This window comes from Acipenser ruthenus, chromosome 1, assembly GCF_902713425.1.
Source record: "Acipenser ruthenus chromosome 1, fAciRut3.2 maternal haplotype, whole genome shotgun sequence".
NCBI lineage: Eukaryota > Metazoa > Chordata > Actinopteri > Acipenseriformes > Acipenseridae > Acipenser > Acipenser ruthenus.
This window is the reverse complement of record NC_081189.1, coordinates 68,047,987-68,192,165: the sequence shown is the minus strand read 5'-3', so window position 1 is coordinate 68,192,165 and position 144,179 is coordinate 68,047,987. Positions and strand designations below refer to the sequence as shown.

General features: G+C 39.0%; 2 protein-coding genes across 10 annotated transcripts; one reads left to right on the top strand and one right to left on the bottom strand.

Annotated features, from left to right (window-relative positions):
* Positions 1-43,893: 43,893 nt before the first annotated feature.
* Positions 43,894-72,252, bottom strand: LOC117421129 (zinc finger protein 330-like). Of its 9 annotated transcripts, none has more exons than XM_059028303.1 (10): positions 72,146-72,252; positions 64,930-65,105; positions 60,769-60,788; positions 60,377-60,447; positions 59,268-59,347; positions 57,030-57,156; positions 55,782-55,886; positions 55,504-55,550; positions 49,967-50,084; positions 43,894-48,117 (listed from the first exon to the last, which is right to left on the bottom strand). In XM_059028303.1, exons 2-10 carry the CDS (start codon positions 65,047-65,049, stop codon positions 47,837-47,839), a joined length of 969 nt encoding a protein of 322 aa, XP_058884286.1. In that variant the 5' UTR covers positions 65,050-65,105; positions 72,146-72,252; the 3' UTR covers positions 43,894-47,836. The 9 variants fall into 9 exon arrangements, with proteins under 9 accessions (XP_058884286.1, XP_058884268.1, XP_033890987.2 ...); XM_059028285.1 differs by having other exon boundaries at positions 64,930-65,084; positions 72,146-72,227; XM_034035096.3 differs by lacking the exon at positions 72,146-72,252 and adding an exon at positions 71,619-71,694 and having other exon boundaries at positions 64,930-65,084.
* On the top strand, positions 71,989-128,510 carry LOC117421128 (RING finger protein 150-like). Its single transcript, XM_034035095.3, has 7 exons — positions 71,989-72,459; positions 103,352-103,602; positions 106,190-106,261; positions 106,501-106,583; positions 113,118-113,214; positions 114,393-114,603; positions 122,502-128,510. Exons 1-7 carry the CDS (start codon positions 72,006-72,008, stop codon positions 122,615-122,617), a joined length of 1,284 nt encoding a protein of 427 aa, XP_033890986.1. The 5' UTR covers positions 71,989-72,005; the 3' UTR covers positions 122,618-128,510.
* The last annotated feature ends 15,669 nt before the right edge of the window (positions 128,511-144,179 follow it).

Here is a 144,179-nt window from a genome sequence, read left to right as displayed (position 1 = left end):
GTCCTAATTCTCCTCTCTGCAGCCTTTGACACGGTCAACCACTCTATTCTCTTGTCCTCCCTTGCTGATCTGGGACTCTCCGGCACTGCTCTTGCCTGGTTCTCCTCCTACCTCGCTGATCGCACGTACTGAGGTCCTGGCATGGCTCACCCTCTGTCTCTTGCTCTCTTTCAACAGGTGTTCCCCAAGGCTCAGTCCTGGGACCCCTCCTGTTTTCTCTCTACACCCGCTCCCTGGGTCCCCTCATCTCCTTCCATGTTGATGATGCCCAGATCTTCCTCTCCTTTCCCCCCTCCCCCGATATACAGAAGGAAACGTCTGACTCAGACGTTTCCTTCTGTATATCGACCTGCCTCTCGGCCATCTCCTCCTGGATACACTTGCATCATCTCAAACTCAAACTCTCCAAGTCAGACCTCCTTTTCTTCCCCCTCGTCTTCCCCACCACTGATCTCTCTACCTCTATTCCTCTTGAATCCACCAACCTCTCTCCCTCCTCATCCACCAAGAACCTCGGTGTCACCCTTGACCCCTCCCTCTCTTACTTTCAGCACATATCTACTCTGGCACGTTCCTGTTGCTTCTTCCTCATTGACTACTCCACACAGCTCCTAGTTCAGGCCCTGGTACTGTCCTGCCTTGACTACTGCACCTCTCTCCTGGCCGGCCTCCCTGCCTCTGCCATCCGTCCACTCCAGCTCATCCAAAACTGCTGCTCGTCTTGTCTTTTCCCTTCATCGTTGCTCCCTCCTATCTCCAGACTATTATTTCTCCCTACACCCCCTCTCTCCCCCTATGCTCCTCCACCACCGGCAGATTAGCTGTACCCCTCTCCACTCCAGAGCCTTCTGCTTCTCCACCTTTGCCACTCAGTGGTGAAGCGACCTACCCACGGATATCAGGACTGCTCAGTCCCTGACCACCTTCCGGCACCTCAAAACACATCTGTTCAGACAGCATCTGTAAACCTCACAACTCTTGACTCTACTGGACTATATGGCACCCAGTTGTACCAGCACTTGCATCAGCTTGTACTTGCACTGAACTGCTCCATACCTTGACGTATTCTGTTACTGAGAACAGATAGGCAGAATTCTCCAGTACAATGATTACATTTAGATTTGGTCAAATCCTTATAACCTATAGTCCTATACAATACATTTAAACCTTAATAAATTGTATCAAAAAGACATCAAGTCCGTAGCCAGCTATGAGGCATCGAGGCACGGACCTCGGTTAAAATCATAGTAATAATTATTTATTTAGGCCATTTTACATGTTGCTTTGCCGCAAAATAAAATGCATTTCATCCCTTGTTGTCTGCATACATTAATTCCCATGTCCAGCTCTGTGCTCTTTAAAATCTTTACTGTCTATTTACTTATGTTGAGTGATTGATGTGTTTAGTAGGCTATGTCTGTATTTCAATTTTATATCGATATTTAAAACATGTCTAGAGTTTCTGAATAATGTTCAGAATAAAGGCAGCGGAATAAAATGAATTGCTCTGCATTTTAAGTAGTGCTATTATAATGCAAACACATAATGAATCATCACAATCATTATTGGTTTTATTTAGCAAGGGTGAAGTCTTTATTTTATGAAACAGTTAGTGCTGTAGCTACCTCCAAGCAACTGTGGTTTTAGAAATGTACAAGTAGAAAAATAGTTGAGCTTATTTTGTCATTATCATTTTTCCATGATTAAATTAAGAAAAAGAGTTTAATGATGCTAATTGCAACATTAAAGCAGACAGAGTGTGCAGAAATGAAACCTGAAAACCGCCCGAGTGTTGCATCCAGTGAAGACGCTCCGTGTGGAGTGCAGGATGCACCCTATAGTCTGGACGTCGCCAGTTCGAGTCCAGGCTATTCCTTTGCCGACCGAGGACGGGAGCTCCCAGGGGGTGGCGCTCAATTGGCCAAACGCCGCCCAGGGGGAGAGAGGGTTACGTCGGCCGGTTAGACTGTCACCGCTACTGGAAGCAGGCTCATCTTTGGGATATACAGTGCCTTGCGAAAGTATTCGGCCCCCTTGAACTTTGCGACCTTTTGCCACATTTCAGGCTTCAAACATAAAGATATGAAACTGTAATTTTTTGTGAAGAATCAACAACAAGTGGGACACAATCATGAAGTGGAACGAAATTTATTGGATATTTCAAACTTTTTTAACAAATAAAAAACTGAAAAATTGGGCGTGCAAAATTATTCAGCCCCCTTAAGTTAATACTTTGTAGCGCCACCTTTTGCTGCGATTACAGCTGTAAGTCGCTTGGGGTATGTCTCTATCAGTTTTGCACATCGAGAGACTGAAATTTTTGCCCATTCCTCCTTGCAAAACAGCTCGAGCTCAGTGAGGTTGGATGGAGAGCATTTGTGAACAGCAGTTTTCAGTTCTTTCCACAGATTCTCGATTGGATTCAGGTCTGGACTTTGACTTGGCCATTCTAACACCTGGATATGTTTATTTGTGAACCATTCCATTGTAGATTTTGCTTTATGTTTTGGATCATTGTCTTGTTGGAAGACAAATCTCCGTCCCAGTCTCAGGTCTTTTGCAGACTCCATCAGGTTTTCTTCCAGAATGGTCCTGTATTTGGCTCCATCCATCTTCCCATCAATTTTAACCATCTTCCCTGTCCCTGCTGAAGAAAAGCAGGCCCAAACCATGATGCTGCCACCACCATGTTTGACAGTGGGGATGGTGTGTTCAGGGTGATGAGCTGTGTTGCTTTTACGCCAAACATAACGTTTTGCATTGTTGCCAAAAAGTTCGATTTAATTCATTAATTAAATTAGAAAAGTTGTCTGCAGTGTAAGTTCTTATCAGCAAAGTAGCGACTTTAATTGAGATGATGTTTGTGAGCCAAAAACACAGAGTCTTTTGTATTACAAAAGAAAAAGCAACTGTTGGACAGAATTACATTTAAAACTAAAAAGAAGTGTTGCATTTATTTAAGTTTTACTGTGATAGAAAACAGAAGTATTTATTACAGGGAAATGGAAGTTTAAAAGTGAAACAATTTAATACAAAGCTGGCTTATTAACTTGGTCAGATGCATAAAGCTACAAGCTTCTGGTAAGTAGATTTACTGCAGGGTAACCCTCGACTCTGCTTGCCTGAGTAAAACAGTATTAGACATTCAAAGTTGGTTTGCTGGAGAGTTGCATCTCCTATCAAGACCCTTGGCTATGTTTAAACTGTTATATTTCACTAGCAAAAAGTAATTCATGTATATACTTATATTGTATCCTCTTGTATCCTGTATTAAAGAACTCCATGGTACTGAGAAAATAACATCAGTTCAAAAGTTCACCTCACATGTTTTGGAACATGTGAAGTGAACATGAGATCATAACCAATTAATTTTAGAAAAGGAGTTACTGGTACTTTTTGAATATATTGTTCATTTAAAAATGATAGCTGTCAGGGCAGATTAATGTTTGGATTCAATTAAGATTTCTGACACATGAAGCAGAGCAAAAGTTCCATAAAAGCTGAGGTAAAACCCCAGTCAAGTATCATTCGACTTGCTAACTACAAGTTGCGTGGTCCATGCTCTGAAGATCTCTGAAAAGCTGGTTGCGGTTTCAGAAGCCTCTGCCTTTGAAGACAGTTCCTGTCTTTACATTATATTCTACAACTACACTCTCATATATTGGAGGGTAAGCATATTCTTAAAATTATATCTCACTTATATTGAAGCATTTGCTATAAGGTATAGGAATTATATTTTAATTTTTTTTTTTTAAGCTTTAGAGAGTAGTACATTGTATGTTATAGGATACATTGCAAGCTCAGTCCAAAACATCTCGGTATCTTCCTTAAATGTCTCCCCTGATTTTAAGAATGTGCTCAGAGCATATATAAATAAAAAGAAGGATGTGGAATCTGACAGCATCTAGAATATTTTTAACAGACTATCAATAACAATAACCAAATATAATGAGGGAAACGTCAACCATCCATGCCTGATTTGTGTCGTGGCAGTCCAGTTTGGTCCATTTGAATTGTGTGGTCTTATTTTAATTGTTGAAGTATTTTGTGATTAAAGTACATTTGTGGTCAATTTTGACCTCTTTGTCTTTTGTTATTCTATGGTGAAAGAACCATTCACATTTGTTTTGCTTCATGTAAATAGGGAAATGAGATTTCAATCTATTTATTTAACTACCATATACACTGAGTTCAAGCTCTCTCTAGGAATTCAATCGATTTTCATAATAATTGCTATTACATAGCCAATAAAAGGTGAGTTAATGTGTAATGCATTAGCTTTTGTTGATGCACTTTTATGTTTTTATATGCAGGAATATTGAACCTTCATCAGCAGTTAAGCTGGACTCTTGCCTCCAAAGTTCAGTAGCATGGCAACGTTACTTGCTTTAGTTTGCCAGGTAAATGGAAGCGATTGATTGGACAGTTAATTAACCCTGCAGTACATTGAGGTAAGGTGACACTTGTTAATCCCGCTGGCTATAACTGTCATCAATCAATTATCATTACATCACAGTTCAGCAAGCTCATGGGGCTGCTATCGAGCTCTAATGGACAAGGCCATGGGCCAAAGTATATTATGTTTCATCATGGGCATGGCCATCTGTCAAATGCAATAAAGAATGGTTGATTTTAATCTTTTGTCTCCTTTCTGAATTTCAACAGTTTTTGAGACAAACAAAACTGAATCTGTTTTGTGATGTGCAGGCACAGATTGTCTGCCACTGCATTTAATCTTTTTCTATGAAATCTTTTTTTATTTTTGTATTTAATTAAAGTATAATTTATTAATTATTCACTGATGTTTTGTCTTTGTAATTCACCTTGAGATATTGCGTTATGTGAAAGCCTCTATATAAGGTATATAGTATTCTATTGTAATAGTTCCTAATTTAAGGTTGTGTTTTATAGAAATTGTCAGAGAAATTATGTACTTTCTCAGAATGTGGATTTTTCCTCAATGTTTCTATTTTGAATGGTAGAGTGACTATACTATTAGACGTAAGGCTGTGGGAGAGTGAGGATAAAACAATTGCTAGATGATACTTGTTTGTTTAGCCAACGCGCCTTTTTGTTTTGTGTTTGTTTAAACCTTTTGTTTGATTTATTTAATAAAACATTGAGCGCCGTTGCGTTCACTTTCATCCACCATTCATTGTTTTGATTTCTGTTTCTGGTCCGTGACGTCACCACCCACATGTCACTCAACGACAGCTCGGCCACAGGTATTTGATGGTTTCTGTAGGAAAACAAAGCAAGATAACCCCATACTGCAGAACTAGTTCTACCACGGTATGGTCACGACTCCCGTTTACCCCATAATTATAAGCCAGAACACATATAACTCAGTCAGTAACTGATAACTCTAAAACACTTTAGAAAGCAATTCTAAAGGGTAATAAATAAATAAAAAATAGGAGGAATCATGGACTGTACAGCTATGGCCAAATGTTTGCATCACCCTATAGAATTAACTAATTTGGCTTTATAAAGTCACTGCTGAATAATGTTACATTAACATGTTTAATTACATACTGCTTTGTAGTTTTCTATATACTTAATGAAAAACTAACAAAAATGTGACATTTCAAAATTTAACTTGAAATACTGTACTTATGAAACTCACTTGGTCTGTGCATATTTTGATAGTGAAATGGACAAAAAATGACAATTTTGTATACAGGTATATTTAATATTGCCTGAAGGTGTCTCCTTTCCCCACCCCCACCCCCTTTAATTTTCAACACCCCCAGTTAGAAATTCCTTCCCGCGTCTGTTTGCAGTCTCTTACCAAAAACTAATGTTAACAGGAAACTAGGCCAGTGGAGCTAAGTGCTAGTATCACAATTTCCAAGGAAAAAGAGCAGAGTAAATATTTCCTGGAATGAAAACTTGAATGGGAGTTCAAAATCCTTGAAGAAGGAATGTGCTTATGGCAAAAAAAAGGGAAAAGTGTGGTCTTAGGGCCACGCCACACATTGCTACAAATGTTTTTCTCATTTAGTATTAGTAGTAATAAAAAAAAATAATCTTAGCTTTGGCAGTCAGCTCCGGCTTAATTTAAGCCCTGGGTGTACTTATAATTAGGGGTCTACTTAAATCACAGTAAATGTACTTATTTTTCATGTGTATGTTGCGGAATAAAATTAGGATTTCGCTGACATTTTGCGGACCTGTTTAAACATTAAATAAACCTATGTAGACAGTATTCCAGAACACTATAAAGCCTAAAAATAGTGATACTTGCTTTCTTACTAAAACAGAGTGCTGTCATTTGTTAAAGGCAAACATGCAACATCTCCCAGCAGTTGACTTGCCCATACATTGAGACTGCACGTTCTGCATCCACTGAATTGGTTGGAAGTTAAGGCAAAGCTTTGCCAAGTTATACAGATGTGGAAATTGATTAGAAACAGCCCCAAAACTCGGTTACACAAGGGCATCTGGCATACTTTAATAAATGCAATGTATGCAGGACGTTAGTTGTCATATTATTTGTCCCATCCAATAATTTATTTTATTAGTACAGAGTCTAAACATAGAGAACATGGCTATTCGGGTCTAAAATTCCAACTGCGAAAAAGTAAGCAGCAGGTTGAAGCGAGGTGGCTGTGCTGGATCGTTTTAGTACTGATTTAACTTGCAAAGAGGAATACTTTTTGTCTGCGCTGACTTTCCAGTTTGGTTTCTGAAAGCTGTTTATTTTACATTCTGTTCAGCAGCCTCTGTTGTAGCCTTTCGTTTAATGTGTGATTCTGAAGCTTATAGCGATCGATTGTATTTTCTCCAAAGACACATTAAGATATGCAAAACAATTACCTCAGTCTGCATGTAGCCTACAGTTTCTTTGGGAAATATCTTGAAACGATTATCAGCCGAAATATACTTTGCTTTTTTGTCATCCATTTTTACTATTTTACCTCCAATGCTGAAAACTAGATTTTAGCAATCTAAATCAAAACAATGCAGCACCAACTGTGTCCACCACTGCACAGTACAGGTCACATAAAAACAGTACAGACACACTGATAGGTTGATTAAAACGTTGTCATTTGAATAGTAAACAAGAACGTTAACCGCTTTGGAGAATTTTTTTTTTTTTTTGTAAATGTTATTTGTGGACGTTTTTTGTTTGTTTGTTTTTTGCTTAAGTGCAATGCACACGAGACAGCGAAGGAATAAAAATGGGCTATCTACAGAAGGAAGACACGTAGTTTGCGTCACTTGCGTTGTGCAGTAGTTCATTTAAACAAGTTTTTTTTTTCCCTCTCCGTACTTGTTTGTATTCATTGTCCCCTAAGAGGTAAACTTCGCGGTGACCCCTCAATTTCACGATTTCCACGAAATCCGCGGAATCGCGATTTAGGTAGACCCCTACGTATAATCAAGACTTTGCTTACTAAACATATTTTATATTTGAATTGTAATTGTAAAAATATTTAGCTATGAAATGGACGTCACTGAAAGTATTTGTTCAGACAGCTCAGTGATTGATTCAATAAAGTTTGAGAAATGAAACAAGCAAAAAGTTTTATGTTTTTGCAAATCACACGAAATAATGTTTGCAATTATACTGAAGTCAAAATGTTTGGAGGGAACTTTAAAACATATCACGAATGAACACATATACCGTAAAGGCATCTCTACCAATGGTTTTGTCACTACTTGGGGAAAACATGCAGCTGCCATTTGAAAGGGGCTCAGTCCTATACTACTGTTTGAGAAACTGGCACATGTCCATGCTAACAAACATCAGGCATTAAATTATAACTGCATCACACAACATGTTTACCTGTGTGAAATAATTAAAAACGGATCAATTTCATTTGTAAGGTTCTCTTTTGTGTTAATCAAGTAGTCTGGTGTCACAAGTGACCCTCAACCCCTTCTCTCTTGTATAAGGTACTGGTTCCTTTTGAATGGAAGGCCTATGCAGCCATAGTAGCTGGTCCTTTGATGGAACCAATGTCATTTCTAGGGGGGTTCCCCACTGATGATTTTGAGGCTTGGGAGCCATCTGATATGAAAAATAGGGAATTCTGGCCAACTCAGATATTTTGGATGGAAGGAATACCTAACAAAACAGCCCTCTGTGATCAAATTGAAATGCATGAATGAGATAATTATCAGTCCAAAACCATTACTCCCTGTTGGAAAGGGGGATAGACAGGCATGTGTCTAGACTAATATGTGGCTGTTAAAGATGTAGAACTGGCCTGCCACAAGCAGAACCAAACTGTGTCCTGCATGTACTCATATAGTAAAGCATTTAGAATAATGTTTGAATGTAATGATCCACAGGGGTAATCATTTTCTCATTTGAATGTCAAAACAGACAGTGTAAGGACAATTGGATGTATGGGATGTGATTCAGATCATCAAGTAAAGTGGGCTCATCTGGGAAAACTAGAATGCAAAGAAGGGTGTGTGAAGGGTGTGCAAAGAAGTACTCAAAACTCACACTTGCTTGCAATGCTCAGCGATGGATCCCAGACCCTGTGGTGGCTTTTAAGGAACCTTTAAGATCAGAGCCGGGCAATGATTTCCAATCCTGCTGGGAGCACTCCAATATCCTGGACACAAACTGGATACTGTGTTCAAAAGACCACTGGAAGAAAAGCAACTTATTTCAGAGCAAGAACATTGTTGTTAAAACTCTGTATTAATTTAGATTATGCTGAGGCAGCTATAAACAGAAATATTATTGCAAAAATCTGTGTTAGCCCGAATGACAGACTCAGTGAAACTATAAAACACTGACCTAATTTAACACTAGAGCTACCGGAGCAGTCATTTTTTAAATGCATTTTTCTCCACTGATTTGGCAGGCCCCTGTGCTTTTTTCACTTTTCCTAACTATATGTATTAAACATCTCAAAGCATCAGTAGACCCAGGGTTGCAGAAACTTATGGAGATATAATACGTTATACCCAAAACTACCGGTGCTGTCATTTTGACTGTCATAATAAAAACAGTAGGTTTGGCTTAGTGCATGTGAGATCAATCACATGATTAGAAGAGGTTTGATATCTTCTTAAAAATAATGAATTAGTCTTCTCAAATTCAATCAGAAACATTTTATTTAAAAAACAATTTAAAAACAGGAACAAGAACAAAGAAGACATATAATATACGGTGTAATGTCTGAGCTGGCATCAGTGTATATGTTAGTTTCTTAGCTGGCATCAGTGTAGATGTTATTTTCTGAGCTGGCATCAGTGTAGATGTTAGTTTCTGAGCTGGCATCAGTGTAGATGTTAGTTTCTGAGCTGGCATCAGTGTAGATGTTAGTTTCTGATCTGGCATCAGTGTAGATGTTAGTTTCTGAGCTGGCATCAGTGTAGATGTTAGTTTCTTAGCTGGCATCAGTGTAGATGTTAGTTTCTGAGCTGGCATCAGTGTAGATGTTAGTTTCTGAGCTGGCATCAGTGTAGATGTTAGTTTCTTAGCTGGCATCAGTGTAGATGTTAGTTTCTGAGCTGGCATCAGTGTAGATGTTAGTTTCTGAGCTGGCATCAGTGTATATGTTAGTTTCTGAGCTGGCATCAGTGTAGATGTTAGTTTCTGAGCTGGCATCGGTGTAGATGTTAGTTTCTGAGCTGGCATCAGTGTAGATGTTAGTTTCTGAGCTGGCATCAGTGTAGATGTTAGTTTCTGATGGCATCAGTATAGATGTTATTTTCTGAGCTGGCATCAGTGTATATGTTAGTTTCTGAGCTGGCATCAGTGTAGATGTTAGTTTCTGAGCTGGCATCGGTGTAGATGTTAGTTTCTGAGCTGGCATCAGTGTAGATGTTAGTTTCTGAGCTGGCATCGGTGTAGATGTTAGTTTCTGAGCTGGCATCGGTGTAGATGTTAGTTTCTGAGCTTGCATCAGTGTAGATGTTAGTTTCTTAGCTGGCATCAGTGTAGATGTTAGTTTCTTAGCTGGCATCAGTGTAGATGTTAGTTTCTGATCTGGCATCAGTGTAGATGTTAGTTTCTGAGCTGGCATCAGTGTAGATGTTAGTTTCTGATGGCATCACTGTAGATGTTAGTTTCTGAGCTGGCATCGGTGTAGATGTTAGTTTCTGATGGCATAAGTGTAGATGTTAGTTTCTGAGCTGGCATCGGTGTAGATGTTAGTTTCTGATGGCATCAGTGTAGATGTTAGTTTCTGAGCTGGCATCAGTGTAGATGTTAGTTTCTGAGCTGGCATCAGTGTATATGTTAGTTTCTGAGCTGGCTTCGGTGTAGATGTTAGTTTCTTAGCTGGCATCAGTGTAGATGTTAGTTTCTTAGCTGGCATCAGTGTAGATGTTAGTTTCTGATCTGGCATCAGTGTAGATGTTAGTTTCTGAGCTGGCATCAGTGTAGATGTTAGTTTCTGAGCTGGCATCAGTGTAGATGTTAGTTTCTTAGCTGGCATCAGTGTAGATGTTAGTTTCTGAGCTGGCATCAGTGTAGATGTTATTTTCTGAGCTGGAATCAGTGTAGATGTTAGTTTCTGAGCTGGCATCAGTGTAGATGTTAGTTTCTGAGCTGGCATCAGTGTAGATGTTAGTTTCTGATGGCATCAGTATAGATGTTATTTTCTGAGCTGGCATCAGTGTATATGTTAGTTTCTGAGCTGGCATCAGTGTAGATGTTAGTTTCTGAGCTGGCATCGGTGTAGATGTTAGTTTCTGAGCTTGCATCAGTGTAGATGTTAGTTTCTGAGCTGGCATCAGTGTAGATGTTATTTTCTGAGCTGGCATCAGTGTAGATGTTAGTTTCTGATGGCATCAGTATAGATGTTAGTTTCTGAGCTGGCATCAGTGTAGATGTTAGTTTCTGAGCTGGCATCAGTGTAGATGTTAGTTTCTGAGCTGGCATCAGTGTAGATGTTAGTTTCTGAGCTGGCATCAGTGTAGATTTTAGTTTCTGCGCTGGCATCACTGTAGATGTTAGTTTCTGATGACATCAGTGTAGATGTTAGTTTCTTAGCTGGCATCACTGTAGATGTTAGTTTCTGATGGCATCAGTGTAGATGTTAGTTTCTTAGCTGGCATCAGTGTAGATGTTAGTTTCTGAGCTGGCATCAGTGTAGATGTTAGTTTCTGAGCTGGCATCAGTGTAGATGTTAGTTTCTGAGCTGGCATCAGTGTAGATGTTAGTTTCTGAGCTGGCATCAGTGTAGATGTTAGTTTCTGAGCTGGCATCGGTGTAGATGTTATTTTCTGAGCTGGCATCAGTGTAGATGTTAGTTTCTGAGCTGGCATCGGTGTAGATGTTATTTTCTGAGCTGGCATCAGTGTAGATGTTAGTTTCTGAGCTGGCATCAGTGTAGATGTTAGTTTCTGAGCTGGCATCAGTGTAGATGTTAGTTTCTGAGCTGGCATCGGTGTAGATGTTAGTTTCTTAGCTGGCATCGGTGTAGATGTTAGTTTCTGAGCTGGAATCAGTGTAGATGTTATTTTCTGAGCTGGCATCAGTGTAGATGTTAGTTTCTGATGGCATCAGTGTAGATGTTAGTTTCTGATCTGGCATCAATGTAGATGATAGTTTTTGAGCTGGCATCAGTGTAGATGTTAGTTTCTGATCTGGCATCAGTGTAGATGTTAGTTTCTGATGGCATCGGTGTAGATGTTAGTTTCTGAGCTGGCATCGGTGTAGATGTTAGTTTCTGATGGCATAAGTGTAGATGTTAGTTTCTGAGCTGGCATCAGTGTAGATGTTAGTTTCTGAGCTGGCATCAGTGTAGATGTTAGTTTCTGAGCTGGAATCAGTGTAGATGTTAGTTTCTGATCTGGCATCACTGTAGATGTTATTTTCTGAGCTGGCATCGGTGTAGATGTTATTTTCTGAGCTGGCATCAGTGTAGATGTTAGTTTCTGAGCTGGAATCAGTGTAAATGTTAGTTTCTGAGCTGGCATCAGTGTAGATGTTAGTTTCTGAGCTGGCATCAGTGTAGATGTTATTTTCTGAGCTGGCATCAGTGTAGATGTTAGTTTCTGAGCTGGCATCAGTGTAGATGTTATTTTCTGAGCTGGCATCAGTGTAGATGTTAGTTTCTGAGCTGGCATCGGTGTAGATGTTAGTTTCTGAGCTGGCATCGGTGTAGATGTTAGTTTCTTAGCTGGCATCGGTGTAGATGTTAGTTTCTGATCTGGCATCAGTGTAGATGTTAGTTTCTGAGCTGGCATCAGTGTAGATGTTAGTTTCTGAGCTGGCATCAGTGTAGATGTTATTTTCTGAGCTGGCATCGGTGTAGATGTTAGTTTCTGAGCTTGCATCAGTGTAGATGTTAGTTTCTGAGCTGGCATCGGTGTAGATGTTAGTTTCTTAGCTGGCATCGGTGTAGATGTTAGTTTCTTAGCTGGCATCAGTGTAGATGTTATTTTCTGATCTGGCATCAGTGTAGATGTTAGTTTCTGAGCTGGCATCAGTGTAGATGTTAGTTTCTGAGCTGGCATCAGTGTAGATGTTATTTTCTGAGCTGGCATCAGTGTAGATGTTAGTTTCTGAGCTGGCATCGGTGTAGATGTTAGTTTCTTAGCTGGCATCGGTGTAGATGTTAGTTTCTGAGCTGGCATCAGTGTAGATGTTATTTTCTGAGCTGGAATCAGTGTAGATGTTATTTTCTGAGCTGGTATCGGTGTAGATGTTAGTTTCTGAGCTTGCATCAGTGTAGATGTTATTGAGCTGAGCTCGGAAATTACTTCGAACAGCACAGATATGCAGCTAGTTCACATAATTTTCTTGAACAAATTTGGTCTTATTTTCCTAGCATGATGCATGGTGCGAGACATTAATAGTGTTTCTTCTTCACTTTACCAATGTCAGCAGAAACCCAGATAACAAGAAGGTACATTTAAGAACAATGCTATGAGTTTTGCTCAATTCTCGCAGGCAGCAAAGCGCTATACCCATGCATCACAAGGTCGAATGACAATTCTGGTGATTGCAAACTGCTGATGTGCACCCGCGATGTACAGCTTTGATTCTAAGAGTTTCTTAACCCTGCATTGATTCAGAGCTTACATTAAACACAGGAAAATCACACCATTTCAGTGATGCACTACATAGGCAAGAGTTTCAAAATCCTGACAAGATCGAGCTGCTGAACTTGAAAGCTTCGGGTTTATTTTGAATAGCTACAACAGGAGACTTTTTCAGACATGATTTATTTATCAACAGCTGTAAAAATACTTGTCTAGTAAAAATGAATAGACCAACACAATGTAGGACTGCACAACAAGTTTTGCAGTACTTTCAGGAGTTATCAGAAGACAAACCTGGACACGAAAATGCGCCAGACCAAGACAGTGATGAAACTTACTCTGATCGCAATGTTAATGATAGTGACAGCAAAAGTGATAACAAAGTTGCAGACATTTTGGGACAAACACAACCACAGCTGTGGCAAGTGTGTGGCAAGTGCACTGCACATGTACAGAAGTGGCATGTCTATGCTGATTGCACAAACTAGACTCCACAAGGGTTTATTTTTACATTCCACATTTTGAATAGTTGTACGTTCCATCTTTTTAACATTTGAATAATACACATTTTGAACAATTATAGGTTCCATCCGTTGAAGAGTGAGTTCCATCCTTTGAAGAGTGAGTTCCATCCTTTCAGCTTTTGAACATGTTAAAGGGTTGTGAACAGGCTGGCTGCAGGGGTGACATCAGGCCAGAAAGAAACCCACAGACAGGCAGTACTTGCAGTGAAAATTAGACGCTGCAGTGCTCAGTGTTTTATTGTAAAATAAAAGGTTTAAACAGAAAACAGGACACAGCATTTGAGGCCAAAATAAATAAAACAAAACGGATTAACACTAAACAATCAGTGGATGAACAGACAAACAAACCCAGTGAATCTAAACAACTTATATTTACTTTATTTTACTTTTATTTACTCCTTCTCCACTCTCGTTCTCCACTCATCGAACACACAACCCCGTGTGAATGAAACATGCATCTATATATACAATTGTGCTGGGATTCAATTACCAATTAATTATTCACTTGAATCCCAGCATGTGAACTTATCTGTGAAAACCCCATGCTCACATATTAAGTACTTTAAATGCACATGAAGTGAGGTGCAATCCCCGTGCCTAAATACAATTATACATTTTAAATAACTTGTGCTACACACACCCATTTATATCCCGTGCAGCAATATCTATACACCAACATTAACACACCACACGCAACATATAACACAGAAATGCACACAGGGGCAGGGCACATTACCACAAGGGTACATCAGCACTACCTGAAAAATAAAACATAAACTATCCCACCTTGCTGTTCCGAATGCATTTGGTCATTGTATAGTAATGCCGCACTGTCCAAAATCATTCTTCTGGAGCATCTCTTCTGAGCCAAAAAACTTGACTTCCATGCACTGTCAGATGTACCGGCGCATGCCCAGTGAAGCGTTGTATAAGTTACCTCTGTGTGGAAACACACTAGTCTGTGACAAACATGGTCCGTCTAATTTAACATAAGGAAGGAACTTGTACCTGCTTTCATTATGTGTAGTAGACATCTTTCACATTGTACATGTTTCCTTCACATGTTGTATTTTGATATATTATTAAAATAAATAAATAAATAAATAAATAAATAAATAAATAAATAAAGTCTTTGCTGTGTAAGTGGTTGCGGGGAAAAGAAAAGTAGACAGAGTTGTTTTCTTTTTTTTTTTTAATTTAGTCGTTGCCAATTATTTTGTATAATTTTCTCCCAATTTGGAATGGCCAATTATTTTTTTTAGGCTCAGCACACCGCTACCACCCCTGCGCTGACTCGGGAGGGTGAAGACGAATACACGCTGTCCTCCAAAGCGTGTGCCGTCAGCCGACCGCTTTTTTTTCACACTGCGGACTCACCATGCAGCCACCCAAGAGCTACAACGTCGGAGGACAACGTAGCTCTCGGGCAGCTTATAGGCAAGCCCGCAGGCGCCCGGCCAGACTACAGGCGCCCGGCCAGACTACAGGAGCAGCTGGTGCACGGTAAGCCGAGGACACCCTGGCCGACCTAACCCTCTCTCCCCCTGGGCGACGCTCGGCCAATTGTGCGCCGCCCCCTGGGAGCTCCCGTCCACGGTCGGCTGTGGAATAGCCTGGATTCGAACCTGAGTTGTTCTTATTTTCAACTAATCAAGGGACCTACCCACAATTATAGCAGCACTGTTATTTCAATATACATCCTCAAAGTCTTAGATATACAGTAGCTCCAGCTGATTAGGAATGTTTGCAGAATGGACACGTATCAAATAAACTAGCAAATGAGATTCGCAAACAATGTATTTCCGTTCAGAATGAGCACTTTTTCATCCTTCATATTTGGATTTAATTTGCATTTCCTGACACAACACATGCACAATCATCTCACACCGTTGAGTGGGAAAGTCGAATTTGGCCACAAATTCCATCTCCCTATTAGTTTCTGAACAATCTGATGTTGACATATTGCTAACTACATTAGCTTAAGAACTCCTAGCTTAAATTTTCATAATACCGAAATAACTGTTTTCAAACACAATTGAATTATTTATTTATTTATTTATTTATTTATTTATTTATTTATTTATTTTAGTGTAATAAATGTATTTTGCAATATTGTCTCAATGTCTTTATTACAATAATGATTAAAGGCAACAATTAAATACAGCTCAGGTGTGATAAGAGGTGAGCTAGACAGTATTTCTGATTAATTCCACTCCTCTATAAGAAGACTGTCATAACATGCACAGGCTTCAGAAAATGTTACCGGAGCTGGTATGTTTACATTTTCTACAGCCAGCAACATCTTGGTGCTCAATAACATATAGGCAGCTGTGGCTTCATTGGCTGGTTTTACATGCACATGAAAATCAGCTCTACAGTCTTGACTCTGTGACATTGTCACATGAATCTGTGACGTTGTCACGCAAAACTGCAAAAGAACGTCCTTTGGTCAGCACTACTTTAAGAGCAGGGTCAATCGTTTTCTCACGATAAAAATAGCTGTAAAAACCCATGCAAACCGGAGCAGGAATCGTGCTTGTGGCTCACGAGGTTTCAGAAGTCAAGAACCACCGTGGTTATACCTACAACCGCCGGTACATTTTAAACACCATCAATATTAAAATGAAAGACAAACTATCGGATGCAACTCAAAAGTTTTATTCAAGCACATCATATCAAACATCTGCACAACCAAAACGGCGTATTTAAATGAACAATTAAACATAAAAGGGTTGATTTTTTAACATACCGCATATACAGCACAAAAAAAGAGAAAAACTATAATAAAATAAACATTTAAACAGAAACGAATGTGTAAACAGATATATGCACATACAAAACTGTAAAAAACAAAAGTAGTTTTTAATCTAAAACGAAAGTAACATATAATTTAGTGTTCTAGTGTTAATGAAATGTAACTTTTAGATGTTCCACAAACACACACACAAATATACATTCTAAGTATTAAAACTTGTAGAAATTATATTTTATATAATTGTGTGTATGTGCATGCCGTGCGTGTGTGTGTATTTGAAAGGTAACCAGACAAACAAGTAGCTAATGCGCGGCATAATTCAGAATTTGCGCGGCAACACGTGAATTTGTGTGTCTTGTTAAATGTTTTTATCTTCATGGCAATGCATGCAAGCTCTCCTCACGATATTAAAAGTCGTTCTTTCCATAATTAGTATGCAGAGGCACACTTAAATATCCCCTCCCCTAAATCACCATGACTGCAGTAATTTGCATTGTCATGGCCCAATTTGTCCTCCTAAATCATAACTACATGGAAACGCAATTCCTGAGAAGTATGGCCAAAACATCGTGAGGAAAACTGTCATGACTTGTCCATGTAAACCCCATGATTGACTGTTGAATGAACTCTGTCGTTGGCAGGCTGTAACATTGACTCACAAATTTGCCTGAATGCTACATTTGCAACAGACAATGGCTCTTTAGGAATGCATGAAAATTGCTCAGCATATTGAAGGAGAGCTTCATCAACAGGACACAGCAGGTTTGTTTTGCCTTAAGAAAAAATATATAAAAATGTATAAGGTTTTTACAGACATATTGTTTTAGGATAATCTGCAATGGTTAGATGTTAGTGAGCATAGCTAATTGGAACTAATATTCTGAACTAAAAAAATCTCCTCTTGATGTTGCCTCCTTAACTTAAATGTCAGTGTAAATGTAGATAATACTCTGTGTTATAGTACTGTTGCAATGTGTGAAAGGGTAAGTGAAGCCATTGCAGAGGTCAATACCTTTAAAAAGTTAAGCACATCCTGGAAGTAATGTTTTGAAAAGCATTATAGGATTGCAAAATAAGTACATTTCACTAGTATTCAGTTTAAAGTTATGTAAAGTTTCATAATGAACCCCTTCAATTATAATACCATAAATGTCAATGTGTTTTATAAATAATATAGAGATCCAGAATTTATAAGGTAATATGTCAGCAGATTCTGAGGGAAACCACATGTGGTTTATTTGATCATTTTTTCTTACCACACAAAAAAAAAGTTCAGAAATACAGAAGGGATCCATGCAGTGTTCTTCAAAATATAACAAAGGGAATTAAAACAAATGCATGAGGTTCCAACAAGATCACTTTTTTATTTACCTGTAGGTGGAGAGAAAAACATGACTTCTGTTTCCTGATGTCTTTGTTCTGCCTTTAATTCATTTTGGATCAGTGGAAGGAAGAGACTGTCATAACATGCACAGGCTTCAGAAAATGTTACCGGAGCTGGTATGTTTACATTTTCTACAGCCAGCAACATCTTGGTGCTCAATAACATATAGGCAGCTGTAGCTTCATTGACTGTTTAATGAACTCTGTCTTTGGCTTCCTGTAGCATTGACTCACAAATCTGTCTGAATGCTACATTTGCAATAGACAATGGCTCTTTAGGAACACATGAAAAGTGCTCACAGAGATATTGTTACAGAGATATTGTTTTGGGATAATCTGCAATGGTTAGATGCTAGTGAGCATTGACTACTACTATTCTAAACTAAAAAGTCTCCTCTTGATGTCGACTAGTTAACTGAAATATCAGTGTAAATGTAGATAATACTCAGTGTTTATAGTACTGTTGCAATGTATGAAAGGGTAAGTGAAGTCATCATGCATAGGTTAACACACCCTGGAAATAAGGTTTTGAAAAGCATTATAGGATGACAGATGCCATGGCAACAACTCCGGAGGTAATGCTTAACAGAATAAATGCTTAACAAAATTATCATGACTGAACGGATTGACCATCTCATCAATACATTCCATGATACTGTAACCGCCTTCTATCAGCGTTAGTACTTGCTTTTTAGCATCAGTGTTGGTTCAAATAAGAGTGAAACAGTTTTGTCAATAATTGTTTTATTAGTCAAAATAAAGGGTAGCCTTTGGCTTTTATTTTGCCGAGCTTGAATCACAACATGCAACAATGTTGGAAATCCAAGTATTCCTGTTTACAGTTAGTCCTTTTCAGCCAGTCTTGGTGTAAAGCCCATAAAAATAAACAGCGACCCTGCTTTAGAAACGTTGACTCACAAACACAGCTCTCTATTCAGTGCAAACTTAACAGTCAAAATGGTAGATTCAGTATTCCAGAAAAAGCCACAGGTTAAAGTAAGCAAAACACCTTGCCCAGTGCAGACAAGCAGCGAGAATGCAAAGATATCAGCAAGCAGTCATCCAGAATTCACACAAGATGGCATCTCGCAAGACGGAGTTCACCGGCATTTAAACACGCCCCGGCCGAGTGCAGGTAAGAGAGAAAATGCATGTTAGTCGTTTCTTTTTGACTAGGCACTCGTCACACAGAGCTTCACTCCCCTGCCCAAGGACCCTAGCTGATCATCGGCACTGACTATTACAACTTCTCCTAGCTGAAAACAGAATCATGACATAACAATATTCCTATTGGCTAGTGGCAGGACCTAAGACCCTCAGGTAGCCAGAAGGCACCCCTAAACTAGGAAGTCATTTTGTTTAGATAACCGCAAATTATTTAACAGAACAACTGGACCAAGTGTTATGAATAAGCAGCGTTTGGACTATTTGCAACTATATTGAGATTATTATTTTGTTTTTACAGAAACAAAACATTTTAACATCACACAATTAGATTAGAATTTCACCATCTGGGGAAAAAAAATACAGCCATGACACAACAGGAATGGATCTGTACTAGAAATGCTGTCTCTAGTCCAGGTAAGTTCACAGCTCTGTCATCTCGATACCGGACTGTTTGTTCGAGGTCTTTCCATGATCTTTCAGCATCATGAAGGTCAGCCATCGTCTCAAACTCACGACCCATCTGTGCACTGCACTATGGTTTCTGGGTTGTACCGGTGATGCCCCCCGCCATTTTACAATCATGATTGCAGGTCTGCTCTATGACCTGATCACAGGCTGTCACAGAGAATCCGTAACGAGTTTGCGGCTGAATGGTCCATTCCCCTGAGCTTGAAATGTGACTATAAGCAGCAGCATGTGTAGCCGGCAAATTCACATTTTCCACCCAGTATGTTGGCAAGTACCGTGCATAATGCATTCTATCATATGCAAAATACCAGGGCAACATTGACGAAATGTGTAAATTCCAGTTTGACTCCCGTGTTGCACGGATGAAGCAAAGTAGCAATGCCGCCATGTCTATATATGAGCTTGTGGCAATGTGCCCCGCCCCTGTGTGCATTTCTGTGTTGTATGTTGCGTGTGGTGTGTTAATGTTGGTGTATAGATATGGCTGCACGGGATATAAATGGGTGTGTGCAGCACGAGTTATTTAAAATGTATAGTTGTATTTAAGCACGAGGATTGCACATCACTTCACGTGCGTTTAAAGTATTTAATATGTGAGCACGAGGTTGCACATAATTAATTCACGTGCTGGGATTCAAGTGAATAAGTAATTAGTAATTGAATCCCGGCACAACAGTATATATAGATGCATGTTTTACTCACTCGGGGTTGGGTGTTCGGTGAGTAGTGAACGGGAGAGAGGAGGAGAAAGATAAAGTGTAATAATAATAATAATAATAATAACAACAACAACAATTGCTATTGCGTGCAAGAGGCACGATACTTGTTTGTTTATTCTTACTCACCGTGTTTGTGTGTCTGTCCGTCCACCGTCTGTGTAGTGTTAGTCCGTTTTGTTTGTCTATTTATTTTGGCGCAAGTGTCGTGTTCTGTCTTCTGTTTTGTTTAAACCTTTTATTTTGTTCAATTAAAACACTGAGCGCTGCCGCGACTCAGTTTCAACACACTCCACTACTGTCTCTGTGTATTCCTTTCTGGTCTGACGTCATCCACTACAGCCTGCTTGTCACAGAGCTCCAGAAAGCAAATGTTTTGTTCACGACGCACAACTGATGCACATACTGTTCATATTCTGTGATGATCTCTGCCAAGTCACTGTCATGGCACAAGTCTTTGAATAGAGCAGAAGGAAAGCAACGACCACCTATTTGAAAAATTGTACCATCTTCGTCCTGCTGAGATCTGGCAGTGATTCAATGAATGCTCGAAATCGTAATCTTTGCAGTGCCTCGAACATCAGCTTGTGAGCACGAATTGCCCTATTGTAATGTTTGCCTTCAAGATCAGCACTACGAGCCCAGACTCCACAGTAATATCAAGAGACCAGCATCACGGAAATGTCGACCCAGTATGGAAAGAAAGGAAACACTTGTATGGAATTCATCAAGGCGAAGTAGATGGCTTGGTCAAAAACCACAATAATGCTTGTCGATTCCAGTTTGTCAGCCATCTCAATGCTGCACAATAATATGGTGTCCATTTCTGTAGGTGACGCTTCAATTACAGGAAGGTATGCAATGGAAGATTTGGTCAAGTCATCTGTGTCATGAAGAAACGTGTTGAAACCAGTCCAGCTGGGCAGGTTGTGTGCACCCTGATCAACTTCCTTCATGAAAATGTACGCCATATCCAAGCAGTGGGCATGATGAAAGTAATGAGCATAATTATTGGAAGATAAATTGATGTCTGTGTCTGGCATGGATGTTCCCTGTTTTTTCCTGCGCTGATATGGCAGCAATGGAGAAATGGTTGTCTTCAAAGTTCTTTTGCTTTTCTCGAGTGATGGATGAATAATGGTCTGCCTACCAAACTGTACTATAATGGTGTATGTATGATGGGTGGTTCCAGAACACGAGCCTGTCTCCACATTGAAATCAATATTATCCTACACAAGGACGGCATGCTTTATCTGCTGGAACCCACCTGGAATATAAACTTGTGCTCGATTTAATTTGTAGTTGTACCAAAGCAGTTTCAAAGGCAAGTATGGTCAAATGGGATGCACAGTGGCAAAGTTTATTGAGCTATCCAAGTACAGGAGTTGAACCAGTTAAATATCTAACTGTCAGACCGAGGCACAGAGACCTTGGTGTTGCCTTGACCCCTTTCAACGTACACTGCAGCAGAGACAGAAGTTTGAGATTAACTTTCTCAAGGACTTTCACATGGCTCTCCAGAGTAGGCTCATCCGGTACACCAACAGTCCAAGCCAACATGCTAAAAAACTGATTTTCTCCTTCAAAGGACTGGCAGAGATATTCTCGACAAACACCAGTACACTGACTGCTCTTCTCGTGGGACGATAAAACGACAGTTGGGGGTATTTGGCTTGAAGTCGTTCTTTCAGTGTTGATGTCCTGGAAAAAAATGGATAAATATTATTTATTTATTTATTTATTTATTTATTTATTTATTTCTTAGCAGACACCCTTATCCAGGGCGACTTACAGTCGTAAACAAAAATACATTTCAAGAACCACAGTACAAGTAATAATACAATTAAGAGCAAGATAAATACAATGACTTAGTGTCACAAAGACGACCGGAGTGGGTGGCGTCAGACCAGAGCCAGGAAATAAATAAACAAAACGAGAGGTAGAGTTTGGTGGAGCTGAGCGAATGCTTTCGCTCAGCATTTAATAAATAAACAGAACAGAAAATAAAAGGTTTGAACACAAAACAGGACACGGCACTTACGCCAAAATAAACAGATAAACAAAACGAACAGACACTGACACACAGGGACGAACACTAAACAAACACGTACCACGTAGTAATTGCTTCTCTAGATTATCTCCTCACTCTCTCCCGTTCCTTTGCCCTGAACACACAACCCCGAGTGAAAGAAACGTGCATCTATATATACTGTTGTGCTGGGATTCAATTACTAATTAATTATTCACTTGAATCCCAGCACGTGAATTAATTCTGTGCAACCCCGTGCTCACATACTACCTTTAACCAGCACGTGAAGTGATTTGTGCCCTCCTCGTGCCAAAATAGAAATCTACATTTTTAAATACACGTGAAACACAGACCCGTTTATATCCCGTGTACCAATCTCTATACACCAACATTAACACACGCAACATACAACACTTAACACACACATGCACACAGGGGCGGGGCACATTGCCACACTTAGGTATATCATTTTTGTACCTTTTTTGAAATAAAATACATTTTACACCAGTTTGAGAAGGCCTCGCAAGTGAATAAATAGTCATCTTCATTTTGTTTATTGAAGTAAGCAAGTTCACCTGTGTGTGGATACATCTCTTCCATCATGTGCCTTTGCCAGATGAAGAAACATATTCCACTGCTTGGTCAAACAGAACACCTGATGCTCCTTGATGATCTTTGATTCAACTACATTCTTACAGAACGTGTTAAGTTTTTACAAAATATGGTAATAGAAACTAGCCTACAATTATTTGACCCTTTTCAGGGTCAAGCATTTTTCAGTGGGATGCTCCCCCAGGACAAACTGAATGTGATGTGTTAAACATAGTGCAGACCCTTAGCACAGTGAAAACAAACCAAAACGTAGCTCTAAAATAAAGGGTCCCCAAAAACAGAAAGCATGAACAAAACTAAGCTTGTTTCTATATATAGAGGTTTACCATGGTAAATTTGCACACAAGACTGAAGTTGGCTTCTTATTCGCCTGTTTCTTACTCGCCATTTCTTATTCAGACTTTGATCTGCTCCAAACGGAATGATTAGCTTTGTATTTAAGAGGTTAAAATCACATTGGGCTGAAAATTTATAGAGGTGCAGCTCCTAAACAATATTCCTTTGTTTGGTGACATAGAGGGGTTCCACCTCTGTGAGAATCAACTTTGAAATAAGTGGCCCAGAGCAATTTAACCCCTGAAATACCCCAGTTACTTATTCAATTTTCATTAATTGGATAACATGCCAACTCACTATCTCTGCCATGTTTGTCAGCTGCTTTGACCCTGAAATCAGTATTGGGCTGAAAAAAAATAAATAAATATTGTTTAGGAGCTACCTGTCTACAAACATCCAGACAGAAATGTTCAGCCCAACGTGATTTTAACCCCTTAAATGCACTGTTACTTATTCAATTACAATACATTGGCATGTGTGCCATGTGTGCCAGCTGACCCTGAAATGACCCTGAAATCAGTGTTGGGCTGAACAAAAAGCAAATGAACATTGTTTAGCTGTCCCTCTATAAATATCCACAGAGAAATTAGCAGCCCAACGTGATTTAACCCCTTACATACAAAGCCAATCATTCAGTTTGGAGCAGATCAAAGTCTGAATAAGAAACGACGAATAAGAAACAAGTGAATAAGAAAGAGGCGAATAAGAAGCCAACTTCAGCCTCGTACTTTGCATGGTAATTCTCCAGTTTACCATGTTTGTACTTGTCTGTACCCTAACCATGCTTCCCTGTGCTTTCAGTGCTTTAATTTAAGAATATCGCAGAACATTTTTGTTTGTCTTTGTAGTTGTGTAAAGGAAAAAAGTACAGTACATACAGTAGGCTACGCAAGTCAATACTTTTCGTCGTATTTCAGTTGTCTATGCACTACATAATTAATTACTGAGAAGAAAAGATTTCAGTTTGTGTTTAATTAAAGAACTCTGCAGTGATTTGTTTCATGTGTCCCTTCCATTATTGTGAAGTTTAAAATGAAGAACCTTTAAAATATAAAATAAACCAAAACTAAATGCATTTATTGCCATTGTTATTTAATATAGACTATTAATATTATTTTTTTTGTGCTTTATTTTAAAGTAACTAAAAGCCCGGAAACGTTTAGACAGGGAGTTTCACATATAAACTGCTAGTTGAACCTACGGCAGTGAGAGGCATGCTTAAAAATGGAAAAAATTATAATACATCAAGGATAAGTGCGAAACTTCGATATTATAATGATTTGTACATTTGCATACGAAAGTAGTTTGAAATGAACAGTCCTAACTAAACTACTGCAGCAGGGATGAAACTGACTTTAATACATTGCGGGTAGGTCTATGAAGTCACAAAAACCTATGAAAAGTCAAGATACGAAAGAAAAATCAAAGATACATAGAGAGCCCATAATGTATTTTGCTTAGAGATACATATATAAAAATGTATTATTCTATGACCTGAGGGACCTTACAATACTTCCTGAAAGTTTTGTTGAAAAATATTGATGTTTGGGCAAGTTAAAAGACATTAATAATAATCTTTATATAGCACCTTTCATAGTGGACCACCATCACAAAGTGCTTTACAAGATACAAGACTAGGGTGTGTGACCTATGCATCAGTCACTTACAACAACGTCTCACCTGAAAGAGCACTAGGAGGTTAAGTGACTTGCTCAGGGTCACACAGTGAGTCAGCAGCTGAACTGGGGATCTCCTAGTTACAAGCCTGTTTCTTTAACCACTGGACCACACAGCCTCCTATAAATAAATAATTCACCTGAGTGATTGCAATGACAAAATACACATTTATTCTCAGGGTCAAAAATGGACACCACTCATTTATTTTCTCAAAATAAATATTTTATCAATAAAATAGTTATTCCTTCCATTATTATCAGTAATAATGAAAAAAAACATAATTGATATAAATTTTGTTCATGAAACATTAACTGCTTATATCCACTCGCTTCTTGATATTTATAAATGTTGTAAAAGCATATAATAAAACACGAGACATAATAAGTGTTTTAATATAATTATAATTCTTTCTTATCTACTAACCAAGTTCCTCTGATGTTTTCTCTCTGCGTGCTGCTGAAAACTTTTCCGGTCCTTTTAAAATAAAATAAAAACTATCAGGCAGTGAAATTCAATCCCTCCCCTATCCTATACTGTGCATTTTCAACCTGAATGGCAAAGTATGGTGGCTCAGGAAGTCATTAAATTAAAGCATGTTTATCGTGTTTACCCGATCATGGGCCCAGAAAGGGTTACATTATGTAGAACCACAGGGCAGTTTTCTTAAGTACCTGAAATATTTGTATCCTGATGCAAATACAATTAAAAACCACTAAAAGTCATTTTAAAACAGTCAGCATGCAAGTTAACAAATGAGAGAATAGTTTTTACCCTGAAACAAGCAACTTCAAGAAAATGTTTAACATGTATAAATTAATAAAACCAAAATAAAGACCTAAACATAATAGAGACTTTGATCTAAAGCTTTAAATACAAATTCAAGAAAATGTCTATAAGTAAGAATAGGCCTGCCGTAGTGTCTTGCATGAATAGCCTTTTAAAGAGATGCAACTGCGGTATTTATTTTTATTAATAATGAATGTTTGGGTTGTGGGGGATTTTATAGGGAGTGATTTATGCTTACACATGTTTTAGGACAAAAGGGTTTATATGCATCCTCACACACAAACTTATATTTTACACCCTAAAACAGTTTAAATAAAAACATGTATAATAAAACAAAAATGTTGTGTTACTGTAACAAACAAATAAAAAAAAAATGTAATATAACTATAAACACGATAATTAAAAGAATTAACAACATGTTTAATACAATAAAACAAAAATGTTGATTCTGTAACAATCAAATTCAAGAAAATGAAACAAATGTATACACAAATAAAACAAAATAAAAAGAACTAAGCAGAATAGAGTTTAACATTTTCTAAAAGCATTAAATACAGAGTAAAGAAAGTAGCTATAACTAAGCAATTTTTAACATAAACATGCAAACAGGTATAATTGAATAAAACCAAAATGTTATGGTTCTGTAATAAACAAATTAAAGAATTAAACATATGTATACTTGAATAAAACAAAAATAACTAAACAGAATACAGTTTAACATTTTGTAAAAATGTTAAACATAGAGTAAAGAAAATAGCTATAAGATAGCATTCTACTAAAGAATAAGGCCTACTGTTTTTCAAAACTAGTGTATTTAGCTAAAAAAAACTGCACGGAACAGCTTTTAGAGAGAGACCCCTGCTCTGACCAAAATTCCTTCTAAAATGAGCGAGAGGAAGTGTTAGAATCAGGAAGGGTACGTCTTTCCTCAAGACTGGTTAATATTGTGCCAACCTTTAAAAATAATTGTGGGTTATTCTCCAATACTTGGTAACAATAGACCCTGTAACATGTGTTCAAGTTTATCTTTATTATAAAGTTATTTTAAGGAGATAAATGTTTTAAAATATTTGGTACGCTCTATACACACCCAAAAAACATAAGTGCATTATTTTACTTTAAGTATATTTAAGAATCATGAAAAAACCTTGGTATTTGTGAGATGATAGGTGCAGTCATCATGTACTTTAAATTAAGAAACTCCTTTGTTATATATACATTTTCAATGTGTTATTTTACTGAAAATGATTACAATATGCTTTTACAATATCCACTAGGTGTTATGTTTTTTGTTTTACTTATTTTCATTGCATGTTGGGGATGCAGATCATCAAAATTCAGGTTTCGAACCTTAGGTGTCAATAATTACACTATAAAAAAATAAATAATTATAATTTACTTGATTAATGTAGATATCTATACGCCCAGAATGCATTATTTATTTAAATTATATAAAAGGTTTATTGTTGAGCTCTCATTAAATAGAAGTTTTTTATATCCAAAATAACCACATTTTTAAGTCAAAGCATTTACGTTGCTTTTTAGAGTTATGGTATTACATTTGTATTTTCCCAAAACTTTTTTTCACACACACACACACACACACACACACACACACACACACACACACACACACACACACAGAGTAAATTGAAATCTGTGGCTAACGGATGACCTTCTTCCAAGCATACTGGTTTCAGTAATGTTTGGACTTTTCCATATTGAGGAGGCATACACAGAGATATTTAGAACATGTTTATTGTACGTCGAGTCCAGCCAACAACTGCCTTGCACACTGGGATACATGCAAGGGGCGATGTGTACACTTTGTTTTAAAGCTATAGTACACTCCCCCTTATTAGCCAAATACTCCGTACTTGGCTACATCCCCCCCCCCCCCCCAAAACCACTAACATCTTTTTACATTTCCTTGTGCATCAATAATCAATACCTACACTGTACCTACACTGTCAGACTTATAATCTATCTGACGCTATGCGGTATCTGGTATTACCACGGTTTGGTTATCCTCTACTTTCTGCTCCTCATCACCTGTTTCATTTGTGTCAGTACAGTTGTCCCCTGTTTCTTCTCAAAGTCACACTGTCTGTAGTAATTACTTCATATGATCTAGGCACTACATTTTTTAATATTCTGGCATTCTTTTCCCAGCAGTTACCATCATGTATTCTCACGCTGTCATTTGGATTCAAGACATTCAACCTGTGAGACCCTCTGTCATAATAGCTTTTCTGTCTTTCTTTTTTGTTTCTTTTGAACTGGTGAATGTTCCTGTTTTTATCTGTTTCTCTATTTATGATCACATGTAACCTGGTCCTTAACGTTTGGTTGAACAACAGTTCAGCTGGGGACATCCCCTGTTTCATTGGTGAGGCCACGTTTAATTTAGAATAGCTAAATACGGTTCTTCGTTTGAGTCTATTGCTTTCTTAATCATCAACTTTGTGGGTAAAGCGGACTTGATGTAATGTGTTTGAATTCAAAGATGTTGCAAACTCTCTAAATTCATTATAACTGAACTGTGGTCCATTATCAGTCATTACCACTTCCGGTATTCCATGCCTAGCATGTGTTATTACCTGCTTGGCTGTTGTCTCTTTCAGTAGTGCCAACTCTCGGTAATGTGAGTAATAATCTAGCACTAATACATAGTTCTTACCCTCTAATGTCAACAAGTCTATGCCTGATTTACACCAAGGCCCTAATGTGTTCTCTTCTACCCACATTGGCTATTTGCTTTGCTTGGACATGTATTTCTGACATGTCTCACATGCTCTGATTGTATCATCTAGGTCTGTGTTCATATTGAGCTAGAATAACACTTCTTTTGCTTGCCTTTTGGATTTTTCCAAACCTAGGTAACCCTGATGTATTTTTAGTAACATGTTATTCTGCAACACTTGTGGAACTACAATCCTAGAACCTTTGAAAATAATTCCGTCTAGTATTGTCAGTTCATCCCTGTACTGTATGTATGGTGTTGGTACTGTGTGAGCAGACCATCCCTGTGTTATAGCCTTTATCACTTTTTGTAAGAATGCATCTTGTGCTGTGGCTCTTGCTATCACTGTCCACAGGGCAATTTTTTCTAATCAAATTAACATGTATTATTTTATCCTGTTCTATACTTTCTGTAGTCTCTGTAGTGTCAAAAGCTCTTGAGAGCGTGTCTGCTACTATCAACTCTTTCCCTGGCCTGTACCAGCTGTACCTCATACTTTTGCAGTCTGAGGAATAATCTTTGAATCCTCCATGGTGTGTTTGCTAAACCCTTGTTTGCAATTGTAATCAAAGCTTTGTGATCTGTTTCAACCCCTACTGGCCGTCCATATATGTAAACATGAAACTTTTCACATCCATACACCAGGACTAGTGTCTCTTTTTCTATCTGTGCGTATTGGCACTCTGTCGTTGTGAAGGCTCTAGATGCATATGCTAGCGTTCTCCACCTCAGGCCATATTGCTGTAAGAGTACTGCTCCAATGCCTGCATTGGAGGCATCAGCAGATATCTTAGTGTTCCCTTTCTCATCATAGAATTTCTCAGCATAGAACTGTCGCTTTGGATAGGAGTGCTTTTAAACCTTCAAACTCTTTTTTGTGGTTTTTGTCCCGATTCCACTGAGTCGTTTTACAATAGGCTTCTCATTTGACTGGTGTGTGAGGCCAAATTTGGTACAGATTTGCCTACATAATTAACCATGCCCAGAAATCTTTGTACCCCTTCTTTGTTTGTGGGTGCTGGCATGTTCTTAATGGCTGTTACTTTACTCTTGTCAATCTGCAGTCCATCCTGTGTTAGTTTTCCCCCCAAGTATGTGATTTCTGTTTGTCTGAATTGGCATTTTGCTTTATTCAGTTTTAAGTCCCTAGCTCTTGCAACTTTTAGTGCCCTCTCTAACTTTGCATTATGTTCCTCTAACGTAGCTCCCCAGATCAGAACATCATCTACATACACTTTTGTTCCTGGTACACTCTCAAAAATGTTTTGCACTGTCCTGTGAAATACTTCAGGAGCAGAGCACAGCCCAAAAGGTAATCTCTTAAAGCAATACCTTCCGAAATGCATGTTAAACATGCACAGCCTTGCGCTATCTCTATCTAGGGCAACTTTCCAAAACCCAGCTGACTCATCCGCTACATCCCCAAGGATTTCACCTCGCGTTGGCAGCTGGAAATGCTCTCTTTTTACATATGTGTTCAACATTTTGGGGTCTTAAAGAGATGTCTTTTTTCTCTACTACTACCAACAAGTGCACCCATTCTGTCAGCTCCTCAATTTATTCAATTATTTCTACGGTTTCTAACCTTTGCAGTTCCACTTTCAGCCTTTCTCTTAACTGTAGAGGTACTTTTCTAAGTGCGTGTATCACTGGTCTGTTCAACTTTACTAGCTGTATTTTGTGCTGTACTTTCAGTTTCCGTATGCCCTGAAACAAGTCTGTGAATGTGTCTTCTACATTCACCATGCTGTTTGCATTCACATTGCCATTTACTACATGTACACGTTGTGACAATCCTAATGCATTACATGTTTTTAAACCAATTACCTTTCACAATTACAAAATGTACCTGCTGTGTTTTCCCTTCAATCTTCAACATTAGGCTAAAAGTTCCTACTGTGGGAATTGTTTCTCCACTAAAAGCACTAAGGTTAACATTTTCTTTTGTGTTCGCTACAGGTTTTAATTCTACCTAGACAGTTCGGTGTCTGGCATTACGTTTACTTGAGCCCCCATATCCCGTTGATTGTATATGTAGCAGTCCAATCCTCCTCGTTCTCTATAGGTATCAATTGTCCCGACAAACAATTCCCCTGACATTTCACTGAGCAACTTTGATGCCGGATTTTGATTGGTCCATGTCGGCCTACTTGGATTGACGAACACTCACCAAATTAATAACCTTTGATGCTCTTATGTTTAATAAGATATCTGCAAAGTTTCAGTTTAATCGGTTAAGCGGTTCTGGAGGAGGCGAAAATGTAAAATCCAAAATGTTGGCTACACGTCACGTGTGTGCACCCCCAAAAAGTGATATGTATAATTGCATACCGTCATCAACATATGTGTGAAGTTAGAGGGCAATAGCTGCAATGGTTCTTGTAGTTTTAGTGGCTTCAAAATGAGACTTTTGATTTTGTCCATTTTGGTGGCGGAAGAAAAGAAAATAATAATAATAATAATAATAATAGATGCAAGCAGCAATGACCAGGGTCCAAATGCCAGACCATGTGACCTACGACCGTATTTCACATGTGGCATAGTATTGGCCTCTACTAATCTTTGTAGTATATTGTACCATAGGAGCATATGGGCTGCTATATGTGTTTCATAGTAACCATTACCCTATGTGCACTCTAAAGAAGTTATAAGCAAGTTTTGCATTTGACCTCTCTCTCTCTCTCTCTCTCTCTCTCTATATATATATATATATATATATATACTGTATACATATATTTACTGTATACTGTATATATATATTATTATTTGTTTATTTAGCAGACGCCTTTATCCAAGGCGACTTACAGAGACTAGGGTGTGTGAACTATGCATCAGCTGCAGAGTCACTTACAATTGCATCTCACCCGAAAGACGGAGCTCAAGGAGGTTAAGTGACTTGCTCAGGGTCACACAATGAGTCAGTGGCTGAGGTGGGATTTGAAGGGAAGGACCTTCTGGTTACAAGCCCTTTTCTTTAACCACTGGACCACACAGCCTCCTAATAATGTCTTTATTTTTATATAGCACCTTTTATAGTGGGCCACCATCACAAAGCGCTTTACAGAGGTAGGCTGTGAACTGTGCATTATATGCAGAGTCACTTACAATAGGACACTGATTTAACATCTTATCCACAGGATGGAGCACAAGACTTGCTTAGGATCACACAGTGAGTCAGTCAGTGGTAGAGGTGGGATTTGAACCAGTGACCTTCTGGTTACAAGCCCTGGACTTAAACCGCTGAACCACACTGCCTCCATAACCACACTGCCTCCAATCATATTTAGGTTCATACACAGTTCATAAGATCACAGGAAGTCATCAATCATAATTTTAAAAGAACACAGCCGTTATACTACTTCCCATAGTCTCTGCTTCAACAACTCTGTCCGGCAACCTGTTCCAATGGTTCACCACTCTTTCCATGAAAAAGGTCCTAATCCCTTCGGTTCTGAATATGCCCTTCTTCAGCTTCCACCTGTGGTCCCTGGTTCTGCTCTCTGTGACCTGTGAAAAATAATTCTCAGCAGTTACTTTGTTAAACCCCTTGACAATTTTAAACACCTCTATTAAGTCGCCTCTGGCTGTCCTTTCAAGACAAACAGATTGAACTCTTTCAGTCTATCTTCATATGACATACCCTTCAATCCTGGAATTAATCGTGTTGCTCTCCTCTGTATTCTCCAATGCCTCAATGTCTGTCTTCTGATATGGGGACCAAAACTGGACACAATATTTTAGGTGTGGTTGTATCAGTGCATTGCAACGCATAATTTTAATATAACTTCTCCTGATTTGAATTCAGCTGTCTTGAATATATAACCTAACATTCTATTTGTCTTTTTTATAGCTTCTCCGCACTGTCTAGTTGGTTTAAGAGATTCATCCACTACTACCCCCAAGTCCTTTTCATACAGAGCCTCCTCTATTTCATTACTGTTCATGCTGTACTTGCCTCTGCAAAGACTTTGCATTTATTCACATTAAATTTCATCTGCCATGTGTCAACCCAAGCTTGAATCTTATCTAAATCACTTTGCATTTTTAAAGTTGCTGATTGGGAGTTGGCTATCCCACCCAGTTTTGTGTCATCTGCAAATTTGCATAGTTTACTGATTATGTCTTGGTCCAGGTGATTTGTATAGATTAAGAATAATAATTGTCCCAATACTGATCCTTGTGGTACCCCACTTGTTACATTACTCCAGTTTGATGTCTGGCCTCTAATTATAACTCTCTGCTTCATATCTTGTAACCAGTTATGAATCCATGCTGCTACTTTACCATTTATTCCTACTGATTTAATCTTTAGATATAGCCTTTTGTGCGGTACTTTGTCAAATGATTTTTGAAAATCTAAGTAGATTGTCATACACACTATCCATGCCCACTCTAGTAGTCCCCTCCTGAAAGAAATCTAGTAAATTAGTTATGATTTCCATTACACGAGAGTAGATGTTAAAACTTCATGCTGATTTGAACTCGGCTCTCGCCAAGATAAGCACCAACTAAGATGTAGCTTTACAGTAAACTAATGTGATCCATCTGTGTCTCCATCCATTTGCGCTTCCTTCCATATGATGATGTAGATATCCTTCTGTCTGGTGTTGATGGCTGAAATGTAATGCTGGCTCCAGAGATCAGCTTATTGCCTCCCTAGCGCATCAGCACACGCAATGGCTGCAATGCTGGCTCTGGGGATCAACCACAGTGCGGTCTCCCCAGCGCATCAGCATGACTACCGTCTGGATTGAGCTATGTAGGGTACATCTCTGGGGTCTTCAAGTGGGCACCTTCCATCCTCGGTGTTTCGTCGACCAGCCCACGACACCTCAAGAGGGCTCGACGGTGATTCTGGCGTCCCAGCATCGCCCCCCTCTGTCCCCCACTCAACTCAGCCCAGCTTACTTACCCGTACATCAGCGTTTCTTTCTTTCTATTGTGCTTGAGATCCCCAGCCAGAATCTTTTTGTCTCAAATACAGCCAGTTGCTGCTTCAGATAAGTTCTTCACTGTGCGACGCAACTCTTGGCCACTGAATCCGATGTCTCTGAGAAACCGGGTTGTAGAGTGTGTCACAAATCCTCGACAACCCACCTCCACTGGGTAAACCCAGACTCTCCATCCTCGCTGTTCCACTTCAGCGGCTAGATGAGCATACCCCAGTTTCTTCCTCTCATACACCTCATCTACAGCATCCTGCCATGGCACTGTTAACTCTACCAGGTGAACAAGGCGTGCTGATCCAGACCACAAGACAATATCTGGTTGAAGGTTAATGGTGGCAATCTCAGGTGGAAAAATAAGCCGTTGACCAACATCTGCCAGCATTTTCCAGTCTCTAGCAGCTTCCAGTTGTCCTGGGCGAGGATTGGTTTTAACACCTTTTCTTGGTGGTTGCTCTCCTAGGCGGAGGAATGTTGTCTTTTGAGTGTAATATTTTGATGGAACAGGTGGCAACTTATTGGTCATGTTACGCTTGTCTTCCTATGCTAAGGCCAAACATCGCAGCACCTGGTCATGGTGCCAAGTAAACCGTCCTTGGCTAAGAGCCACCTTACATCTTGTCAAAATGTGCCTTAATGTTGCAGGTGATGAACACAAAGGACATGAGGGATCCTCTCCTATCCAGAGGTCTTCTTTAATATTGTTACTATATAAATATTCCTCCATTTTGGTCCTTATAATAGTGTCCGTAATTTTACATATGAATGTTAGCTTGTGTGTTTGAGGGGGCGTGGAGCGGGGGCTCATAATCTTCTAATCTTGTAATTTTCTAATTCCCTGTCAATTAGTATCAATATTCTATTTAAGCCCTGATCACCTGCACCCTTTCTGTCGAGTGTTTCGTTTTTGTAGCAAACGCTCAGACGCCGTCGTTTCATGCTCCACTGCTAAATATCTAAACTTCGTTGCCTCGCTCACTGCAGGTCATTTCTCTGCACAGCGCTGCCAAGATATTATCAATCATTTTCATACCTGCTCAGGTGACCCTTCTTTTCATTCAGCTTCTCTTTTCGGCTTCAGGAGCTCCAACGTTAGTCTTTCCTGCTCCATCCGGTCTCCACCTCAGCAACAGCGCCGTCCAAAGTGCAGCTTCATTACTCAACTTGTCTGCAACTTTATTAGAAAGACTGGTCCTTTGCTAAACTTTCAAGCTCCTTCGACAAGACATCGACATTCCCGTTGTCAGTGATTGCCTTACTTTAGCTCTATTTAAATCCACCACGAAGCTTTGTCTGCAGAATCTCTCTTTACTCCTCGCCTGCAATCAGACGCCCCTCCTCCGCTCCCACAGAGCCAGCACCCCCGATCCAACAGAGCCAGCACAATTACCGTTCCATCAGAAGATCCTGCCCTGGACCTCCATCAGCTACGTTCAACCTTTTAAAAGACGTATCCAGCCCATTACAAACTCAATTTCAACCAGTGGCGGCTCGTGATTTGACTGGTCACAACATGCTCCAACGATAGTGCTGTACTGCAACTTTTCCACCGGTGCCTTACAGACCATGGTTACCATGGCAAAACCCTAATTGAATGACTGTGGGGAGTGGTAAGTTGCCATGGTGACCAGACAGCTTCATCAGGCTCTGCGTGCTCTGTGCCTCAGTACTGCAGTCTTCTGGCTTCCTGTTGCTGCGTTTCACAACTGGTGGAGACGAATTCAACGCGCCGAATCATGACATCTAAATACTGCGTTAACTTATTTATATAACTGTCCTAACATGTCTAGAATATTTATTATTCAAATCTAAGGGAATAAGCAAATGTTGTTCTACATAGACAAGGTTTTTAATCGTAATAACCTCATATATTCTACCCTGCTTAACTCAAGTCAATGGTTGATTCCAATCATAACCTCTGGATGGCAGTATAATACTACAATTTCTGTCTCTATTTTAAGCCGGTTTGCTATCGCTGCCAAGCTTGGACACTACAGCTTTTCTATCCATTCTTGCAGCTTGTTCTCAGAAGTTCCCCTCCTGCCTCGACCTTTTTGTCTACCTATATCAACTGACATTCTTCAATTTCAACTCTACCCGCCCCCCTGCCCCTTTGAGGACCTGGTCATGAAGCCACCCACTTATCGGCTTTCTTAGATGCTTTGAATCTACTGTCACATTAACTTCCAGCTTCCCTGCATCAGGTCTCCATTCCAGCGACCTCTTCCTGTTCCCGGATTCGTGCTTCCTCATCTGGCTCCTCTCCTCCAAACCGACAAATTTCACCAAGGCACTTTATTCAGCCTTCAAAGTTATCATTTCATCAACGTGAGCTGCTAGTCAGATACGGAAATCATGTCCTTCAACTATCAACATTTCAGTCAAGTGTCCTCCTATTCTGCAATAGACAATACACTCATAGACTGCTCCCGACCAAATCAATAGGTTTTGCAGCAGCCTCAGAGCAACACCTTCTTCATCCTCTCAGGTTCTACAGCAGCCTCAGATCTATGCATTCTTCATCTCTTCCCCATCTCTGGCTTCATCTAAATCACCTTAATACTCAAAGTCCCATATCCACTGCATTCAGCAGATCTCTGCTCTCTGCAGCAGACCACCACACTCTACCAATGTCAGTCCACCATTCACTATTGTAGAGCACTGCTTCAGCAGATCTCTGCTCTCTGCAGCAGACCACCACACTCTACCGATGGCAGTCCACCATTCACTATTACAGATCACCGCTTCAGCAGATCTCTGCTCTCTACAGCAGGCCACTGCTCATTATTGACAGCACTTCATTGTTACTTCCTCAGATCTCTGCACTGTTCAGCAGATCCTGTCCTCTTATGTTAATTGCTCCTCACTACAGCAGATCTCTGCTCCCTCTTCAGATCTACTAACTATTATAGCATGCAAAAGTTGCTTTAGTTTACAGTGTAAATCTGTACCTGCACTACTCCAGAGCTTCCAACGCTTCCGCTTTCCTCCAATACGCAGATCGTGGAAGCATTCCGCAATCAAGGCTAATGCTAATCCCCATCTAATCAAAAAATACAAGGTGCTTGACTTTCTCAGCAATTTTTTCATATGTCCACACATCCTCTCAAATATTACAGCATTAATACACGGTGAGGGACGCGGTATGAGACTGGAAATCTGTCTTGTTTATGAGTTAAGGAGTTCCACTACTAGGAGAATAACTGGAGTTATGAAACCCAGTCTCTGAATGTGAGTTCACTTTTTCCATTTCAAGCAGACATGATAGTAGCAAACCGCTGATCGATCCCGTATTAAGTAACACATAGGATGGTCGACATTTCATCTCTGCCCTCGTTTCCAGAAAATGGAGCACAAAGGGTGCTGAGCTTCCCCAGCAGTCGATTTACACATGTTCGTTTAGTTCCAGCTGGTACCTCAACTGTCAGTTCCAGCTCCCCTTCTGCCTCTACTTTCAGTATCCAAGTTCCGTCAGCTGGTCCCGTCTGCTGCCCCCCCCAGACTCCCCAGCTTCACCAGCTGCTATTTGACTGAATCCTACTCCTCAGTAACCTCCTTCAATCTGCTCAGCATTTCATATCTGCAGCCCTCTCCCTTCTTCGAAAGCTTCATATTCTACAGCTTGGTCAGTGTTTTCAACATTCTGCGCCAGAATCAGATTCATCCTATTCCTTCAATCAAACCAGATCCTGGCTTTTATCGTCCATGCTAGGGATTCTCTCTCTTCCCACCATTCTCTCCATACCAGTAGTTCGTCTGACTCTCCGCGGAATCTTTAAAAGTTCCCCTCCTGCTGCACCTTCCCACCTGCCTATATCAACAGACATTCTCCATTCACTCATCTCTACTCTCCGGAAAGGTTGCTTCTCCCCTACGAGGATCTACTCATGGAGACAATCTGCCTCACAGCCGCCTTCGGTTTCCTCAGAGTCTCAGAATTCACAGTTCCTTCAGCTTCTAGTTTCCCCACAGCGGGTATTCATTTATGTGACCTGTCTTGTATTTCCAACTCCTACTTCATAATTCGGCTGCGTACCTCAAAGACAGATCAACTCCGGTGCGGTCAGTTCATTCATCTCTCAAGGATTGAATCTTCTATCTGCTCTTTCTCAGCAATGTCAAAATATCTCTCCATCAGGAACCCCCCCCCCCCCGACCCTCTATTCATCGATTCTTCTCACTCCATTATCACTCATCACTGGTTCTCAGCCCACCTCTCCACCCTCTTCTCCAGAACAGGCCTCCCTCCTCAGCTTTATACTCCCCACTCATTTCGTATAGGCGCAGCTACCTCTGCCGCAAGGGCCAGCATCAACCACAGCCTAATCAAGACCATGGGGCGCTGGTCCTCTTCTGCAGTAGACTCCTATGTTCATTCATCTCCCTCCGATATAGTTGTAGCCCATTTTAAAATCGCTAGTATGCCTGGAGTGGGGGCTACCTGACCGCCGGGGCCACCAGAGGTTTTCCCCTAATTGGCCTCAAGGGTTTTTTTCCTCTCCACTGAGCGGCAGGTATACACATAGTCACATCCTACTAATATATCCACTAACACTCCTCTGTTTGTCTCGTTTGTCCTTCTGGTCTTGTGTCTATGTCATGCGTTGGCATGGCTGTCTTTGTTTGTCTCACGGTGTGGGAGATTTCGTGAGGTGCCGGGGGTCCAGCCTTTGGGGGGCAAGTGAGTCTCACTTCCCTGACCTCAGGGTTAGGCATCCCTTACCTTCAGGGGGGTTCTCACCATGTGAGTCAGAGCGGACCCCTGGCCATACTCTGTCCTGTCGCAGCTCCTGCGCTTATCTTGCCTCACTCGAGGCTCTGTTCTATTCTGCCCTTCTTTCGGGACGTGGCCCTTGCGCTCGAGTCCCATACTAACCTCTATGCTTTGTCCTTATTTCAGGTCCCAGGCCAATCAGGGGTTTAACGAGCGCCCCTTACAGAAGTCTCAGACGCTGGGTACCCCTCTCTCTCATCTCATTTCGTGTCCTGTTCTTCCGGGACCGACTTCCTCTTGAGGGGCGGCTCTCCGAGTTATAACCCTCGTATGTGTTTTCGGTATGCTGGGTCCTCTGCCCCTGGGATGCGTCGGCATCGCCGCCCTCAGTCAGCGACCATCTTTCTATCCTACTAACTGCTCCTTGCTGCTTCTTCTACCTTTTCCTTCACCCCAGCTCACGCCCCGTGAATTGATGTTAAACTTATAGGTCTGTAGTTCCCAGGGTCAAATTTATCTCCCTTTTTAAATATAGGAACAACATTGTCAATTTTCCAGTCCAGTAGGATGGTTCCTTTATTTATAGATTTATTGAATATATAACATATTGGTTTAAAAATCTGTTCTCTAGTTTTCCTGAGGACTCCTGGACAGATTCCACTGGGCCATGAGGATTTAATCAAGTGCTGCTAGCTCCCTTAGTACTTCATTCTTTTATAACAAACTCTGGTAATGATGTTTGTGTACATTCTGTTAACTGTGGTATATTGTATAAATCCTCCTTTGTAAATACTTGTACAAAGTATTGATCTTTAGTCACTAAATTACCACTGCTGTAATGTAAACTACTGACTTCCTCTTTAAGTTTCCTTTTAGCATTAACATATTGAAAATTATATTGTTATTATTAATAAATGTTAGGGATGTATGAGTCATTTATAGGAAGTGCTTTATGTTTACACATTTTTAGGACATGTTTTTATTAACACACACACACACACGCACTCAAGTAAACCCATTTTAAAAATATTTTCTACCCTTTTTGAATTAAGTTTACTATCTGCCGCTACTTGTCTCTCTAACTACCTTTTCGCTCTCCTAGTCTGCTTTTTAAGGTCTCTACAGGCCTCTCTGTATTCTATTTGTGAGGCTGCTCCATTTTGATTTAATAGAAAGATACTTTTTTCTTTTATTTAATACCCAGCTGAATAGATCGATTTACCCATCGTGGTTTCTTTTTCATAAGTTTACCTTTTCTGACTTTGGGGATAAATTTATCCAGCATTTCTTTCTAACCTCTTATCCCTAAATTTAATCCAGTTGTTTTCAACTTCATTATCTATTAGTATTCTATCCCAGTCTATGTTTAGAAGCTCCGGTTGCATCTGCTCTCCTGAAATTGTATCTTTGATTTATGTACTTCCCTTGATTTATTTGTCACACACTTCATCATATTATGGTCACTTATTCCCAGTGGTTCTACTACCTGTAAGTTGTGTATTCTTGCTTGATTGTTTGTTAATATCACATCTAGACATGAATTGTCACCATTTGTGATAAGAAACAATCTTGCACAAACTATCATTCCCATGTCTGAACTGTTGGCTGAGGTCATGTGGTCCCAGTTTATGTTTGGAAAGTTAGTCTCCCATAATTAGGGTGTCCCCTTCCTTCCTTATTTTTGGATGCTTGCATATAAGTTTTTGTTTAGTGATTCGTCAGAACATGGGGTCCTATAACAGACTCCCACTATTAAACCTTTAGATTTGATTTAATTTAATTTAATCCATATTGATTAATTGTTGTCAACATTACCTTCCAGTATTTCGCATTCTAAGTCATTTTTTAATGTATATTGCGACTAACTAACCGATATCCGATATCCTTCCATATTAAACTCGTCTATATCGTTTGGCGTTAACCAGAATTCCGTTATCCCTATAACGTCATAGTTATCCAGATTGACTATGGCTTCTAGAAAACTACCGTAGAGGCTTTTTTGCCCTAGCTCTTTAAATTTAGTTTGCATAGCCTCCTGCCTCTGTTTACCTATGTTGTTTGTTCCTACGTGAACAACGACACCTGGATCCTCCTCAGCCCAGGCCAAGAGCCTGTCCACTCACACCACACCCTCCACTGTGCTTGCTGTCTGAAGGGAGCAAACCTGCAGTGGCTGTTTTGGCAGAGGGTGCACTCCTTTTCCCTCTGTTCTGTCCCACTGTAACCCAGTCCCTACCTGGTACTGACTGTTGTTCATCCCACACTTTCTGCACACTTTTATTAATTCAAAACAAACACAGGAACAAAAATAAAGGTTTGAACAAAACTCTTCCAAATAAACAAAATAGCACCAAGACGGTGCCAAAACAGAGAGTAGAATAGTCTACTCTCTCTTTCTGTTCCTACACTGTAAACTCTGTACTCTGAACTCACTCTCCTACCCACTCTCTTCTCTCTCATACACACTCTGAACAACAAACACTCTTTTGTTCTCCTTTTATCCCATGTGGCAGGGGATGACAATAATCACCACCTGGCCACATTCCACACTCTACCACTCACTCTCAATCAATCAATTAATTAATTAATTAATTAATTAATTAATTAATCATTCAATCCAACACGCAAACAATCAACAACCACGTGGCTGTGCAAACGATGGCCACCTTGGTTACACACTGCCCCTTCACCAAGATGGCCACCAGCCACCAAACTCTCTCTCACAGACACACACACGTGCACCCCCATGTATAGAGCCTCTGCTCTACCATGCCTTGGGTATGTTCCTAGATCATTATTTTTCTATACAGAAAGCCCAGGCTTGTGTGGTGTGTAAAGTTGTACTAACGGCAACCCCCCCCCCCCCAAAAAAAAACAAAAAAACATCTGTTTCTGTCACCAGATAAGTGAGATACAGTAGGTTTGCTTTTACTGGCAAGGCCTTCTAATCTAGTCCCTCACCGCCCCCTCCCACGCTGCTTTTTTCTTTATTGACAAGTGTTTCAGATGCAATTTGTAAAAGCGCCAAATTTTTCAGGAACATGTTGTTCTTCCAGGTCCAAAGGTCAGTCCTATATAGACAGAATTAAGATAATACAAACCTACAGTACAACAATGTGTAATTATTTCACTTTCGCTATAATTTGTTGGTTCCCAATGCCCCCTGGTGTACCATTTACAAATAGGATGCTTTGTTTTTGGAATTTCACTACAACTACTTTCACGTTAAGTAAAAAGGGTATCAATTGTGACCTTGATTTTCTTATACACTGCATTAAATCCTCCCTTAACACCTGCCCCTCACAAAAATCTAGACCTGAATTATTATTATTTATTTATTTTACAATATCATAAGTGTGTGGATTTAAGTTGCTTTTATTTACCAGATTCACACAAGAGCGTAATACTAAAATTCAGAAGAGCATGAAAGAGAACACTCCTGTACCCAAAAAGTCAAACATGGGAAAAGGGGATAAAGAAGATTCTTTAGTGGAGGATAAGAAACTGAGAAGACAGATTCGTGGCCTCTAAAATATCTATGAAAGAAAAGGTTAAATATGCATTCATCTGATCAATGCAGTGATTATACATACATGGAGCCCTAACACTTCTTTTTTTTTTTTTTTGCTAGTTGTTGTTTGATATATACAATACCTAATGTAAAAAAAAAGGTGTATAACTCTTGTGTTCTTTTTTTTTAAATGATTCTAATAGATATAAAAAACAAAGATAAAAAAAAACAATTTCAAAATAAGGTCAAAAGAGCTGAGGTTAAAAAACTGACAGATCAACTACTACAACTGGGAATGAGATCCTGGACAAGACTCCTGAAAGCAGAGCAAGCGTAAACAAGGCTTTGCCTCCATCTCTTAAAGATGTCATGATTTCCATTTACCATCCCAAGTCTCCAACCCTCATTCCTCCTATCTCACCCTATCCCCTAGCCATCACGACCAGCTGTATAAACCTGAATGCTGAGTCTGGGACTGTTCCAGGACCTCACAGCTTCAGGGGGGGAGGGGGGGGGGGGGGAGACAACAGCAGACTAGGGTATGAAACATGCCGGTGCGGGTATTTAATAATAACAAATATTTAACAAAAACAAAAGGCACATGGGCCACAGCAAAATAAACACTAATACAAACAAGTAGCAATTGTTTACTTTTTAGGTTTTCCTTTCTTTACCTCCTCTGTACTCCTGTTCTCCACTCACCGAACATTCAACCCCGTTGCTGCAGGTCTTTATTATTTGTTTATTTAGCAGACGCCTTTATCCAAGGCGACTTACAGAGACTAGGGTGTGTGAACAATGCATCAGCTGCAGAGTCACTTACAACTACGTCTCACCCGAAAGACGGAGGTTAAGTGACTTGCTCAGGGTCACACAATGAGTCAGTGGCTGGGGTGAGATTTGAACCGCGGACCTCCTGGTTACAAGCCCTTTTCTTTAACCACTGGACCACTGTGGACCCCTGTTGAAACAGGGACAGGCAGTTTTGAATAGCCTTTACTCTTTTGTCCGACAGATAGGCTTGCATGGTGAGGGAATCTAGCTGGAGACCCAAGAAGACCATACATTGCACCGGTATTAATTGACTCTTGGCCTCGTCGAGAATGAGACCCAGTCTTGCTAGATGGTTTGTCACTGTCACTGTGTGGGCCACTGCTCCTTCCTGTGACTGGGAACAGATCAACCAGTCATCCAGGTAGTTCAACACCCTTGCATCCACGCACTTCAAAAAGGTGCAAGGGGCTAAGTAGAGACCGAAAGGCAGCATGGAAAGCTCAAATACGTTCCCCTGAAAGGCGAAGCGGAGGTATTTCCTGTGCGCTGGACGAATAGGAACGTGAAAATACGCGTCCTCAAGTCCACTATTGTAAACCAATTGCACTGAGGCGGCTGCCTAGGGCAATGGCCCTGGAACTGTCTTTTGGAGCGCTGCTGCGTGGGAGCACCACACACTGCGTTCCCTATTCCTTGTGGAAGGGTCCGATTGCCTGCTGCCGCAGTGGCCTGCAGGCGATGCCTCAGGGTCACTCAGCGGAGGCGTGGGAATTGGGACCATCCGGATTATAGTACGTGCCTGTGGAGGACGGGGATGGAGTAGCGCAGCCACATGCTGAGATGCCTCGCGTTCTCGGTGAGCTCTACTGCTGGCCCAAAAGTATGCCCCGGGGATATCGGCGCATCCAACAGCGCCGTTTTATCCACGTCAGGGACCCTCGCCTGTGACAGCCATAGCTGTCTGCGAGCCACCACCAGGCTTGCCAGGCTCCAGCCCAGGGCTTGCCCTTGAAGGCCAAAGATCTGGAGCAGTGTGCCTTAAAACAGGTGTAACTCGTAAGCCATCGGCTCAGTGAACGGAGCTTCCCGTAGTATGTCATCTATATAGGTGGTCAGGATACTCACTGAATTCGCCAGAAGAGTCACCTGTGCTTCCGCTGCGTAAGCCCGCTTCAAGTGCGTCTCCGTGACCCTGCATTGCAGGTTCAGGCACACAGGGTCCTTGGGCAAGCCCCCCACCGGTGGAGCCTTGACCAAGGCTGCAATGGCGGAGTCCACTGGGGGAAACCCGCCAGGCTCAGCTTGTCCGCGCCCTCTAAAGAAGCGAGCAGGGCCGGTTGCTTCAGCACACTGGGCACTGAGGCCGGACGATCCCAGGAGGAGTGTACCACCTCCATGAAATCTGGGAACATTGGGAAGAGCTGAGGGCGAGGAGCCACAGCCTGCGTCCTGAGCACGGATCGGCGTTGCTCAGAAGGCCCAAAACACAGAGGTGGGTGGGCCGAGGCAGCCGACGAGACTAAAGCACAGCCCCGATGGAGGAACACACGGCTGACTGACTTTCAAATTGAAAGGGAACGTGATTGTGAATTGAGTTTATCATGCATTATTTAGGTTGTGTGAATAGGGAAATTGTAATGTGTATATATAATGTGTTTGTCACACTTAACATTTCTGTGACGTCACCCTTTGATCTTATGACTGATTAATTCTAAGAATATTCTACCTAAAAGTGGCTACGAGTCCACAGGAAACTGTTGTTTCATCAACAAAACCACAGTAAGAACAATTCAACAAAAAAGCGAAGTCCATTTTATTACGCAACAATCATTTCAACAGTTAGTTAATACACATTTCAAATGCAACACTTTAAAGGGCTTGCAATTTCATTTTAGCATTTCATATTGCTTGCAAAAATAATAGAATTATACATTCACAATTTTATAATTACAAATTAATTTCTACATAAACACCCCCCTTCTAATTTTTATTTCACATATCTTCTGGACAGGTTCAGGAACAACAGTAGTTTCATCATCAGTTCGTAAATCTTCATCAATTACATGGATGTTAGATTTGAACTCAGCTTTTGAATTTCTTTCGTTTAACCATTTGTCAAACAAGCTTACAACCCACTTACATATTTCCTGGCAATGATATTTAGGGCTTCGTCTTTTTTAGGTTCGGCAAAATGATCAAACTTTACTGTCCGTTCCTAGTTTACATACCTTTTTGATCTTTTGCATTTTTATTTTTCTAAAACATAATCCTTGCTACTATCTTCACTTACAACAGACACTTTAAGTGGAATCTCAAACTCGGACTCCGAGGAACTCATGACATCATCCCCACAATATGAAAGACAAACATTTGAACTATTTAAACTAAACAGAACAAAAGAGGAAAACACAAATCCAGTTACCAAATTAACTACGCGGTGATCTGATTCAAGCATTCAAAATTCTAAAAGGTATAGACAACGTCGTCCCAGGGGACTTTTTCGACCTGAAAAAAGAAACAAGGACCAGGGGTCACAAATGGAGATTAGATAAAGGGACATTCAGAACAGAAAATAGAAGACACTTTTTCACACAGAGAATTGTGAGGGTCTGGAACCAACTCCCCAGTAATGTTATTGAAGTTGACACCCTGGGATCCTTCAAGAAGCTGCTTGACGAGATTCTGGGATCAATAAGCTACTAACAACCAGCAATAAGCGTTATAGAGGCTCGGCTGAGCAGCTTTGATATATTTATTCAGGTTTCAGGTCTTTAGGAGGTAAAGGGCATCTGCCAAGAAATAAATAAATAATAATAATAATAATAATAATAATAATAATAATACCCATTCAGCAATGGTTACATTTCGTACTTGAAAGGGAACTCCTGCATCCCTCCTTACATGAATGAATACACCTCAAGCAAGATAAGATAAGCTAAGCCACAGAAGGGTGTATTGCTAATTAGGTCTGTATAGTATATATATATTTTTTAAAACCTCTTTAAGGTTACATAAAACCTCACATATTGTAAGCACATATCCAATTTGTGTTAGTATGCGCAGACATTCTGAAAAATAGGACACAATTAAAAACAATAAATTGCTTCTTGTTATTTTGAAGTGTGACGTGCATTTATTTCTAAAATAATGTTTGTTTCATACAGCAACACATGCTCCATATTATTTCTGCACTGTACCCAATAATTTCTTGTGGTGGGATGTTCACTATAATGGAGATAATGAATGCTTATTTAATTAATATCAACAAAAGAAGTGGCACAGAGTGTGAGTGTGCACACTTTCTTCCATTTTTTTTTTTTTTTAATTAGACCCTGTGTGTTTTCTCTGACTTGTCTCAGCATAACCAGAGTTTATAGTACTTTCAGCTCCAATTCCTGCAAGAACCACATGAAAATGTACATGAGGTAGTTTAGGTATAATGTTTCACAAGGAATTTGCATTGTGCTTAATAACAGAGGCACTTCTAGAATTACATTGTGTCCCTCTAAATACCTCCAAGCAATGATTAATCTGTACTAGAATGAAGCTGCCAAAGCCTCTGTTCCGCTCAAAGCAATATCTGCCTTACAGCCATTACTAATGACGGGCCTTGAGAAACCTGATCGCATCCATAACAAAAAAGTTTTAAAACCTGTACTTTAAAAGAGCATCTGGAAGACACAATCAGAAAGGACGCTTGAAAAAGTGCCCTCCTGACTCAAGTAAACAGGGTGGGGCAGTTTGTATTCTGCAGCTGAATATCATGACCACAAGTGTTAAAGGTCCTGTAGAAATGTTTAAATTATACCACGTTTCAAAAGCAAACATATGAGCAATTGATGCAGTGGTTTGAAAGCTGTAACATTGGAGTTCAAATACAGTGCCTTGCAAAAGTATTCAGACCCCTGACCAATTCTCTCATATTACTGAATTACAAATGGTACACTGAAATTTCGTTCTGTTTGATATTTTATTTTAAAACACTGAAACTAAAAATCAGTTATTGTAAGGTGACATTGGTTTTATGTTGGGAAATATTTTTAAGAAAAATAAAAAACTGAAATATCTTGCTTGCATAAGTATTCAACCCCCACACACTAATATTTGGTAGAGCCACCTTTCGCTGCAATAACAACTTTTGGGGTAAGTATTTACCTGCTTTGCACACAGTCTCTGAGTGATTTTGGCCCATTCTTCTTGGCAGATTTGCTCCAGGTTGTTCAGGTTGGTTGGACGACGCTTGTGGACCGCAATTTTCAAATAGTGCCACAGATTCTCAATGGGATTGAGATCAGGACTTTGACTGGGCCACTGTAGGACATTCACCTTTTTGTTCTTGAGCCACTCCAATGTTGCTTTGGCTTTGTGCGTGGGATCATTGTCCTGCTGAAAGATGAATTTCCTCCCAAGCTTCAGTTTTTTAGTGGACTGAAGCAGGTTCTCCTGCAGTATTTCCCTGTATTTTGCTCCATCCATTCTTCCTTCAATTTCAACAAGATGCCCAGTCCCTGCTGATGAGAAGCATCCCCACAGCATGATGCTGCCACCACCATACTTCACTGTAGGGATAGTCTGTCTTGAGGCATGGGCAGTGTTAGGTTTGTGCCACACATAGCGCTTTGAGTTTTGGCCGAAAAGCTATCTTGGTCTCATCTGACCACAAAACCTTTTCTCACATCGCAGCTGGGTCACTCTCATGCTTTCTGGCAAACTCCAGACGTGTTTTCAGATGATACTTTTTGAGTAACGGCTTCTTTCTTGACACCCTCCCATACAGGCCAGCGTTATGCAGAGCTCTTGATATGGTTGACTGGTGCACCATTTCTCCACTCCCAGCCACTGAACTCTGTAGCTCCTTCAAAGTGATTGTTGGCCTCTCTGTGGCTTCTCTCACAAGTCTCCTTCTTGTTTGAGCGCTGAGTTTTGAGGGACAGCCTTTTCTTGGCAGTGCCTGGGTGGTGTGATGCAGCTTCCACTTCCTGATTATTGATCCAACTGTGCTCACTGGGATATCCAAACGCTTGGATATTATTTTGTACCTTTTCCCTAATCTATGCATTTGTATTACTTTATCTCTAACTTCTGTAGAATGCTCTTTGGTCTTCATTTTCCTTCAGATTCACAGCCTGACCAATGATCCTTCAACAGTGGGGTTTTTATCCAGAAAATGTGACAGCAACTTTAATGGTTCACAGGTGGAGGCCAATGGTAAGGTAATTGTGTCCTCGTTAGGGCAATTTCTTTCATCGGTGTAAACTGGGAGCTTCCACAGCACAGGGGTTCAATACTTATGCAAGCAAGATATTTCAGTTTTTTATTTTTCTTAAAAATATTTCCCAACATAAAACCAATGTCACCTTACAATAATTGATTTTGAATTTCAGTGTTTTGCCAAGTCACATGATGCGCAGCACAAACTGACATCTCTTCTCTGTATGACTAAATTACAGGTAAGATGCAAAACTACAGGCCTTACTAATGACACTTAATAAATGCACTTGTGAAATACTTCCTGTATGTAAAATAAATATTCAAAACCTAACAGAGCTTACAGAAACCATCTGTAATTAATTATAATTTATTTGTCTTGTTTAAATATGACAATAAAAGCACAAGTAATACAATTTATTTTACAAAGTTGTACAAATCAAGTCAAACAACTTTTTGCTAGCAATTTCAAATCTGTATCCTTCCAAGTACTCAAGCATACAGCAACTACATAAACGATACGTTTAGTTTTGGGATTCCTCGTAGTGGGCGTAACCACTGGCATAGGTCCTCCCCAGATTAAGATCAGAGAAAGGTTCAGAGACTTCAGTGTCGGACTCCTTATCCTCCTCTTCCTCATCTTCATCATCATCGTCATCTTCGTCGTCTCCATACTCCTCGTCATTGTAATCCTCATCCCCTCCAGCGCCGCCTCCTGTTGCCAGGTTCTTCCAGTAGGCCTCATAACCTGAGGCACCATCTCCGTCATCTGCCCCACTCTGTCGACCGAACTTGAGAGAGCGAGCTTTAGAGGGGAATAAAGAGGAAAATATTAAAGTAACAGTGCACAGCAACTGCAGGTAGATTTCAATGCAACTGACACAGAACAAGCCACGTGGAAGTGAAATGGTACCACCTGTAATGGAACTTTATTGAGAGAATCATTGAATACGACTATGTACCAATTATCAGGGTTCATATAGTTTTTCTGATACAAATTTCAAGTCAAGAGTTGTTTCCTGTTTAATACCATTAAAATGGTCTTATTCCTCGAATAAATTGTTTTTGTCTTTTTGCTTGCTTTTAAATATGGTCCATTGAGTTAGAGGGCAAAGTTTGCCCATAGTAAAATAACTTAAAACAATAATGTAACTGCTGCTAGTCCTCTCTTGCTAGTTTTAAAATATTAATATTTTTTTCTTTAAATTTTGGGGCAAGTTTTGCACTTGCTTCAGATCGGGTACATTATTTTATCTCTTTAAGAAGGGCTGACAGTGCGCAGAACGACAGGGAAAGTAATAAAAGCAAAAATATTTTAATTACCTTACGATTTCAGGTGCTTTTAAAAGAAAAGATGGCACTGTCTGTGAAAAAGGACTGCGTAGTTTTTTTATACACAAGTAAGCTCACATGACTTGAAAAACGTTTTTAAACGGTTTGATTGAATGAGCAAAAAAAGCTTAGTATGAAAGCTGAAAATGAATTTCAATAAAGAATAAAGACACGTTTGAATTTCAATAAAGAATAAAGACACGTTTTTAATAATAATAATAATAAAATTCTAGCCTACTTCATTAAAGTAAAAACAGGCTTTTGTTGTTTTGAAATACCACTGCTTCAGATTATTACTACAGTGCTTAATAACAGTAACATTTTATTTAGAGTTGATATTAAACTTAAATCTGTTCATGGCCCTGCAGCAACATGAACCAACTAACTTCCTTATTAGCAAAGAAAAAAAAAAGAGTCTGGTTCTCTCTTGGTTTAATTAAATGAATATAATTTAATTAATACAGAATAAAAACAAACTAAACTAACAACTACCTAGCCTATATCATTTAATGAATCATTTTTTGTAGTCTCCCAATTGCCCAGCATCTTCTGTTGCAGACACGCTGCTGCTAACGTCAGCTGTACTAAACAGTGCAGATTGGACTACTGTTCGTGTAGGTTTTATTGTGTTTTTTTTTTATTCTTTTATCAATGTCGGTTTTGTGGCGTCTTCTGAATGACACTCAGTTTTTTATGCCTTCGTATATGCCTTCGTTGCTAAGTTTGTTACTTGGCAACCGTTAAAAAAAAACAAAAAACAATAAATAAAGAATCCAGGGAAGCAGCCAAAACAAACAGACAGAGAAAACAAATGGTAGTCTTTAACAACATATAGTGCAGTTCAAATAATATTAAACATTTTCTCAACAATTTTTTCATGACTTTGCCAAGACTTTTAGAATTTATTCTTTTTCCAGGTTATTTCCAGCCTTGAGTGCATATGAGCTTGAGTAACAAAATCAAAGATTACATCTGGGTACCAAACATTAAGACAATAACTCAAAGTGCAATGTCTCTATGCAGCTGTAGCTTCTAAAGTAACATTACCTCAATATGGTAGACATATTAAGTCAGAGGTAAATGTCATGGTCAGCACACATTTAACATATAAATGTTCAAATAACCCTGCTAATATGAAGTCATTACCTCAAATGGTTTCTGCGATAGTGTATCTACACTGTGGTAGCAGCAGCTTTGCAAAAAACAAAAAATATAAAGCTGCCAGCTTAAATAGTTAATGAGACCTTAGCAGTCGTTATAAACATCTCAGAGAGAAGCTTAAAAATGACAAAATGCTATGTCAAGATTATTAAAATACTTACTGGACATGCTGAGATCCTTGGTTTCCTGTGTTTCATGCCCACACTTGGGACAGGGTGGCTCTTTTCCCTTATCTTGTTTAAACACTTTGCTGCGGATATGATCACCACAGTAGCAAGCCTGCAGATAAAAAATAAAAATAGAAAAATCAGTCTTTCAATGTTTAAACAGATCCTTGGCACGATACTGATAAACACCCTAATGTCCGCAATAACCAACTGTTCCAAAAACACCCTATACGTTATACAGCAACATATTAAGAGCTAGCCTTTGCTCAGAAAAAGGTGGTGCTGCAGTTTGTGAGAACAATTGTAATGTTAATGCCCAGGGGCCATAAAGTTGTTATTAAGACAAAAGTGTGTGTTTGTTGGGGCGGGGGGGGGGGGGGTAGACTCAGGCAGCGGCGAAATTACAGGCATTATTAACATTAGGTAGATTGATTACGTTTGCAATCTGGCATGCTTAAAATTCAAAGGTATTCAAATTTAAAACCCGATCAGATCCCGACCAAACAAAACCAAACACAACCCAAGCTCGAGGCCTTTTGAAATATTTGCATACCCGACCGTCTCCACATATATATTCCAAACATACGCTATGGAAATTAAGTACCTTCCGTGTAGTCTATTTCCAATTTCCAGTTAAAATGTTAACAAATAAAAGAAAAAAAAACACTCAATTAATCATATCTCATGTACTTCCTTTCCTAATAATCCAACATTGCTTGATTTAAAAGACAACAGGCTTCTTCAAAATTGTTACCACAAATAGCCACACATTAAGATGCTCTTGCAAATTCGCATAATCATTTTGGACAAAAGTCACGCACGACTGACTTGGCCCAGCTACAGGACAAACCTTTTCAATGTGCCGCTGCAGATATGAATTTCTGTAATATTTTGCAAGATTTGCATTGTACAAAGCCACATGCACTTTTTTTTTCTTTTTATAAATTTAGTTGTTGCCAATTATTTTTATTATTTCTCCCAATTTGGAATGGCCAATTATTTTTAGGCTCAGCTCACCGCTACCACCCCTGCGCTGACTCGGGAGGGTGAAGACGAACAAACACTGTCCTCTGAAGCGTATGCCGTCAGCCGACCGCTTTTTTTCACACTGCGGACTCACCATGCAGCCACTGTAGAGCTACAGCATCGGAGGACAACGCAGCTCTTCGGGAGCTTACAGGCAAGCCCGCAGGCACCCGGCCTGACTACAGGGGTCGCTGGTGCGCGGTGAGCTGAGGACACCCTGGCCGACCTAACCCTCCCTCCCCCCGGGCGGCGCACAGCCAATTAAGCGCTGCCCCCTGGAAGCTCCCGTCCTCGGTCGGCAAAGGAATAGCCTGGACTCGAACTTGCGATGTCCAGACTATAGGACACATCCTGCACTCCACACTGAGCGACTTTACTGGATGCGCCACTTGGGAGCCCCATATGCACTTTTATGATCGCTGAATACAACAATGCCATAGTTTTTCCAAACAGTGGATCTAGACTTACCCTTACCAGCAACGGAATGTTCGACTGCTACATAGCTGTTGATAGTTATATTGCTGTTGATAGTTTATATTTTTTACTCAATTAGCCTCAATATTTTTAATGTAGAGAATCTCTCCTTTCATACATATTTCATACTGACGTGCACGCTAGAAGTCGTCCTCACCACTCACGGCAGCACTTCACTCATGCAAGATTTTTTTAGACAGGCAAAAAATAAGCAGGAAGTGAGTTTTAGGAAGCACTAGCAAGGCTCTAGAGCACAGCACACTGTCACGCTGAAGAATCAAGAAGTGCAATTTACATATTTATTGACTGGTGAACTACAATTCGCTGCAAGTTGCTGCAGTATGACCACTGTTTTGTCATTTCAAATATTTTTACAAAACAAAAAAATTAAACTTTAAAGCTACAGTGTGCAGTGCAAAAGAACATCATGAGAAAAACACATTTGTAGGTGAAAAACAGTAGTATAAAAGTCGTTGCATTTAAAAAATATATACAAACATGTGACATTTTTAGTCCACTAAAATAGATGGCTTTACATAATCTCTGCAAGTAAGAAATTGGAGTGTGAAAACACAACACAAAATAATACATTAATGTAGCGTCCAAAATAGCACTATAACATTAAAATGCTCAATACAAAAAGAGTTAAGTTACTCTTGCAGTGTCACAAAAAAAAGAAATAAAAAATATGGATAATAGCGTAACAGGAAAGCATAATCAATCAGAGTGCGGAGTCTGTATCATCTGATCCAAAACCGCTGAACTCATCTGAACCTTCATCATTGATGATGCAAACAACTGTCTGAATCAATGCACAGAGAGTAACTACTTCTAGACAGATTTTTCTATTCACGTGAGTTGGGATATTTTCCCTCAGGCATTATTTGTTCATGGTTATTGTCACCCTAAAACCCCTTCTCTCTTGTACAAGGTACTAGCTCATTTGCTGCAGAAGTATATGGACCTTCAATAGAACAAACTTAATTTCTTGGGGGGGGGGGGGGGTTCCCCACTAGTGATGGAAATGATAATGAGGCTTGGGAACCCATTGATATGAAAAATAGTAAATTCTGGCCAACTCAGATATTTTGGATAGATGGAATATCTAATAACATAGCCCCCTGTGGTTAAGCTGAAATGCATGAACATAGTTAGTCCAGAATCATTGCTCCCTGTGGGAAACTCTCTCTGAAAAGGAGAAAATGCAGGCACATACCCAGCTTAAAAGTGTGGATGACAAAAGTGGAGAACTAGGCTGCCACAAGCAGAACCAAAAACATGTCCCGCATGTACACACATGGTGGAGCATTGCAAAATCATGTTTGAATGTAATGATGTACAAGGTTTATCATTCTCTCATTTGAATGGTGTACCAGACAATGTAAAGAGAACTGAATGTATGGGGTGTGAAGTAGATAACCTGGTTAACTGACGTCATCTGCTTGCGCCACTAACAATGCCTCCTGTTGCAACCAGGGCTTCAGAAGGTTTATATGATAAATGTGCTTTTCTCTCTGCCGCACCGGCTGGATGATCTCACAGTCCACCTAGTCCAGTCCAGATCTCGTGGGCTGAAACGTGCGCAACCGGGCCCCCCTAATGTATTGGGTCTCCTGCCTGTGCTGATCCTGATGCAAATTATCATGCACCCACCAACCCACAGACTCAATACATTTGCGCAGGTCCAACACATACTGGACTGTATTAGTCAAATTTTCCTGCTGTTCCTCCTGTATCTCTCTGAAATGATCAAGCACAACCCAGGGTCTCTGCCCATACAGCAGCTTGAATGGAGAAAACCCTGCGGAAGCTTGGGGAACCTCTTTGATAGCAAAGAGAAGGGGAGGAATCAGCTGGTCCCAGTGGCACACGTCAATGAATCTGCCCAACATGCTTTTCAGGGTTTTATTAAAATGCTCCACAAACCCATCGGTCTGGGGGTGATAAATCAAGGTCCTGATGGTCTTAAATCGCTAAAAGTTTGCATGTTTTGTGGACGTGACAGTGAAGTTGGTACCTTGGTCGTCAGCATTTCTTTGGAGATACGTACCCAGGAGAGAACCTTCACCAGCTCATTGGCGACAGCCTTGGCAGACGCAGAGCGGAGTGGGACGGCCTCTGGATAGCGTGTGGCATAATCCAGAATGACCATAAGAACATAAGAAAGTTTACAAACGAGAGGAGGCCATTCAGCCCATCTTGCTCGTTTGGTTGTTAGTAGCTTATTGATCCCAGAATCTCATCAAGCAGCTTCTTGAAGGATCCCAGGGTTTCAGCTTCAACAACATTACTGGGGAGTTGGTTCCAGACCCTCACAATTCTCTGTGTAAAAAAGTGCCTCCTATTTTCTGTTCTGAATGCCCCTTTATCTAATCTCCATTTGTGACCCCTGGTCCTTGTTTCTTTTTTCAGGTCAAAGTCGTCCCCTGGGTCGACATTGTCTATACCTTTTAGGATTTTGAATGTTTGAATCAGATCGCCGCGTAGTCTTCTTTGTTCAAGACTGAATATTCAATTCTTTTAGCCTGTCTGCATAAGACATGCCTTTTAAACCTGGGATAATTCTGGTTGCTCTTCTTTGCACTCTTTCTAGAGCAGCAATATCCTTTTTGTAACGACGTGACCAGAACTATAGGTTCCAATAGGTTAGAGTATACTGCCTCACTCCTCTCAAAGGCACCAGGAGGGCTCATGGGACGGCTCTAGGGCTGGCAAGTTGGCATTCCCAGCAGCGTTTGCAAAAAAGCTGCACGTCCCCACCAAGCCTAAACCAAAAGAACCATCTCACGAGCCTAGCTGTAGTTTTGTCCCAGCCAAAACACCCAGACAGGGGAATAGCATGAGCCAGCTGCAGCAAGTCATCCCTAAAGGGCTTAGGAATCAGCAGCTGATGACACACTTCCCCCATCTGGGGTAATTTATCAACTCGATACAGCAGATCTCGATTAATTTTAAAGTGGGTGTACGTGGCGGCGCGTCTGGGCTCGACCACCCTGAGCCTGCCCAGCATGTCGTCACTCCTTTGCTCGAAACCACTTGGATTCCTTCCATTGCCAGCTCTCGTTCTTAGCGGACCGGCGTTCCCGTTTTGTTTTTCGGGGCTTGACTCTATGGCAAAACCAAGCCGGGTCACGAAAGGGGAAGATCTCTCCAATTACTTCCTCCTTCTTAGCCAATAGGGAGGACGGGACCATCACAGCAGCCAACCAATCTTTGAACTGCTCGCAGTCCTGCCCCAGAATGACTGGCACTGGATAGCGAGGACACAACCCCACCTGTACTCGAGTCACCTGCTGGCTAATTTTTCAGATAGGGACGCAGATCCCCATGAACGCATTTAATATTAACCCGTCCCGTTACTAGTTTATGCCCCGGTGAGATTAACCCTCCTTGTATTAGGGACTGACCGCACTCCAAATCCAAGAGACCCTGGGTTTGTGTACCAGCCACTGTCACAGGAAGGACAAAATCCATCTGCTGGAGTCACTGAGGTAACTGAACATTCTTACCTGGATGGATGAGGTCACATTCCATGATGAGGCAATCCTGAGCCAAAAAAGTAGAGGGGCGAAATATATAGTTTGCCTCCCCTATGGGTTAGGCGCCTATGGTCTCAATCAAGTTACAGTTCAACAGGAGGAGAGGAAAAAAAGAAAACTCTGAAAAGGTCACAAAAATCTAGTACCTACAGAAAAAAAAAATACAGCTTATGTGGCATTGCACAAATAAACTTCCAATGTTACTAATGGAATGTTCAAGTGTGAGGCTAGGTGAGAAAGTCGAGTAGTACCAAGACTTGTTTTGTACAGGACGTTGAAAAATAAGGCGGTAACATATGAAAATGACCTTTTCCTTCACTTTTTTCACAGGATCACGAACATAGCATTAACCGTTGTATGTTGTAATTACGACATTTGCGGTGTAGCATAGCAGGAACGGTATCAATACCGTAATGTACCTAAACCGCACAACCTGCACAGACTCGCTCCTCTTCACAGATACAATACGTACAAAAATGTCTTTTCTCTTACCTTACAGCGCAGACAAGAATGTTGTCCAAGGCGGTTGCATGAAATGCCTGCAAAAAAGAACAACATGTACCTATTAAAGTCATTGCCATCCTTATCAAGCCAACACAAGTAAAACTCTTTCAACACCTCAACTGTCAGATCAGGGTGTACAGGTGAGGTTACGGCTATCCTGTTTCCACACCCATAATGCATCTTCTAGTTCACATCTTCAAAATACGTTCAAATCTATTTATTTATTTGTTTTTATATTTCACATAAAACAGAAGACAATCACATACACTTAAATGTTTCTGCTTCCAGAACCTGGCAGCTGGCTTGATGCTCAAACTGATCATCTTCGCACAGGAAGTTGTTGCAGAAAGAGCAGCGGAATATTCTTCCTCCTGTAGAGCATAAACAAACGCTAAGGGCAGCAACACATCTTGGTTTCAATGCACCAAACTGAAAAGAATCAACACTAAGCTCTTCTCTACCATAATATCACTACTACATTAACAGCAGTTTAACCCTTTGCGGTCCATTGTCGGACTGGGTCCGACATTGCAATTATTCCTCTCAGGTCCTTTGTCGGACTGGGTCCGACATCATCATAGCAACGCAAAAAACGGGTTTCTAGTCGTTTTTTCTCCAGAAAAAGCCGAGAAAACCATTCAATTGCCGAGTGGTAGCGACAGGAGCCGAAACAAGTCTGGAAAAAAAAGGCGTATCTCATGAATAATCATACATATGGCCCTGGTATCAGATAACGGGGCGGTCATAGTAAACAAGCTGGCTGAGTGCGTCAGCGCACAGAGACTATCATGGACATTTGCAGAGCTTTTTTCAGATGTTATAGTAATAAAATAATGACTTTGATCACAATATTGAGGAGTTTGGTGATAGAACGAGTGATCCGGAGATGATTGATCGGACTATTATTTTTATTATTATTTATTTCTTACATAGATGAAAGCGATAGCGAAAGAAAGGGTGTGGCGGGGCTACAGAAGCCTAGTGAGTGCTTTGTTGATATGCAGGGCCATTTAAACCCGTTTGACTGTGGAAAAAAATACATTTTAAACAGCGCGTCTAAAATTAACTGCGCGTGTGAAAATAAATTGGACCTGACGCGCACTTAATAAATGGACTGCAAAGGGTTAAACACAATGCTCTCTTGGATAGTGTTAGAAGGGAAACATGTCTATTCATAGTCATCTACAGCAGCTCCACTATCACCCACCATGGCTTCACATGAGGCTAGATTTAAATCAGGCATGAACATAATAACATTGTGTCAAAACAACAACCACCAAGTCAAGCTGCAGAACCCATATGCTGGATCATAAATCTCTGGCTCCATTCAAAGCTTAATAAAGTAAAATAAAAAACTGTGCAGCATTTGCATCATGATGCCAAGTTATCAAACTTTGTATGACATTCAAAACAAAAAAAAATATATATATATATATATATATATATATATATATATTTGTCTTTCAATTAAATATACATGAACATTTTGAAACTAAAACATCCATCTTATTTACCATGCTCCCAGACTCCTCTTTCACATTCAATACAATCTGCATCTACAAGGGGGCAGATGCAGGCGTGTGTGCCAAGACATTTCTTTCCATGGCACACCCATGCCTCACAGAAGTCACAGACTGCCCCCTGGTGGTAAAAAGGAGGAATTAAGAAATTACCATTAAAGAGATCTTAATATACCACTATAAACCATATTAACTTTACTTTAATAAATACTACTACTATTACTACTACTAATAATAATAATAAAATAGACGATTTTTTGTTTGGTTTCATTTGCTAATGTGGATACATCTGCTTAAAATAAATTATGCAATACAACAGAAAAAATAAATCACAGCCACAATTTTCCTAAGGGGTTTAATTAATGTAACAAATACAAAGTCTGAATTTCAAATTAATTCTGAATTTCTGATATGTGGGCAGAGTTTACAACAAATATAGCTTCAAAATGATTCATTATGAAACTTGAATAAGAGAATCATAAAATACAGCTGTGTACCAAATGAAGACATCATCTCAAAATGTGTGGTCTTCATTGTTGGCATGACCAGAGAAACATATTTTTTAGTGTTATAAGTTGCCATGCAATCACTGTAAAAGGTATTCAAAATATTGCACTACTATTCATGTTTAGATATTTAGAAGCTACATAAGCACAATTTTTGTGTCAATCATTCCCTAAAGAAACTACCACAAACTTGAAATCAGTCAAGTATGCATAAGATCAAAAGACCATGAACAATATATTTTATTAGTTGCAGGCAGACAGGCTTCTAATAACAGTAGGTAGTATGCATATATAATATTGTTTTAAAACATAGATTAAGATACACTTTAAAAGTCAGTAGAGCAAACGTAATCGTTTAATTTATACAATTTCCTTGCTACTGCCGGTCTAATAGCACATCTAGTAAAGTTACCAGTGCAGTAAATAAAATGCTCTCTTGAAGTGGGCATGTGCCTATTTCCAGAAACCAATTAGATTTATTCAAGTTTCTGAGTGCCTGAGCTCTTTCTGTTTCTAAACTCATGTTGCTATATGGTATGGAATACATTACTGTATGTGTGATACATCCAAGTCTGTTTAAATCTGTGACTCCACACAACCCTTTGTGCCGGCAACTGCTTATTTGTAGCAACTGGTCGTGGCGTTCTGCGTGTCAAAACTGTCAGCACTTTTATTTCTGATAATGTTTCAAACAAATGGCATTACTTTAGTGCAATTACAACTTCAGTTCAATAAGAGTGAGGAATGTAACATACCTTTTATTTATTTATTAAATATTGAGTTGCTCATGGGTGGTGCAAGCTAGTGTAACAGGCAGTGTTGTGTGATACACTGCTGTTACGGATTCTGTCCAGTCTCGTCAGTGAGGTGGGATGAGGTTAAAAGCTATAAAACCACAGATGCAGAGGAGCCCGGCTCTTTCGCTTTGGGATTTAGATGCTTGGCTGCGGTACGCAGGGTCGCCGGCTTGTGCCCAGCATCCGTCCTGTTACACTAGCATACTATTACTGGTTTGCTAAACTAAAGCCCTGTTCACACTTGCATTTTTATACCGGTATTATACTGGTACACTTGCGATATGACTCAGAACAGATCAAGTGTGGACAGGTGGATCGGAATAACAACAGAATGGATGAGTCTGAGGCATGGCACACTTACACCACGGACATTCTACATTACCAAGATTCTCAACTCTGCATTTATTTCCGTCATGCTTGTTTAACTAATGTATTGTTTAAAAATATTTACAGGCAAGTTAGTTGTAAAAATATATAAAAAATGACGGCTAATACCAATAAATCCAAAAGTTTTATAATTGCACCCATCTACTCTAGTACTGTGTATCTGTATATTTTAAACCAAAACTAATTTTACTTGTATCGTTTCGATCCAAGTGTGAACAGGGTATTAGTTAAGTAGTTTGAATGAGCTTTAATTTGGATATAAATAAATGTTCTACACTCATACTCGATGACACACGACAGCTGGAATTAGATGCAAATACAACCCCAACTGTGAAATGTACCTCTTGGGCAATCGCATCCACTTCTAAAGAACTTTTTTGAAAACTACACACATGGAGTATAGGCAGATAATAAATATAAAAATAATGATACCAAAATTATACAATAATAAAAAAAACGAAGTCTTTGAGCGCCTGTTAAACCAACCAGTGTAAAAAGACCGATGCACAAAAATCAGTATGTAGCAACGCCAGAACACTTACCACCATTGCTAGACCAGTGCTGTAGATCCCCGGGTGCCTTATCACACAATCGGACGATTTCATCATGCATTTAGTTTTTCCTTAAAAAAAAAACAAAAAATAAAACAATATTTCAATAATCAGAGTATTGATTGCAGCATGTGTTAGCAACTAAAACTGAATTACACCAAATCACTATAAAATATCATAAAAGCACAGAAAGACTACAACAAAGACAGGACAGTAATTATCATTCACAGCCTTGTGCTGCTTCTGGACTCATAATGCATTACATTTAAATCAATGAAATACTGTCAATTAAAAACCTGACATCACAATTCTTAAAAGCTAACAGACAACATAAATGTAAAGTGTTACTGAACAAGATGTAGAATTTACAGTCAAACTCGTTACTTACTGTTTCTTCCTGCTGTGTGGTGTATATTCCTGCAATAGCCATTTATTTAAATACAGCATTTCCAGAAATGTTGGAGCTTTCCTGACTACTACTTTTTGGAACATCACTTCAGAATTTGTACTATAATCTTATATTGATAAACAAAATATCAAAACAGAGTAGCCAGTAATACATTTTAGTGTAAATATTACAGCCTGTTCACTAAAACTTTTAATTTAGGCATATGCTTGAATCTGTAAATCTATATATATATACATTCTTTACCGAGAGGCCTTGTTTGTTATTTAAGTGACGTTTGTTATTTGACAACATATTAAATTTCTGAAATAGTTTTCAAGGGTAGTAGCAGATAATTAAACACTACTGTATTATTCTAATGGGTGATAGGGATTTTGAGCAAGTGGAACTACCCATGTTGTCAAGTGAAGTTAATGAACCTTATATTTTAAGGAACCTTGAATTTAAAGTGAAAATTCTTATGTACATAGCTCCTGAATTCTGGAATCAGTTTGAAATGCAGCTTTGCTGGCTGAATATCTGATTTATGATTTTCTTGTTCAAATTGTAATCACTGACTAATGAGAAATGTGTGCAAGAATACATGATGTTAAATTTGTTTACTTTTTGTTTACTGGGTGTGTATATTATATATATATATTAAAAAATGTAAGTTTTCAATACCCATAAGATTAAAAGAAAAAGGTTTACTTACCACACTGGGCACAGCTTGGTAACTTCTGTACCGAACTACAGAAGTAGCAAAAGGCTCTGTTTTTCTGCCGTCTTGGTGTCAGTGGAAGAGAGAAAAGATAACAGTACAATTAGGAACAAACAGACAAGTACCTATATAATTTTTAGTAACAGTTTAGCCTTTAATTCCAAACAAATCAACAATTAACATGACAGAGATGTATGTGACCTTAAAGCTTGTTTGATTGGCCTGTCACTCTTTGAGAGAGAACAATGGCTTTAAAAATATATTGAATGCTCATAAGCATAACAACTTTCTTGCAAGTACATTATTTGTTTGTAGATGTTCTAGTGTTATGCATATGAGGAAAGAAAATACTTTGAAAATGAGACAAATACTGTAATGAAACATACCTTTGGCACTTGTCACATTCCTGTAATGGAAAATAAAAGCTTTTAGTCAATAAATGTACACATTTCAGGAACACAAAGTCATTTATGCCAGATTTTGCTTGGTACACACCTTTGATTTAAAGTCAAATTCCTCCCATTTTGTTTAGACATATGAATAATACATTTCAGCGTGTGCATGTAGATACTTACAACTGCAGTTTACTCATTGGGTAACAGAAACTGCACCCGGGCCCAGCCTTGAATCCATTTTTATTTTTTATTATTTCATTATTCAGCAGGAGCCTTTATCCAAGGTCTTTTATTTATTTATTTTTTAACCACTGGACCGCACATCCTGAGACCTCTGAGCCCTCTTTATTGACTAAACGTTAATTTGTTAAGAATTTGTTAAAATGTAAATAACATTATGTACAGACGTGCTCAAATTTGTTGGTACCCCTCCACAAAAATCGAAGAATGCACAATTTTCTCTGAAATAACTTGAAACTGACAAAAGTAATTGGCATCCACCATTGTTTATTCCATATTTAAAAGAAATCAGACTTTGCTTTTGATTTTTTATTCAACATAATATTGTAAATAAGAAAACAAATGAAAATGGCATGGACAAAAATGATGGGACCGCTAACCTAATATTTTGTTTCACAACCTTTAGAGGCAATCACTGCAATCAAATGTTTTCTGTAGCTCTCAATGAGACTTCTGCACCTGTTAACAGGTAGTTTGGCCCACTCTTCCTGAGCAAACTGCTCCAGCTGTCTCAGGTTTGATGGGTGCCTTCTCTAGACTGCAAGTTTCAGCTCTTTCCATAGATGTTCGATAGGATTCAGATCAGGACTCATAGAAGGCCACTTCAGAATAGTCCAATGTTTTGTTCTTATCCATTCTTGGGTGCTTTTAGCTGTGTGTTTTGGGTCATTATCCTGTTGGAGGACCCATGACCTGCGACTGAGACAGAGCTTTCTGACATTGGGCAGTACGTTTCGCGAATGCCTTGATAGTCTTGAGATTTCATTGTGCCCTGCACAGATTCAAGGCACCCTGTGCCAGGCGCAGCAAAGCAGCCCCAAAACATAACGAAGCCTCCTCCATGTTTCACTGTAGGCATGGTGTTCTTTTCTTTGAAAGCTTCATTTTTTCGTCTGTGAACATAGAGCTGATGTGACTTGCCAAAAAGCTCCAGTTTTGACTCATCTGTCCAAAGGACATTCTCCCAGAAGGATTGTGGCTCGTCAATATGCATTTTAGCAAATTCCAGTCTGGCTTTTTTATGTTTTTCTTTCAAAAGTGGAGTCCTCCTGGGTCTTCTTCCATGGAGCCCACTTTCGCTCAAAAAGCGACGGATGGTGCGATCAGAAACTGACGTACCTTCACTTTGGAGTTCAGCTTGTATCTCTTTGGCAGTTATCCTTGGTTCTTTTTCTACCATTCGCACTATCCTTCTGTTCACTCTGGGGTCGATTTTCCTCTTGCGGCCGCGCCCAGGGAGGTTGGCTACAGTTCCATGGACCTTAAACTTCTTAATAATATTTGCAACTGTTGTCACAGGAACATCAAGCTGCTTGGAGGTGGTCTTGTAGCCTTTACCTTTACCATGCTTGTCTATTATTTTCTTTCTGATCTCCTCAGACAACTCTCTCCTTTGCTTTCTCTGGTCCATGTTCAGTGTGGTGCACACAATGATACCAAACAGCACAGTGACTACTTTTCTCCATTTAAATAGTCTGAATGACTGATTACAAGATTGGAGACATGTGTGATACTAATTAAAGAAACGAATTAGTTTGAAATATCACTATAATCCAATTATTTATTATCTTTTCTAAGGGGTACCAACAAATGTGTCCAGGCCATTTTAGAACATCTTTGTAGAATCAGCAATAATTCATCTCTTTTCATAGCTTCTTTGCTTTATTCTATGACATACCAAAGGCATGCAAGTATACATGATAAAATAGCTTTTAATTTCATCAGTTTTCAGGAGGAATGAAGCATTATTTCAATGAGCTGTAAGGGTACCAACAAATTTGGGCACGTCTGTATGTGCCCAATGAGCCATTGATGTAAAACTTACTGTTGCGTTTTCATTGTGCATCACTATATATATATATATATATATATATATATATATTATATATATATATATATATATATATATATATATATAAACACAGGGAAGTCTGAAGATTTAAGATATGAAGTACAAACAAAAAACTTTGCCCTCTCAGTATTCCGTTTCACAAAAATGCGTGGATTTAACTGTAATCAATTAAGCTCTAAAACTAAACATTCCCATTAAATTATGTTTATTTTCAGTAGTGTAATGGTCCTGTCCATACATGTTTCTTCAGTGGGAGTTTCGATCTGTATCACTGTACCAAGCCCTCTGAAATATCCTCCCTTCTAATTGGCTACCAAGCAGTGATGATGTCACCAACTTAGTAGCAATAAGTCTTAGTGATAAACTAACAAAGTATTGTCTTAAATACGTGTGGTGCAACTGAAATAAGAGGGCGCTTAGTTATAAACTAACTAGTAACAACTACGGACTTAGTAGAAGCTTTATGTTTTAACTTAGGAATGAACTTAAGCGTAGCTGATGCAACCCAGCCCTGACCAGTAGGGTTCGTAGCAGCGTGACGAGGAGAAACAGTCCCTGATGGTTTTGCCTCCCTAACCCGAGGAACTGCCTCTGAGAAGTTTAATAGATTTATTTTCACTGCCTATTTGACTGTACTGTAGTTTCAATACTGCTAAGTTTAAGGGTCTACTGGTTGCTTGTTAATTTATGGCATAATTAATCGTTGCTCTGATGCCGTGTACCGGTAGTTTTTTTCCCCCAAATGACTGTAGCTAGATATATAGAGAAAAACAAAAAAATGCATTTAAATCTCCCTATTACAAGCCGATCGTATTAAATATGTTCCATTAAAAATGAGCTCCCCTCGAGTTAAGTTTGATATTATGTTGATGCAGTTTTAAGAAATGTAACTAAAGCAAAGGACTTCACTTCCCACTTTCCTATAGCTTAGTGTTGTGGCACAGGCAGCAGAGAACACATGGTTTGCAATACTGAATAAGCAAGTTAGTTAATAAGGAATAAGGAACTTTTCTTATTCCTTTATGACTAGAAGAAATAAGATACTTACAAAAAAAGAAAACGCTATTAAATACAGTTTTGTTAATTGCGATTAGCAGGTTGTCAAAGGTTTGATTTGGTCCCAGCCTTAGTTAGCAACACTAAAATTTTTGCCAGGGATAGTTTGTCTTGAAATGCTTGTAAACTTCATGTTTTTTTTTTTTTTTTTTTTTTTTTAAATCTTAACGACTACTGTACACGCTTGATCACAATTTTATAAATTACACAACATGATTTTTTCTAATCCACCAATACCTTAGTGACTGGTGTTTTTTTGTTGTTGTAACTTTACTAGATTGCTGCATTTAAATGCCAGGTTCATGCATTAAGAAAGCAGCATCTCTTATTTGCTAATTTACGAAAAACGTACATTTAAAAGATGAGTCTGTGCATTGCCAAAGCTCTCATGGCCGCCACTTCTGGTGTTCTTTGTAGCCAATAGAAGATCAGCTTTTGCCACAGTAGCCAATCAGAAGTGGTGGGGGTGGGACGTAAACATTTAATATGTTTGTGTGTAGGCGCTAGATGTCCACAATTCAGTTTTCAGAAACTTGTGTGGCTCTCTAAAAATATACCCAGAGTGCCTTTCTAGCAACAGAACGAACATAGGAAAAAGAAACAAATAAAAACTACTTGTCAGACGGTCAAAGTATAACGGCAAAACTTCTTGTCCCTCACACAAACCTTGTTGTCCTGGGCGTCGGTCGATACGAATTGCACACCCTTGACACACCCTTGAAAGTGCAACTTTCAAACAAAAAACATTGTGTCCATTTATTTAATAGGCTAATCCCTACTAAACATAGCCTGAATCAAGTGGATTTGCTGAAATAAAAAAGTTAACCAAGCTTATGGCCAAAAGTACATAGATTAAAATATTTTTTACAAAAAAATTAAATATACAGATTAAAACATGCAGTAATTTCATTCAGAATGTGTGTTTTAGGAAAGCATAAAATAATACCCTGCATTTCTTAAAATGGCTTTCAAATTATTTAGTTGTTTAAGTGAATGAAACATACCATTGAAGCATTGGAAGGATGTTTTGCCAAATCAACTTGGTCCCGGTTTGCTCGCATTTGTTTCTCTCGCTCTTTGCGGTTTTCCGCCTTCTTACGAGCACCAGTCTTCTTTTTGGGCATTTTGAAATCTGGTCTGACGATTGCAGCAATCAAGACTGCAAAGACAGATATCAGGCCTTCAAAAGGACAACATTTATGTGGTTAGTTGACAGACCTAGATTTCTTATATATATATATATATATATATATATATATATATATATATATATATATATATATATATATATATACACACACACACACACACACACACATACACACACACATAGTCTAACTTCACTATAATGAAACCCCTTTAACGATCCAAGAACTGTTTTTTTCCATGGAAACTAGCCCTATTGGAACTATCACTTTTACAAAATCTACCCTGATAAAATGATCTCGGTAGTGACTGACACGAAACTTTAATATATATATATATATATATATATATATATATATATATATATATATATATATACACATATATATATATACATATATATATACATATATATATATATACAATATATAATATATATATATATATATATATATTTTTTTTTTAAATATAAATATAAAAGAACAATATACAAAAATAATAATTCAACAGGTATGTGACAGGGTGACTGAGCGGTGACAACAGAAGCAGGAAGGGAAAATAAACTGACACCAGGCAAGTACTGCAGTTCAAAAGAAAGAATCAGCTGGCTGCCGTTTTTATTAATAACAAAAATAAATAAAATATTTAAACGAAAACAATTGCGCTCACAGAGCAAAATAAAAGGGTTAACAAAAACAAATCTCTCACACCAAATAATAAATAAACCATACAGGTCAGGCTGGGCAGATTGCCTTCACTGTTCCTGTCTGTTTTTTAAATAAAGTTTCTCTCTCTGCTCTCGTTCTCTCCTCTCACACCCACCCCAAAGCTGGAGAGCTGCAGCCTTTTTATATTATGGCCGAGTGGTTTAACTATCTTGTAATTAATTATTCTATTACCCCTCGGCCACAATCTGCACAAGTTTATTAATTACCGTGTGGATGGGGCTTCCCATCCCCGCTACTAAATAATAAACAAACAAACGGCTACGCCGTCATTTAAAATACAAAACAACCGGCGCTTCGCCGTCATAAATATACAATAAAAATAAATAAACAATACAAAATAACACAGGGGCGGAGGGGGACCCCGCTCTAAAATAAAATAAACAAAACAATGTACAGGGCTGCTTGCCCTGTTACATATCCCCCCCCCTTGTGCATCGCACACATGGGCCCAACGGCCACCTCCCCCCTCAGTCTCACAGTCCCGGAAGAGGGGGAAGCACAGTGTCCATGGGGGTGGCCATGGTGGGAGGTCCGCCACCCCCCCATTCTTCGTGGCTGGGAGTTCCCTCTTCCGGGGCTTCCGCCACACACTATCCTGCCGCGAAAGTGCGGCTGGGGGAGCTGGTCTCCTGACCTCCTCCCCTTTCTTCATGGCCGGCATTTCCCCTCCGTGGGGCTCCGACCACACGATCTCTGGCAGCGAAACTGCTGCGAAGGGAGCTGGTCTCCTGACGTTCCCCCCCCTTCTTCGTGGCCTGCAGCTCACCTCCGTGGGGCTCTGGCCACAGTGTTTCCTGCCATGGAAATGCGGCTGGGGGAGCTGGTCTCCTGACCTCCCCCCTTTCTTCATGGCAGGCAGCTCCCCTTCGTGGGGCTCTGGCCACAGTGTAGCAACCCCAGGCGAAGCAGAGCGCCCGGCAACCCCAGGCGAAGCAGGACCCTCGACAACCCTAGGCGAAGCAGGATCCCTGGCGAAGCAGGATCCCCGGCGACGGCAGCAGCAGCGGACCCTCGGGAGGCGACGGCAGCAGCAGCAGACCCTCGGGAGGCGACGGCAGCGGACCCTCGGGAGGCGACGGCAGCAGCAGCGCGGACCCTCAGGAGGCGACGGCAGCAGCAGCGCGGACCCTCGGGAGGCGAACTCGGGAGGGGAGCCCCTGGCCATGGAGGCGGCAGCGGGAGCTCCACTTCTCCCTTGTACCCTGTGCGAAGCAAAAGGCAGCCCCAGGCGATGCGGAGCAACAGGCAGCCCCAGGCGATGCAGAGCCACAGGCAGCCCCAGGTGATCTAGGCATGGCATCCCTGAGTGGAGCGGGCGTGGCATCCCTGGGCGGTGCGAGGCTGGCATCCCCGGGCGGTGGCGAACTGGCATCCCCGGGCAATGCACGACAGGGCGGCAGCGGAACCTGGAGAGGCGACAGCAGGAGGGCAGCCAGGACCAGCGGTGGTGCTGGGGTTGGCCCTCTTCTAAGCCGCTGCGCCCCAGCAGTTTTCCCCCTTGCTCGTCTTAGCAGCCTGTGCAAGGGCAGCTGCGGACCGCCAGCCTCCTGTCCCGGTCCATCCTGTCGTGAAGGGAGAGGCAGCTCCTGCTCCTCTCCCCCAGGTGGTGATGGTGGAGGCAGAGGCAGCTCCTGCTCCTCCCCTTCTGGCGGCGAAGGCGGCAGGGCCTCCTCCCCTTCTGGCGGCGAAGGCGGCAGGGCCTCCTCCCCTTCTGGCTGCAGCCGTGAAACCAGCAGGCATGCTCCTTCTGCTGGTGGCGGCGATGGAGACGAAACCAGCAGGCATGCTCCCTCTGCTGGTGGCAGCGATGGAGGCGGAACCAGCAGGCATGCTTCCTCTGCTGGTGGTGGTGGGAGCGACACACAGTCCTCAATGGTGGTGGAGGTGGAACCAGCAGGAACTCCCCCTCTGCTGGCGGAGGCGGGAGCGACACACAGTCCTCCCATGGCGGTGGATTGGAACCAGCAGGAACTCTCCCTCTGCTGGTGGAGACGTGGGTTGTAGACATTCGGCCTCCTCCCTTTTGGGCTGTGGACGCACCGACTCCTCCCTCTTGGGCTGTGGACGCTCAGTCTCCTCCCCCTTGGGCTGTGGACGCAGCGTCTCCTTCTCCAGGTCCGTGTCCCCTCTCTGCCTCCTTCTCACCTTTTCTCCCTTGGCTTGTGGAGGTGATGGGGTATGAACCAGCAGGCACTCCCCTGACAGGAGAGGACAGTTGAGTTGGGAATGCCCCTGCTCACCGCAGATGGGGCACCAGCAGTCATGACCGCCCGGATGATGGCATCCCAGCTGGTCTCCCGCTTTATGGCCGCAGCTGGCAGCTCCCACTTCTGGGGTCTCCCCCGGGGTACCTGGTCCTGGCTCGCTTTGGCAGCCCACTCCTCTCCCTGGTATTGGGTGGGGCAGATGGCCACGGTGCGCCCAAACCCCCACATCCAGGGCACCACTCATCTATCATGTAGATAGGGCCAACATCCCCTGGTGGCAACTGTTGCTGTTGCTGCTTTCTGCAGCTCTTCCTTCCTCCCATTCTACTTCCTCCCCTTCTTCCTTCTCACTCCACAAGTAAGCGAAAAAAACGAAAAAAATGAAAAAACTGCAATAACCCTCTTCTGCCCGAGTCCAGGAGGCGCTGGTGATCCCAAGCTGGACACCACGTGTGACAGGGTGACTGTGTGGTGACGTCACGGCAGAAGCAGGAAGGGAAAATAAACTGACACCAGGCAAGTACTGCAGTTCAAAAGAAAGAATCAGCTGGCTGCCGTTTTTATTAATAACAAAAATAAATAAAATATTTAAACGAAAACAATTGCGCTCACAGAGCAAAATAAAAGGGTTAACAAAAACAAATCTCACACCAAATAATAAATAAACCATACAGGTCAGGCTGGGCAGATTGCCTTCACTGTTCCTGTCTGTTTTTTAAATAAAGTTTCTCTTTCTGCTCTCATTCTCTCCTCTCACACCTACCCCGAAGCTGGAGAGCTGCAGCCTTTTTATATGGTGGCCGAGGGGTTTAACTATCTTGCAATTAATTATTCTCTTACCCCTCGGCCACAATCTGCATGAGTTTATTAATTACTGTGTGGATGGGGCTTCCCATCCACGCTACTAAATAATAAACAAACAAACGGCTACGCCGTCATTTAAAATACAAAACAACCGGCGCTTCGCCGTCATAAATATAATACAATAAAAATAAATAAACAATACAAAATAACACAGGGGCGGAGGGGGACCCCGCTCTAAAATAAAATAAACAAAACAATGTACAGGGCTGCTTGCCCTGTTACGAGGTAAAAAATAAATCTAGAATGAAAAAAAAAGCCCCTCCCCCCATATGAAATGTCATGCTTTTCAACAGAGACATTTAAATGGCCCAGCCATTACGAATATGGACTGTGGGGATACTCTCTAAAATTGTGTATCCAATTATACAATATTTTACAGCACTATGCATCTAGAACAATGTCATAATTGTGATATGAGAGACATAGAAGAGTATTCTCTGAAAACAAAAAAAAAAAACGCTTTGTTAAAGTCAACTCAATAAATGAGGGGGGGGGGGGGGGGGGGGGTAAGTATTTTTGATTATGATACTCCTAGTAAAGATGGTTCTCTGATATAAGTTAAATAGATGGATTAAAATGTACCTTATGATTACCTGAGGCTAAACATGAAATCAAATGTTGGAATGTCAATAGTGAAAGGTCATGATTTGTCATACTGCATACAAAGTGCTTCTCTAGGCCTCATGGAATCAAGTTTGTGTAGCTTTTGAAATGGGAACTTGCCTTAAGTGTCACACAGGAAAGTATTATCCTTATGTTAATACAGATCTAACATAAGTGTACGTTATTTTGTACATTTATCTTGAGCATTACTGAATTTACCTGGTTTATGCTGCAAAGAAAGGAGAAATGCAAAAAGATGCACATGGGGCTAATCCACCCCTGCACCTAATCAGGCTTTCAATATACTTGCACTGCCTTGGAAATTAATGAGGTATAAGAATTATAGTTTCATTTTTATATTATCCGATGTTTTTTTTTTATTAATAAGATTGCTTTTTTGTGGGCAACAGTTCTGAGTAGAAATTAATAGCTCTGCAATTGTTAAGGAGGCTGTGGAATAGGCCTGCATTTCTAATTTGTTTTTTGAGCGATAAATACCAGAATACAATTAAATGTCTATCTGTCTTCGAAGTTTTGGGTTATTTGCAACTTTTATCACTACCTTAATCTACATTTTCAGAAGCATATTTATTAACTTATGATTATCGTTTTAATGGGGGATGAAACAGCCCCATCTCCCCAAGTAGTTTATACATTATTAAAATAAATTTACACCCCCTTGCTTTTACAAATGAAAGCACGTCCTAACCAAGTTGAATGACAATTTGATTAGGGTTATCTAGTAAAACTAAGAGAGTCTTACTATGTATTTATTATGTATAACACATGTACAACGTTGAGCTGAGTGAAATATACGATTTTTATTCATTTCTTACATTTTTGTTTGCGGAGATTAACGGTTAAGCAAATTGCTCAGGCTTTAATATTCTTAAACGTTTACCACCAGCTACGTACTGCTGCTGTATCTAATCCAGGCGTTACAGAAATGTGTATCATTTCGCACAACGTGCGTATTTAATTTTTACCATGAAAAGCCACATTGACACTTTATATTAATAGTAAAAGTAACATTTGCACCTGATAAAGAGATTTTGCGAGACGTAAACGTACAAATAGTAATAATAAAACGAACACACACCTACTTCAGCTTGCCTTCCTCTTCAACGCTTCAGTGTTAGAAACAGGAAATTCCCATCTGTGTACAGCAATTTGATCAACCGCCCCGCTGCACTAACTCGTAGCTCGGATTATTTAGTTCCGAACTAACCCAACAAAGTACCGGTAGTAGAATTCTATAATTTAGTTTGAATTCACGACTGTTGTCAGCGTTTAAGTGATTGAATAGCCAAATTAGTAGTTTAGATGGTTGAATCAGTTTAATGTCCCATGTAGTGAAGAGAAATAAACTACAGGAAACAAAGTTCCAGGGAAATAGTTAATGGTGAAATGGATACGCTGTTAGAAAATAAAGGAATGTGTGTATGTCTACATTATAAATAGTTATTACATTTCAATAATAATACTTACCTCGGATACAAACAAGAAAAGAACCAGAAACATGATCATTATTTGTACAGTGTAGGCTGTGCTAAATTGTGAATGTACGAACTGTGTGCAATACAAATCTATAGCTTCTGAATTAAATATATCGGGATTCCAAAAGTCAAGGCCTATACTTTTGACAAACCAAAATCACAAACAGCAACACACAGCAGCTGTTGAATGTCTGATATTACTGATTACCATACTTTTTTTTGTTTTGTTTTGTTTAGGCTACAAAGAACCTGTTTGGATTATATAATTGTAAACTGGTTTTGGTCTTACATTTGTAACACAAAACACATTGCTGAGATAGGTAATGGCATGAACCAGACATGTTATTAGTGCAATGGAGGGTACAATTAGTTGAAGTAGAGCCTTCTCTATAGCACCTTCCACATAACTTACTGCAATAAACGTATAGTTTTTGTAAAGTTTCAACGCCACCAAGATGGTTCCCATTTAGGATACATCCAAATTTCAAATCCACCTCCAGGGAAAGTTCATGGGATTATTTCTGTAGGTTACCAGCGCAGGCTGCATTCATATTTCATAGCCTATTGTACATCACCTAATAACGGATTACTATTCCAACTGTACTATAAATACGATTATTTTCATCAGAATGTTGGTTTCCAACATTACCATTGTACTCCAGGGGATGTCGCTGCTGCGTACGCATCGTTATTTCCCAGTTTCCAGCCTAGTAACAACAGAAAAAACAGAGCAGTCTCGTCTTGACAACGGCATCGACATCATGAAGCCCCTCCTGCAGCCACCGGTCCATAAACAACATTTCCTGTAGCAACCAGACTTTGATTTTATGCACGGGAGACACGGTAGCAGCACCCAAACAATTAAGGACAACACAAACTGGCCCGAGATTCCTCGTTGGACCTGCGATCTGCCGCCTTAATCGCCAGAAGAGAAAAAAATAAAACTAAAGTCTGAATACAGAGGGGAGGCGGGAGGCAGTCGAGTACAGCTAACTAGCTAGCTAGGCAGAGGGGAACATTCGGAAACCTCAGAATTATGGCAATGTCCCTAATCCAAGCCTGCCGCAGTCTGGCTCTCTCAACATGGCTTCTTTCCTTTTGTTTTGTGCACTTGCTCTGCCTGGACTTCACGGTGGCTGAGAAAGAGGAATGGTATACAGCTTTTGTGAATATTACCTATGTGGATCCCGTGAGTTCGGAGTTCAGAACAGAGAAAACGGAGTGCGGTCGGTACGGGGAACACTCTTTGAAGCAGGATACCAAGGGGGTGGTGGTGATGCCCTCCTCTCCCCACGACAGATTTGCTTGCGACCCCAACACTAGATTTGCAGTCCCTGCCAATGCCAAAAGCTGGGTAGCTCTTATACCCAGAGGGAACTGTACATACAGGGACAAGGTCCGCCATGTTACCAGTCAAAATGCGTCTGCTGTGGTCATCTTTAATGTGGGCTCCAGCAATGTGAACGAGACTATTACTATGCCACATGCAGGTAAGGACCGAGCCACTAAACTGAGTGTTTTCTAGTATTAGAAATTACATGTTACACAAAACATCTGAATTTTGCTCGTTCTCATTCCACTGCGTCGCGCAATTTATTGTGTACTAAAGTGAACCATGTGCTGTTACTAAGGAGACCAGATTTTTAAGTCTTTTAAACTGGGGTATGGAAATAGCGTGAATAACTTTAAACTTCCAAGCTACTGGGAAGCTATAGGGTTTTTATTTTCACTTTGGCGATGTCTGATCTAATATATTGAAAGTGAGTGCAGAGACTCGTGATATTCAGAGTGGGATCTTTTACTTTCAATAACTCTTTTTGTGAATAAATTCTTACTGTCTTTGTAATATAAAATAATTCTTACAATACACAGTAACAATTCAATGGTATCAACTTCCGAGATTCTATTTTATTGCTGATTACTGCTGCAAATCTAGTCAATTTTCTGCCTAAGAAACTGCATCTTCTCTCTGATTTCCTCTTTCCATCTTGCTCTATCTCTATCTCTATGCTATCCTCCAGTGTCCAATCTACAAACCAGGCCCTTCCTATATGAAAACATTACATAGGTCTGTGTATTAAATGGTTACTTCATAGGATCTATTTTTTTTCCAAAATATTTAATTTCTTAATATGACATGTATTTGTTCTGTATACGTTAATGTTGCAGTTTCTGCTTTAGTGTGCCGTGATTAGACACTAGGATTTTTTTCAGTCTACTATTAAACTATTACTAATTATATAATTATTAATTATAGGTGATTAAATGTGTTAAATGCCCTCTCTTGTGCAATAAATGAAGCCCACTACAGTTTTTACGTTTTGTTTAGAAGATGCCCTGATTGCAGAAACAGGAATTTCCTTCTGAAGTAGTTATTAAGTATGGTAATAGTAATCCACGTAGACAAATCCTTTAGTTCTCAGAATAGTTGTATTTCCAAATTCCCCCTAACATGCTGTAAGATGACGGGCATCACTTTAAACAGAAAGGAACCTGTTAACGTGTTAATTGCATAATGAAATTTCCTGCCTATGGCATTTTTCGATGCCAATCAATGAGCCTGAGAGCGTCTTCTGACAATCTAAATTAGATAACTACGCATTTTACGAAGGCTGATATTAAATTATTTTTTCGAGTCAACATGTTGTCACTTCTTTACGTAAGGAAGATTAAATAGTATTCATTTCGTAATAAGCATTTGCCTATGTAAAATGCGCAGAGACGTTTTCTCATCATACTGAAAAAAACTGCATAGTCAAGGCAGTACATGCAATCAGTTAACAGGTGCCTTTCTGTTTTAAGTGATACTTGTCGGTTTAAAACATGTTAAAGATATTTGCAAATAAAACTATTAGGAAAAACTTAAACGGATTGTTATAAACTCTATCATATAGAGTACTTAACTATCAATGTATTTTTTTTTTTTTAAGGAAATGAAATGGGCCCATGGAGACCGGAAACTATTGTATTTCATTATTGCTAAAAACAACATAAAATGTATACTTGCAGAAATAAAAAAAAATGTTCTGAAACTTAAAGTATTTTTACAATATGAATTTCACAAATGTGAAAATAACTAGTTCATAAACTATTTTGTATTATTAACGAACATAGATGGTACCTGGGTGAACTGAAAGTGAATGTCAACTTATTTCAGTAGAACATATGTTTCCAAATAATCTTGTCATATTTTACTGTCCTGTCCAAAGCGGGAAGTCTGGTCACCTTGGCTGTTACCAACACACGTGGAAAACGCACACAATGGTTAATATTATGCATATATCAAAACTCAAGTAGAAAGAAAGTGCTTGCCAAGTAAAAGTAAACATATTTTCAGATGAGCAATACAGGCACTTTGGTTTAAAATCTACGGGAGAAGTTTTTGAACCATAATTTAGTAGGCTGCTGTAGTAGAGAGACCACAATACATATTCTAAATATTTAGGCCCACTGTACATTTAAAAAAAAAAAACAAAAAAAAAAACCTTAAAATTACTTTAAGATTCTGTCATTTACTCGAGGGTTTATTTTTTTTCTTCCCATAAAATTGACTCGCATGATCAATGTTATGAAATACAGTACTGTAGAAGAACAAAGACTGGTTTTGACATATGATGGAGATTTTTTTTAAAATGATTATACTTATTCTATTCCTGTGCAAAACAAATATTCTTTTAAATTGAAGAAATACCATTTCCAATCAAACCATAGATTAAGCTTTACCTCAGGAGTGATATCTACCCTTTTCACTCTTATTAGCATATTTATGCTTGCTTTTTCTGAGGTGTTTCAAATACACCACTGCAGATTAAAAGTTAGAATTCCTGATTTTTGGTACCTATTTTTTCTGATGCTGTAACTCATAGGGTCTTGACCAGTGAATCTGATACAGTCAAGAATAAAATTATTGAGCTGTTGTCTTCTGGTACAGTACCTACTTTTCTAAAGTATTTAAAATATCTGTATTTAATAAAACACCTTTAAATACAGCGCCAGCATCATTATCACTGGTAAACTGGTTAAAGTACTTGACTTACTTTGAAAGGCCTTTGATAAAAGAGGGAGGTTTGTACTCTGAAAATATCACCATTTTGTGATTGCACTGGTGAAGGTACAGTAGCAGGTCCTTTAATACTCCTTGTGAAGTCACTAGGACCCTTTGGCTTTCCCGTGGTTGTTGCTGAACAGTTACACACAACTCCCGCACAGTTTATGTAGCTCTACTGTAGTCCACATACATGGATGACTAAGGGATTTTCTCATTTTACATTTTCAATTTTTTGTGTACTTCTGCTCTAAAGTAGCAGGTTCTGTGCGGCGTATTTTGCAAAACTGAAGAATCAGATGGAAGAACAAACGTGTTACTGCAACAGTGAAAAAGCAGTTTTTTTCTCTTTCCTTTCACCAAATAGAAGTGATTAATAACATATCTTAGAGTTCTGGTGACAAGTTTTTACTTTACATGGAGCCTTTTACTTTACATGGAGCCAGACCATTGACTTAGCTGGTGACACAGAAACACACATTCCTTCCTTAAGGGTGCAGATATTGGAAAAAGGCGACGAAAGCTTTTGCTTTATTCGCAGTTCCCTGTGCTCTTGCCTGAGACGAAAGGTACTGCCAAATTACAGAGTTGTTTTTGTGTATGGTACATGAGTCTTACAGTATTTCTGACTTGATGCCAAGTGCTGATGTATTCAAATCTGTACTCTTTGTAGTGGACCGCCAATGCATCCTTAGTGTTGTAAGTGCGCGATTTGGCTCAGTTTCATTGTTAGATGGCCTATCCTGGATTGGCTGTCTTTGAGCTAGGCGAGCATGTTGTTATTTGATACTGAAAGTGTACTTTACATAAAGTTTTTTTTTTTTTTTTTTTTTGTAATTTAGTGATTATTCCTTTTTTACTTTTTGGCTGATCTTCTTGAATTCCAAAATGTGGCAAATGATTCTGTGGTCCGATGAAACAAAAATTGAACTATTTGGCCTAAATGCAAAGCGTTAAGTCTGGCGCAAACCCAACACAGCACATCACCCAGGTAACACCATCCCTACTGTGAAGCATAGTGGTGGCAGCATCATGCTATGGGGATGCTTTTCATTGGCAGGGACTGGGAAGCTTTTCAGCGTAGAGGGCAAAGTGGATGGAGCTAAATACAGGCAAATCCTTGAGGAAAATCTGCTTCAGTCTGCAAAAAACCTAAGACTGGGACAGAGATTCACCTTTCAGCAGGACAATGACCCCAAGCACACAGCCAAAGTGACACTGGAGTGGCTTAATACAAGAAAGCGAATGTCCTAGAGTGGCCCAGTCAAAGCCCGGAATTGAATCCAATTTGAGAATCTGTGGCAAGACTTGAAGATTGCTGTCCACCAACGATCCCCATCCAACTTGACAGGGCTTGAACAATTCTGCCAAGAAGAATGGGTGAATATTGCACGATCCAGATGTGCAAACCTGGTAGAGATTTACCCCAAAAGACTCGCAGCTGTAATTGCTGCCAAAGGTGGTTCTACCAAGTATTGACTCAGGGGGGTGAATACTTATCTAACCAAGACATTTCAGTTTTTTTTATTTTTAATTAACCGTTGTTTCACAATAAAAATTCACTTGCCTCTTCAAAGTGTAAAACAAAGGAAAAAACAAACAAACATTTAAATGCATATACTGTGTGTGTGTGTGTGTGTGTGTATATATATATATATATATATATAATATATATATATATATATATGAATGATTTAAATATACTGTTGTGTTAATTTTAAGCACTATTTTATTGTTGTTTTACAGCCTGAATGGTGTTAAAATGCCCCATCCAGATAAAATCGCGAGAATGCGTGGTCAGCAGCAAGTGATTATTGATAAAACTGGCTATTGACCGTATGAGAAAACCCTGTGCCGAACGTGGTCGAGGGATAAACTAGGTAACTGATAGCCAGTTAATCCCCCAGCCACAACATAAAAACAAGCTTTCGCTCACTCAGGGTTGGGTTTTTAGAGGTGGAATGTGAGTGAAAGAGAAAACTAAAAAGAATAGATCAACAATTGCTACCTGTGCTGGATTTTGTTTTGGTTCACTGTTTTGTTTTGTCTGTTAGTTTTGTCCGTCATGTCGTTTTGTTTTTGTGTAAGTGTTTGTTTTGTGTTCAACCTTTTTATTTATAATTATTTATATAAACCCGCACATCAATGCTTCATACCTTGCAGTACTGTGTGTGTGTGGATCCATTCACTTCCTGGTCTGACATCCCCCACAAGCCCATCTGTGACAGGGTCTTACACAATTTCTTACCTTTCCACAGTATTGACTTTGAAACCTGTCCTTTTGTACCTGCCTGGTTTGTTAAATTACGATGGTGTATTAGTTTAACTGATTGCCAGTCAATCTGTGTTCTTGGATAGCTATGGCATTCTGAGAGATTAACTTCTCTTCCTTATTTAAACACCAAGAACTAAATGTATATATATTTTTTCAATAACAAAAGCAATTTCATCATTACTTTGTAAACCGTCATACCCGGACGTTTGATTTTTGCATTTCGTTCCTGGCTTTAACCATTGTTCAAACAAGCACACAGCCCACTACGTACCAGTACTTCTCGAAAACCGATCGCTTGCAATTATATTTAGGTCTGCATCTGTTTTAGGTTTAACAAAACGATCAATAACTTTCCTCTGTTCCCAGTTCACATTCCTTTGTTTTTTGCATTTTCATTTTTCTAATGTCACTTTCATGGTCTACATCTAAATCATAGTCCTTGCTATTATCTTCACTTACAACAGACACTTGTGTCTGTGTGAAGTGTTATTTCAAACTCAAAACACAGAGGAGCTAATGACAACACTGCCACAATGTGAGAGACAAACATTGTAATTGTTTTTACTAAGCGTAACAAAGGAGCGAAAAACAAATCCAATTACCAAATTAACAATCAATTTAAATATTGTTATGGAACAAGTATAAAGTACAAAAAACTAAATATTCCAAAATAAAGAAGCACCCAAGCTTACGCTAGCTGGGAGCAGGGACTGAGAGCACAACCTGCTGCTTCCAGTCCTTTCCCTTAACACTAACTCTGTACTGGAGACAAGTCTATGGCTATGAATTATTCCCCGGGCTGGTTTTATTTATGGTAAAAAAAAAAAAAAAAAAAAGACATTTTACAGTCTAAAAATAGATATTTCACAATTAAACACAGTATTTATTAAATCAGAAAAAAATAGCGTTATCACATTCAAAATTGATAATCTTTCACTAGTTATTTTACAACAAACGTTCCTAAATATATAAATGCTTACCCAAACAGTAAATGGTAAATTAATAAAATATTTCATTTTTATGTCTACCTATTAAAACCATTCTAGTTCACCATAAGTGCCTATACCCCCCCCCCCCAAAAAAAATAAATAAATAAATAAATAAACAACAAGACACGTGAAATGACCCTTCTTGTACAGGACAGAGCGATCTTTAGCAGAATGTTTTCAGGTCTTTGATGCCGCTGGTGTCTTTTTTGTTGAAGTGTTTTAAAGAAATCATGCAGCTCTACACAATGTTTAAACATTTACTGGAAACAAACTAAACCGGCTGCCAGGTCCCTACTGTAAATGTAGTCTAAAGCCCCTTTCATGCTGTTTTTAACTTTGAAAATAAAATATAAATTAATAATTATCTGAACTTGCTTCTTTGAGTTTGAACAGCCAATGTGAGGAAGATACAGTTTATTGTTGTGAAGTCAACGCACTGGCTTTTGGATTTTATGAAGAAACATGCTGTGAATTGAGCCCAAGGGGTAAAGAACAAACACTGGCATGCTCTACCCGGGTCAGGACCCGGTGTCATGCGGGTCAGGTATGCGATTTCACACTGCATTTGATAAAGCAGGGTTGACCTGGGTGACAGACGCAAGTGCACAATACGTGTATCAATGCCTTTGTGACAGAAAGTGAATGAATCAGAGTCAACAATCTCCCTCCTGACCTGTGAGGGCGCTGTATAACAGGAACAGTGTGCACCGGACTGGAAGGTTTGACAGTTCATTCCAGGGTCAGTCGGAATTTGGCTATCCAGAAAGGGGGCTGAAGGTATATCAGGGTGTGTGGCCATGCGATCTGTTCCTCGGTTATGGCTATGGACTGACCAAGAGGAGTAAAGAGAAACCGTGAGTGTTTAGTGTTGTACTGTCTGTCTATTAACTGTTCTTGTTTTGTTATTTGTAGACGGCTAAATATCCGGACTGCAGTATTCACTATTCACATATTTACAACACCACTTGCACCAAGGAGCATTCACTATTGGACTTGAGCTTGTGTGTGTGTTTAAAAGTGTGTGTCTTTATTGTTGTTATTATTTCGTGACTGAACCCTGTGGTTTTACTGACTTTACACATAGTTGTATATAGTCAGTATTATTATTTAAAAGCAATTAATAAAGCTTCGTTTTCACCACTTGAACTGTTGTTGGACTGTTGTTTCTAATCACTACACTTGTGCACTACAAACCACTTTGCCACATGCTTCCATCCAAGCTTCTCTGGATTGAACCATCAGCCCAAATGTTGATTAGAGCAAATGTTTCTACATCCCTGCTGCAGTCTGGCTCGTGGTGTGTCTCAATCAACAAAAATATGGTGAAACAGAATAAACAGAAATGTTCCTTGCGGAACTGAAACCTTCATGCTGTTTGTTATTGTGTCGGCTCACGAACGGCCGTCAAGCGCTTTGTCCCGCTCAACCCAGGTCAAAGTGTGTCAACCCACATCCTGAGGTGAGTCGCTGGGACCCGGGTTAGCCAGGACTCGGGTCGGAGTGCCGTGTGCAAGGGGCTTAACAGGCAGTGCGTCAGTAAAGCACATGTTTGCTGTAGCTATTTTTAAATGTTATAAAATATGTATATTTACACTTTTTTTCAGAAATGGGTATTTTCACAGGGAGCAACTACTGTACATATTATACGGTAATGAGTACATTTCACAGAAACTGTGAAATTCGTGAAAATAAATAAATAAAAAAATAAATTATTCAGTTAGGACCTGGCCACATTCTGCTGATGGATTCTGCAGGGATGGCATTTTTATTAATTGTTTTTATTTATTTAGTGTACCCAATTATTTTACCCGAGTTTCTCCCCAATTTGGTATGTCCGATCATTTTTTCCCCTCACCGTAGCAATTCCCCGCACAGCTCAGGAGACCTGAAGGTTCACTGGGCGTCCTCCAATTCCACAACCTAGTCAGCTTTCCTGTGTGTCTACCTTCATCAGTGGATACCCACAACCCCCATTTCACAATGGGATATTCATTTGGCACAGGGCATAAAAAAAAAGCAAGGATGGAAAAAATGTTTGCAGTGTGTTGGACAATGTTGAGCAATACTTAAATACACACAATTCAAGTACAGGCTCAGGTGTTTCCATGGAGATCTTCCAATGCCCATCTCTGGTTATCGTATCACTTGATAAAAGCAGGGAAAAGGAAAATACAAAGTCACGCAGCAAAAACATCAACAGCTGTACCAACTCGTCCATATATTTTATTCTGCAACATTACACAAGGATTCCAGGTATCTTGTGTAATTAAAACCACTAATTTGCCTGTGATTATTTGTCTTACCTTTCTTTTAGCTGTAGGGTGGGTTTACACTAGGCAATCGTTGCGAGCAATTTTTCTAATCTACACTTGTCAATTTATTGCTGGCAATATTGCTAGCAATTTCATGGCAATTTAGTGATTCAGCTGAAATCAGAGATGAAGACTTTAAATAATAGCTACAGTATGTGTATAACAAATATCAATGTTTACCTAAAGAAAACACTGTGTGTGTATATATATATTCAATATATTTATATATTAATAACTAAATATATGGTTTTATGTTACATATAGTGAAGTTGCATTTCAAATTGATAACATATAGGGAGTATAACATGCTTTGTAGCTCCCCAATATCAGATGAAAATTGTATGTGTCGTGTACTGTTGTTTTACAGTACAGTACTGGATACAGCAGACGTTTAGATGTCAGAGGATCAAATAACGTTCAAACGTGGTTCTCTCTCTCTTCATAAACACATTATGACCTGAATGTTGGTCAGTCAAAGTCTGATTACTTGGCAGTTGCTGGGCGTAGTAACTACTAGCTTGATTAAAAACTAAATTGAAACACTTGCACAAAAATATAATATTTTTAGTGGCTGAGGAATGGGGAGAAAACGTAAATCAGTTTATGAACATTCAGATGAGAGTCAGATGAGACAGAGGATGCATAGCGCTGCAAATACTGCTGCACTGAGGTACATGTTCCCGCTGACAATAAAGGAGCATACTGAAAAATAAGTGAAACATAAAACAAGAAAGTGAACTGAGAGACAAGCAAGCCATTTATGCAGCTTTTACAAAAAGAAAGCACAGAATGACTGTGTGGCAAAGTGGTAAGCAGTGTGCAGGTGCAGGTGATCAACAACAAGACAGACAACAATAATCCAGGTGCAATGCAGGTTTATTATGCAAACCCAAATGGTCTGGTGACCAAAAGACAGTAAACAATAATAAACAATGATGCAAATGCAATACAGTGGTGTGTATTGCTTTTATTTGTAATCCGCGGGTGGAACCCAAAATAATATTCCCGTTATATTTCACTCACACTTAACACATAAACAAACACAAACACCAGTCCAGTGCATGCTCTAGTGCTCGTAGTGAATACAGTTCTATAGTGACAACAACATGAAGTGATGTTTGATCCAGGTTTAGTGCTGTCCTTCCCAGACAGCTCCGAATCTTGTTAGCTGTCTGAACAATAACAAACCGTATTTTTAGACAAGAGAAACAAACAAAACACTCACGATTTATTTTCCCACAGTCTCCTTTTGGTTCTCGCGTTAACCATTTACAAAGGAACAGATGACATCACTTCGTCCCCTTTTGATACCGTGACCCATGACTCCTTGGTCAACGAGCGGATCCGCTCCACCAATCCACGGATGCCACGCCGTTTCCTGTCCAGGTCATTGGTTTTGTGTACCGTAGCTCCGCCCCCTTTGTAGATGGCTGACTTCCGCCTAACCCTGGGAATGAACTGTCATGCCATCCAGTCCAGGGTACTATGTACCCTTTACACAGCTGAAATGGTAAGAGTTACATGGCTTCAGCAAGTGAACAGTGCAATTGTTTACCACAGAACCTTGAAATCTGTGTGATGTGAATGTTGCTATTTAAATCACTGAGCCTGTCAAAGAGTAAATGGTGTTACTGTTTACTGTGGGACATTCAGACAGGAACCCGCACAGTACAGGCTTATTGCCCTCTCAAGGACAGTGGCTATTAACAGTTTACATCTCAAATTTATATATAATATAATATATAAAATATACAGTGTGTGTGTGTGTATATATATATATATATATATATATATATATTGTGAGGGGTTTTAGTCCTTTGGGTTCTTTTTCAGCACTTTAAATGACCCAGCCACACACAAAACTTGATTTTTAAAAGCGCTGTTGCGCTATTTTTTTAATAGTCACAAAAACCAAAATAAACAAAACAAACACTTAGCTCTCTAGACAGGCAGGTCCCTGACTCACTCGCAGGACGGCTAAAGCGTTTACCTGCCAAACACCTTAAACAAAAACCACACAGGTTTAATGCAGCATACTTTTGTACCTCAAGACTGCCAGGAAGCAGAGCACTCTTTTCTGCCTTCTCCTTAGCAGCCTAGAACAGACTGGCTGCTCTCTTTAAATACCCTGCATCTGGCTCTGATTTACAATGATCCCCAGGTGCAGGGGATAATTAAATAATAAAACAATTAACAGAAAAACAAATTAAACAATAAGCAAATTAACAAAATGTGCATAGGCACATGTTTTCTGCAGGGGGGATATTAACCCCCTCCCTGCTGTGTTACAATATACATATAAACACTGGGGTGGGGATACCCTGAATGAGGTGTACATTTAAAGTATTTTAAATCTGTGATTTGTGTATTTTAAAGTCAGTAAACCGGATTAGCACCTCACTAAAGTTAGGGATGCTGTTAAGTTTAGTTGGCGTTCCAAAACATAAGCAAGGGTTTGTTTTTGTTTTTGTATTGCTTATTAAAAGAAACCATGTTCCCACTGGAAAGGGAACACCGCGGAAAAATAAGATAACGGGTATCGTCCTGTTTAAACCCATCGTTATGTTTCGAGCGTGCTTTATCAACCACAGACGTATTAGGAACCTAGAACTGTGTTCAAAGTTATACTGTAATTAAAGAATCTTTGGCTTAATCTTTACTTATGATTTTCTTTGTTAATTGTGTTAACCTGCTTTTAACAAACAATATGAAATTCTAAATTGAAATCGCAAGACCTTACGTTTTGAAATATGTAATTCAATCAACTAATTGTTGAAATGATTGTTGCATATTAAAATGGTATTCGCTTTTCTGTAAAATTGTTCTGACTCATTGTGTTTTCTGTGGATTCGTAGCACTAACTGTGGATTTGTTAATCAACAATATATCTGCCCCGCACTCCCCTTCTCTTCAAAGCCACACAGCCACTTCTAGATTCGTAGAATTAATGAATCAAAAGATCAAAGGGTGACGCCACAGAAATATTTTAACTACAGTAACATGATTGTAATTACCTGCTCTGTATCTGTAGACATACACAATAATTTGTTGCTTAGATCCTTCAGTCTTTTATTAAAAAATAATGGGATGAACATGTTTTATTTGACAGCGTGTGTACACTGTTCCTGTAATGAAGTATAGATCTGTATATTGTTCTTTTATTTGAAACTATGTGTCAAACACTGGCACAGCAACTTAATTGGACTTGTTATGCTTTATTTTGGCAATAGTAGTGGTTATATAACTGTACCATTTGTTTTTTAGTTTTGTCATCTTTTTATGACAAGTGTACATTGATTTTTGTTTTTCATTTATATACAGCTTGAGATTCATAAAACTCTTACTTCTAAATTTATTGGGTTCTTATTTTTATTTATTTATTTATTTATTTAAGGGCAGCAGTGTGCAGTAGTGGTTAGGGCTCTGGACTCTTGACCGGAGGGGTCGCGGGTTCAATCCCCAGTGGGGGACACTGCTGCTGTACCCTTGAGCAAGGTACTTTACCTAGATTGCTCCAGTAAAAACCCGACTGTATAAACGGGTACTTGTATGTAAAAATAATGTGATATCTTGTAACATTTGTAAGTCGCACTGGATAAGGGCATCTGCTAAGAAATAAATTATTATTATTTTTTTATATTTATTTATTTATTTATTTATTTATTTATTTAACCAGTAAAGTCTCAATGATATTAAAATCTCTTTTTTTCATGGGAGACCTGGTCAGTAATGTGACATACATTGTAAAAACAATACAATCCGCTAAAATATGTATACAAATACACTAGCTTATCTATCTACCTGTCTGTCAGTCTATCAATATGAAGAAGAGACCTTTGTGGTCTTGAAAACTACTATATTTTGTATACATATTTAGCTAATACTATTAAACATGGTTATTTATACATATCGCAGTATGTGGATCAACACGACTATTCACGCATTATGTTAAGAAAAATGAGAATTGATCAAAACAGACAAGTGTGTATCATCTATAGCATATTGGTCCCACCTACAAAATCCAAGTGCTCTTTGCTGCTGACAATTACACTGTGGTACAGTTTGTACCTGTACCCAAAAATAACAAAGCTCTCTTTATGCTCTGCATATCCAGTAAATGCTTCTTGCTGCACCGATTTGGTCAACAAGTCACGCGTTTAGCAATGTTTTCAATTTTTTTGTCCACTTTCTGGATCAAGTAACAGTTGAGGGAGCTGACATATTGGAGCCTTTCAGCAGCGACGTGACGTCAAGTTGTTGATTTCCCTGATAGGCCAAAAGTTACGTGCATAGATTTATGGGATACAAAAACCCATAGCGTGCGACATGAGGAGTGCAAAGCTTTCAGGTGCTTGAATAAGTAGTGTAAAAACAAGACTTACTTTGTGTGCCAAATCCTATTAATTCAGAACAGACGATCATAGCAAAAACAATAACTACATAATTTGAGAACGGGGCATACACTGAAAACCTTTCCATTCGGTCGACATTCTTTTGTGTGTGTGAGGACCACTTTGAACCTGCTATGAAAGGAACATGCAGGCAGAGCATCTGGGGTATGAATGGAAGACGAGGCTAAAACCTGGTGCGATGCCAACAATATATGCCCAGAAGAAGAAGAAATGTCACACAGCAAAAGCCGGGATCATTGTTTAGCACGACGAAATCCTCTAAAGGTAGGTCATTGCGTACAACTCAATTATATTTATTAACAATAAGGAATAAACTACAGTCAGCACTCGGATATCCGTTAACCAGGTACAGTCAGTCGCGTTTTACCACCCTCGTGAATAAAATCAATCTCCATTTTTTTATATTATATATATATATATATATATATATATATATATATATATATATATATATATAAATGGGGATTGATTTTATTCTTAATGTGTAACAAATGATTGCACTTACCCGTGGCACGTGATTTCTGACTCCGTCACCAGTTTTCTGATACAAAGTCCATCTCTTCAATGTTACAGTTCACTTGTTTAACCGTCACAGCCCGCGTTTTTTTTTTTTTTTTGTCTTTTACTATTGTGCAGTTACACAGCGCTTCCTCCAAAAACAAAGCAATGAGAAAAGCTTTTAGATACTGCGATTCATATTTTTTTTTAAACCTGTGATCTTTAGTTGCTTTTGTTTGTTGTCTTTTGTAAATTAACTGTGACATTATTACTTACTTATCGAGCACTATATTTTGCAATTTTGAATACCGGCTTTGGATACGGTTTTAATTCTGGAAACGTGTGTGTGTGTTTTAATCTTTTGCTAAATTGTATTGCCTTTTATGTTTTATGCAGTTCTGTGCATGGGTAGCATTTTGATTTCATTTTGCTGTTAATGGGGAATTTTACATAATGCTAGTACAATATGTACTAGATTTAAAAGTATGTACTGTATTACAGTCCACATGTTTATTTTGGCAAGTGATATTTTCAGAATCATACTGTTCTGAATTACAATACTACTTCTGTTGAAAATATAGTACTAAGCCAACTACAGTACATCTAAATGGAAGCCTACTTGTTTTAAAACACAGTCCTTTCATGTATTTTCTGACATGATATATTTTTGGTGTTCCCTGAAAAAACAGACAAGTGTTTGTCTTTTACAGCCATATTATTCCCCCAAATCGTGCGCTAAGAAATTTCAATGAAAGAATCAAAGAAATACCCCTCCTGGATGAAAAACGAAAATAACAGGACAACAATTAGTAAAACATTAGACACAGATTGCTGTAAATATCCTGTCTTGACCCTGCTGAATCAAATCTCCCATGAACGATCTACCATCATCATCATGATCCATCTCTTGTTTTATGTCAGATATGAGAAACAAAAAAAGAAAAATAAAACAGCAACAACAGTGCCAAACAAAAGAAAAATACACACTACAATATACGTCTCCCTGTACAGTTCCCCAAGTCCTATTTTTTTCTTTCGAAGTGTGTGTGTGTGTGCGTGCACGCAGGTCAGGGGGTTGTTTGGGTGGTAGGGGGCAGGTTACAACGTGCTCACCTACATACACGTCAAATCAGATGAAATAATCAGATATGCGTCACACTTGTTTAACCGTCACTCAAAATTTTGTAAGGTCGGATATGTGAGTGCTGACTGTACATCAAAGTGGGCAAGATGAATGACGAGACCAAAGGTCAATGTCACCCAGAGGCCCAAGATTCTAGTATCACAGGATGTACTTTATTATCAGTTGTAGCTGTTTTACAAAAGCTTGAAAAAGTAGAACATAAAGGCATAAAGTATTATGCCTTCTCTTTATTATCGTTTTCCAGTTTGGAAATGGTTACACTTCAGTTTTTCACTGTTTTCTCATATGTGTGTAGTGCTCCATGCTGTTTTCTCGTAGGTGTGTAGTCCTCCATGCTGTTTTCTCGTAGGTGTGTAGTCCTCCATGCTGTTTTCTCGTAGGTGTGTAGTCCTCCATGCTGTTTTCTCTGTTCTCACTCTCCTGTATTTATACTTTTCTCTCTGCTGCAATTTTACTCTTGCTGCAGTGCTATTATTGCTTGTTAGTATCTGTTTTACTGAAATGACTGGTTTTTGTAATTTTTTACTGATCACAATTACTGTGTTTTTTAGGTTGAAACTGCTTGTTTGTGTGTTTCCTCCTTTCTCTTTCTGGCCGGAACCTCTCCCTTTCTGTTAGAGTTTCAGGATAATAAACCTTATATTACTAGGTAGCCTACATAAAGGCTGTAAACTCCAGGAGTTCTTATAGAACATATAGCGCTGTAAACGGCTATTACTACTACTACTACTACTACTAATAACAATAATAATAATAACCGTCTCAGCAAGTTACAGTACAGTGCTTTGTTCTGACTGGCTATGTACCTTGAAGTACACATCTAGAGTGATTTTAATGTAAATGTGCATGGTATGGAGGTCTTGTATAAAAGTACCCTTCTATTTGACTTTTTTCATCCATAATAATCTGATAAATGTAGTCGCAAATAATTTTGTTAGCTGCAGCTATAAACTAGCAGTGTTCGGAAATAGGGAAATCAACAACTCATCATATCCTGTGCGGTATATGAGAGACCCAGTGCATAGAAGCTTAACATTGTTTTAATACTATTTATTTAATCGTAAATAAATTTAAATTGTCTCAAGTTTTCAGCCACATGTTTTCTATTGAAATGATTATGTCTGCACTACCACTACAGGTACCCTTTTAAGTAATACTGTCAACCTGCTAAACCTATGACTTTTGGAAGCAAGGAAGTTTGTAGAATCAGTATTTAGATTGAAAATGAGTGTTACTGTATTATAGTGGTGCAATGCAAATACTAAACAATGCAACATGAAAGTGGTTCCTTTTAATTCTGAATGATGCTCCTACTCTCTTCCTCCACATCTACAATATGTTCTTGTTACGTAATCCATTGACTCGCCATAATGCAATTTTATAATGTACTGTACCAAGGCCCATTGCAACAATATGAACAATACCGTGTATCTGCTGTGGAAGCTATGAATTTTTGGTATTAAAAAACTGTAGTAGCCCTGAAAATGAAAAGTACAGTGGTCTTAATAGCTGAGTTTGTATGGTACAGTACTGCAGCTCACAGGCGGTGCCCTGCTTCTTGTACATTTATTAACAACTGTCAGGCTCTGAATAATTGTGACATTTTAGCGGAGTCTGTAACAACTGGCTATTGTGTACTGTAGTAAATAAATACACAGTACTCTCCCATAGTATGCTGACTCGAATGATATTCCGGTCCCTTACTAATCTACTGTACCTAGCCTTGTTTTGTGCAAAGATTTTATTTCTCTTTACATACTTTCCTCACCAGACTGGCTTACAAATGTCTCGACTCCAAGACACTGTGTGCACTTGACTGAACTCCAAGAACCTGTGTGCAGATAATCTTTTCATTAAGCAAATGATTTATTGCCTACTGTTCTGCACATGGTCATCATTTAAGCATTGTTATTTAGTTTACTGCAGGAGGTTTACACAATTACAAAAAAAATGTAAGCATGGCAGCCTTTGTCTATCTGGCTAAAGTTAAACACAGAAAAGTTGTGGCGATGAGCATGATAATTGCTATCCCTCCTTGAATCTTGGACAAGTGATTGGCCATAAAAAAAAAATCATCTTGAAAATCATCAAGCCCAATCTTCAAGTACCCAGGGCACCCAGTAATGATGGGTGGCCTCCAGGGAGAGGACAGGTGTCATCTGCACAACAGAAGAACCCTTCACAGAACTTGAGCACTCTCAGAAGAGATCCGTGCCAATGCATTCCTAGTCCTGCAATGTATGACATTCATTTGCTTCTTAAAATCCTGATCTGAAGAGCCTAATTAGACCTTCTTTCAACAGACTGATAATAAGCTGGGGGCCTAATCTGATCCAGAGGGTTACAAATCAGAGAATATTGGATTGTGCATGGAGCTTGCTACCATTACTACAAAGCTACCAGTTATACTCACCTCACTAATTTTAGATTTAAAAAACATAATTTGTCATTGTGCTGTAAATAGGGTTGCCAGATGACTCCATGTTCACTGGGACAGTTCAGGTTTTTCACCTGACATCGCAATGCATTCTGGTACGTTTTACCTGTCTCGGATACCTTTCACTTTTTTCTTTTCTTTAAGAGAAGCAGGACTACACTTACCAGAATGCAGGGAGTTAAAAAGCCTGAACTGTCCCAGTGAAAATTGAGTCATATGGTAGCTGTAAAAATCCATGTACTGTACTATAGGACATGAACAGCAATGTATCAGCCTATATTGCTGTTTTGCCCTGCGGGAGTATGTGGGTATGTGTCTATGCACGTCTTTGTACCCATGCTTTCTCATGACAGATGCTAGATTAAGTTGAAAGACTGCTTAAATAATTTACTGGCCTGTCATGTTTGCAGCCTGTAAATTGTAGTTGCCTATAATAGGTTATTGAAACATATCCCTACTTTTTTTTTAGTGCGTTGACTAGTTGGTGTCAATGGTCAACTAGATACAGTCATAATTTAATAGAGAGAAAAATAGTCAAAACTTCATTATTACGGTGAATATAAAATAGTGCAGCTCAGCAATATTGCACTGTTTTAAACACATAAATATACTGTAAAGGGATGAGAATTTTAAACATTTAAGCGTATAAACTCCAAAGAAGTGGTCAACCGCTTAATAATATGCTAGACGTACAATTGGTCACATGACAAATTTCACCAAATGCATATTTTTGAATGTATTAATTTTATTATCATATACAGTCAGTCAGTCGAGTATTTGACTGATGTGGTGCCAGAGTAAGGGCGGATGTTATAAAAAAGGAAGGGGTTTGTCAATTGCCTCCAAATAGTTTTTCTAATTGGTGCAACAGAAAGATTGACAGAGGCCGGTTTTGTACTCGGTCGATCTGGCGCTTCATTGGTGCACGCTTTTTTTCATGCTGTAGTAGGCGTGGTATGGTATCAACTCCATGGTGTAATAAAGTTAATGACAAGCGTTTTTTTCTGAAGTTTGTTATATATTTTTAGTAAAATGGCATCCCTAAACAAAGGAACGAAGCAAAGCCACGTTTAGAAGTATTTTGAGGAACCGGACGAGAAAACCGTGGTATGTAAATAATTATGCCAAACAAAATTGCCGTACCACAAAAACAACGTTCAATGCTTCACCATTTGAAATGAAAGCATTCAGAAATGACTGTGGATGGATAATAAACAGAACGCTTCAGATGGCGATTGACATTTATTTAGCCCTTACATCCCTGAGAATATGTGTAACACGATTTTAAAAGGACATTTTTTTATTTCAGTATTCATTCAGAGAATGCATACATGTAAATAAATTATTATGTATCGGCTTTAATTTACCAGTACACTTTTACACAAATCGTTTGTTTAAAATTTTTTTAAAAAAAAATCCTTTATCATTTGATAGATTCTGTAGTACATGTAAGCTGTGTTTGTATTATTATTATTATTATTATTATTATTATTATTATTATTATTATTATTAATATTATTATTGGTTTGGTTTTGTCCTTTGGATATATATATATATATATATATAATTTTTAATTTACTTATTTACTTTGTGCCCACAGGGCCAGCACAGGTACATCTGAGGCAGTATGGTCAAGTGGTTAAAGTCCAGGGCACTGGTTCAAATCCAACCTCTGCCACTGTCTGACTCACTGTGTGACCCTGAGCAAGTCATTTAACCTCCTTGTGCTCCATCCTGCAGATGAGATGTTAAATCAATGTCCTATTGTAAGTGACTCTGCATATATAAAAATAAGTGTTATTATATATATATATATATATATATATATATATATATATATATATATATATATATATATATATATATATATAATATATATTTAGATTCTATTGATTTTTTTAGTATTACATGCAGGACAGCTGCTATAAGACCGGTACCTTTATTAAAAATGTGCACAGATGAATCTACCCGTTAATCAACTAATGCCCATAAATTAACTAATCAAAAATTTGAATCGAGTGACAGCCCTAATTTCAATATATACTTGGCGTGTACATGTGGTGGTGGTTTGTGCTTTTTTTTTTTTTTTTTTTTTTTTTTTTTACTTTGTAGTTAAGTCTTTACAATGTTAAAACATTATTTGCTTATTTACGCTTAAATAGGTTTCTTTGCTTAGAAAAAACTAACCAGGGCTGTAATATAATATAAAGAGTGTGTGTGTATGTAGATATGTTTTAAACACTGACATCTGCATAGCATTTAAAGATTCATGAAAATGTACCAAAAGCACATTCCTAGTATAAATATAGACTTGTGATTTACCTATCCAATCTACTGTACTGTAGTTGTTCAAGCCCAAGTAAGGGCACAAAGAGAATTCTGAGAGGGACGTGATGATTAGGTATTTTTTTACAGAGTTAAAATTCAGCTGGAGATCATTGTGACTTGTCAGCATATAGGCGTCTATGATGAACTACTGTTTAGTACTAGCCTAATCCATTTGGATAATGCATATCTCAACGGGCTATTAATATTCAGTTGTAGAGCTACTGCTGCTGTTTGTTCTGCAGAGTGCTCTATGGGCTCTCATCCAACAAAAGACACAACTCGGCAGTAATTGAATTGTCGGTTTAAAAAAAATATCTACGTTAAAAAAGTGTGCTATTTTATAATTAGAAAGATTTAATCTTAAAAAATGTATGGTACTCTGTGTTTTAACATACAGTATCTGCTAATTCCTCTGTTTGTACAGTAATTTCAGATAGAACTCTTCATTTTTTTTCCTCCACCAAAATTTGTCACGTCTGTCTTATCCGTTGTAATGACTTTCCTTGACGATATGTAGCTTTTTTTTTTTTTTGTAAAATACAGAATACAGTAAATGTTAGAGAATAAGGGGGACAGTCCACCAACACCTGTCAGGTATGGCTATGTTCTTCAGTCCAGCGGTCGAGATTTTATACGTGTTTGCACTTTGGTTAAAATAATAACAATGTCTCAAACTTCGGATTCCTCTTTCTGCCATGTTGGATATCAGATATGCAGTAGTTAATAAAGAAGAAATCAATTCAAATTGTGAGTTGTTAGCCTTACAAGGCAGCGTTCTCCTGAAATTCCCATTCTCTCACTTCCAGTTTCCTAACGTGGTTAATCACACTCACTGCAGGGAATTGGCACATCTTTCATTGCTTCCATTAAGTTTAGATTTTATTTTTATGTTCACTTTTTGGTTCTACAATGGCTGGACACAACATTTGGAAACGTAAGTAAGTTATTTGTAACTCCTGACTCATGAGAGAGAGAGAGAGAAAGCAGCATTGGCCAACGTCAAGATTGTCTCACTCAAGGATGCGCTCCAAGAAAAAATAAAGGGGTCATGAGTGATAGAGAGCACAGACGCTTACCCTTTTATGAAGTCTGCAGTCATTCAGTGGTTCTTACTGCAATTACTATGCTTCGTTTTTGACAATTCTGGGTTAAAGTGGTTTCACAATGAGTGCAGGTTGAGTGGTTGAATGCTTGAATTAGGTCACTGCGTAGTCTTGATTGTTCAAGACTGAATATATTTGATTCTTTTTAGCCTGCAAAGCCTGGTTGCTCTTCTTTGCACTCTTCTAGAGCAGCAATATCCTTTTTGTCACGAGGTGACCAGAACTTGACATAATATTCTAGGTGAGGTCTTACTAATGCATTGTAAAGGTTTAACATTACTTCCCTTGATTTATAGCTACATACATGAACCCCTTACAAGTGTCTCTCTGTTTATGCGGGGACAGCAGCTCTGTGTCTTTTTGTGATGTAGTTAATGTCTGCAGTGTGCTCTCCAGATTTGCAAGACCTGGTAATAACATGGACGAATCTAATATATTTTAGTGTTGATCTACATAAAGCATACTGGTAAGTCCCTGTTTTAATGAACAGTATTTAAACAGTCCTAGATCTAAATACGTTTAAAAAAAAAAAAGAAAAAATGAAAATCAGGTACCTGGATTTTAAACAAGTTGTCAGACATACACGCAATAAAGATCTTATTTTGTAACATGTTGATCATCCTAACCTTGGTATATAATATTATCACTATTTACAGTACATCTGTCACCATTTTAGCTCATTAAAAGTGGGCTTACAACATGAATGTGTATCAGTGTGTTTTTTTTTTAAACTTTAAACATTTGTTTTCATGTTTGTTTGTGGGCTGCCTGAGTAGCGTGAAGGTTGAAGTGTAGACATACATTAAAAACAATAACAGCGGGGGTGGCAGGGGTGGTTTGTTTTTGTCTCATGCGTTTTAACTGTTCCTTTTTGATGACATCCTTCTATCCCCCACAATTGTTACGGAATTGTACATTGTACAGACCTGCTTGCATTTTCTGAACAGTGCAGTTCTCCAAGGCTGTGAGAGACAAAAACAAGATTTTTATAAGATTATGAGATAAAGAAAAGTGTCCTTTTATACTTTTCTTTAAGTACAAAATGTTCCCCATGTTTTTAGACACTACTGTAACCCTTTGGTTTCAAATGTAATTACTTCAACAGATATGTGAAAAATAACATTCATTGAATGTTAATGTAGACATGCAAACCCATTCTCACAGCTGTCCTGTTGGTGCTCATAGAATGTCAGGGATTCAACGATTCTAGTGTCGGCACTATAAAACTTCCTGTTACCACAGATAATTTCCCTCAAATTAGTTTAAGCTTTGTGGTGATATGTGTTGTAAAGGTTTTAAAATCAATTTTATGTAAACTTCAGTGCTTGTTAAACCGATACAGCTGGAGAACCACACCCACACCCACACAGGCATGAATTCCATATATCTATTCCTTACTGCATGTTTGTGCCAAGTATCTACGAGCACTGTAACACAATATGTGTGAGTAACTTTGAGAGGGGGCGTTGTGGTGTGGTTAAATTCCTGCATTTTTTTTAAATTAAGGAGAATGCAGGTGTTTCTGGGACGCATTTTGATGCAAGCACAAGGCACAGCACGAACACTATTACCATTTACATCACTTCCAGTCGGACCCTGAAAAACTGATGTGGTAGAGTCACGTCCAAGTTTGTTTTTGATTGACTAAATCGGCATCAATGCTTACGTGTATTTAAAAAGGACAGTACCTACACACGACTTTGAAATTAAGTGCTGTATACTGCTGTACATCACAGGTACATCATATATGCATGACGTGCATGACGTTGATGGAAACACAACATTCTCGCCGTTATCTGTATAAACTGTCCAGTTCACCACAGTATAACCAAGTATGTAAAAAAAAAAAGTCAGAAGAGGCTTTTTCAATTTGGATTCACCCCTTCCAAATAAATGAAGGAAAGCGGCGATCAACAAGAGGGATGTATCCGCTCGACATCATCAGTCTCTGCTGTGCCACAGGCTGCCGGTAAAGGGGATGCAGGGATTTCGTATGAGGAGAAACGGCAATGCAAATTCCAGGTTAAGTGGAACAGATGGCGGAGAGCAGGGGAAAGGACACATCGGCCAGACTATATGAAAGTCTGAACTGATGCAACGTACAGTGCCTTGCGAAAGTATTCGGCCCCCTTGAACTTTGCGACCTTTTGCCACATTTCAGGCTTCAAACATAAAGATATGAAACTGTAATTTTTTGTGAAGAATCAACAAGAAGTGGGACACAATCATGAAGTGGAACGAAATTTATTGGATACTTCAAACTTTTTTAACAAATAAAAAACTGAAAAATTGGGCATGCAAAATTATTCAGCCCCCTTAAGTTAATACTTTGTAGCGCCACCTTTTGCTGCGATTACAGCTGTAAGTCGCTTGGGGTATGTCTCTATCAGTTTTGCACATCGAGAGACTGAAATTTTTGCCCATTCCTCCTTGCAAAACAGCTCGAGCTCAGTGAGGTTGGATGGAGAGCATTTGTGAACAGCAGTTTTCAGTTCTTTCCACAGATTCTCGATTGGATTCAGGTCTGGACTTTGACTTGGCCATTCTAACACCTGGATATGTTTATTTGTGAACCATTCCATTGTAGATTTTGCTTTATGTTTTGGATCATTGTCTTGTTGGAAGACAAATCTCCGTCCCAGTCTGCAGACTCCATCAGGTTTTCTTCCAGAATGGTCCTGTATTTGGCTCCATCCATCTTCCCATCAATTTTAACCATCTTCCCTGTCCCTGCTGAAGAAAAGCAGGCCCAAACCATGATGCTGCCACCACCATGTTTGACAGTGGGGATGGTGTGTTCAGGGTGATGAGCTGTGTTGCTTTTACGCCAAACATAACGTTTTGCATTGTTGCCAAAAAGTTTGATTTTGGTTTCATCTGACCAGAGCACCTTCTTCCACATGTTTGGTGTGTCTCCCAGGTGGCTTGTGGCAAACTGTAAATGACACTTTTTATTGATATCTTTAAGAAATGGCTTTCTTCTTGCCACTCTTCCATAAAGGCCAGATTTGTGCAGTATACGACTGATTGTTGTCCTATGGACAGAGTCTCCCACCTCAGCTGTAGATCTCTGCAGTTCATCCAGAGTGATCATGGGCCTCTTGGCTGCATCTCTGATCAGTCTTCTCCTTGTATGAGCTGAAAGTTTAGAGGGACGGCCAGGTCTTGGTAGATTTGCAGTGGTCTGATACTCCTTCCATTTCAATATTATCGCTTGCACAGTGCTCCTTGGGATGTTTAAAGCTTGGGAAATCTTTTTGTATCCAAATCCGGCTTTAAACTTCTCCACAACAGTATCTCGGACCTGTCTGGTGTGTTCCTTGTTCTTCATGATGCTCTCTGCGCTTTAAACGGACCTCTGAGACTATCACAGTGCAGGTGCATTTATACGGAGACTTGATTACACACAGGTGGATTCTATTTATCATCATTGGTCATTTAGGTCAACATTGGATCATTCAGAGATCCTCACTGAACTTCTGGAGAGAGTTTGCTGCACTGAAAGTAAAGGGGCTGAATAATTTTGCACGCCCAATTTTTCAGTTTTTTATTTGTTAAAAAAGTTTGAAATATCCAATAAATTTCGTTCCACTTCATGATTGTGTCCCACTTGTTGTTGATTCTTCACAAAAAATTACAGTTTCATATCTTTATGTTTGAAGCCTGAAATGTGGCAAAAGGTCGCAAAGTTCAAGGGGGCCGAATACTTTCGCAAGGCACTGTATATCAGTGACTGAAAGTGATGCTGTGTATCACAATGAAATGTTCATTGTTTGTTGGCCTGGATAAGGGTGTCCTGCTTGGTAAATGAGATAAATACATTTTAAGAAAATAGCAATGTTTATTTATTTTTTTTTTTTTTTCAGGCAACCTAAATTTCACTCCTGGCAACCTGGATATTTTTTTTAACTGGAAAAAAAAGTTGGTGTACAGCCCTTCTTATCAAAATGCAGGCTTTTCTTTTTTCTTCTTCTTTTGTTTGGTCACATTGTATTGCCTGGCTATGGGTTTTTTCTTTTTTTTGTGTGTTGGTTTTTTTAATGTGTTTTTTTAAGTCTGTGTTTTGTTTGAATGGTAAAATGCAGGTTAACAGTATAATCTTATTTCCAAGTAATCGGCTGAAACCCAAGGGGGCCAGGCTGTGAAATCCATGTTACAGAAAGGTAATGACGTTGGTGTGGAACTACAGTAGCTCATGTGGCAAAACAGTAACACTGGCCTGCTTTCTCCCCTCCTCTGTACTTTACAACCTAGCATTTCATTCAGCAGCATAGTCATGTGTCTAGATTTATTGTACTACAAATCATTACTGACATGATTTCTTTCCTCTGAAAGACAAAAGGACAATTGCAGTTCTAAAACTAAAAAAGAAACAACTGCAATACTTGCAAGCCCCTAAATTTAAATGTCTTCGTGGTCAGTCAGAAATGTGACACATATTATTTTTTTTATTTTTTTTACCGTGGTTGTAACAAAAGACAATGATGCCTTTAGGCAGGTGGATAAAAAAGACACAGTTTCTAATAATTAACCCAATTACTGTGTGTACATCAGAAGATAGGTGCTTGTACCACTTTCATTCTCCAATATATGAATGAAGCAGAACAAGGGGACAATTGAAGGTTGTTAAAACATTTTGTAAAAAAAATAAATAAATAAATAAAACTTCTACTCAATCTCAGGTATTTGACCTTGACATTTCAGAGAACAGAAAGTCAGTGTCTCATTAGCTTGAAGGATTAACCCAGCAGCATCTGAAATGATTGTGTCTTTCAATTTATTCAGAGCTTGTTGCATCCTCTATCTGTCATGATACGCCACAGTGCACTTTGTTTCATGGGAGCCCGGTAATGCGAATCAACAAAGTAATTTGCCGTGCTTGCCATTCTGTTGCCATCTTACCAGGTTTTACATTATTTGTTGGACTATTTCTGGTCCTTATCTCTTGTGTGTTTTTATTTAATATCCTGGCAACAGGGATATAGAGGAGCTGGCCATACATAAATGCATTTGTCCATCTGTGCAGTACAGTATGTCACACTTTTATATATTTTTGCCCACATTTGGAAGGCCGCTTATTAAATTGTGATGAAACTTGGTATTATTTCTTTATTAAGTTATCAGATTTACGTTATTCTACCAGTCATATCAGTCATTTCATAATTATTTATTTATTTCTATTTTTTAATTTGATAACAGGATAGAAATCTTGAGGTAAAGGTACAGTAAATATGAGGGCGTACTGGACAAGTACAAAACTAAGGAGAAACAAAATGATTAGAATAGGCTACTGAACAAGAGAAACATGAAAAATATTAACATTTTGCTGAGACCTTGCATGCCAGAATATTCAGAAAATGCATCAAATTCATCTTCACAAATTCATGTCCTTGCCAGGCCCTTTTAAAGAGAGAGAGAACGTACAGTATAATGCAACAAAGCTTAGTACTAGTGGGGCACCACACCACTGTGCTGGCAGTCCCACTGACCACATTCTTCTCTGCTGTGCAGTATGTTGTTAGGGAAATCTGACTTAAATAACCACTGGTTTTCATAGGGTCCCACTGGGCAGATGCCTTACTCTCCACGTTTGCAGTTACTTTAACAGGATTTGCAGTTTGAGCAAGGTGAAGAGCTTGTTACTGAAGCACCATTCATATTACATCACAAGTCTAAACAAATGTCCATCTCTGCTTTTAACTGTGTATACATTGTAGAAGCATTGCTATGGTGCCGATAGTCTGTATATAGCCTGAAATTTAATATAATAAATAAATAAATAAACTAATGATCAAACTAAATAAGTAACTTTTATAAGGCAGTTTGTCTTAAAATAACACAATTCTGTAATGTGTCCTTCTTGTAACAGGCGTCCTGCCTGTCAATCCTTTATTACTACTGTACGCACACGAAGTCAAGGGAATGATTTATTACATTGGCAGTCTGCGCTACTGGCTCTATTTCTCATATTGTGAGGTTGGAGGGATGGCTCGGGGGACCCTGCTTAGCCGTTGCCAAGGGTATCAGGATTAATGTCTGCCAGCTGTGTTTAAATATAGAATCAGAATATGGCCTCAGAGACACTTGTCTGATTAGTCCAGTTGAAGCCCAGATAGAGAGAATAAGTAATATTCACTTTTATTTATTTATTTTTTTAGTACAGCCACTTTACCAAGGCTTTCTGCCACCTGTTCACTAACGTAGCTGCAGGTTGCATACAACCTGTTCCACATGTACATTTATATTTAATAGCATTTCTAAATGCTTAATAAAATTTGACGGGGGGGACATCATTTTTGTTGAACCACAATGTCTGCTGGATATACAGTGTGTGTATATATATATATATATATATATATATATATATATATATATATATATACAGTACTGTGCAAAAGTTTTAGGCAGGTGTGAAAAAATGCTGTAAAGTAAGAATGCTTTCAAAAATAGACATGTTAATAGTTTATATTTATCAATTAACAAAATGCAAAGTGAGTGAACAGAAGAAAAATCTACATCAAATCAATATTTGGTGTGACCACCCTTTGCCTTCAAAACAGCATCAATTCTTCTAGGTACACTTGCACACAGTTTTTGAAGGAACTCGGCAGGTAGGTTGGCCCAAACATCTTGGAGAACTAACCACAGTTCTTCTGTGGATTTAGGCAGCCTCAGTTGCTTCTCTCTCTTCATGTAATCCCAGACAGACTCGATGATGTTGAGATCAGGGCTCTGTGGGGGCCACACCATCACTTCCAGGACTCCTTGTTCTTCTTTACGCTGAAGATAGTTCTTAATGACTTTCGCTGTATGTTTGGGGCCAATCAGATGCCTCCCTGATGGTATTGCATGATGGATAAGTATCTGCCTGTACTTCTCAGCATTGAGGAGACCATTAATTCTGACCAAATCCCCAACTCCATTTGCAGAAATGCAGCCCCAAACTTGCAAGGAACCTCCGCCATGCTTCACTGTTGCCTGCAGACACTCATTCGTGTACCGCTCTCCAGCCCTTCGGCGAACAAACTACCTTCTGCTACAGCCAAATATTTCAAATTTTGACTCATCAGTCCAGAGCACCTGCTGCCATTTTTCTGCACCTCAGTTCCTGTTTTTTCGTGCATAGTTGAGTCGCTTGGCCTTGTTTCCACATCGGAGGTATGGCTTTTTGGCCGCAAGTCTTCCATGAAGGCCACTTCTGACCAGACCTCTCCAGACAGTAGATGGGTGTACCAGGGTCCCACTGTTTTCTGCCAGTTCTGAGCTGATGGCACTGCTGGACATCTTCCGATTGCGAAGGGAAGTAAGCATGATGTGTCTTTCATCTGCTGCAGAAAGTTTCCTTGGCCGACCACTGTGTCTACGGTCCTCAACGTTGCCCGTTTCTTTGTGCTGCTTCAAAAGAGCTTGGACAGCACATCTGGAAACCCCTGTCTGCCTTGAAATTTCTGCCTGGGAGAGACCTTGCTGATGCAGTATAACTACCTTGTGTCTTGTTGCTGTGCTCAGTCTTGCCATGGTGTATGACTTTTGACAGTAAACTGTCTTCAGCAACCTCACCTTGTTAGCTGAGTTTGGCTGTTCCTCACCCAGTTTTATTCCTCCTACACACCGCTGTTTCTGTTTCAGTTAATGATTGTGTTTCAACCTACATATTGAATTGATGATCATTAGCACCTGTTTCTTATAATTGTTTAATCATACACCTGACTATATGCCTACAAAATCCCTGACTTTGTGCAAGTGTACCTAGAAGAATTGATGCTGTTTTGAAGGCAAAGGGTGGTCACACCAAATATGGATTTGATTTAGATTTTTCTTCTGTTCACTCACTTTGCATTTAGTTAATTGATAAATATAATCTATTAACATGTCTATTTTTGAAGGCATTCTTACTTTACAGCATTTTTTCACACCTGCCTAAAACTTTTGCACAGTACTGTGTGTGTATATAATTATATATATATATATATATATATATATATATATATATATATATATATATATATATATATATATATATATATAATTTATGTAGATCAGACATTTATAATGTATCTGTTTTTATTATTATCTTTACTTTGTGCATCTTATTTTATTTTCTAAACTGTGAAACAGTCATGGTGATGAGTAAAGGAGATTTATTATAGGGACAGCCCTGTAATACGACTGTACATACTGTAGCAGCACAATTATGAGTAACAGGAAAGACCATCCAAAGATCATATAGGACAAATACCCTACAGTATATGTCTTTGGATTGCATGGTTAATCCCTGGACAGCTTTGACTTTGACCACAGAGGTGGGAGGTGCCTGGCTCTCTGTCTAGAAGGTGTAGGAGCAGTAATGCTCCTCCTAGTTTGAACAGAACTACCCTGAGGCGGTTGCTGTTTTAGATCAATCATTCTTGGAAAGCAAAGAGAGACTACAGTAGTAGGAACTCTGCATGCAAAGTGCATTTTGTCCTCTTAAGTTGACATGCACTGTAGTAAAGAAATACACCACTTTCAGCTCTGGAAGTTATCCTTTTGTTATCTTGTATTGTATTTAAATAACTTTGGAACAGTATACTGTGTGTTTACAATACAATTACCTTGTCACCGTTCCTCTCAAAGGGAGCCGCCGTCCTTGATCACAAAATTGTTGCCCATCTCCTGGGGCCGGTTGTACTAAACAGATCCGATCCTGGATCCAGGCTCCGATCTTGATCCTATGACGTATTGGGTTGCACTATAAAAGGATCACAACTGATCTTGAGCTCGGTTTCGGCTCAGAATCTGAACCTGTTTCAATCTTGCTTCAGACCAAGATCAGAGTGGGATCAGAGCTTCATTGAACGTTTTATAAATTGAGAAATTAAATGTTTTTAGTTTTGAACAAAGGAATAAACAAAATAATGTAATTCCTCCTTTTAAGACTCAGCTCTGATCCCAATCTGATCCTGCTCTATTGTTGATGTTTGCAAATTAAACGAATGAAACTGTAATATATATTGAACAACAGAGATGTTTGACATACACCATCACAATACGTAAAGGATTTAAATAAGCACACTCAGTAAGCACACTGTATTTAAGATAATTAATAGACATAATGGTAACTTAATAAACTTTTCAAATATTTGCAGAATTTCACAAAAATATTTCCATCAGATTATTTTGTGAAAATGGAGATACTTTACCGTTTTATAAAACATTAATGTTATCTAAGTAACAGTGTTTTTAAAAGTAGCCATAAATACTATATTAAGGAAATATCGCTGTATAGAAACCACTCAGTCATGGCCTAATACAGTAGACCTGACTGTGTGACGAAGCCTCATAACTAAATATTATTCACACGTTTTGTGTGTTGACAAAGTCATACTGCCGATATCATTTTACCGATTTAAAATTAAATCATGGGTTTAATCAGATTGAACTCTGTTTTTGTTTTTTTGTTTTTTAATGTTTTGGTCAATTTCCTTGTCTGACAGCCTCGATCTCCCCCTGTCCAGAACATTTTTCTAGTTGCAGCTATCATCAGCCCGTGATTCAATTTGCTCAAAATGTGTTGATAATGTGCCCTGAACCGATGCTGCAGCTAGCTGTTTGTGTGTTTGGTGGCTAACTTACTGCTGTAAAGAATACAGCATTGTGAGCGTATCCATCAGAAAATACACACGACCGTGAACGGTAACATTTATTATAAATGTTTTAGAAGTTAAAAAAAAAAACAACAACCACATATTAACGTACTCAATCTGTTAATAAATAGAAGCGTTGGATTTTTAAATGATAAATGTAGTAGTTGCTTCCAATAGGTTCCAGTATGGACGGGATTAAAAAAAAAAAGTATGGACGGGATTTATGTTGTTTTAAATTAAATGTACTTGATATTCTGACATTCAGAATCTTTAAACGTTGCGCCACGAATATTCGCTTCTCATTGGTCAGTTTCCCTAGTTACGGTATGAGCAGCGCCAGAATCGGATAAAAAAAATCGGATCAGTGGAGCCTGCTCATGATCCGTTTAGTACAGGGGTGGGCAATCCTGGTCCTGGAGGGCCGGTGTCCCTCCTGGCTTTTGTTCCAACTGTGCTCTAAATTACTTAATTAGACCAATAATTGGTAATAATCAGTACAATTAAGTAATTTAGAGCACAGTTGGAACAAAAGCCAGGAGGGACACCGGCCCTCCAGGACCAGGATTGCCCACCCCTGGTTTAGTACAACGCTTTCTCAAGATCTGGGTCTAGTGAGTCCGGATCCGATCCTGTTTTTTGATCTCGTTAGTACAAACATTGTCAAGGTGATTTTATAAAGCTACCCTTTTACTGAAACATTCACGATACAAAACATGTATAAAATCATGGAATTCCGTACGTGTGTTTTTTTTTTGTTTGTTTTTGTTTTTCTTTGGTATCATTTCTCTCCGAGCAAACCATGTTCAGGGCTAACAAACAATACTGGTTATACCACTTCCATACATAGATAGTAATACTGTTTTCAGTACCGTAGTTGTTTTTTTTTAATGGGAAGCAACAGTAGTAGAGTTGTTTATTTTTCTCTTTTTCAATGTACAATTAAGGTTTGTTGCTGCTTGATAGGTAAGGCAGAAGAGGAGTGCCTGCTGTCAATGTTCCTTTGTGATTCAAGAACATACCCAGGTTATACAATTTGCTGTCAAAACATAAGCCTTTAAAACATAATGCTTAAGGAAATTGCACTGTTTGAAACGGAACCACAGGCAATTTAGGTGCAAATAGTCTAGGCACTTGTTGCATAGGGCACTGTGCTGCCACTCTATTTATGTATTGCAGTGAAATTAAGCAGATTTTGTGTTTTGCTTCTCCATAGGTACAGGAGACATTGTGGTGATCATGATTCCTGAACCCAAGGGAAGGGAGCTAATGCTCCTGCTTGAGAAGAATGTGACTGTAATGATGTACATCACCATCGGCACTCGGAATCTCCAGAAATATGTCAGCCGAACCTCTGTGGTTTTCGTATCCATCTCGTTCATTGTGCTCATGATCATCTCGCTGGCCTGGCTTGTCTTCTACTACATCCAGAGGTTTAGATATGCAAATGCACGAGACAGGAACCAGGTAAGAATTGCATTTTATAGTCTTTAATATTTAAAATGTGCCATAATACCATAACATACCAAGAAATAACAGCATTTATTAAAACTCAATTACAAATGCAATTAAACTGCAACCTTTTTATATGTAAGCAAATGTTATGCCTTAAAAATGATTCTTGTACAGAAACATCACAATATTTAGAAAGTAATGACATTTGTAGTCACTGTACAGTCTCAACATTTGGGGGGAGACGGAGAGAGTAAAGGCTGGTTCATACTTCAGACCAACATAATCGAGAGTCTCTGACCTTGTGCCACAGTTCCGAGTTACATCATCTACACATGCGTCTCATGCATCTGATAACCATCGTGGGCCAAGACTTCGAGGAACTTTTAATAGAAGAGGTTCATAAAACATCGACATTTATATAACCTCTCACTTAAAGAATATAGAGATGCCCAAAGAATAGAAGCAGCGTTCATGTGTATTTGGGGGAAAAACAACTAGAAAAGGACTGGAGAGAATGTAAAGCCTGATGGAGACAACTGCGTGATAGATATAATGTATTTAAACTGTATTTAAAGTATGAACTACAGCTACACATTAAAAAGGGCCTTGACACAATGTGTCCTTTGTACAGAAAATAGTGAAGCTTCACAACTTTTATAGCTGTGTGAGCCTGACGTATTGCATTGATCTGCGACGGAAGTATGAACCAGGCTTAACGCTGCCTGGCCAGGTGTCAGCCTCTTAAGTGTTTGTAAATCTGGAGCCTGTTTGACCTTCTGGGTTGTGGCAGTGAGTGAAGCTCCGCTTGATCTCACAGTGCATGATGTCAGGTTTTTGTGAGCTTGACCTTTTCGCTGGGGGTCATCAGATTTCTGGTACCAGAGTATGAATGCTGTGACAGAACAGTTCTGTGACCAAGCTTTGACATGCAAGTCTCTACTTTCTGGTCGCTCTCTGGTTTAGCTGAGGTCAAAGCTGTTCACAAAAAATAATAGAACATCCCTGATCTCCCTTGAGCAATATGTAGTGCAGTGGTTTTAAACAAAAGTGTATTTTCCGCCAAGGTCTAAAGTTAAAATGTAACCCATTTAACAAATACTGCATACAGTATTACTACCTAATACAATATGTTCTGTGGTAGTGCCCAAAACACTAGTTATTACATGCAGTAGTCAATAGTGTTTTTGTCACTTTTCTATTTTTTTATTATTTTTTTTATGTGGGAAGCAGTACAATAATAGAACAAAGGTGCATTTTCTGGCAAGACAACAAACTTGTATTAAAGATGCTTCCCTCAAGGAGACATTTTCTTTTCTTTTTATTCTTGTTGCATAGCAACAACCTTTTAATGCTTTTCTCAAATCACGCAAAGTATTTGATATTGGCTCTTCAAAAACCATAATTATGACATTTATGCGCTGTATAATGAGTTGGTTCAGAAGTTAGAACACTGGGATGTAGTGCAGGAGGTCACAGGCTAAAATCAAAACGTGTGAACTCCCTAGGAAATATTTTAGTAGAATAGTCCCTTGATTTTTCAGAGTTTCCCAGGGGAAATCAGGATAACAAATAAATTGTGAACTCCCTAGGAAATATTTTACTAGAACAGTCCCTTGGTTTTTCAGAGTTTCCCAGGGGAAATCGGGATAAGAAATTTATATAAGTTTAGAATATGGAAATATGGGGAAATCAGGTAATTAGTTGGTTCTCTGCTGTTGATGACAATATTAAAGTACTAAAAGCATTTTAGGACAGTTGTAGGCAGTGGGTTTTTAAAATCAAAATGCAATAGGAGTTTGAAGGGGTTCATTCTCCTCTATCCAATTTCACATGGAGCAAGTATTAACCTTCATAATTTTTTCAATTGAGTACTAAGTTTAGAAATGTTTACAATACTTACAAGTGTTTTTTTTCAGGTTTAAAAAAAAATATATATATATTTACTGTAACTAACTTGAATATGTTTCAATTGCCATTATCCCCTTATTTTAATGTCCTTGTTTTTACCAAAACGAAACCGAAACAGTAGGAAAATACTATTCTGCATTGTTTATTATCGTTATTTATCCATCTTATGATAAAATAAATGTTTTTGTTTTTTCAGTGCATCCATAAATGCAACACAGCGACTCTGCATTTTAGATGTTACAAAATTATAAATGCCATGTCCTCTCAGGCTAGACTGCTGGGTCACAAAACATGACATTTTCTGAATACATAAATAGTTATTATTGAGTTAAACTATGTTGTTTCTTTCTGTGGCCAGTAATTACCTTTTATATATGAATCCTAAGCAAAATTACACAACATCCTACATTTTGGTTTAGTGGCTTTGGATAGTAGCCTTGGTGCCCTCTACAAATTTACTGAACTGAAGGCCATTTTGGCCTTGCCCTTTTTGTTGCCAATTTAGAGCCGTCTTGTTAGACTGGCATAACCTTTAATTCAATAACTTAACTTCTCCACTGCTGGAATGGAGGTCACTATTTTTTGTTCTTGTCAAATGTAACTGGTTTTAATGCAGTCCTTCTCTAAATGCCAGTATTATAGTATTTCCGTGTTCTGGGAGTTCAAAAGTGTGGAATTTATGTCTTTTCAGAGGCGACTTGGAGATGCAGCAAAAAAAGCCATCAGTAAACTTCAAGTCCGAACCATTAGGAAGGGAGACAAGGTAAAATACCACTTCTCTGAGAAGTACTTATTTATTTTTCTGCTGTGTTTTTTGGCACACTACAAGTAGATGTGGCCTTGCCATTAAAGCTAATAGCTCAGTAAAAATATGTATGTATTGAAAATGTTTGTGACTTGCTTGGTAAAAGCATCTGCTAAGATAATAATAATAATAATAATAATAATAATAATAATAATAATAAAAGTAACGCTAGAGCATTTTGTTTTGTTTTTCTTCAGGAAACAGAACCAGAGTATGATAACTGTGCAGTTTGCATCGAGGGGTACAAACCAAATGATGTTGTCCGAATTTTACCATGTCGGTAAGAAATTACTTTGCTTAAGATTTGATCATTGTTTAGTTACTATTCCCAGTTATGACACCTTTTCATTGAAGAGTTGTGTGGGCTGGTATTATATGTAAATGATGGGATGAGCTAGTCCTAATAAATAAAGTAACAAAACCAACAAAAAGTGTTAATTTAAAAAGTTAATGCTTAAAAATTGATTGCTGTAGTACCTGAGTCCACTTGTTTTAAAGTCAGGTATATAAACCTATTATCCTACAGTACCTTCCAGGGGCCTCCATTTGAATTGGCCACATCCCTGCTCTGTAATCCCTGTGTTTTTTTTTTTTTTCTTTTTTTATACGATATGCTACTCAAATTTAGGGATTTTAAATAATCAGCATTCAGTTCCTTTCCTTGATTTAGATACTTTCAGCATGCTGTGTAATTGCTTTGAAAGTACCCACATCTAAAATGACAGTTATTAAGTCTGTTCTTTCCATTTATGTTTTAACTGTTCATTCGGTTTAGATTTAAGTGTTTTATATGATTCTTTCAGTCATGTTCCATTACTGGTAGGGTTCAGTGAAAATTAACCCTTTAACTGACATGTGGGGGTGAATGGCTGTTAAGATACCCCATGAAGATAATTAATGTGTGTAACGGTTTAATTCAGTTAGCACTCTTGGTTACAAATTTTTCCCAAACAAGCTCAAGATTGCAAGGAAACAATTGCACAATAAAGCACGCAATGTTTTTCTGTCTTCGAACTTTTATGAAAAGTTTGTGACTAAAATGCAGTACAAAAGTAGGAAAGAAGGTTAATATCAAAATATTATAAATCAGCACATTAATCTCAGTAAGCAGTACTGGTTCAGCAAAATCTCAGTGTAAATGTTAATTACAAGTGAAAGCTATACATTCATTGTCTATAATCGGAATATAATCCATAAGAACTGATTATATTCTTAAATCAGTAAATATAATAATATGAATATGCAAGCAGGATAATTGTTTGAGTAAGCAAATAAATGAATATAAATTCAGTGAATTCTAATTAATGGGATGTGGGAGGGTGTGGGAATTCACTGGACACAAGACCAATGACAACTCTGAAAGACCTACAGCGTTCCATGGCTGAGATGGGAGAAACTGTCCATGTGTCAAAAGTAGCTCAGGTACTCCACAAATCTGGCCTGTATGGAAGAGTGGCAAGAAGGAAGCCATTTCTGAAAAAAGCCAATGTAAAATCCCACTTGGAATTTGCAAAAAGACATGTGAGAGACTCTGAAAAGATGTATCAAAAGATTCTGTGGTCAGATGAAACACAAATTGAACTATCTGCCCTAAATGCAAAGTGTTATGTCTGGCGCAAACCCAACACAGCACATCACCCAGGTAACACCATCCCTACTGTGAAGCATGGTGGTGGCAGCATCATGCTATGGGGATGCTTTTCATCGGCAGGGACTGGGAAGCTTGTCAGGGTAGAGGGCAAAATGGATGGAGCTAAATACAGGCAAATCCTTGTGGAAAACCTGCTTCAGTCTGCAAAAGACCTAAGACTGGGACGGAGATTCACCATTCAGCAGGACAATGACCCCAAGCACACAGCCAAAGCGACATTGGAGTGGCTTAAAAACAAGAAATCGAATGTCCTAGAGTGGCCAAGTCAAAGCCCGGACTTGAATCCTATTAAGAATCTGTGGCAAAACTTGAAGATTGCTGAACACCAACGATCCCCATCCAACTTGACGGAACTTGAACAATTTTGCCAAGAAGAATGGGCGAAATATTGCACGATCCAGATGTGCAAACCTGGTAGAGACTTACCCCAAAAGACTCACAGCTGTAATTGCTGCCAAAGGTGGTTCTACCAAGTATTGACTCAGGGGGGTAAATACTTATCTAACCAAGACATCTAAGTATTTTTTTTATTTTTCATTAACTGTTGTTTCACAATAAAAATTCTCTTGCCTTTTCAAAGTGTTGAGTAGGTTGTGTAAATCAAAGGAAAAAAAATCTCATTTAAATGCATCAAGATTTTAGGTTTTAACACAACAAACTGAAAACGTCTAAGGGTGGTGAATACTTACTATAGGCACTGTGTGCCTGTCTGTCTGTCTGTCTCTATCTATCTATCTATCTATCTATCTATCTATCTATCTATCTATCTATCTATCTATCTCCTTTAATTAGTATCACGGCACAAAAACATTTTCACACCCATTCATCTGTTCTTTAAGGAAAACAAGATTTAGCCCCCCTTATTCAAGTTCATAGATCGCTTTGCAATTCTAACTGTTAGCTGTAATTCACTTTAATAGAATATTAAAACTAGCCTTTCTTTTTGCAAGAAAATAAAGTAACACACACCCTTTTTACATTACACTATCAACTGTTCTGCAAATACACATTTATTTAATTCCCCAAGTATAGTTTCTATTTAGTTTAATTGGGAATGCTCAGTTTGTTTCGCAGAGTTGACGCAGTGTTGAGCATGCATGACGTCTTGTAGAGCGGTGTCCCCTTTCAGTCTTTGTTTGTAAATTGACCATTCCTGGTAGGTCAATTCAGTCCATTAATTGAGTCTTTTAAATCATTTTTCCTCTTCTTTAATGACAGTCCTAGGTAGTGAATTTATTTGTATTTTAATGTCCTTTTAAACAGTCTTTGAGTCTTCAATTTTATTTATTATTGGGTGCTTTCTAGATGTTATTCAGAGCTTAGCAGTGTTGCAGTCCAGTTATAAAAAACAAGCTCCCTTTTCTCTAACTTATTCGTTCATGTTTGGAGCTGTTGGTTCAAACTGTGTAGGTGAGCTTTGGCCTTTTTCTGACTTTGCATGATAGATGTTGATAGCATGCTCCTTTTTCTCTGACTTTATTATTATTATTATTATTATTATTATTATTATTATTTGCTTATTTAGCAGACGCCTTTTATCTATGACTATGCATCAGCTGCAGAGTCACTTACAACTACGTCTTACCCGAAAGACGGAGCACAAGGAGGTTAAGTGACTTACTCAAGGTCACACAATGAGTCAGTGATAGAGGTGGGATTTGAACCGGGGACCTCCTGGTTACAAGCTCTTTTCTTTAACCACTGGACCACACAGCCTGACTGTACAAACTCACTCTAAAACAGACAGCCTTGTGGTTGCTCTTGGAGTTTTCCAAACTTACAATATCATTGCTCACAATAACTATATTGAATTAGGTTCAACATCTGGTAATTCTAGGGAGTCAAACTTGGTCAAGCCTGTGGGCCTAACCTGTTATGTTCCTACAGCCGTACTTTTTACTTTACGGACATTTTGATATGACATTTCCCTTACATACCACTGCACGGAACAGCTTGTATTGCTTCACAAAAGCTCTGAGATGCACAGAAAGGCTTCTGTCTCTGTAAAACTAATACGATCACTGACATGTATCATGTGACATTGTTTTATTAGACCAATAGGTACATGTAGCAGGGCGGCAGTAAGCCCTGCTGCTTTAAATGTATTTATTTATTTTTAGAATGGGGTCTCCCCCTCCGCCCCTGTGTTATTTTGTATTTATTTATGATTTATTTATTGTGTTAGTGACGGCAAGCCGAATGTTTGTTTGTTATTATTTTAGTAGCGTGGATGGGAAATCCCATCCACAGAGTAATTTAATAAACTCGTGCAGATTGTGGCCGAGGGGTAATAGAATAATTACTAACCAGTTAAACCCCTCGGCCACGATATAAAAAGCCTGCAGCTCTCCATGTTCGGGGTGGGTGTTCGAGAGGAGCGTAGGGAGCGAGGAGAGAGAGAAAGAGAAAAACGAAACTTAAAAAAACACAGGAACAGTGAAGGCATTCTGCCCAGCCTGACCTGTGTTTTTATTTATTTTGTGTTCGTGATTTGTGTTTTTTAAAATATTTATTTTGCTCTGCGAGCACACAGTGTTTTTGTTTAAACAATTTATTTATTTTTTGCTGAATAAAAACGGCGCGGCCTTTAACTGCAGTACTTGCTTGGTGTGTGTTTACCTTCCTGCTTCTGTCTGACGTCACCGTCTCAGCCACCCTGTCACACGTGGTGTCCAGGGTGGGATCACCAGCGCCTCCTGGACGCAGGCAGAAGAGGATACTGCAGTTTCTGGGTTTTTTTTTCGTTTTTGCTATTTTTCTAGTTTTGTTTTTTCTTGCGTGTGGAGAAAAGGAGAGTGAGGAAGGAGAAAGGGAGGAAAGAGGATGGGAGGAAGGAGGAAGAGCTTCCAGGAGCAGCAGCAGGAGAGAGGCCTGACCTGTGTTTTATTTATTTTGTGTTCGTGATCTGTTTTATTTAAAATATTTATTTTGCTCTGCAAGCACACAGTGTTTTTGTTTAAACATTTTATTTATTTTTGCTGAATAAAAACGACGCCGCCTTTAACTGCAGTATTTGCCTGGCGTGTGTTTACCTTCCTGCTTCTGCCCTGATGTCACCGCCCAGTCATCTTGTCACAGTACAATACAAAGAGAAACCACCACCAGATCCAATGTTTAGCTGACATATTAGGACATTAAAATGAATAAAACTTAACACCACTTACTGTAAATTATCCTGTAAATAAATGGAACCTGTATACATTGTTTGTTTTTTTTTTTATTTTATTTTATAGTCAATTCTCATTCACATTCGTTTTAACAAACGCCCTGATACTGTACATCTGCTACATGGTCCAGGCCAAATTTAGCAGTTGCTTGTTGTAAATTACTCCCTATAATACTCCCTGTAATTCACTCACCGCAGATTTCCTGTTTGTGCAAATTACTTTTGACCAACTCTGAGGACACCTGCTTTTTAGTCCCGTGCGAATCATGCTATAGACACAATTTGAGTTGCCATAATGCTTGCGTATCAATGCAATTTCCGTGAAGTATTGAAGTATGTAAGTGACCAACACAAAAGACATGCATTATCCTTGCAGACAAAAGCGGAAGTGTTGAAAACACCACCGTACAGAAAAAGAAAGATGTTACTGCAGATTTCAGCATTCCTGCAAACACTTTGTCAACCATTCTGAAAAATCAGGATACAGTAACACAGGCCAATGTAAGCTGTGGATGCAAGTCATGAGCATTTCTGATTTTGCTCGGTACCCTGATGTTGAGGACACTTTGGTTTTGTGGTTTAAAAAAGACAGTGATTAGAATGTGCCTGTATCTGAGATCACTGTAAGATACAAAGCTGACAAATGTGCACAAAAGCTGGGACGTGCAGATTTTAAGTGCAGTTAAAATACCTTTTTTTTAAAGTAGTGCTCATCAAAAATTGGTGAGGTGTGTAGTCAAAAAACTGATACATTAACAAAAATAAAGGTTGACAGCACTCTCTGAGACAAAGTCCAGAAATGTATTTAATTATTTCAACTTCAGAGAAAAAAAAAAAAAGAAAAAGCCATGCCGCCTTCGACTGCTAGGTTTTCATCAGATTGAATAAAATATCACAGAAGTCACTTAAATAGAGTAACAATGTATGTATTTGTTACATCCCAATTAGAATGATAACATTTTCAGTTTATCAAGTCTAAAGCTGTGTTTGAAGGTTCGTTTGCTAGCCAGGAATTTGAAGGTAGTTCTAAACCTTTGAAGGTTTATCAGGTGGCCATCACGCACTGTCATGTGTTTTTTTTTTTCCTTTTTTTTCCCTCTGTTTGACAATGTGTGAATACTATAAATCACACATTAAATGTCACATGCACAATTCAATCTTTTGCTTTGTATAATGCACATTACTTAAACAAAAGTTGTGTTAAAATTCACTACCAAATCGGTATGAAACAAATCTTATGGCGCCATCACCATGCATTGGAGCAGGGTATATTATGTCAAAGCACTGACTAACCCTATTGCTTAGTTAAAATATCTACTGAATACCTAGTGTACAAGACATTTTAAGAGAAGTGTTATGGTATGAAACATGAAAAATATACGCCAACACTAAACATTTTCATTTCTAATTTTAATTTATATACGTGCATGTATATATACTGTATTGTACATAAGGTGAGTGCACTCATTTACTGATAATTAAATTATTTTGGGCCACTGAATATGAATCATGTCGTTGCCATGTTGCATGAAGTTTCCGTTGTATGATTCGAGCTGAATTTGTTTAACTAGTGAGCAGTGCCAATATTTGACTACAGCATGTGTGCTATGCTTGAAAAAATGAGCTTATAAAACAATATTTACTCGGTTCACTTCGGTTCATGTCAGTTTCCCACTTTTTCTCATTGGCACTGATAAAAACACATGAATCTAGGATGGAAAATTGCATTCGGCACTAAAATTCAATTTGCACAGATACCGTATACAATTACAGCAAATGTCATTTTGTAGATCAGCTGTTAGAGAATTCATGCAATTACTAAGGTTCAGCCAATTTGGTTATTCTTCCTAACAAAACTGACTAAGAAAAAAAATGTTGGAAGTTTTCACACATATACAGTGAGGTGTGCCAAAATTTGATATTTGCTTATTATATGAATGAAGGTCATATCTTTGGAAGTGGTTGGACGGTAAACTGACTAGTTTATTCATTGACAGGCATCTCTTCCATAAGAACTGTGTAGATCCATGGCTTCAGGATCATCGCACATGCCCAATGTGCAAGATGAACATTCTCAAAGCATTAGGAATTCCAGTAAGTAAACACACTTAGAGTACATAAGGACCTTTTTATTTTATTGTGTTACATGTTCCCATGTGTTGTTGTAACTGTTTACGTAAGGTGCGTGTATTGTTTAAAATGTTTTTTTTGGTTTTTTTTTACATTTTGACCACTTTTTTTTTAACTTTTACATTGCATTCCCTGCCTCAAGATGACTTCCCATGTACCTGCATGGATCTCTCAGAACTACATTTCCCATCATCTGCCTACTCACTGATAAATCCATCTCGGTTACATATATGAGCACGAGGATGATGGCAAATGTAGTTCTAAGAGGTCCATGCGGGTACATGTCAGTTCCATCAGTGAAACAAAGTAATACTTTGTGTAGAATTCTCAAAAATATAGTATATAAAATATGAAGTAATAAATAATATTCAAATCATGATTTACTACATTTTAGGGACCTTCTTGCGCTTTTTTTTTTCCATGTCTTTAATATTGTTTGGGAGACCTGCAGCCTTTGCAGCCAAACAAACTGGGACTGACAGCCAAGAAATTAAATATTCAATAAAGAAAATTAATTCTCTGGGAGGACTGCCCATTTTTTTTCTTTCAATGTGATTTGGTTTATGTATTTATTTATTTGTTTTATAAAAATAAGTCCTTGCTAGAAAACTAAAACTTGGGCAACCGATCTCCTTCTGATTCCCTGTTGCTGTTGGTACTCTTACAGCTTTTAGGTAGGGATGCTCTCTCATGATAACACCCTTCTGTTGAGCCTGGTTGCTTGAAACACTAGGGCCTTTAATGACGCAACTCTTGCATTGTTGTGTTTGTGTTTACTTACTGTAAGGTTATTTACTTAGAAGTTATTGAAATTTGACATCCATGAAATTATGAATGAGAAGTTGTGTCCAGTATTATTAGTATGCTTTGCACTGGGACATTGCTGTATAACCCCCTCCCGGCTTTAAAGCACAGTCCCCCGTACAGAAATGATTGTGATGAAACTGACATTATGAAGTAAGTGCATGTGATTTGACAGGTAGCACAATAGACCTCTGTGTGCATTTAATTATAGGACACATTGTTTGCGCTAAATTGACCCACAGCACATTTTCTTGAGCTATTGTCTGATAAATTTGCATGGACATATAACAAAGTCATAGCATTATTATTATTTTTTTTTTTGCCTTTCCTCTGTGTAGCCAAATGCAGACTGCACTGATGATATCCCACCAGATTACGAGGGATCAATAGGGGGACCTTCAGCGAATCAGATAACTGGGGCCAGTGAGTTAACAGTCAACGAGAGCTCGGTGGTCCTGGATCCAGCAATCCGTGCTGTGGGGCTCCCACAGGTCTTCCAGGAAAGCGAACCCAACCCTCAGGCTGGAGAGATCATCATTAACACAAGCAGTAAGTGCTCTCTGGTCTGCATGATATATTAATAGGTAGCTAGAATGCCATAGCTAATGCAGCTTCACAGAGCACTGATCCCTCTAACAGTTAACCGTGTATGGGGTCAAAACACAGTGATGTTTTGCATAATGATCCTTGGTTGGCTTTTACTGCTGGTGGTATCCATCTCTGTTCTATTAAAATCCAGGGGGTGAGAGTTTAAATCTAGCCTCTTATACCTATTCAGATCACTCTGTTTGTACCGTGGGATTGATTCCACGGTCTGAGCAACTGGTGTTGTATGTCTCAGCACATGTAGGGTGTATGCTGGTTATATCAATGGGAATAAGAACTATTAAGAGACTTGTGGTGCAACAAGCCCACAAGTGTTAATTATTACTTGAAGATTCATTACTTCACTTAATAGATGTTCCATCTACTTCAGTTCTGAATCATTTAAGTTGCTGTTTTGAATTGAAGCCTGTTCATTTGATTCAGGAAGGGGGTTTGAGCTGTGGGGAGAATTAAAACAGATGCATATGTGCGAATGAAAGCTGAGTATTTTGACACCAGGCTGGTAAATGTCAGTATTTGCTTATACTGGCACAGTTCTTTTTCTTAGTGGTGGAGTTAGAATTCCAGTCTGTAACCATGTAATTAATGACTTGCCGTTGGACAAAATTTAAAATATCCGTGCTGCACAGAGCATTGAATGCAGTCTTTTTAACAGCCTTCTCTCTGCTTGGCTTTCCATATGAACCTGGCTTGTTTAGGCAATGCATTCCTTCTGTAAGCTGTATAAGAAAAGTACCACACTCTTACAATATTGTAGTGCAGGGCTTTTTACTTCTCAGTTCTGTTATGCTTGCTTTTATTTATTCATTAACACACTGCAGGACATGCCATTGAGATGTGCCATACTATTTTCAGGTGGTTTCTTTTAAGACCACATCAACAAAACCATGGCACAGTCATTTTGATGATAAATGTGTATGTAGCTTCGTTGCTAAAGAGCTATGGCCTATGCAATGAGAGGCTATCTCAGTTAACCTAATTTAACAAGCTGCTTCAAAGTTGTAAAAACCAAGGTTTTAAAAACGCATTTTATTAGAGATTTGTGTGAATGTTGAAATGCTAAAGAGGTAAGTCCTGCCATGGTTATTCCTCCTTTTAAATTAAATTCACCTCCCATGAAATGCTGCAAGTCCATATAAGAAGAGTTGATATCAAATGCGATATAAGTTGCCGTGATATCAAATGGCAGAATTTCACAACTATGTCTGCGTATTCCGTTTGTTCTGTAATACAGTTGTAAAATTCTCCTGGCAAGGCTTAAACCCATTATTCTAGTCTTTTGTAGCAACCACCTAATATTTAATATTAGGACTAGTCTGTTTGCCTGAAATGTTTCCAATAACTGCAAAAGACAGGAAAGCACACAACACAGCGATAAGAAACCCACAATGGGGAATTCTACCTTCATACATTTAAAGGGTATGCTGGCTTTGCTGACTGAGTAGATTGACAGTACTTGCTTTCTGTATATACTGGAAATGGTAGAGTTCATTCACTGGCTCTGTTTAAGAGTAACAAAGTGAGATCATTTTGTTAGGTACATGAGGTTCAATAAACTGTTTTCAAAAAGCAATAATGCCAGTTAGCAAAGTTGCCTTTTCTTCTTTTTCTCAGTTATGGGATTTGTAAGTTCAGTGTGCTTTACACACCACGTAAGATTTTGTCTCATTACAAACAAACTATGAGACAGACATCTCATGAGATTGGAAGCTGTTTGACAGACAATTAATGTTATTATTAGCAGTAGTAGCAGTTGTAGTATGAGTAGCAGTGTATTAGTGTTTTGTAATACAGTGTTCCCTAGTTAATTCAGAAATTGATCATTTACAAATTCAGTTAATTCACAGTTATGCCATGTCAAATTGTCATGTTCTATGCTTTACTGTATTAGGATTCTTCACTAATTCACTTTTTAAAAACTTTTTTGATGTGTTGGTCAGAGAGCAAATTAAAGAGGTAGGACTGTATAAGAGAAAATCATTTCTACTAGTATATTAAAAGAAAAACTGTACAAAGCGCACTACAGTTAGTACAGTTGTTTGCTCCAAAAAGAATGCATTCTCCCTGCACTGAAACAGATGTTTGTTTTATGTTTATGCATGAAATCTAAAATAAGATTTCATCACTGAACATTTAGTAAGCTGCAGATTACAAAGATGTAGTTGTGTAACCCTACCACTCTTGAGAATCAATACATCTACAGTGCATGAGGACTAGTACTGACATCTGTTCATAAGAAATCTGTTATTAATATATTGTGTAATGGAAATTCCCAGTGAAGCAAAACTTTGTTAATTTTCAAAAAAAGCACAAAAAAAACAACTGCTTATCCCCTTGACTACTTACTGAAGTGTATTGACTTAACTTGTTAGCTATAATATATATATATATATAAATCATGAATTTGAATGTAAACAATAACAAGTAGTTGTCATGCCGTCAAAAACCTATAAATACCTCCAATGTTTGGATTCAAACACAGGCTCCCTTGAGAAAGATATGTACAACATATCGAAACGTTGGGCAGCTGGCTCTTTGAGCTAAATATATATATATATATATATATATATATATATATATATATATATATATATATATATATAAAAATACAGTGCCATGAAAAAGTATCTGCCCCCTGTCTGATTTTATGCATTTTTGCACATTTTTCACATTGTATTTGGTCAGATTTTTTTATGGGTTGTAGTAGTATATAGAGGGAGTCTGAGAGAGAAAATGATACCAAAGTTTGGTGCTTCTTTCATTTGTTTGGTGTGCAAGGTAATCAAACATGCAATCTTCAGGTGTGAAAAAGTTATTGCCCCCCCCCCCCCCCCACCTAGTTAACCCAATTAAAGGGATAATTAGGGTCAGTTGTTTGAGTACTTTGGTTAACAACCAGGCCTGATTTGGGCCAGCCCTGCCCAATATAAATCTGACTAACTTTGGCCCTTACCATCAGAGTGAAGTTGTCAGCACACAGGTTCTAGAGGCACATCATGCCACGAACAAAAGAAATTCCTGAAGACCTCCAGAAAAAGGTTGTTGATGCCTATTTGTCTGGAAAGGGTTACAAAGCCATTTTTAAGGCTCTGGGGCTCCACCGAACCACAGTCAGAGCCATATTGTCCAAATGGAGAAAGTCTGGGATAGTAGTGAATCTTCCCAGGAGTGGCCGTCCTGCCAAAATCTCTCCAAGAGCAAGGCATAAAATCGTCCAGGAAGTCACAAAGAACCCTAGGACAACATCCAGGGATCTGCAGGCCTCTCTCGCCTCGGCTAAGGTCAGTGTTCATGACTCCACCATCAGAAAGTCACTGGGCAAAAATGGGATTCATGGCAGAGTAGCAAGGCGGAAACCATTGCTCACTAAGAAGAACATGAATGCTCGTCTCAAGTTTGCCAAAAAGCACCTGGATGATCCTCAAGAGTTCTGGAACAATGTTCTATGGACAGATGAATCAAAAGTGGAACTTTTTGGCCGACATGGGCCCTGTTATGTCTGGCGAAAACCAAACACTACATTCCACAGTAAGAACCTCATACCAACGGTCAAGCATGGTGGTGGTAGGGTCATGGTTTGGGGATGCTTTGCTGCATCAGGACCTGGAATCAGAGAATTCTACAGGAGAATGTCAAGCCATCCGTCCATGAGCTGAAGCTGAAGCGCAGCTGGGTCATGCAGCAAGACAATGATCTGAAACACACAAGCAAGAACAAGAAATGTAAAGTTTTGGAATGGCCTAGTCAAAGTTCAGACCTAAACCCCATTGAGATGTTTTGGCAGGACCTGAAACGAGCAGTTCATAATCGAAAACCCACAAATGTCACTGAGTTGAAGCAGTTCTGCATGGAGGAGTGGGCCAAAATTCCTCCACGGCGCTGTGAGAGACTAATCAATAACTACAGAAAGCGTAACCAGTTATTGAGTCTAAGGGGACGATTACTTTTTCACACAGGGGCATTGGGTGTTACATAACTTTTCTTTAATAAATAAATGAAATATGTATCAAATTTTTGTGTTATTTGTTCACTCAGGGTCCCTTTTATCTAATATTAGGTTTTGGTTGAAGATCTGATAACATTCAGTGTCAAAAATATGCAGAAAATCAGACAGGGGGCAAATACTTTTTCACGGCACTGTATATAGTTAAAAATCTTAGCAGCTATTACAAAAAAAAAACTTGGAAAAGGCCACAGTGAAGAGAAATAATGGTGACCTAATGCTGTTAAATACCTTATGTAAATGAATAATTTCCATTATGAATATTTTCTATGGTATACCCAATTTGTGCTTTTAGCAGTTTTCTGATGCAAGTCCAATTGTCCAGACCCACACTACAGCTCTTCACTTTCTGGATTGGGTCTAAATTAAGCACTGTGTAGATGCGCTTTGGCCTCTGAATGAGTGTGTGCATATGCGTGTGCATGTGCGCATGGGAATGTTTAATATCAATAATAAAGGATCAAGTTGAGTCAATCCGGCTTTTGCCAAAGGAAGCTCTGATTGCAGAGCCATATACAGCAAGAAGTACAAACACTGACACCTTGTGGCTTCAGCTAACCAGAGCAGTCTGCAGAGTCTAAATTCAGTTGAAGAACAGGGCAGTGATAAAACATACAACTTGAACAAAGTGAGTTAATTAAATACGAGAGTTAATGCAATGGAAACTGTAAAATCGGATAAGCCCTTGAAAATGATATCCTGTAAAATATTGCATGACACGGATGAAGACATTAGCCGAAACACTTTATCTTAATTTCTAGTTCTAAAGCAAAATTACAGACGAAAGAAAGTAAAGTATTCTGTTTATTTCAAGCGTTGCTTTCATTATTTAGGCACTGACAAGTACAGGGTGAAATAAGTAACGAATAGCAAGCAGACACAGTGTTTGCATACTTAACTATATTGGCTCCTGTTAAGAGCTGCAGACAGGTTAAATCTCTGTCTTACCACAGGATGAAGGAGTTATACGTGCTGCATCAGTTGTCTCTTAAACCAAAACTCTGAAGCCTGGAACAGTTGTCACAGCTACGCAGTCATGCTACTTTCACAATTCTGACACCTAGCTTTAAATCTTTTTATGTAATGAATTAAATATGTAATATATTTATTTACGTAACTGGCATTTACATAAGTGACATCATTTTTTTAACTCATTTTTTTTTTTCGCATTCGATGAATCATGAAGGCTAGACAAAGCAGAGCTTGGCAATCCAGTCCTGGACTTCCATTCCAAGTCTTTGTTCATCCACGACTAGGGTGAGGACATTGTTCCCCATTTTGACCCCTTGCTCTCTAAATGCCTCGGTATGCCTGAAAAGATGTTAATGAACAGTTCATGCCACAAGTGCAGTGCTACCCCAAATATTAATTTACTACCAATGCAGAATGTCTGGGTCAGACCTTTGATCTTTGTTCTTTTGGATATTTGAATACCAGTATTAAATCGCAGCATGAGGTCTGGGCATTGTAAAGCAAAGGGAGGTTTAGATTGGTCTGTCAGGCCCTTGTTAGCTGAAAACCTGTATGATGTACAGAAGTTCTGAATCCAATCAATCCATGGAAACCACCGCCAATATTTTGATTAGAGGAACGCTTAACACAGCAGGGAGACACTACACAGAGGAAGGAATTGGCCAGATGAAATCATTCAGATGTTAAAGATAAATTATTTCATTTTTCATCACTAATTTAAAATACACTGAGGCAGTATTATTATTAATGATGATAATGTGTTTTTCTGTGTTTACTTTATCCTGATGTAAATTTTAGTGCTTTCATACATTCTAATAATTTTTACAAATTATTTAATAAATGTCCTGCTTTTTTGATTAATTCGTCATTTAGCAGATGCTTTTATCCAAAGCGACTTGCAGACTAGGGGGTGAACAACGCATCAACTGCTGCTGCAGTCACTTACAATAGTCCTCGGTTTTACGTCTCATCCGAAGGACTGAGCACAAGGAGGTTAAGTGACTTGCTCAGGGTCACACGCAGTGAGTCAGTGGCTGAGCTGGGATTTGAGTCGGGGGCCTCCTGGTATCAAGCCCTTTTTTTTTTTAACCACAGGACCACCAAGCCTCCTATTAAATATTTCTTTTTTTAAAAGCACTAGCTTTTGGATGTAACTGTCTGTATTACATCACTGCATGGGGTCATTGCAATGGGATACTGCATTATTAGAATTCCTGTAAGCTCAATGGCATGTTACATGACATTGTTTTGAAGTAAACACGAATTACTAAATGACAATCTTTACTAAATGTTGGATACACTCTTGTCAAAGCACCAGTTGTTGCTGTAGCCCCAGGCTAGGTTTTACGTAGAATTCATTTTCATATTCAAAATTATAACATATTGCTCCAGAGGCAACAGCAAATTCTGTGCTTTGTTTCTTCTGTCCTACCAGTTTTCTTTCACATTAGTATGTAGTACTTTGTGTTCATTAAAGAAAACACCCTTGGCCTCTTGTAACAGGCACCATTTATTCAGAATACAAAGCATGATGTTGCATAATCTTTAATCTGGGTCTTTTAATCAATTGACATTTAGCCTTGTGAGGGATCTTCGCTAGAGTAATACCACTTTCATTGTGATTGTAGTAGACATTGGAAGAGGAGTTCATTGATGTTCTGTGTATAAGGTTGCCCAAAGGCTTCTCTTACTTTATATTTAGCATTATCAAAACAAGAGCACACAGAACATCTTCCTGTCTGCTTAAAACAATCCTCGTGTTTTCTTTTAAAAATATATTCCTGATGTCTGCTGCTCTCTTCTAGGAAAAGCAATAATAATGTAATTCAAAGGCAAATTCTGTATTAGGGTGCATCGTTTATGTGATGCAATGCATTCAGTGAACAGCTGAAGCCCTTTACAATAACCATATGTGAAGGGGTCAGGCAAAAACTTGTTTTCACCTCAGGAGACATGCCACAAGTGTCTGACTGCTCAAGTCACACATGAAATTTGGATTTTAGACCAAAACACTTTTTCAAGTGCTGAACCACACAGTTATCCTGCCCACTGGCAGCTTCAAGTCCAGATTTGCCCCATTGGGGTGACTTGTTAAGATATCACTGGCTGAGTGCGGTAAGACTAAGATTAATGTTTAAACATTTTAAATCTTCGGTAACAACCCTAGTACAGTAAGTACGTCTCATGAATGTTACACCTTTTAAATGCTTACAGTATATCACAACATGAACACATACTGAGTTATTACACAGGTGAAACCATTAAGTGAAACATTTGTCTATTGTTTGTATAGTTTTACCTAAAGGCAATATATGCTGTCACAGTAACTAAATGTTGTATGCTCAAGATTTTAATCCAAATCGGGTCAGTTAAAAGCAAATGCCATTGTAAAGCTAGCTCATTCATAAGTCATGACCCCCTTCATGAATATGTGAGCACTCAGATATAAAAAATAAAAAAAAATCTATGGTCAGTTACCAAATGTGGCACAAACATCTTAAGGGTTGGCATGTGTGTGTGGTTTATTTATTTATTTATTTATTTATTTATTTATTTATTTATTTTTATTGCTATTATTTTGGCTGTAAATGGAGACTAAGCTGTGATCATACTGGGACTGTTAGATATAAAAATATAATATAATATAAAAAGTTACATTTGGAAATGATACCCTGTACTGAGTATAGAGGTTAGGCTGAACTAACCAATTAAAAGGTGTGGCATCTCCAGGCTAGAAAATGTTACGTAAGTCACTTATTTTTTGGATTTTGGATTATAAATGTGTCATGCATCTTAAAAGTTGAATCAGATGTAGGAAGATCAAAGTTTGTTCTTCATTCTTGTATTTTCTTTTTTTCTTCACCAGGTGACCTGGAACCGGCGGTGAGCAGCGATTCAGACACCTCGTTGATTATGGGTGTGGAAGTGGGGCTCTCGGATGTGGAGATCTCCACTGACCAGGACTACGAGGTTAAGTCATGAAATGTCTCAAATGAAATCTCTGGGATTTAGACCAGGCAATTTCTACCAGAGGATAAAAACACACAAAAAAATGAATAAAGCGCCACAGGCTGCACTCCATTTGGGAATGGTCAAGGAAAGCAATAGCAACACCCTTCTAAACACAACCTCATCAACATTGAGATATTGTTTCCACAAATACATTTTACATAATTGCAATCGCAATACTTGAACCGGCTGGCAAATATGAAACCGCTAACATGTTATTTATGCTATTTTTATTTGTTCTGTTATTCTTCACATTAAGTCACTAGTTACGTTGTGGAGATATGTCTTTACAGCCTCCCCACCCTGTGTTTCCTTCCTAAGGGATCTAATCCTTAAATTAGAAGAATTGTTTCCCAGAAATCACTGCCAAAACATTCCAGTGGGGAAACGGGAAACTACAGTGTTTTATTTATTTATTTTCCCAGGATAATGTTACCTATGCTTTACATTTGTCAAAAACGAGAAAATTGTTGCACAGGAAATTCTATAAGTTCTGACCAGTGTCAATTGATGAATATCCCCACCTCCCTCACCCCAGTATAATCCTCAGATATCAGATATCTTAAAGCGTATTGATAGTGCAGATTGTAATTTATCTCCTGGGAACAGCAAGAGTTGTACTTCTCCAAGAGTTCTGTGGACTCGCTTCACTGTTTGATCCCTTCTTTTGGAGGAAAAAGAAGATTGTGTCAACACAGGGTAAAGTAGTTTTCATATCTTCACAATGTTCAACTTTGGTTCTCAAGCACTGTACTGTACAGTATGTGTGTGCATAAGATTTCAGGATGTAATCCAAGGCATTTCTGGGACATCTGCTTGAAGGCAATGTGGGAGAGAACCAAGTGGAAAGATTTGTTTTTTGGAGTGACTTTCCATTCAAGGACAAAACACTTGAATCCCACAGCTGTGTGTTGTGTAAGGATGGGGAGATGAGTGAGAACTGTATTCAATGATAATGCAGTTTTGCTGAGCTTTACTGACAGTGGACTACATGCCTGCCTGGAACAACTGACACAGCCATGCTTTGATGTGTAGGTATGCCTTTGGAGGACTGTCCATTTGCCAACACTCAATAATATTAAGCAGACACATATTTCCTCAGAGCTGTTGTGGAAGAAGGCATTTGCTATACATGCCAGCTGCAAAATGATATGTAATCCTAAATTAACAATTTTGCAAATCATGTCATGTTATGGTCTATACTGCAATGTACTTGCAATATCAGGACATGTTAAAGCCAAATTAAATTGGGTCCCTGGTTAGGGGATTATCCCAGTCCACTGTTAGATTGGACTCCCTTGTGCCCACTCTTATATCATCAGCGCTCCAAGAAGGCCATCGAAACTCAAATGGATCATAAGTACTGACAGGCTCTATACCCTATTGGGCTTCTCCATATTTTAATGGACTTTAACAAAGGGAGTATTGTTTAGCTTACAACTGTCTGGCCCTGCAGTATCACTCATTTTACACTCTTCCAGGGAGCAAAAGGAATTAGAGGCAACATGGATCCCTTTTTCAGGCCTGGCATGAGAATTGATTCAAGTGAGCTTAGGTTCCCAATTTTGGATTCGGGCGTTATCTGGTTAGATATTTAGTTCTGCTCACCCATTGCTTAAATTTACCAAATTGATGATCATACTTTTTTGTTGTTTTGTTTTTTTTATAATGATGTTTCAACTGAGGCAGAAAAAACAACAGCTGAGATTCTCCTTCAGTGGTTCATCCATAATAATCCAGCAGGGCCCAGCACTGAATGCCAGTTGGTTTCAATTTGAGCAGACAATGTATTGGGCCGAGAGCACTTCTGGGATAGAATGGAAAATGGTATATCAAATACAGTATGGCACTTGTTTCAAGAGCACATTTTTATATCAGGACTGGTAGAAACTGTTGGGATTTCTTTGTATTGCACATCACGCTTTAAAAAAAAAAAAAAAAAAGTAGAAAGGTCTTTGATTACATTTATTTTAGTAACTTGTACATTTATTTTTTCTAAACTAGAGAGAGATTGTGTACATAATTGAAGTGTAACTTGGTACAGTAATTATTGAATGTTTAAAATGAATGAAAAAACTGCATTTCATTTCACTCGTGTGTGTGTGTGTGTGTGTGCTATCATCGAACATACAGCTTAATGTTGAGGTACCATTAAGCAATAGCTGTTGTTTTTGTATGACCAAACCAAGGGCAACCAGTCGGTATACAGGAAATTAAAACAAAACATAATTGAGACTCTTTTTTTTTTTTTTTTTTAAGTTACAGCAACAGCATAAAGTAATTTTTTTTTTTTAAGGTAAAATTGTACTTCATTACACTGACAAAAGCACGAGCCAAAATGTTTGTTAACTTTCTTTTATGATTTAACTTTATCATGTAAGAACGCACATTTCTGACTTCTAATCAGACAACTGCTTCAAAGACAGCACTCCCTCTATTGTGTTTACCACTGATCTAAGAGATATCCAGCGAGAGACTGGAACAACTTCAGTGTAAAAATAGATATGTGCTGCTTTGATTATGTGACATTTAAAAAAGACAAACAAACAAAAAAAAGACAATTGAAATGGAACTGTTTGTATTTGTACTGTACTGTAAGTTTTTATACAGAGTCCTCACAAGAACATTGCCTGCTGTAAACAGTGCAGTGAGGCTCTGGAGAGAACCTCTACACAGAAATTAGAAGTATGAATGAAATGCAGCACTCAGATTTAATGTGATGGTGACATATCTATAATATTCCATCCCCAATGGTTTAATAAGAACAGAACAATCAAATATTTAAACATGTAGAATCGTGTGGTTGTTTCCGTGATTTAGCAGGTGGCAGGCCTGCTGTGTTGAACTTGAAAAAGCCTTCAGAGCCTCTAAACTTTATTTAACGTGCCCTCTTTGGCACCGATGTTGTGCTGCGATACACACCTGAAGCAAAATCACTGGCCAATCCCATCACTCCCAATGTGGAATAAAAGCATTGCAGCTGAAAAAGACAACCAAACCTGTAGAATGTATTTGCAATGTGGAAAACACAAACCAAAGCTTACAGGGTTTATCGTGTAATATCCCTTTTTAAGTTGGCTTTAAATATCTTTAATTTGTTATTATTGTACTGTAAGACTTTTTTTAGAAAGTGTTCAAGATATTATTACTCAGCAGCTGTGCCTGTGGATGTCTTGCATGAGGACACAGTAAACTGATGTATTGAAGGTGCAGGTCATCCCATCATAAACAATTCTAGTACTGGAATTGGGAGCAGATCACAACAAAGTAGTCTGTAGAGTAGAACCAGAAAGTTTCAATGTTCTGTATGCTGGCAGCCTCCAGATAACTAATAACCTGATTGTATTAAACCAGTTATGATGCTGTATTGATTGAGGACCTGTGCATCTGCAAAGGAATCCACAGGTCCACTCTCCACTTGTCAGAAGCCTTATTGATTAGGGGATCTTCATTGAGTCACCCATAGCTAATGTTCTACTTAAGATATTTATTTACTGTAGGAGCAGCTATATCACGGGGGGGCTAAAAATGCCAGATTGTTGAACTGTAGAAGTGGCATGAAGATGCATCCTGTACATTTCAGATGGACATGTGTACTTTGTATTGGCCTGTACAAAGTTAAATTGACAATAAACATCATAATTGGATACAAACGGAAGCATTATCATTGGGCATTGAATGCATAATTCACTGGGTTGAAGGTTTTCAGGTAGTGAAGCAGAGACTTACTGATTCAAACAAAAAAAATATATATACTTTGTCGCAATCGGTTGATTTCCAATGTTTCCACTATTATTTAACCCTCTATGATGTACCATTTTATTTCCTGTGTCAAGTGCGACCAGATCTTTTGTTGTTTTATTTGTATTTTAGAGTTAAAATGAGTAAAAACGTCAACTGTCATACCAACTGTTCACTCCTGTGTATGTCATCTTATTGTGATACTATCCCTGTATTATTCCATTCAACCAAACATCTTGTCTCCACCTGATAATGAAGCTTGAGTGTTCCGTAGCAGTTAGACTGGAGGTGTGCACTGCTGACCAAATTTCACTCAGTCAGTCACTTCTGAATAATTTCAAATAGTTTGGGTTCACAAGTTCGTGCTTCCTACAGTTAAAAATGTGACTGGTGTCAACAAGAGAAACTCAAGCTTCCTTTCGCTATATAGGTCTTCTGTGTGCGGTTTTGAAACAAAACACACATTATAACAATCACTGATTTTGATTTTATGTCTGGTACCATACTAGGCTAAATAAAACTGTGTTACGTTCAGGTAGTCTTCCTGGTTCTTTTCACCTAGAGTGTGTCCTTACCCTACACATTTTTTTTTTCTTGTCATTAACCAGACAGCTAGGATGTGAAACTAGCAGAACAGACTTCCTGTAACGAAGGCATGTAAATTGAAAGTTTTCATTAACATGGTATGGTACCATATATTTCCTTTGCTTCATCTAAAACGACATAGTGAATGGAAGTGCCTGACAAGTAAAATTAATGGGATTTATTTCATCTGTTGTTCACACTTTACTGTTATTAGAAGGAACAAATACCTCTACTAGTACTTTATTTTTGTCTTTCAATATTTCAGCATCTGCCATGCACTATAGCCTTGCTTTTGTATATTATGTGTATTTTCCTAAACAGTTTTCTAGTTGTGACAGATAGCATCCTTGTATAGATGGACACTGTACAACACTTTTATATGGTGGCTAATTGAAGACATGGGGGATTGAGATCTCCTGATAAAAGATCTCTGGATCACGACATTGCAGATTGGTTATGTCAGGATTTCGGTGAGTTAATGTATGCCTTCTCCACATAACCAATTTAAAAAGTCAAAATCCTGAGTATTTTTCTTATGATCTCTCAATGAGCCACTTTACATTCATGTGCTTACCTCCTTACAGTTCTAATCAATACTACTTTTCATGAATTAAATGTTGTTGTTTTTTTAAACAGTGTTACTTCTGTTCATTCTTGTGTTAATTCATTATGTGTGTAATGCTTTTCTTCCAGCATCTCCCCCAAATTCATATGAAAAGCATAAAACTGCACTTAGCTATTGTAATCAGTTCACATTTACGTAACTTTAAAGTCCTGTATGCACGTAAATAGCGAACAGTGGTGCAAGCCTGAACCAAGCGCCAGATTAAATCAATGTATTTTGTTCTATGTAATTCTAAGTGTGAGTAGGTTTGTCAATTGTGGTTTGCACACTTAACCTGGCTTTGCTTCACTTTTAGTAAAAAAAAATGCATAGCGCTTCTTATGTTTTATCTACATGCAAACAAATATTCTAGTTTTGTGAACATTTCTAGCCAAGTGGCAAAATTATTACATGGTGATTTTTCCTTTTGTACACTTTCACATTGAATAATTTAGCACTGTGCCAGCTGCTAAACATTCTCTGCTTAACTAATGCACTTGTGAATTTGTAAAGTAAAAACTATTCTTGTAATTATTTTTAATGTACAGTATTGATTCTGCATTTCAGCTTTGTTTTTTTTTACTGGATGTATATAGCTGTCTATAATGCACTTTATATCTCTTGAGAAGTAAAATGGGCTTCAGAGAATGTCACTGTTTCAAAGGGAGCCTTCTAGAACTAGAAGTAAACAAGGCTACATTATTGTATTTTGCTTTACAGTAGATGCTAGACTCTGGGTTTGTCAAAAAAAGGGGGAAGAGGATATTGATACTAAAATGTGGAAAACACTATCTCTGAATAATATTGTTATTTTGGTATATAGAAGATACTGTAAATATGTGCAGCTGTGTTGAAATACTGTTCTAGTAAGATGTTGCAACTGTAAAACAATGATTGTGAGTTCTAATAAATTTTATTGCAAGTTTTTCATACTACTGTGAAGCTGCTTATTGTCTTTGAAATTCAGAAGTTTCTATTAGACCCTGGTATTTTCCTCTACATCATTGTTGTTCGTTTAATAACCAGGGCTGGGTTGCACCAGCTATGCATAAGTTCATTCCTAAGTTAAAACATAAAGCCTCTACTAAGTCCATATTTGTTACTAGTTAGTTTATAACTATGCGCCCTCTTATTTCAGTTGCACCACACGTATTTAAGACAATTCAGTACTTTGTTAGTTTATCACTAACAGCGGTTCATACTAAGTCGGTGATGTCATCGCTGCTCGGTAGCCAATTAGAAGTGAGGATATTTTAGAGGGCTTGGTCAGTGATACAGATCGAAACTCCCACTGAAGAAACCCATATACAGGACCTTTTAAATGACCGAAACTAAACATATCATTTAATGGGAATATTAAGACTGTTTGTTTAGTTTTAGAGATTAACATTAAATCTGCGCCTTGTGAATCGGGAGGCTGCGAGGGCAAACTTATTTGTTCGTACTTAATATCATAAACCTTCACACTTCCCTGTGTTAAAAATCAATATTAACTATGTGTATGTTATGACAGACAAGCTGACAAGACCGACGTGACAGATCCCATCGGATCATATAGGAACTTTTAAAATTATTCCTATAAGATTTTTATTATCCTATTAAATCCTATAAGAAACTTTAAGGATGTCCTATAATTATCAAGAAGATGCAGGCGGTCTCGCAGGATTCACCGACGATGAAAACTATGAACAAAATCATCTTCAAACAGAAGTTCACGCAGCAAAAGTTATCGTGTCCTCTTGTATTTTGATAATATGAACAGCTTACACCTCCCTAAAGGTATGCGTACATTTTAAGCAACAACTAAGTCTTGCGTTACAACTATCATAGCTGGTGCAAACTGTGAAAAATGAGTCATGTAAAATCAACCTTAGTAAAGACTAACTCTTTTACTATGGTAAGTAACAACTTACTCACAGTTGGTGCAACCCAGCCCAGGGGTTTTCATTCTGATCAGAAAACATAAGTCCTAACTGTGCCTGTAAAATTAGCGACCATGAGCTGTTTTATTATAGAAAGGGGTTTTGGTTTATTCTTGGGTAGCAATAGGTTGTTGAATGCAGCCTTTGCTAGCAGCCCCTCCTAGAATGGAGGGTGAGTGTACACTCACAGTCCACACACACTAACATGAGTGCGACTGGCGGTTATCTCTGAATAGACCTTTCTCTGCTAGAGGATAGAACAGATTTGATGGATGGACATAATGCCATAATTACAATGTTACGTGGGGTTTTAATTGAAATGTTTCCTTTCAATAGAATATTCAGAGCATGTGACTATTGATTAATACATTTAATATGATATGACATAACTAATGTGTAGCAAAAAAATCAGTAAAATAACATTAACCCTATATTTTCAAATTCTGTTTTTATGCAACACTATATATACACTATATATATATATAAATATATATATATACACAGTGCCTTGCAAAAGTATTCGGACCCCTGACCAATTCTCTCATATTACTGAATTACAAATGGTACATTGAAATTTTGTTCTGTTTGATATTTTATTTTAAAACACTGAAACTCAAAATCAATTATTGTAAGGTGACATTGGTTTTATGTTGGGAAATATTTATAAGAAAAATAAAAAACTGAAATATCTTGCTTGCATAAGTATTCAACCCCCACACATTAATATTTGGTAGAGCCACCTTTCGCTGCAATAACAGCTTTAAGTCTTTTGGGGTAAGTATGTACCAGCTTTGCACACAGTGTCGGAGTGATTTTGGCATATTCTTCTTGGCAGATTTGCTCCAGGTTGTTCAGGTTGGTTGGACGACGCTTGTGTACCGCAATTTTCAAATAGTGCCACAGATTCTCAATGGGATTGAGATCAGGACTTTGACATTCATCTTTTTGTTCTTGAGCCACTCCAATGTTGCTTTGGCCTTGTGCTTGGGATCATTGTCCTGCTGTTATCAGATCTTCAACCAAAACCTAATATTAGATAAAAGGGACCCTGAGTGAACAAATAACACAACAATGATACATATTTCATTTATTTATTAAAGAAAGTTATGCAACACCCAATGCCCCCGTGTGAAAAGGTAATCCCCCCCTTAGACTCAATAACTGGTTACGCCACCTTTAGCAGCAATAACTGCAAGCAAACGCTTCCTGTAGTTATTGATTAGTCTCGCACAGCGCCGTGGACCGTGTGGGTTTTCGAGCATGAACTGCTCGTTTCAGGTCCTGCCACAACATCTCAATGGGGTTTAGGTCTGGACTTTGACTAGGCCATTCCAAAACTTTAAATTTTCTTGTTCTTCAACCATTCTGATGTAGACTTGCTTGTGTGTTTCGGATCATTGTCTTGCTGCATGACCCAGCTGCACTTCAGCTTCAGCTCACGGACGGATGGCTTGACATTCTCCTGTAGAATTCTCTGATACTGAGCAGAATTCATGGTTCCTTCAATGATGGCAAGGCGTCCAGGCCCTGATGCAGCAAAGCATCCCCAAACAATGACACTACCACCACCATGCTTGACCGTTGGTATGAGGTTCTTACTGTGGAATGCAGTGTTTGGTTTTCGCCAGACATAACGGGGCCCATGTCGGCCAAAAAGTTCCACTTTTGACTCATCTGTCCATAGAACATTGTTCCAGAACTCTTGAGGATCATCCAGGTGCTTTTTGGGAAGATTTACTACTGTCCCAAACTTTCTCCATTTGGACAATATGGCTCGGACTGTGGTTCGGTGGAGTCCCAGAGCCTTAGAAATGGTTTTGTAACCCTTTCCAGACTGATAGGCATCAACAACTTTTTTTCCGGAGGTCTTCAGGAATTTCTTTTGTTCGTGGCATGATGTGCCTCTAGAACAGGGGTGGGCAATTCCGGTCCTGGAGGGCCGGTGTCCCTCCTGGCTTTTGTTCCAACTTTGCCCTAAATTACTTAATTGGACCAATTATTACCAATTATTGGTCTAATTAAGTAATTTAGAACACAGTTGGAACAAAAGCCAGGAGGCACACCGGCCCTCCAGGACCGGAATTGCCCACCCCTGCTCTAGAACCTGTGTGCTGACAACTTCACTGATGGTAAGGGCCAAAGTTAGTCAGATTTACATTGGGCAGGGCTGGCCCAAATCAGGCCTGGTTGTTAACCAAAGTACTCAAACAGCTGACCCTAATTATCTCTTTAATTGGGTTGCGTTAACTGGGGGGGGGGGGGGTGTCAATAACTTTTTCACACCTGAAGATTGCATGTTTGATTACCTTGCACACCAAACAAATGAAAGAAGCACCAAACTTTTCATTTTTCCTCCCAGACTCCCTCTATATACTACTACAACCCACAAAAAAATCTGACCAAATACAATGTGAAAAATCTGCAAAAATCAGACAGGGCGCAAATACTTTTTCACGGCACTGTGTATGTATGCATGCATATATATATATATATATATATATATATATATATATATATATACACATACATAACATTGCTTCCTGATTAAGCTTCAAAATGGTACAAAGTCAGCTGGTTCACGTTTTATATGCATTTATCAACAAATACAGTAAATTGTTTGGATCAATTACAACTGTGAAATTCTTTATTTTACTTTACCATTCAAGAAACCTTCAAAAAAAGATATTACACAACCACTTTTCCTTTAAATACATTTTCTATGACAACTGGGCAGAAAAACACACACAAGACATGTTAAGTTCGGATAACAGAGGTATTTGGATAACTGAAGTTCAGCTAATCAAGGTTCCCTATCAAGTACGAAATGTAACCATTACCTAATGGGTGTTTACCTAAAGACACTGAAACCGGAATAGATATATCGAAGCTGATCGTCGGAGCCTGTGACGCAGTCATGACCGCCCCCAAGGACATATAAGGACTGCACGCACAGATCTCAGCATCATTTTTCCTTTCAGAGGACTGAACCTGACGGGAGAGCCGTAGACAGATGAGTACTTGTTGCTTTTATCTGTGTATATTACTTGCTATTTGTGCATTACGTGAAAAAATGCGATAATTTTTATGTTAGTTTTCTAATTACACAGAATTTTAAAAAAATTATACATAATTAATGGTAATCGAGTGTTTGCTGTTTTGTGTGAGAAAAAATGGTTTCTCTGTGTGTTTTTTCTTTTCACAGAAATCTTAGCGCAACTGTTGGATCGAGACACGAGCATCGGGTTAAAACTGCTTAGTTTTCTCCCTCAGTGTCTCATTGCCACATTAATTGTGCTTGCAGAATTATTGTTTAGACTGTTAGGGCTCTAATAGTAGGTTTCCTCATTTTTCGGATTGTTGGATTAACCAAGAGCGTTATAGGTGGGCATCCCTATAGATCACTCCAGTGGTAACTGTGTGTCCAGACCTTCTCCCATTCCCGCTGGTACACTGTACATCAAACAAGGTTACCATTCAGATTCACTAGCAGTCACTGGCTCAGCTCTGATTCAGGTCTGGCTGTCCGCAGCCCGTCCAGTAGTGTTTCGTTGCCTCCCTGGTCTCTGCGTGCAGTGGCATTGCGAAGGCTCTCACAGCTCTGACAGCAGGCTTTCCCCAGTCTTAGGGCTGTGTCGGTTTGCCAGAAGCGCTGTAGGTGGGCACCTCTATAGTCTGCTTAAGTGTTAACTGTAGGTCCAAGCCTACCCCATTCATGAACAAGGTTACCACTCTGATTCACTATGCAGTCGCTAGGCTAGCTCTGCGTCGGGTCTGATTGCTTGCAGTCTTTCCCGCAGTAATTTGTGCCGCCTTGGTCTCTGCTTGCAGTACCATTGTGAAGGCTGTCCTGGCTCTGAAGGCGGGCTTTCCCCAGTCTTAGGGCTGTGTTGGTTTACCTAAAGCTATATAGGTGGGCACCTTGAGGGCAGCAACAGTACTGTACACTACTGTACCAACCCGGTGCCAAACCAACCTTGTACCATTCCGGTACAGTCCTGGTTCCAACCTGCTACCGACCAGGGTTTTACAATTCCCAGTCTGGTACTAAGCAGGCCTCGTTGACAGTCCAGTTGCTGTTTTCAGCAAGCTGAGGCAGCAACTGTACATTCTGCACTGCTTGCTGTTTGCATAATGACTGGGTTTTATCCCTGTCACAAATGCAAGGCCAGCCTGCCAGTGGACAAGCAGGTACTCTTCCTGCCTGAGGCAGCAGCATGCAAAGGAGGCACTGGTAAACCACATTTCTGCGAGTTTTGTGTGCATTCTCCAAGTGTATGTTTAGAGAAACTTTTCTCCTGCAGCTCTACAGAGCACTCTGCGTCCCTCATCTGTACAGCTCTCTTCCCCATCACCCTCTCATAGAGAGGTGGCTGCGTCCTCACCCCATGGCTCTGTGCCAAGGAAGAGCCACGCACCCGAGAATAGATAAGTTCTGGGCAGCAGTTTCTCCACAGGCACGCATGCCTGATTTGGAGAAAGTTTGCTCCATTCCGTTTGGTTCTGACCCGCTACCGACCAGTGTTCCCATCCCAGTCTGGTACCAAGCAGGCCTTGTTGACAGTCCTGTTACTGTCTTTAGCAGCTGAGGCAGCAACTGTACATTTTTGCTGTACATTGCTTGCTATTGCAAATGTCTGGGTTTTTTTTTCCCTGTGCCAGCAGCTTCAGGGCCCAGCACAGCCAGCTACGCCTGCGGCCAGACTGCCCCCCGGTGCAGAGGCAAGAGCCTCAGGCCAAGCCACAAGGTGAGCAGCGGCCCTAAGAGTTTGCTGCCGCAGGTCCAGGGCCCCTTCTCAGGGAGCCATCTGGAGTATTGGCATCAGTGCACCATGGACATCTAGGTGTTTACTACTGTTCAGACCGGCTGCTCACAGCAGTTCAAGCATGTTCCCCTCCCTTTCGGGGCATGACTGCTGTGGTGTCTCAGGAGGTAGCAGCTCTGCTGCAAAAACAGGCTATTCATATGTAGAAATAAAATAGGAATAAAATCTGTAAAAAATTGTGTGGAAAAAATCTCAGTACACACACTTTACATGTGGAATATGATGCACAGCAGTTCTGGTTTCTGATTAAGTTTAATGTCCCTGGTATGTATGATGAAACAGAATCTGTGCAAGTCGATGCCACATTTTCCCAAGTTACTTTGCGAACGTTTGGGCAATCACTGTGCTGACGGACATAGTATCTACCGAAGGTATGAACATGACATCAGCACAAAACAAGCCAGGTTTATTCGCCTTGAAATCATAAAAAGAAAAGAAAATTGACAGAACTGGGTGCTGCAAGCTATCGGGAGACTTGTCAAAAATCACACTGGATATTTCCATCAATGCGTTCCATAAGTTTACCAACTAAAGCATCAACATTTTCTGTCAAATGTTTACGATTATGATTGTCTGCATTAGACAGTGTTTTAGCTGATGGACAGTACTGTCGCACAAAGTCATCAATACATACCTCTCTGCAATAAACAGTGGCTGTCCAGCAAAGCACAGAGCTCTGACAAACTCATTAACACAGTCATTCTAAAAGCAGCATAATTGGATTGCTTGTCTCTCAGTTCACTTTCTTATTTTATTTTAACGTGTTGCTTATTTTTCAGTATGTTCTTTTATTCTGTCTGCGCGAACATGTACCTCAATGGAGCAGTATTTGCACCGCTATGCATCCTCTGACCCACTTCCTGCTATTTTTGCTTTTTGTATACTTCGAAACATTAATTTTTCTTTTAAATATTCATAAACTGATATGTTTTCTCCCCATTCATCACCCATTAAAAAATTATATTTTCGTGTAATTGGAGGACAGGTTGTACTCCATGCCCAAGCGGGATGGTGGCCTCAGACCAATCCTCAGGCAGGTCAACCTGTTCTGAGTCGAAGGAGGTTCAAAATGTGAAAATGCAACAGTTAAGTTGCAGTCATTCAGGCCAGGCAATTGGTTCACCAAGGTGGACCTCAAAGATGCCTATTTCTGTATCCCCATGAAAACTGGCACACTTTAGTGCCTGTGGTTCGCCTTCAGGGAACAACGTACAAGTTCAGGGTTTTGCCGTTTGGCCTCTCTCTAGCTCCCCATGCCTTTTTGAAGTGCATACAGGCTATTCTGGCCCCATTGAGACTCAGAGGCATCAGAGTACCCAATTACCTGGACGACTGGTTCATTGTGATCAGTGTGCAGTACAGGCAGAGGCCAAAATGGAACTCACCACAGACCACCTTCATCGGCTGGGCCTGTAGGTGAATCGTGCAAAGAGCCAGCTCAACCCTTGCAGACAGCCTCCTATTTGGGAGTGTGCCTGGACTCCAGGTCCATGCTGTACACTGTCGGACAACAGGGTGCAGGTAATGGCTGCTTGTCTGAAGCTTTTCAGCACCCTCTCCAAGCCTGGTTCAACAGCAGGATTTTTTTAGCCCACGTTGAACTGTGGCTGCCTAGTGACAGTGTCTCACCACTGTCTAAAGGCGCTGTCTTGGTGGACACCGCCTGCCCACATACGCTTCGTCATAGCGCTGGGTAGCGTCACCAGAGGGAGGTCATTACCATGGATGCATCCAGCCTCGGCTGGGGCACTGTGTGGATTGGCAGAGGAAAGCAAGAGGTGTGGAACCCCCCGTGGCAGGGTCTCCATATCAATATTTTGGAGCTGCAGGCAGTGTTTCTAGCCTTGCCGAATTTTTAAGGAGCTCGTGGCTTCGGCCACCTATGAAGGACATTGTCGCTTGTTGGAGGCTTAACATAGTGTTTGAAGAACTTATGAAGCCACCCTTTCATGCAGCTGAGCTGAAATATTTATATTTTGAAAGTGGCTTTCTTGCTTGCAAATCACATCCGGTAAGCAGGTGGGTGAGATGCAAGCATTTTCAATTGTGAAAGCCTGCTTCATTTTTGCAGAAAATCCTGTTTTTTTGCCGAAAACCATCTCTGCATTCCACCATCCACCTCCTTTCCATACGCTTTGTCTGGTGCGGGCTACCATATTATGTGGACCAAACACAGAGTTGGAGGCAGTCTGAACAATTTTTTGTCCGTTATAGTCCCATGGTAAAGCCATGTCTAAGCAGAGGCTATCCAAATGCATCACATACACAGTCAAGACTGCATCTGAGTGAGCCAACTTGCCCCCTCCAAAAAAGCTCACTGCCCACTCCACCAGGGGCATGGCAACTTCGTAGGCTTTGTTCCAGGGTGCATCTGTCAAAGACATTTGCAATGCAGGGGTGTGGTTCACTCCCCATACCTTTATACGGTTCTATCAGCTGAAGGTCATAGATCCGCAAAACTCTGGTTTTGGAACAAGAGTGTTGAGGGTGACTTCCGGGTCAACCCTTCCAACAAAAACTTAGAGGTGAGTTCTCCCTCAATTTTTTAGCCCTAGCTTTTAGTACTATGGTTCCTCATGGTAACGCAAAAGGTGGTCTTGGCCGAGCCTTGTGGCATTCCAGTTGTCTGCAATAATTGCCTTGTGACAGCTTTGGTATTTCTACCCATAAGGTAATGGTTACTTTTCGTACTTGATAGGGAACGTTAGGTTATTCTCATAACCCTGGTTCCCTGAAATAGAAATCCATTAACCTTCAACGTCGCTATGTCTATGTTTGCAGCAGTCTTGAAGGAAAAATGATATTGAGAACTGTGCATGCAGTCTATTTATGCCCTCGGGGGCAGGCATGACTGTGTCACAGGCGCTGACAAGTAGTATTTGTTACATCTATTCAGGTTACAGTCTAAATTACAGGATAGGTTACAGGATAAATACCCATGAGCTAATGGTTACATTTCTATTTCAGCGAAACAGGGTTATGATAATAACCTAACATGTTCCACTCTGAGGAGGTGGAGTCAGGCAGCACATCCCCTGCAGTTAAGCTGTCCCTGTCAGCAGAGCTTCTGCCACTGATTAAGAGACCCACTGTGATTTTGCAAGTGTCGTGGCTTATGGAGGCAGTGCATCTTTGATGATGAGCCTGCTGCCACTCCCATGTCCCCCCAGTCAGAGGTGGACAAATCACTAATATGGGTGGTAGTCCTCTTGCAGCAGTCCACTGTAAATATCTATTGAGAATCTGTGATCTTTTAGATCTTACTGCGTGTGGGAGTCTATATCTTTTTATGAAAAATTATGCTGAGATCTGTGAGTGCAGTCCTATGCCAGAGCTGGCCAAATCACGGCTCAAATGAACTGGAAAAAGAATAATAAACAAAAGCAAAAATGAGAGAAAAACTAAAAATAAATAGAAGTTTTATTATTTTTGCTTTCTGTATTCCTTTGTGTTTCTTCTCTCCCTCTTCTGTTTTTCAGCCTGCGTGTTCACTGCACATTTCAGCGCTTGATGACCTTCGACACAGCGCTCTTGCGCATGCGCAGTTCGATCACCTTGAGTGAAAGCCGGATGTGTGGTTCAGTCAATTTGATAAAGTGCTTGTTCGTTTCATGGAGACAACAACATTGAGTAAACATCCAAGAACTGGTTTGGTTAAAGGTAACCCAAAAATGCACAAAGAAAAACACCCAATGTGAATGATTGTTAGCACAATTGATAACCCAAAATATGTTACTGTAGAAATAGCTGAAAGGTAGCTGCAGCCACATGTTCAAAGCTTACCTAGCTATGTTAAAAATACAACACATTTTCTGAAAAGGATTAATATAAAAGGTTAAACTTCCAGTATACCATTTTATTTTGCATGGATGTAAAATCCCTGTACCCCAGTGTTCCCAGGCATGAAACTTTAGAAGCATGAAACTTTAGAAGCATGTAAAGAGGCACTTTACATAAGAACATGATACCTACGGAAGAAATATTAAATATGATCAAGATAGTTTTGGAAAATAGTTATTTTACATTTGGAAATAGAAGTTACAAACAGAATGACGGCAGATTTGGAATATGGACACATGGAGAAGAATCTCTTCTACAGTTTCATAAATTAGCAAATGCTATCCACCCTGACATTTCGGTGGATTTAAGGTGGACAAAATCTGAAATTGAATTCTTAGACACCTTGGTTAAACTTGATCAATTAAAACAGATGTTAAAACCTACTGATATGCATCAGAACCTACATATGTCATCTGCACATCCTATCTATACTAAAAGAGCAATTCCTGAAGGACTGGGTATAAGGATAAAAAGAATCTGTTATGATGAAAAGAACTACAAAAAACAGAGAAAGGAATTAAATCTTAATCTTAAATCTTAAGAAAAGAGGATATAAAGAACAAATTATTGAGAGAGAATTGAGAAAAGTTGTCAATAGGAATGAACTACTTGATTATAAGAAAAGGGAAGATAGGGTTAAGAGAGTACCATTAATAATTAAATATTCAAAATTATTACCCAACATTTCAAAAATAGTTGGGAAGCATTTACGTATACTTCAAAAAAATATTTCCGAAAGCACCGATCGTAGCTTTTAGAAGGGATGCAAATTTGGACATTTTAGTCCACAGTAAACATAAAGGGATCATAGATACTTTAAGGGACATTGATACCTGTAAAAGCACATGTAAAGTGTACAAATATACTGGTGAAGATAATAGTGAAATCACAAATAAATAAATAAATAAATAAATAAATAAAATCAGTTTTAAATCTGTCATGTAAGCAACCTTGTATATGGTATATTTTGCCTAAAATGTAATACAATAAGTAGGAGACAGGTACATCATGATATAAAAGAATACAGATGCACCTAGCAGCCACATTCTCACATGTTTTGGCAGGGACATGAATTAACTCCATCCCTGCCAACCACCACCAAAACACAAACAAAACCCCACAATATTTACAGGCAGAGCTCTTGCTCTGCTACAGTACCATTCATAGATTGTAGTGTATAGCGCTATATTAGATCATAAATAAAACAAATGCAAAATAAAGTTGAAGTGGCCCTGTTTAACTGTTCACAATGTTCCCTTTGTGTTACAGTCCTGAAGAGCACTGAAGAGTTCTCTGCTTCCTCCCTTGTGCATTTCTGCAGTGCTGCAACCACTGGCTCTTTAAAATCATCTTTTGTTGCTGTGGATAGAAAATCCAAATCCAAATAGTGCAGAGTTACCGTTCCCTCTGCACTAATTTTCATAATTCCCTTTGAGTGCTTCTATATATGCAGCAGTATATTCAACTACATGCATGCAAGATAGTCATCTTGTTAGGACAGAGTACAGAGGCAGTTTGAGCTCCAGGGTTGTGTACTCTTTCGATAAACGCTGTCTCATTGGGGGACTGGCAGAATGATTTCTTTATCAGAACGACCAGTTCAAAAATGCAAGGCCAAATTTCTGCAATTAAATTCAGTAAATGAGAGGTGCAGATCACACGAATGCTGTTAGGAAGTAGCATCTGAATCTTTGTGTAAACTAATTTCATGCAGCTGGCACCACCTGAAACAATGGCACAAATACAATTGAAATCAAAGTCAAAGTAATTGAGGCACTGTACGACACGATAGAAATTCTACAGTTAGTAAAACAGTTTTATTTCCATCCAGTGTTGTTGCAAGAACAGCAAAAACACTGCGGCCACAAGCATTAGGACTTTCATCAGCAACAAGGAAAGCAGATTTCTCAGCCACATAATCTTTCAGCTAGGGGTGTGGTGCAAGAAGTAGAGGCAGGTAGTCAGAACGCAAATGACTGGGCTGGGGCACTGCCCAAACTAAACCCAGTGTATTTCCTTAAGGACGTGAGAGAAAGCTGGTGTGTTTTATAAAAGACTATCAGCAGACACCAAGCACTCAACGAAATCCAAAATGTATTCCTTGTTTGCTGAGGGTTTGGGAAAGGAAGTATGCAAGGTGACCTGCTTCCCTGAAACCTTGGGCTGACCTATAACAATAATAATAATAGAAAATCTATTAGAACATACTCTAAATAAAACATAATGATATACCGTAGTGTGCAAATTTATTAGAACAGCTCAAGATTAGTAATTTATTGAGCTTTACATACAAAAAATGTATTAATTTACTACAGGTCAGGAGCGCCCCCAGAAATCATTCACATGGTATGCAACCACGTGACATCCCATCTCAAGCCGATAACGACTCTGCATCACTATGCTGTAAAGTGTTTCAGCCTATCAGAGTACTGCATTTTTGTTCTTTCCTGAGTTTCACAGCACCCACACTGTCACATTAGACAACTGCAATCACATTGCATCACCGTTTCCCTTTCTAAAAATGAATAAACACAGCACACTGCCATCAAGACACAACAGCAACTACCCTGACAGCAGCCAAATAGTCCACGACAACAATAAAATACACAAATAAACCTATTTAAAATACAGACCTAAACTGGGGGAAAAACTAGCTCACAAATCTGTTATGCTGGTTCCATTTCTAATCATTACTCTCACAATCACTACAACCATTCAGAAATTGCATTTTATTGGGCTATATTAGCTCACAAATGAAACAACTAATGTAATCATTACTCATCCCCTAAGCATGAAGTATAAACATAAACATTTTTTTTTTATCTTACACTTTGTGACAAAGCAGGCAGCTAAAAAGATAAATCAATAATAATAATAATAATAATAATAATAATAATAATAACACAACTTGACAATTATGTGTTAATGATTAGGAAATACAGTATTCATTTTAATAGAAGACACTGAGAAAATTGAAATACAAATGAAAATGTGCATTTACCGGGCTCAATTCTGGAAGAGCAGCAGAATTCAGTTAATAATGCAGTACTAACATTCAATGCCACCAATGTACATTTCAGATTGCATTTGACTATAATCTTTCACTCACTGTCCTCTTTCCACGCAATTATGAGGACCCTCTGTATATGCCTGCACTGGTTTTCATAAAAGGTAATGGCTGCAGATACCGGAATACATGTTTCTAGTTGATAATTTTTGACAACCCCTTATATCAATAGAAATATTATGTATATTAAAGTGCTTCTGAATTTACTTTAGTTATTTTACATACTTTATGTATTTATTTTGTTCATTCAAATGCTTAAACTGAATAATTCAGGAAGGATTTTTTAAAATGTTAAAGGCAGGAAATAGTGGAATTGCTCCGGAACCTACGGTCTGGCTCTGGCTCCATGCTCCGGAGCGCTCCGTTGACCCAGCTCCGCTCCCTTACCTGCTGAGCCAGGTGCGGGGGACCTTATGCAGCCCGACTCATTGCGCCTGCAGCTCTGGGTCTGGCCACTGAACAGCTGCATTCAAGCCATCTGACTCCAACACGATATTTGACACCCTACAGAATGCCAGGAGGAGGGGAAATCCCTTCCTTCCACAAGGTCTATCTGGCAGCTATTTCAGCTTTCCATGTCAAGATTGACTCTGTCCCCCCAGAAGCTCACTTCCTGATGGGGGGCAATTTTTGAAAGGGGCTCGGTAGCTTTGTCTGCCTATGAAGGACATTGTTCCTCATTGGAGGCTAAACATGGTGCTTAATGAACTCATGAAGCCTCCGTTTGAACCCCTGCATTCAGCTGAGCTGAAATGGCTATCTTTAAAGCAGCTTCTTGCTGGCTATCACCTCCCTATCTTGGCTTTCCATGTCAATCACTCCTTTATAGTCTGACAGGGAGTTACTTACGTTCTGCCCAGTTCGGGCCCTGGAGTATTGTGTTGACAGGACAAAAAAGTTGGAGGCCCTCTGACCAGTTTTTGTCTGTTATGTTATGGGGTAAAAGTCCCATGGTCAAGTCCTGTCTAAGCAGCGGCTGTCCAAGTGGATTGAGGGGGAACGGTAGTTCCTAGCTCCAAGTTACCAGGGAGAACTGCCAGAGACTCTCTATAGAGCAAGGATAGTTTATGTGTTTTCAGGGTATTGGTGCAGCAAAAGTAAATCAGCCAAAAGCACTGTTTCACATTTAATTTATAGTTTTCAATGCTCTTAGGGGAAATATAGAAAAACAAAAGTCAATACCTGTCATACAGTAAGAGAAATAAGTTGCCAAAGTAAGGTAAAAATGTCCTTTCTGAGATGCTGATCTTGATGTAACGCTCATTGTGGTCCCTATTGGCACAATGAATTATGGTTTCTGGTTGATGAGAGTAACGCTATTTGTAGTCCCCACTGGACAAAAAGGAAAGTTCATTTCTGAGAATTAGCTATGCTAAAGGATAGCCTATATATTTGGTAAAAGTAAAACATAAATAAATAAATACATGAATAAATATTGAAATAAATGAATACATAAATCAATACATAGACATTTCTTTCTTTCTTTATCTATCTTGAAATGTATTTATTTATTTTTCACTATCAGATATAAACACTGCCATTTAATACTGTATGAAACGAAAATAAATACTCAACAGTTCTTGTTCAATTGTATATTAGTGAAGATTGTTGTACATAAAGGTCATCATGCTTTGGTATATTTTTACTTTCAAATTAAAAAAATATATTGTAATGACCCAGACAATTGCTTTGTTGCAGGACTTGTTGTCCGTTCAGTTTGTCTCGTCTGTCTTATATGTTACATGTATTGTAAGGGGAACGGGTTGCTGATCATGGGAAGGGGGAGTGAGTGAATGAGTGGGGAGAATGTGTGTTGCTGTTTTTGGGGGTTGCAGAGCATGGATGTGACTGGTTGATGAGCCGGACAGCAGTGGTAAATGACAGGAGGTTATATAATAAGGGGTTGCATGAGCCTGGGGACTGGAGACAGTCCAGCGCTGAACTTGAATGAGAAACTGTGGGTGCGACTGAGCAGGCGTGTGAGCTGTGACCGAAGAGAATATGCAGTGAAAGTGCCAAGACTAAAACTATGGTTATTATTTTGGTACTGTGAATTCTGGCCCCTGACAGGAATTCCCTGTAGTTTCAAATAAAACAAACAGGAATTCCCTGTAGTTTCAAATAAAACAAACATTTTGAGAATTCAACACTGTTTCCCTAAGTACTACTACTTAGAAGGCTGTGTGGTCCAGTGGTTAAAGAAAAGGGCTTGTAACCAGGAGGTCCCCGGTTCAAATCCCACCTCTATCACTGACTCATTGTGTGACCTTGAGTAAGTCACTTAACCTCCTTGTGCTCCGTCTTTCGGGTGAGATGTAATTGTAAGTGACTCTGCAGCTGATGCATACACCCTAGTCTCTGTGAGTCGCCTTGGATAAAGGCGTCTGCTAAATAAACAAATAATAATACTTCATTGTATTTTATCTTGCTCTTAATTGTATTAATACTTGTACTGTGATTCTTGAAATTTATTTTTTGTTTACGACTGTAAGTCACCCTGGGTAAGGGCGTCTGCTAAGAAATAAATAATAATAATAATAATAATAATAATAATAATAATAATAATAATAATAATAAACATGAAAACGTTACAATATACTAAATGAACGGATCAAGCTTATTATGATAGTTCGCGTAATCAGATGAAAGCTTTCAATACAATCGGGATAATACATAATCATTATATACAAGCTCTTGTCTGTCTCGTTACGTGTTAAAAACTGTAACTTTACTGCTATACTACTTGCAAATGTTGTAAAACGGAAGGACAAACTTTGTGGCGTGAAAGCTAGGGCATCTGCATTGCAAGCTGCATTGAAAGCATGTCTTGGGTTTGATTCCTGCACAGGGTTTATATTGCAAACTTAAAACATTTTTAATGTATTTTATTTATGTGTAAAATAAAATATTTAGCTGATATGAATGACACTTTCATTGAAGATATATACATTTG

Coding starts and splice junctions, on each gene's coding strand:
- LOC117421129 (XM_059028251.1), bottom strand. CDS start 71,655: ATGCGTACGCAGCAGCGACATCCCCTGGAGTACAATG. Junction 50,085..55,503: donor ATTCTTGTCTGCGCTGTAAG/GTAAGAGAAAAG, acceptor TTTTATCTGCAG/GCTTGCTACTGTGGTGATCA. Junction 48,118..49,966: donor CAAGGATCTCAGCATGTCCA/GTAAGTATTTTA, acceptor TCCCCTCTAAAG/CTCGCTCTCTCAAGTTCGGT.
- LOC117421128 (XM_034035095.3), top strand. CDS start 72,006: ATGGCAATGTCCCTAATCCAAGCCTGCCGCAGTCTGGCTCTCTCAACA. Junction 103,603..106,189: donor ATGCACGAGACAGGAACCAG/GTAAGAATTGCA, acceptor ATGTCTTTTCAG/AGGCGACTTGGAGATGCAGC. Junction 114,604..122,501: donor GATCATCATTAACACAAGCA/GTAAGTGCTCTC, acceptor TTTCTTCACCAG/GTGACCTGGAACCGGCGGTG.